This window comes from Procambarus clarkii, chromosome 3 (genome assembly GCF_040958095.1).
Source record: "Procambarus clarkii isolate CNS0578487 chromosome 3, FALCON_Pclarkii_2.0, whole genome shotgun sequence".
Classification (NCBI taxonomy): Eukaryota; Metazoa; Arthropoda; class Malacostraca; order Decapoda; family Cambaridae; genus Procambarus; species Procambarus clarkii.
In genome coordinates, this window is record NC_091152.1 from 15,121,054 (window position 1) to 15,265,232 (window position 144,179).

Below are 144,179 nucleotides of genomic sequence, written 5' to 3' on the forward strand. Positions count from 1 at the left end.
GTATGATAATATATGGAATATATCAGTTTTGCTGTTGTATGTATTGTGTGTATATCGGATTGTATGTATGCAGCTGTATGTACTGTATGTCTGCAGTTTTATGTATTGTATGTATCCAGCTTTATGTATTATATGTATATCGAATTGTATGTATCTAGCTGTATGTAATGTATAAATTTCAGATATGTATGCAGTTGATATAAGAACATAAGAACAAAGGTAACTGCAGAAGGCCTATTGGCCCATACGAGGCAGCTCCTATCTATAACCACCCAATCCCAGATAATATAGTATATATATTCTATAGAATAGAGAATCTCGACTATAGAATACAGTCGAGACTGTAGCTCGAGTGAAATATTTGCTGATATGTGTAACACCTGACTGCAGAAAATGGATCTTAATAAAACAAAAGGAAGAGTGGAGGAAGCAAAGTTTAGTCTTAACTCCAAGTGAAGTGCAGGACGCTGTACGTCACTTGAAATGTACACACGAACTTGTGCAAGCTGAGGGCAGACACACGAACTTGTGCAAGCTGAGAGCAGACACACGAACTTGTGCAAGCTGAGAGCAGACACACGAACTTGTGCAAGCTGAGAGCAGACACACGAACTTGTGCAAGCTGAGAGCAGACACACGAACTTGCACAAGCAGAGAGCAGACAGACGACCTTGTACAAGCTGAGAGCAGACAGACGACCTTGTACAAGCTGAGAGCAGACAGACGACCTTGTACAAGCTGAGAGCAGACAGACGACCTTGTACAAGCTGAGAGCAGACAGACGACCTTGTACAAGCTGAGAGCAGACAGACGACCTTGTACAAGCTGAGAGCAGACAGACAAACTTGTACAAGCTGAGAGCAGACACACGAACTTGTACAAGCTGAGAGCAGACACACGAACTTGTACAAGCTGAGAGCAGACACACGAACTTGTGCAAGCTGAGAGCAGACACACGAACTTGTACAAGCTGAGAGCAGACACACGAACTTGTACAAGCTGAGAGCAGACAGACGACCTTGTACAAGCTGAGAGCAGACAGACGACCTTGCACAAGCAGAGAGCAGACAGACGACCTTGTACAAGCAGAGAGCAGACAGACGACCTTGCACAAGCTGAGGGCAGACAGACGACCTTGTACAAGCTGAGGGCAGACAGACGACCTTGCACAAGCTGAGGGCAGACAGACGACCTTGTACAAGCTGAGAGCAGACAGACGACCTTGCACAAGCTGAGGGCAGACAGACGACCTTGTACAAGCTGAGGGCAGAGATTGTTGCGAAAGGTTGGTGTTACAAAGACAGCTCAGGTGAGCACAAACTAGTCAAATGTTCCCACGTTTGCAAAAACAAGTTTTGCCTAAAATCAACATCAGAGAAAAGACATTCTTTAATTATTAATATAGAATTATGGTGAGTATCGCCTCACATCCATCCACGTTTTCTGTGCAGCGGTAGAGTCATTCTTGGACAGGAGGGGTGACCCTTGGACATGGGGGGGGGGGGAACCCTTGGACAGGAGGGGCGGTGACCCTTGGACATGGGGGGGTGACCCTTGGACAGGAGGGGCGGTGACCCTTGGACATGGGGGGGGGGAACCCTTGGACAGGAGGGGCGGTGACCCTTGGACATGGGGGGGGGGAACCCTTGGACAGGAGGGGCGGTGACCCTTGGACATGGGGGGGGGAACCCTTGGACAGGAGGGGCGGTGACCCTTGGACATGGGGGGGGGGGAACCCTTGGACAGGAGGGGCGGTGACCCTTGTACATGGGGGGGAACCCTTGGACAGGAGGGGCGGTGACCCTTGGACATGGGGGGGGGGAACCCTTGGACAGGAGGGGCGGTGACCCTTGGACATGGGGGGGGGAACCCTTGGACAGGAGGGGCGGTGACCCTTGGACATGGGGGGGGGGGACCCTTGGACAGGAGGGGCGGTGACCCTTGGACATGGGGGGGGGGGAACCCTTGGACAGGAGGGGCGGTGACCCTTGGACATGGGGGGGGGAACCCTTGGACAGGAGGGGCGGTGACCCTTGGACAGGAGGGGGTGACCCTTGGACAGGAGGGGCGGTGACCCTTGGACATGGGGGGGGGGAACCCTTGGACAGGAGGGGCGGTGACCCTTGGACATGGGGGGGGGAACCCTTGGACAGGAGGGGCGGTGACCCTTGGACATGGGGGGGGGAACCCTTGGACAGGAGGGGCGGTGACCCTTGGACATGGGGGGGGGAACCCTTGGACAGGAGGGGCGGTGACCCTTGGACATGGGGGGGGGAACCCTTGGACAGGAGGGGCGGTGACCCTTGGACATGGGGGGGGGGAACCCTTGGACAGGAGGGGCGGTGACCCTTGGACATGGGGGGGGGAACCCTTGGACAGGAGGGGGTGACCCTTGGACAGGAGGGGCGGTGACCCTTGGACATGGGGGGGGGACCCTTGGACAGGAGGGGCGGTGACCCTTGGACATGGGGGGGGGAACCCTTGGACAGGAGGGGCGGTGACCCTTGGACATGGGGGGGGGGAACCCTTGGACAGGAGGGGGTGACCCTTGGACAGGAGGGGCGGTGACCCTTGGACATGGGGGGGGGAACCCTTGGACAGAAGGGGCGGTGACCCTTGGACAGGGGGGGGTGACCCTTGGACAGGGGGGGGGTGACCCTTGGACATGGGGGGGGGAACCCTTGGACAGGAGGGGCGGTGACCCTTGGACAGGGGGGGTGACCCTTGGACAGGGGGGGTGACCCTTGGACAGGGGGTGACCCGCGTCACAAGTTCTGCTAATTCTGATTCACTGACACGAGTGAGGAAGACAGCCGAGGATTAACAGCCATGAAAGTTGTGACGAATGTGTGTTTTGGCCCCGGGGGAGTCCAGCACCCCAGCTTAGTCTGGTGGTGTGGCCCCGGGGGGAGTCCAGCACCCCAGCTTAGTCTGGTGGTGTGGCCCCGGGGGAGTCCAGCACCCCAGCTTAGTCTGGTGGTGTGGCCCCGGGGGAGTCCAGCACACCAGCTTAGTCTGGTGGTGTGGCCCCGGTGGGAGTCCAGCACCCCAGCTTAGTCTGGTGGTGTGGCCCCGGGGGTATCCAGCACCCCAGCTTAGTCTGGTGGTGTGGCCCCGGGGGAGTCCAGCACACCAGCTTAGTCTGGTGGTGTGGCCCTGGGGGAGTCCAGCACCCCAGCTTAGTCTGGTGGTGTGGCCCCGGGGGAGTCCAGCACACCAGCTTAGTCTGGTGGTGTGGCCCCGGTGGGAGTCCAGCACCCCAGCTTAGTCTGCTGGTGTGGCCCCTGGGGGGGGGGAAGTCCAGCACCCCAGCTTAGTCTGGTGGTGTGGCCCCGGGGGAGTCCAGCACCCCAGCTTAGTCTGGGGGTGTGGCCCCGGGGAGTCCAGCACCCCAGCTTAGTCTGGGAGTGTGGCCCTGGGGCCAGATTCACGAAGCAGTTACTCAAGCACTTACGAACCTGTACATCTTTTCTCAATCTTTGGCGGCTTTGTTTACAATTATTAAACAGTTAATGAACTCCGAAGCACCAGGAGGCTGTTTATAACAATAACAACAGTTGAATGGGAAGTTTTCATGCTTGTAAACTGTTTAATATATGTAACCAAAGCCGTGAGAGATTGAGGAAAGATGTACACGTTGGTAAGTGCTTGCGTAACTGCTTCGTGAATCTGGCCCCTGATGCCTGGGGATAGTTCACCCAGTTATTGACAGTAATTGTTGTTGAATACGTGCCCAACATGAGCGGGTCCGGACTATCATAAAAGGAATGAGTGCCACAAGACACTGACCAAAAGTGACCCCCACGACGAATAACGCTTTACCATAGTGACGATTTGTATTATTATTTTTACTTTTTGTTTGATTTTTATTACCTTATTGTTATATCATAGATCTTTATGCGCTGATCACGCTTAAGTTAGAAGATCCAATAAAAATACGTAAACTTTAATATGCTTTTGTCCTTAGTTATTTTGGATTGTATATTAATGTTTGGTGATCATGGTAGTACTGTAGGAGAGAGAATCTGACACACACACACACACACACACACACACACACACACACACACACACACACACACACACACACACACACACACACACCCAGCTTATTCTAGACAGTCTATTTAACACAAGGGGAACACGCACAAGGGGACACAGGTGGAAACTGAGTGCCCAAATGAGCCACAGAGATATTAGAAAGAACTTTTTTAGTGTCAGAGTGGTTGACAAATGGAATGCATTAGGGGGTGATGTGGTGGAGGCTGACTCCATACACAGTTTCAAGTGTAGATATGACAGAGCCCGATAGGCTCAGGAATCTGTACACCTGTTGATTGACGGTTGAGAGGCGGGACCAAAGAGCCAGAGCTCAACCCCCGCAAACACAACTAGGTGAGTACAACTAGGTGAGTACACACAGCGGCCTGGTGGTGCATCAGGCTGGCCAACTTCCTACTCTGGACTAGAGCTGCGGTTGTATGTCTTGAGAAAGTACTCCAGGGAGAGTACGGGCGAGGTCTTCCTTTCTCTGTACCGGAGTTACGACACCTTCCTGCAGGTATGTCGCCGCCATACGGCCCTTCCTCCTCCTCCTCCTGCTGCTGCTGGAGGGGAGGGGGGGGGCACAGCCCCCCCTCTGTCCGGGATCCCCAGCCTCTTCTACAAGAGAGGCGGCTTGGTCACATCCTACTCTCTACACAAGGGAGTTGGTTAGACCCATCGTCACACTGACAGTAAGACCCATCGTCACACTGACAGTAAGACTCACCGTCACACTGACAGTAAGACCCATCGTCACACTGACAGTAAGACTCACCGTCACACTGACAGTAAGACCCATCGTCACACTGACAGTAAGACCCATCGTCACACTGACAGTAAGACCCATCGTCACACTGACAGTAAGACTCACCGTCACACTGACAGTAAGACCCATCGTCACACTGACAGTAAGACTCACCGTCACACTGACAGCAAGACTCATCGTCACACTAACAGCAAGACTCATCGTCACACTGACAGTAAGACTCACCGTCACACTGACAGCAAGACTCACCGTCACACTGACAGCAAGACTCACCGTCACACTGACAGTAAGACTCACCGTCACACTGACAGCAAGACTCGCCATCACACTGACAGCAAGACTCATCGTCACACTGACAGCAAGACTCATCGTCACACTGACAGCAAGACTCACCGTCACACTGACAGTAAGACTCATCGTCACACTGACAGTAAGACTCATCGTCACACTGACAGCAAGACTCGCCATCACACTGACAGCAAGACTCATCGTCACACTGACAGCAAGACTCATCGTCACACTGACAGCTAGAGACTAACATAACCAGGATAAGAACACACACACTAACACACTTCTACATACGAACACACTGACCAAGAAACAATATGAATAAAACAAACATAATCCCAAGACATAAGAGATAAGTAAGGAATAAGAAACAAGCAATATCTTGATAGAAGATTACTTTGGCAGGCAAAATAGTCAGAAACCCCCAATAAATCCCCAGAGAACAACAAAGTCTTAAAGAATCTTGTCATTTACACGGAACGGCGAAGTGCAATCAGAGAACATCTCCTTTAAAACGTAGGAAACTGGCTACACAGAAAAAGTCTAAGTAAAAACACGAGTAAAAGTCTTCGACAAGTTCCAGCTGGAAATCCAATTTCAAGAGTTACATACACGTCTGTAGAACGCGTGGTGGGAAAAATGCCGGCCAAATCTTTCGTCCTGGGACACGAAAAAGTTTCTTTTTAGAATACATTGAGGGCCTGTCCGCAGATTTTCTAATGGAGCACGTCCAGCACAAAGTTTCTTAAATAAAAGACATTCGTAAAGCAGTTTTACAAATGGGTGTCCTAACTCCAGCCCGCCTCACACACACACACACACCAACTCCCTCTTGTTATAAACAATGGTAAATCGAGGTAAATGTAGATGTAGTTCCCTCTAGTGTAGGCTGGCGAGGCTAACTGCGTGGTCTTAGATAAAGAATCGTTGCTCTTAGTATTATTACTAAGGAACTGCTTTTATTCTTACTTTTTTATCATTGTCACCGTTCTGTTATAAATTATGGTGCTGTTGAGAGCGCGGACGATAACTTGAGAACGTTTATAAGGTTTGGGTTTAAGTATTTACTGTATATACTGACCAGTGAGCTGGCTGGTGCTTGCCAGGCCCCTACTATGGTTACTGCATGTAGAGTAAGTGTTTCTTGAGAGTACCAGAGTAACTTACACTTACAGAGTAAGTGTTTCGTAAGTGTCCCTCACACTCTGCCTCCCCCTCACACCTACAGCCTAGTACAACCTTCCCACACTCTTCTGTACTATAAGAAAATAAGTTTAAAGCTGAGCTTTACTCTTCTGCATTGCCTTACACTCATATGTATTCCTGTCTCTTTCTCTCTCTCTCTCTCTCTCTCTCTCTCTCTCTCTCTCTCTCTCTCTCTCTCTCTCTCTCTCTCTCTCTCTCTCTCTCTCTCTCTCTCTCTCTCTCTCTCTCTCTCTCTCCCTCTATCCTCTATCTCTATCTCTCTCTCTCTCTCTCTCTCTCAGCTTTTCATAATTGTCTTGGGTGAACCTTTGTCTTGGAAATAAATGTACACCGTTTCTGAAAATATTATTCTGGCGATATTATTTGTTCTTGTTCAAAAGCGCTGAGGTAAAGTGTGTTGTATCATTAGAGGAGACCCACGACCTTCCAGGTTGTTGTGTCTGGCTACAGTTGTGGAGGGTGTTAGTAGTGGTGGTGGTACTGGTGGTGTAGTGGGAACAGTTGAAGTTATTTCCTGTGTCTTCCTCCCTGGATGCCTGCGTTACTCCTAGATGTTTGCCTCTCCCCCAGGATGGGAGTGCCTGCCTCTCCCCCAGGGTGGGGGTGCCTGCCTCTCCCCCAGGGTGGGAGTGCCTGCCTCTCTCCGAGGGTAGGAGAGCCTGCCTCTCCCCCCAGGATGGTAGAGCCTGCCTCTCCCCCAGGATGGGAGAACCTGCCTCTCCCCCAGGATGGGAGTGCCTGCCTCTCCCCCAGGGTGGGAGTGCCTGTCTCTCCCCCAGGGTGGGAGTGCCTGTCTCTCCCCCAGGGTGGGAGTGCCTGCCTCTCCTCCAGGGTGGGAGTGCCTGTCTCTCCCCCAGGGTGGGAGAGCCTGCCTCTTCCCCAGGGTGGGAGTGCCTGCTAGCCACCCTACCCATCAGTGCCTCCATCTCCCACCACCTTCATCACCTCTCCTGCCAATGTAGAGTGGATGGCTCGCTTATCTAGAAGCTCAGGCCTGGCAGTCCATGCGGTGCTCCTAATTTTATCTTTCTTTCCCTCCCACACTACTCCCCTTCCCCCAGTAATTCCCTTCCTCCCACTACTCCCCTTCCGTCACTACTTCCCCTCCATCCCATACACCCCCTTCTCTAGTCGCGTGTTTGTCAGTGTACCTTGAACGTTGTGTCGCCATAACCACACAACATCTCGGGTGACTGGGAGGCTGGACCCAGGGAGCAACACCCACACGCCTCAAGAAGGCATCAAGAAACCTGTATTCTTTAGGCCTTGTGACCTTTCTAGTCTTTGTCAGAGAGAGAGAGACATTCACTGACCAAATTGCTACAATGAGGCCAGATAGGGGGGGGCATAGGGTCCAATTAACCACCTGTACACTCACACACAGAGATCACACTAACGTGATGCATCAAATGAACAAATATTAATACAGCTCAGTCAATTAAGGCAGTGTCTGAGATGCTCCCGGACGCAGGTTCGAATCCTCGTCACGGCCCTTGTGGATTTGTTCACCTGTACACTCCTCGTCTCCTATTTAAACTTCTCCTTCCCTTCCCTCTATCACAGTAACAAGTTGTCTCAGTTTATCTCTCGACTATCATCTCTATATGCCTGCCTCACTCCCTAGAAGCCTGCCTCACTCCCTGGATGCCTGCCTCACTCCCAGGATGCCTGCCTCACTCCCTGGGTGCCTGCCTCACTCCCTGGATGCCTGCCTCACTCCCTGGATGCCTGCCTCACTCCCTGGATGCCTGCCTCACTCCCTAGAAGCCTGCCTCACTCCCTGGATGTCTGCCTCACTCCCTAGATGCCTGTCTCACTCCCTGGATGCCTGACTCCCCTCCCCCTGGGGCCGCACCTGCGGGCGGCGTGCCCCTGTGAGTCCCGGGAAGAAAAATGGAGTGCAGATCCGTCGATTTATCAAGAGGAAGAAAGGAGGGGGGGTGGTGGTGGGCGTGTACTCTCCTAGTTGTGCTTGCGGGGGTTGAGCTCTGGCTCTTTGGTCCCGGCTCTCAACTGTCAATCAACTGGTGTACAGATTCCTGAGCCTACTTGGCTCTATCATTTCTACATTTGAAACTGTGTATGGAGTCAGCCTCCACCACATCACTGCCTAATGTATTCCATCAATTAACTACTCTGACACTGAAAAAGATTTTTCTAACGTCCCTGTGGCTCATGTGGGTACTCAGTCTCCACCTGTGTCCCCTTGTTCACGTACCACCCGTGTTAAACAGTTTATCCTTATCTACCCTGTCAATTCTTCTGAGGATTTTGTAGGTAGTGATCATGTCTCCCCTTACTCTTCCGTCTTCTAGTGTCGTAAGGTGCATTTCACGCAGCCTTTCCTCGTAACTCATGCCTCTTAGTTCTGGGACTAGCCTAGTGGCATACCTCTGAACTTTTTCCAGCTACGGCTTGTGCTTGACAAGGTACGGGCTCCATGCTGGGGCCGCATACTCCAGGATTGGTCTTACATATGTGGTATACAAGGTTCTGAATGATTCCTTACACAGGTTCCTGAAGGCAGTTCTGATGTTAGCCAGCCTCGCATATGCCGCAGATGTTATTCTTTTTATGTGGGCTTCAGGAGACAGGTTTGGTGTAAATATCAACTCCTAGATCTTTCTCTCTGTCCGTTTCACGAAGGACTTCATCTTCCTTTCGGTATCCTGTGTCTGGCCTCCTGTTTCCACCGCCTAGTTTCATTACCTTACAATTATTCGGGTTGAGCTTTAATAGCCATTTGTTGGACCATTCATTCAGTTTGTCTAGGCCATCTTGTAGTCTCATACTATCTTCCTCCGTCTTAATCCTCCTCATAATTCTTGCATCATCAGGAAACAATGAGAGGAACGAGAAGAGGTGTGGAGAGACATACTGTCTCTCCACACCTTCTCACATGAGGTACTCATTTCTCTCCCTCTAGTATATTTTTCTGCTCTCAGGTGATCTGTTATTTCTGTATTATTGTCCTTGTACTCCATGCCCTTATATTCCAGGCCCTTGTACTTAGTTTGTCTAGTTTCCTCACCTACCTGACTGATCCACGGATTCCCCCTTTTTCTTTTATTTTGTTCTTTCAGCACCGGGATAAACTTGCCTTCTGCCTCCTGACACGTCTGGCTGATGTAGTCCATCATGTCATGTACACACTTTTCTCTGAGTTTTGTTTCCCATGATATTCTTATTGTAAATTGTCTTATCTCATCATAGTTTTCCCTTCGGTATTCCAGCTTGTGTTTTGATCCTTTCCTTAGGTAGGTAATTCCTAGTTCCACTAGATATTCAAATGTAAGTACACTGTGGTCACTCATAAGGGGTTCTAATTTGATTTTCTTTGACTCATTCATGGTGAATAGCAGACGAAGTCTGGCTGGTTCGTCATATCCTATTTTAGCCATGTGTTGGCTAAAATATTTATTGTTGGCACGTCTAATATATTAGCTCTCTATGTAGCTGTACCTCCAAGTGGTTCTCTATTCCTCCAGTCTATCTTTCCAAGATTGTAGTCACCCATGATTAACAGTATGGATTTCTTCAAGCAGGTAACAGAAGCTATCTTGAGGTTATCTTGAGATGATTTCGGGGCTTTAGTGTCCACGCGGCCCGGTCCTCGACCAGGCCTCCACCCCCAGGAAGCAGCCCGTGACAGCTGACTAACACCCAGGTACCTATTTTACTGCTAGGTAACAGGGACAAAGGGTGAAAGAAACTCAGCCCATTGTTTCTCGCCGGCGCCTGGGATGGAACCCAGAACCACAGGATCACAAATCCAGTGTGCTGTCCGTTCGGCCGACCGGCTCCCTATAACTACTCTATTATATTGATGGTTGCTATGTTATTTTTTATAATACTCCTTGTCTGGTTCTTCTGTCATTTAATAGGGTTATATATTACAACTTCCATTATGTTTGACCCTTCCATTGTCATAGTGCTATGTAGTTTCTGAACCCTTCACAGCCTGGGATGTCCATCTATTCCTAAATCCAGTCCTTCATTATCAGCAGAACCGCTCCTCCTCCTCTTCCTTTCCTCGCTTTCCTTTCTGCATAGCAGTCCTACAGATGCCTTTGTTACGATGCCTGATAGTTTTGTTTTTGTGAGAGCTATTATATCTGGGTTTTATTCTCGCGACCTTTTCCAAAATGCACTTGTTATATTTGTAATCCAATTTATGTTTGTGTACTGAACCTTGAAGCTGACTTTCTTCTGTCCATCATCAATTTACTCTCCCTCTTGCTGGCTATTCCACTGTGTTAGCATGTTGGTGTGTTGTGGTGGGCGTGTTAGTGTGGTGGTGCTAGTGTGGTATTGTGGTGGGCGTGTGTTAGTGTGGTGGTGTGAAGGGGCGAATGTGTTTGAGGTGGGCATAGGGAGGGGGGAGGGGAGGGAGGCTGCAGCCATCCGATCACACTGAAGTGTGACAGAGGACCCGGTTTGCTGTATTTGTTCCCCTTCTCCACCCACAAGGCTGCAAACCCCCAGAATTTAAACTAAATGTACGAGTATCGTCCCTGCCAGCACAACGCCCCCCCCCCCCCCCCACACTACACTCCAGTTAGGGTACACCACCATCACCCTAACACCCGCAAGGCAGGGTTCAACATAGCTACTACACCCCTCTACACCCTCTAAGGCTAGGTACACCATTGTCACTACACCTTACACACCCCAATAAGGCTAGGTACACCATTGTCACTACACCTTACACACCCTCTAAGGTACACTACATCCTCCCTTTACACCCTCTGAAGAAAATACGATTTGAAAAATCGCTGGGAACCAGTGACACTCGACTACACATCGAGTAGACGAAAATAATCAATAGATGAATAGAATAGATGAATAAATAGAAAATAATCAGGATGCAGATGAAGTCCCACTAACGTGGCTGAAGACATGATGACCAGACCACACACCAGAAGATGAAGGGACGACGATGTTTCGCTCCGTCCTCGTCCATTATCAAGTCGGATGTGATGGTGACGAGGGAGGGACGGGCTCCCATCACAATCGACTTGATAATGGTCCGGGACGGACCGAAACGTCGTCTCTTCATCTTCTAGTGTGTGGTCTGGTCATTGAGAGAAGAATGCTGAACACTTCCAGGATTGATTAAGATTAAGCCACCCAAGAGGTGGCACGGGCATGAATAACCCGTAAGTGGTGTCCCTTTTGAACCATTACCAGTATCAAGAGCTGATACTTGAGATCTGTGGAGGTGCGACTGCACCCTGCGTGACGGGAGATGTCTCACCCACACTTCCAGGAGATGGGAACAACATGGCGCTGAGCGACGTCCTCCAACAGCCATACCAAATACTCAAATAATAAATAAACAGAGGCTACAGAAACGCAAATAACAATCAAAAGGGAGGTAGACGAGAAGATGGAGAGTAACCCGCGGTTCGCCAGACAAGGCCAGCTGACTCACCACCAAACACAAATGAGCTTGAGGTAAACACAAGAGTAGAGAGGCACTAAAGAGTAGAGTGTGTAGTTTAGGAGTGCTGTGTTTCCTGAGTGTTTCCTGAGTGTTCCCTGAGTGTTCCCTGAGTGTTCCCTGAGTGTTCCCTGAGTGTTCCCTGAGTGTTTCCTGAGTGTTCCCTGAGTGTAGTTTAGGAGAGCTGTGTTCCCTGAGTGTTCCCTGGGTGTGGTTTAGGAGAGCTGTGTTCCCTGAGTGTTTCCTGAGTGTAGTTTAGGAGTGCTGTGTTTCCTGAGTGTTTCCTGAGTGTTCCCTGGGTGTGGTTTAGGAGTGCTGTGTTCCCTGAGTGTTTCCTGAGTGTTTCCTGAGTGTAGTTTAGGAGTGCTGTGTTTCCTGAGTGTTTCCTGAGTGTTCCCTGAGTGTTTCCTGAGTGTTCCTTGAGTGTTCCCTGAGTGTTTCCTGAGTGTTCCCTGAGTGTAGTTTAGGAGAGCTGTGTTCCCTGAGTGTTTCCTGAGTGTAGTTTAGGAGTGCTGTGTTCCCTGAGTGTTTCCTGGGTGTGGTTTAGGAGAGCAGTGTTCCGTGAGTGTTTCCTGAGTGTAGTTTAGGAGTGCTGTGTTCCCTGAGTGTTTCCTGAGTGTTCCCTGAGTGTAGTTTAGGAGTGCTGTGTTCCCTGAGTGTAGTTTAGGAGTGTTGTGTTCCCTGAGTGTAGTTTAGGAGAGCAGCAGAGCGCAGAGCGACAGGTCCACTTGCGACCTGTCCATTCACCAAGATACAATGCCAACGAGGAGGCGATTATAAGATCTTTAGCCACGGTCTCGCATGGATCATCTCAGCCCCAAGAAGGGGGTCATATTGTTTCCTGAAGTAGACGTGAGCGCTCGCAATGAAGAGATTGACAGTCCTCGGGGGGATGAAGTAGACCCATCAACTCCCGTCTGTTCCATCCTCGGCTCTCACTGGTAAACTGTTGTATCCCTCGGTACACAACCCCGGTAATGACAGCACAAATACATTGAAAAATGGATATTATCTTGTTTGTTGTTTCTTACTAGTGGAGAGAGAGAGAGAGAGAGAGAGAGAGAGAGAGAGAGAGAGAGAGAGAGAGAGAGAGAGAGAGAGAGAGAGAGAGAGAGAGAGAGAGAGAGAGAGAGAGAGAGTGGAGGTAGGAGTCGTGTGCCAGCATACAGATCTCTCACTGTGGCTGTATGCAGCCTTCACGTGGCTTGCGAGCACACACTAGTGTGTTGGTATGGGAGCGACAGGGGGGGGGGGACACATTAAGGTAAGTGGATGTTGTGTGGTACTGTAATGGCTGCGTACCTGGCTGGGCCGACATAGTAAGCTGTAAGCCAGCTTTACGACTTGTTCACACATTATTGCTCGTAAACCCGCTGCATGTATTATGAGTTTGGGCAGTAATGGCTAGACAGTCATTGGATACGTATTGCCAGTTTACGAACACGTTAATAATCCCTGTGGTATGTACCGGGTGGTGGTCAGACGGCTCAAAACAACCGAGTCAACATCAAAGCATTTACGAAACATGTACATCTCTTCTCAGTCACGGCGGCATAGTCAGGATGTATCAGTTTACGAGCTCTGATGCGCTGCCAGATCGTTCTCGTCACAACGGCGTTACTCTTACACATAACCCAGAAGGAACCACAGTAATTTTGATAGTTTTATTTTGACTCAGTAATTCTCAGCTCGTAAACAATTTAACAAATGCAAAGCTGCCAAGAATGAGGAAAGATGTACAGGTTTCGTAAGTCCATACGTAAATGCTTACTGAACTCTTGGCCCTAGTTATTAAAATAAATAAATAAATAAATAAAAATAAACATATATATATATATATATATATATATATATATATATATATATATATATATATATATATATATATATGTCGTACCTAGTAGCCAGAACGCACTTCTCAGCCTACTATGCAAGGCCCGATTTGTCTAATAAGCCAAGTTTTCATGAATTAATTGTTTTTCGACTACCTAACCTACCTAACCTAACCTAACCTAACCTAACTTTTTCGGCTACCTAACCTAACCTAACCTATAAAGATAGGCTAGGTTAAGTTAGGTAGGGTTGGTTAGGTTCGGTCCTATATCTACATTAATTTTAACTCCAATAAAAAAAAATTGACCTCATACGTAATGAAATGGGTAGCTTTATCCTTTGATAAGAAAACAATTATAGAAAATATATTAATTAAGGAAAACTTGGCTTATTAGGCAAATCGGGCCATGCATAGTAGGCTGAGAAGTGCGTTCTGGCTACTAGGTACGACATATATATATATATATATATATATATATATATATATATATATATATATATATATATATATATATATATATATATTGGTGTCACCGAGTTATTGTTTCAAGAATAAAGCGCCTAAGACTTCCAAAAGAGCCTTCTATTTCTGAGGAAGATATTCGTCCACAGTGGAAATATTCGTGGACATGTTGCGCCTCCACCTCCTCACTCTCGGGGCAGAAATAAAAGAATTCAATACCTCTCTCTTTTCTCTGGAGGCCAGAAAAATAGTAGCAAAATAAAATATGCAACGACCCGCGCATCTATCACCAACTGCCCATTTTTTCTCAGCCTTCCTTCTATTTTATTTCTAGTTGTCGTTAATTATCCAATTTAATACCATGCGATTGCCATTAACGTGGTCCTAAGGGTACTTTCCCTTCCTTCCAATGGGTAAGGCTACCCAGAACTCCGGATGCTCTATTCTTGCTTTTTGATTGTGGAAAGACCTGAGTAAATGCGGGTTTGTAAACAGAGTTGTTGATTTGCTGAAGAGATTACCGGGTAACATAACAGACGTGGGATCTCTCTATTGTTTCAAGCGTAGGTTGGACATATGTATGAGTGAGTTTGGGTGGATATAGATAAGAGCTGCCACGTACTGGCTAATTGGCCTTATTAATCTCCTCCTCATGTTCATATATCTTATTTAATCTCTTATTCTTCTCTCTAATTCCCTTGTTAGAATTACCCAAGCCCTAGTCCTGTGTTTAAACAGCACAACTTCTATTGGCCTATACGAAGCAGCTCTTATTGATAGCCATCTGAAGTTATTCATACGAACAAATAGTCACATATTTCATATTCCAAATAGTATTTTGTTTATTGTAACCCATGATGCCTGAAGACAGCTGTGACTCTGACCTGTGGCTCAGTGTTAGTTCCTTGTGTCAGTGTTAGATCCTTGTGTCAGTGTTAGTTCCTTGTGTCAGTGTTAGTTCCTTGTGTCAGTGTTAGTTCCTTGTCTCAGTGTTAGTTCCTTGTGTCAGTGTTAGTTCCTTGTCTCAGTGTTAGTTCCTTGTCTCAGTGTTAGTTCCTTGTCTCAGTGTTAGTTCCTTGTGTCAGTGTTAGTTCCTTGTGTCAGTGTTAGTTCCTTGTCTCAGTGTTAGTTCCTTGTCTCAGTGTTAGTTCCTTGTCTCAGTGTTAGTTCCTTGTCTCAGTGTTAGTTCCTTGTCTCAGTGTTAGTTCCTTGTCTCAGTGTTAGTTCCTTGTCTCAGTGTTAGTTCCTTGTCTCAGTGTTAGTGCCAGGCAGCAATAAGATGAGCTCATCCGCTTTTAATGTATTTTTCTCTGACCGACTGGGAACGAAACGTCTCAGAAGCAGATTGATTAATTTCGTAGGAAACTTGTCTTGACGGCTGCGTGTTCGCTCAGGGAAAAACTACGGTGAAGGGAGGCGTGGCCTTCAAGTTAGAGCCAATGTGTGAGCTCTACCCAATTAATATGTGCTAGCCGTTCGCACATATTATATATATATATAATATAATATAATATGTGTGCGTGTGTGTGAGTATACTGGCAGCAGGTTTTCATTTATACATGTTTCGTTGAATATGACTGCATATTCTGTATTGATTATTGACTTGTTTAGAGCTTCTATCCCTCTGACGAGTGCTCTTCCATCTTGGTTTAATTGGAGGAGCATTTCTTTGAAAGTCATCTTCGTTCGAGGTGAAGGAAAATAAATAACTGTAGAATGTATTACACGTATTATAAATTTACACAACGTTTCGAGCCTACATGGTTCATCCTCAAGTGATGGGACAGAAGAAGATTAAGATTAAGCCACCCAAGAGAGAGGGTGGGACAGTACAAGGCATATTGCATTTATACCATTAGGGAGGTCAGGTGCAGACCAATACAAATAGGTGAAGAGTAAGGCGTAAGAGTGAAAAGAATAAGGCGAAAAAAGGGTACGAAGCACATACAAAGATTAATCAGGTGTAGTGGGCGAGGCATGTTGAGCAGTGTCTTCTATGTTGGCATCTTCGTGTTCAGGTCTTGTTCTTACTCTCATGGTGGGTAGAGTGAATAGTTCCGTAATTTGGGTATTTATGGTGGATTGTTCCATTTTTATGTGGATTGCTTCAAGAATTTGTAATCATCTTACATCTTGGGTTTCGTCTATTATACAAGTGTTTTTATTCAACATTTCTTTGATTTATTCAATCAAAGATAGCATACACTTCTTTGTATATGTGTATGTGTATTTATGTATGTGTATCATCTTTATTTATGTATGTGTATCTTTGTGTATCATCTGTGTATGCTATCTTTGATTGAATAAATCAAAGAAATGTTGAATAAAAACACTTGTATAATAGACGAAACCCAAGATGTAAGAAGATTGGAAATTCGCCTCACAGAAACCTTCAATATAGAACAAGTTCATGGACGGATAATCTGGTCAAGATTCTAGAGAAAGTGGACTTGAAATGAACCATTAATAACAAAGGGGAAGAAAGACCATATCAACACTCTCAGCAGACTCCTCCATGGAATGGAAAGAATCGAGTCTAAATATAATCATTGTAGGATTACCAGTTAAAAAATCAGCATGCGACTTACAGAGGCTCAAAGCAATCATAGAACAACAAATGGAAACCATCTCAAGACCTACAACCACTCACATCTTCACAGACGGATCAGTTGATCAAGAAAAAGGTTCTGCTGGGTGCAATAGTTTACACTACCAACCATGAACCTTACTGGAGCATGAATAGTGGGTGCTCAACATTGGTAACAGAATTGTATGCCCTGAAGGAGGCAATAAATTATGGATTTGAGAATAATTTACATGATGTCGTCATTCATACCGACTCTAAATCTTCGCTCCAGGCATTGTTATCCAGCCAGCACAAAGATAATATACAACTCATCAAAGAAACCCTACATACAGGAAAAGAAGCACATAATCTAGGGATGTCAATCACCCTAAATTGGATATTAAGTCACATTGGCGTAAATGGTAATGGAAGGGCAGACTCACTGGCAAAATTTACCACTACTTTACCTGTTATACAGCTTAAAATACTTCCAAGTTTTTTCACATATTAAGGAGCAAATCAAGAAGCAAATACTTCCAGCTAGACTCAGACTTGTTTATAAGTGCCGCTGGGAGGTAATAAATCTAATAATTAAAGTGTCATATCTGTGGAACAGAAACAGAGGCGCCACTATTGCATTACTGGAATGTGAAGCTACTGAAGCCCTGTGCATCAAACTCAACATTAATCCAACGACAGCAGCTGCATTAGATGCAAATTCCACAGCGACTACAATGACTAGAAAAGCAGTTGAAGAATGGGACACACTAGTGAACATTCTGCATCTACATCCGCCACCAAGATAACGTTATTAAAAACAAGACTAAAAAACCAGTGCGCTATAACAGAAGCGAAAAAGAAACAGGGGAAAAAGGAGGAAACCCCACCTCCATTTAAAACTTTGACCCAAATATCACAGTAACAAGATTATCGCGAATAACTCAATTACGGGTTCACTATAGCCCGTGCTGCATGAACATTTCGTTCTGAGTAGCTAAATCTAAACATGCAACAACATACAGTCCCATCACTTGAGAATGAACCATGTGGGTTCGAAACGTTGTATAAAATTATAATAAATGTAATACATTCTACAGTTAATAATTCTTTAAGTTTACCTTGAACAAAGATGACATTTGGAGAAATCCTCTTAATTAAATCAAGATGCAAGAACACTAGTCAGAGGAATAGAAGCCCTAAACAAGAAAATACGTCGAGACCACCAAAAGGTTAACGTTTTGTATTATTTAAATTGGCCAATTGGGAAAACGTTTTAACTGCAAGGAGGCAATAGAACCTAATCAAGCAATCCTAGGACTTACACTCGCTATTTTAGACCTAATGTAATACCTATATGAGCAATACTATGCCTAGGCATGTTTAATATTTTGATTTTTAACTTTATTTGTCTGGACTATAAAATTAAAAGTACCAAAAATGAACTACATATTGTATCCATCACTAGATATTGGATCCATCACCACACATTGGATCCATCACTACATATTGGATCCATCACTACATATTGAACCTTTCCACCAAATAATTTAAGTACTATCACTTCTGGCAGATGGCCTCATAAGTATTTATAAACCATTCAGCCTTTTATGAGACGAGACTAATATTACTGAACCAGTCCAATACTGTTCCAAATCACTCCAACATTGATTTAAGACTAAAGTTTAATACTATCCAACAACTTGTAGTCTTATCATACTAGTGACAATCACTGTAGCCTGGGCCTAGCTGGCTCATTTACAGTAGCCTGGGCCTAGCTGGCTCCTCTACAGTAGCCTGGGCCTAGCTGGCTCAGTCACGGTATCATTCTAGGACTCGTCACGTTTTAACATAGTTGGAACATTTAGGCTAACATTCTTGGAACATTCACAGCCTAATAACATAAATCCCAAATGCGTGAAGGAGTGTTCTTGCCTGCAGGAAGTCAACTTAGGCTCTCTGGTAACATATTGGTAGCGCCATATACCGTCCTCTGTAATGGCAGTCATCCACACTGTGATTTAAAGCCCAATGAAGTCATATTGCCGGCTGGGATTCTCCCGGCAAGTTAAACTATAGTCTGCAAGACAGTATCACAGTTACGGGGGGAGTAAGGTTCAGCTTTAATGGTACACGTGCCAGTGATTGACCCTAAAGGAAGGCCGGCATCTAGCACTATCTGGGCCAGCACGATGACGAAATAGGTTTGGCAGCGGTCGTGGACGCAGACAAGAGCATTACACATCCCCCGGTGGAGGATCCCCCACGAGTTATGGCTGATGCTAATCCATGTTTGTAGGCTATTCAACTCTATTAGGGTTGGCTAGAGGCTCTCCTCCCCGGCTTGTGCCGAGTCGAAGCTTCGCAACCTACTGTTAAGTATTATTTCTTCTCATCTAAATTGAATGCATTTGGAGCAATCTTCACTCTGGATTATCCTGTATATGGTGTGTAGGCCCCGCCAGGTGAACGTCGGTCTCAAACGAGTTCAAAATAAATATTTGGGAAAGTTACTATTTGAGTTGTTGTTGTGTGAGGGTGAGAGCTGGTGGGAGTGACTGTGTGTGCCTGGGAGACCAGCCTACAGTGTGGGAGTGACTGTGTGTGTCTGGGAGAGACCAGCCTACAGTGTGGGAGTGGCTGTGTGTGTCTGGGAGAGACCAGCCTACAGTGTGGGAGTGGCTGTGTGTGCCTGGGAGACCAGCCTACAGGGTGGGAGTGACTGTGTGTGTCTGGGAGAGACCAGCCTACAGTGTGGGAGTGGCTGTGTGTGCCTGGGAGACCAGCCTACAGGCTGGGAGTGACTGTGTGTGTCTGGGAGAGACCAGCCAACAGTGTGGGAGTGACTGTGTGTGCCTGGAAGACCAGCCTACAGGGTGGGAGCACCAACTGTGTGTGTCACAATGACATCACCTCTCTCCCACGGTTACCAGAACAACCTCTTAAGCCAACAAGAATGACAACTCGTCAACTGCTTCTCTACAATGGTAATTATCAATTTAACTTTTACTCTTCAGAAATTTAGTGATGTTAACATTAAGTTATTGTCTGTGAACTGGTAATTAATATCTTGACAACTTAATAATTACGTCAATCAGATATTTAGTTGTCAGCAATTTATATTATGAAGTTTTAAGAATGTGAAGTTTTTTTGAAGGTTTTTAAGACTGTGAACTCTAATGGTGTTTTGTTCCTAGCCAGATAATTATCAGTCTTGTACTGAAGGAGTTTGTAGTTAGGCTTATGGAGCCAGCCTTTCTTGTGATGTGGTGCTGTCTGCGTTATGTTGTGAGAGTTTGTGAGTTGTGATGATGTGAGAGTTGTCTCTTGTGTGAGTTGTGTGCTGTGACGCCTGAGATATTTGTTGTTAGTTTGAGTGACTTTTGTTTGCTGTATGAGGAGTGAGTTTTGTTTGCTGTATGAGGAGTGACTTTTGTTTGCTGTATGAGGAGTGAGTTTTGTTTGCTGTATGAGGAGTGACTTTTGTTTGCTGTATGAGGAGTGAGTTTTGTTTGCTGTATGAGGAGTGACTTTTGTTTGCTGTATGAGGAGTGACTTTTGTTTGCTGTATGAGGAGTGAGTTTTGTTTGCTGTATGAGGAGTGACTTTTGTTTGCTGTATGAGGAGTGACTTTGTGTTCATTGTAATGTTGTATGAGTTGTGTTTGTGTCCACGTGTCTTTATCCCGTTGGGTTGGACGGTAGAGCGACGGTCTCGCTTCATGCAGGTCGGCGTTCAATCCCCGACCGTCCAAGTGGTTCGGCACCATTCCTTTCCCCCCGTCCCATCCCAAATCCTTATCCTGACCCCTTCCCAGTGCTATATAGTCGTAATGGCTGGGTGGCGTGAGGCCAGTCAAGATAGCGTGGCGTGAGGTCAGTCAAGATAGCGTGGTTTGAGGCCAGTCAATAGTGTGGTTTGAGGCCAGTGAAGATAGCATGCCTTGAGACCAGTCAAGATAGCGTGGCTTCAGGTCAGTCAAGATAGCGTGGCTTGCGGCCAGTCAAGATAGCGTGACTTGAGATCAGTCAAGAAAGTGTGCCTTAAGCCAGTCAAGATAGCGTGGCTTGAGGCCAGTCAAGATAGCAAAGCTTGAGGTCAGTCAAGATAGCGAGGCTTGAAGCCAGTCAAGATAGTGTGTCTTGAGGCTAGTGAAGATAGCGTGGTTTGAGGCCAGTCAAGATAGCGTGACTTGAGCCCAGTCATGACAGCGTGGTTTGAAGCCAGTTTACGCTACAATACTTTACGCTACAACAGAACGGATTTACGCTACAATAGAGCCAATTAAAACTACAATAAGTCCAGTTTACGCTACAACATATCATCATCTTTAATGCAATAGTATTAATTTTTACAACAATTATTTAACTGAACAATTACCATTCTTAGTTCAAGTTTATTTTAATTTATACATATTTTTTATAGCAAAAATATACACATAATGTCGACATTTAATTTTCATTCTCGTAAAATATCACATTCAATATTCTGATACTAAAGTTAAAATCCAAATGAAATCAGGAAATAACTCATTTACATACTAATAAAAACCTATTTGTTATGTATTAGCGTCACTCGCATGAGCGTAGAGGAACACACACACACACCCGTCCCCGAGGCCAGGCGCCTGTGGTGCCTCTACCTCCCTCCACCACCCACCAGCATGTTGGTGTGAGGCAACCACCAGTGTGTGAGAGGGAGGCAGGGAGGGGGAGGGAGGGGGAGAGAGAGAGAGAGAGAGAGAGAGAGAGAGAGAGAGAGAGAGAGAGAGAGAGAGAGAGAGAGAGAGAGAGAGAGAGAGAGAGAGAGAGAGAGAGAGACTGAGAGAGAGACTGAGAGAGAGACTGAGAGAGAGACTGAGAGAGAGAGAGAGAGAGAGAGAGAGAGAGAGAGAGAGAGAGAGAGAGAGAGAGAGAGAGAGAGAGAGAGAGAGAGAGAGAGAGACTGAGAGAGAGACAGAGAGAGACAGAGAGAGACAGAGAGAGACAGAGAGAGAGAGAGAGAGAGAGAGAGAGAGAGAGAGAGAGAGAGAGAGAGAGAGAGAGAGAGAGAGAGAGAGAGAGAGAGAGAGACTGAGAGAGAGACTGAGAGAGAGACTGAGAGAGAGACTGAGAGAGAGACTGAGAGAGAGAGAGAGAGAGAGAGAGAGAGAGAGAGAGAGAGAGAGAGAGAGAGAGAGAGAGAGAGAGAGAGAGAGACTGAGAGAGAGACACAGAGAGAGAGAGAGAGAGAGAGAGAGAGAGAGAGAGAGAGAGAGAGAGAGAGAGAGAGACAGAGAGAGAGAGAGAGAGAGAGAGAGAGAGAGAGAGAGAGACAAGAGCAGTAACGACAGGAAGACATTATAGAGACACACAGCTCGGGGCGAGCGCTAATAAGCTTCACAGCTCCCCCCCTCCCCAAGTCACCCCACCTGTGGGCGCCTGTGACAGGTAATAACTTAGCTGCACCTTGGACGTACCTGCTGGGCTCCTCACCGCCGTCACTCTCGCGCTTACCTGCACAAGATAACCTCTGTTAATACACTCGTCACATATCACTGAGATAGGATAAGATAATTGCGAGAATCGCAAAGTCAATAAAACTATTAAAAAGGATGAGAGAATAAGATAGGATGAACGGAATGAATTGTGCCCAACCACTTGAACCATTAGGGCTCGAACGCCGACCTGTAAGAAGCATGGCCGTTGCTGTACCGACCAATCTAAGTGGTTGAGAGGTTATTGCAGCTCATCTTGAGGTTATCTTGAGATGATTTCGTTTTTTTTTTCACCCCCCAGAAAGCAGCCCCTGACAGCTGACTAACACCCAGGTACCTATTTTACTGCTAGGCAACAGGGGCATAGGGTGAAAGAAACTCTGCCCATTGTTTCTCGCCGGCGCCCGGGATCGAACCCGGAACCACAAGATCACAAGTCCAGTGTGCTGTCCGCTCGGCCGACCGGCTCATGGTTATAGAAGGTACTACGGGCTCACCATAGCCCGTGCTACTTGGAACTTTGTTCCCGGTAGCAAATCTTTAACAATAACAACATCATGGTTATATAAGAGACCTTGTTTACTTATCTTGCGTTATAATTCCCGGATTAATAGTCGCAGATGTAAACATAGGAAGAAACCTCACGCTAAGCTGACCAAAACGGCCTCTAAATATATCACACAAACATAGGAAGAAACCTCACGCTAAGCTGACCAAAACGGCCTCTAAATATATCACACAAACATAGGAAGAAACCTCACGCTAAGCTGACCAAAACGGCCTCTAAATATATCACACAAACATAGGAACAAACCTCACGCTAAGCTGACCAAAACGGCCTCTAAATATATCACACAAACATAGGAAGAAACCTCACGCTAAGCTGACCAAAACGGCCTCTAAATATATCACACAAACATAGGAACAAACCTCACGCTAAGCTGACCAAAACGGCCTCTAAATATATCACACAAACATAGGAACAAACCTCACGCTAAGCTGACCAAAACGGCCTCTAAATATATCACACACACTTAAAATGAAATATTGTTAGTTCAAAGACACATTATTATCCAATATTAAAATGTAATTAGATTACGTTAAGGCTTTTTCCTGCACGAAGTAAAATAAAGTATTTTGAGAGTTAAATTGGTCACAATATTGTAACATTTAAACACAATTATGGAATTATTAAAATAAAGATTTAATTAACAGCGACATTTAGGTCAAGTGATGTTGACTTTTCTCAGTCCTGCTAATATTTAAGTCTTTATAAATACTGATGCTTCAGATCTTTCTTGGTACAGGAAGAGTCGCTCTTGTAGTACATCTGACACCCAACCCACACATCTGACACCCAACCCACACATCTGACACCCAACCCACACATCTGACACCCAACCCACACATCCGACACCCAACCCACACATCTGACACCCAACCCACACATCTGACACCCAACCCACACATCTGACACCCAACCCACACATCTGACACCCAACCCACACATCTGACACCCAACCCACACATCTGACACCCAACCCACACATCTGACACCCAACCCACACATCTGACACCCAACCCACACATCTGACACCCGACCCACACATCTGACACCCAACCCACACATCTGACACCCAACCCACACATCTGACACCCGACCCACACATCTGTCACCCAACCCACACATCTGACACCCGACCCACACACATCTGACACCCAACCCACACATCTGTCACCCAACCCACACATCTGACACCCGACCCACACACATCTGACACCCAACTCACACATCTGACACCCAACCCACACATCTGACACCCGACCCACACATCTGTCACCCAACCCACACATCTGACACCCGACCCACACACATCTGACACCCAAACCACACATCTGACACCCAACCCACACATCTGACACCCAACCCACACACATCTGACACCCAACCCACACCTGCGACACCCAACCCAGTTGCATGATTAATCCCTCGTACAAGAACTTTATTACTTTACACCATAATAAATACTCCCGGAGCCCAAGCACCGGGCCTCGAACCGAACACTGTACTGGAAATAGTGCTGGAACACAGTCGCTCCGCTGAGCCACAGAATTCCTTCCCTCGGAGCAATCATGATTAATTCTGAAGCTCTCGTTCCGAATGTCCCCACTGCTGTAATGATGGTCTTTATGGACACCAATTGATCCATAAATACTTTACTAAAATGATTATATTTTCAATGAACATCCCCGCTCTACTTATTGACAAAATTGGTTGGATTAGTCTGCGGGTTCGTCCCAGCCTGTTTCACTATAGTCCTTCAATCAGCAGCGTTATTATGTCTGGCAGGTGTGGTACTGTGTAGCCTGGCAGGTGTGGTACTGTGTAGTGTGGCTGGTGTAGTACTGTGTAGTCTGGCTGGTGTGTTACTGTGTGGACTGACTGGTGTGATACTGTGTAGTGTGGTACTGTGTATACTGACTAGTGTGGTACTGTGTAGTGTGGCTGGTGTAGTACTGTGTAGTCTGGCTGGTGTGTTACTGTGTGGACTGGCTGGTGTGATACTGTGTAGTGTGGCTAGTGTGGTACTGTGTATACTGACTAGTGTGGTACTGTGTAGTGTGGCAGGTGTGGTACTGTGTAGTCTGGCTAGTGTGGTACTGTGTAGTCTGGCAGGTGTGGTACTGTGTAGTCTGGCTAGTGTGGTACTGTGTAGTCTGGCTAGTGTGGTACTGTGTAGTCTGGCAGGTGTGGTACTGTGTAGTCTGGCAGGTGTGGTACTGTGTAGTCTGGCAGGTGTGGTACTGTGTAGTGTGGCTGGTGTGGTACTGTGTAGTCTGGCTGGTGTGGTACTGTGTAGTCTGACTGGTGTGGTACAATGTAGTCTGACTGGTGTGGTACTGTGGTACCTTGTAGCTGCGTCGTTCCTGTAGTTCCTGTCTTGTAGACCCGCTACCCCATTCTTCACTCATTCTTAACTTGTATTTCCTAACAATTATGTTTATATACCTGGGAAGGTGATAGAAACACAAACCGTAACTGTCTCTATTTTCCGCTTGTTACAACTTGTAATAAAGTTGTTACATCTTGGCTTAACGTGTTTATGACGTATTAGGACGTTGTTACAACTTGCTATATTGGTTGTTATAACTGGTTAGGTGGTGTTAAAACTTGTTCGAACGTTGTAGCAACGTCGTATAGTTTCGATGTGTGTTTGGCGGGGCAGTGATAAGCGAGTGTCTGAACAGAAAGAGTTGAGTTTACCGGAGGTGTGATTCCTTTCACATAAAATTATATAAATTCGTTTTTGGAATATTTCCTGGAGTGTGGGTGTGGAGATCAGGTCAGGGACTGCAAGGAGTACGAGGATGGACACCTAAGATACGTCCGCAACATTTCCTCCATTCACAATTAATGTTAGCCGGGTCATCTTTGTGTAGGTCCCACAGTTCTCATCCATACAGGCTCAGACATGATTAAATACCTTTACTGTCGACCAGGTATCCAGAAGACTATATTGTTTAATGGTGACATTTGTTCTGACCTTCAGGTCTCTAATTGCAACAGAAAATATTACAAGTGGGCCCTTTGAGGATAAAATACACCCGAGATGATTTTCAAAATACTTTACAGTAATCTCTCTCTACCTAGTAATTAAAGACTGTGGTCTCGACAACATGAGTCCCGTGAGTTAAACTAAACTTTTGTCACTTTTATCTAGACTCATACATCGAAATCCCATAAAAGTGGAAAACAGTGGCGATAATAATAATGTTCATATATGTATTCGAAACCATTCGAAACTGAATAAATACATTTGCCATTCTTATAGGCCTACTTTAATCACCGACGCTGGTTTAGTGATTAATATAAGACTTTAATCATCTCCCGAAACGTTATTAATAAAAACGTCAGCTGAAAATGGTAACTTATTAGTTCGAAATCCCATAACACTTCCTTCATCTCTAATGAGATTGTGTCATCTATACTTTGGTTATGAGCATCAGAACCTCCTTGGTCGGTCTGGGGGAGGGAATAAATACATCGGGGCAGAAGCGTGTTGCAAACTTTTAATTAGATTCCCACACACCTCCATCATAAGCAAAGTTGCAAACTAGATTAAAATTACGATGCACTCTGGCCATCCTCCCTACACTTACTGATGGCCCTCTCCCGGCCACCTGGCCCACCACCACCACCCAAAATACCGCTCCAACCAACCCAAGATGGCCCAGAAAGCTTCAGGTATTGGTAACTGTGCAAGACTTACACCCTGGCCCAGAAAGCTTCAGGTATTGGTAACTGTATAAGACTTACACCCAAGATGGCCCAGAAAGCTTCAGGTATTGGTAACTGTATAAGACTTACACCCTGGCCCAGAAAGCTTCAGGTATTGATAACTGTACAAGACTTACACCCTGGCCCAGAAAGCTTCAGGTACTGATAACTGTACAAGACTTACACCCTGGCCCAGAAAGCTTCAGGTACTGATAACTGTACAAGACTTACACCCTGGCCCAGAAAGCTTCAGGTACTGACAACTGTACAAGACTTACACCCTGGCCCAGAAAGCTTCAGGTATTGGTAACTGTGCAAGACTTACACCCTGGCCCAGAAAGCTTCAGGTATTGGTAACTGTATAAGACTTACACCCTGGCCCAGAAAGCTTCAGGTATTGGTAACTGTATAAGACTTACACCCAAGATGGCCCAGAAAGCTTCAGGTATTGGTAACTGTATAAGACTTACACCCTGGCCCAGAAAGCTTCAGGTATTGATAACTGTACAAGACTTAAACCCTGGCCCAGAAAGCTTCAGGTATTGGTAACTGTATAAGACTTACACCCTGGCCCAGAAAGCTTCAGGTACTGATAACTGTACAAGACTTACACCCTGGCCCAGAAAGCTTCAGGTACTGATAACTGTACAAGACTTACACCCTGGCCCAGAAAGCTTCAGGTATTGGTAACTGTATAAGACTTACACCCAAGATGGCCCAGAAAGCTTCAGGTATTGGTAACTGTATAAGACTTACACCCTGGCCCAGAAAGCTTCAGGTACTGATAACTGTACAAGACTTACACCCTGGCCCAGAAAGCTTCAGGTACTGATAACTGTACAAGACTTACACCCTGGCCCAGAAAGCTTCAGGTATTGGTAACTGTGCAAGACTTACACCCTGGCCCAGAAAGCTTCAGGTATTGGTAACTGTATAAGACTTACACCCAAGATGGCCCAGAAAGCTTCAGGTATTGATAACTGTACAAGACTTACACCCTGGCCCAGAAAGCTTCAGGGACTGATAACTGTACAAGACTTACACCATGGCCCAGAAAGCTTCAGGTACTGATAACTGTACAAGACTTACACCCTGGCCCAGAAAGCTTCAGGTATTGATAACTGTACAAGACTTACACCCTGGCCCAGAAAGCTTCAGGTACTGATAACTGTACAAGACTTACACCCTGGCCCAGAAAGCTTCAGGTACTGATAACTGTACAAGACTTACACCCTGGCCCAGAAAGCTTCAGGTACTGATAACTGTACAAGACCTACACCCGCCGCCAGAGAGAGACTGCGAGACCCAACACGGCCACTACGACCAATTAAAGCGAGACTGTAGCGGCCGCCCGCGTCAACCCCCAACAACACGGACACTACGGACAATTAAAGCGAGACTGTAGCGGCCGCCCGCGTCAACCCCCAACAACACGGACACTACGGACAATTAAAGCGAGACTGTAGCGGCCGCCCGCGTCAACCCCCAACAACACGGACACTACGACCAATTAAAGCGAGACTGTAGCGGCCGCCCGCGTCAACCCCCAACAACACGGACACTACGACCAATTAAAGCGAGACTGTAGCGGCCGCCCGCGTCAACCCCCAACAACACGGAAAACTTCCTCAAGTCAGCAGGGGAGCCAACTCGAATAATTTTCATCCCAGGAGACCAAGCGCGAGGAGTCACACGCACGCCAAGTTTCGCCCAAACTTTGTGTTCGAAATTGTAAATGACACACAGGGAGTGATTAATTAGTCCCGCGTTGGTAATTCGCCATGACGGGTGAGAGGTGAGATGCTGAGCTTACCTGGTAACGCAACCTCGCCTCCGCTACCAACGTCGGAATCAAAATATTAGATTTCGGTATTTCCACAACATCGTCCTACTTCTTGAGGTTATCTTGAGATGATTTCGGGGCTTTTAAGTGTCCCTGCGGCCCGGTCCTCGACCAGGCCTCCACCCCCCAGGAAGCAGCCCGTGACAGCTGACTAACACCCAGGTACCTATTTTACTGCTAGGTAACAGGAGCATAGTGTGAAAGAAACTCTGCCCATTGTTTCTCGCCGGCGCCTGGGATCGAACCTATGACCACAGGATCACAAGTCCAGCGTGCTGTCTGCTCGGCCGACCGGCTCCCCCTACTTAACCCTATCCCCTCTACCCTTCGTTCCCTAATCTCCCACTGAATCCTCCATTCCTACTCCTTCTCTTATTCCAGCTTCTAATTCTCTCTCCTTTCAGTTTCACCTTTTTCTTGTTGTTATCATTCGTCTCAGTAATATGTCCCACTTCACCCACTTTTGTTATTCTTAAGTTATCAATCACAATACCTTCAGTCAGTTTTATTTCTTTTGTAATTTTGCATTTAATCCGAAGGTTGATTTCTTCACTAAGTCTTACAAGGTTTACTTCTCAATTATTAGTCGCTGTCTTACTCTTGCTCCGAGGCGAGCCAGACTAAACACAGCGTTCTTACGCTGCTCGTAAGATTCGCCTGCATGCTTGCCTTTGCTTAAATTGGAAGATACATATACGGTATACACTTGTCTATAAGTGATCCAGCACACACTTGTATACGCATGCGCACATATACACACACACACACATGTACAAACACCCAAACACAATAGAACATAAAACACTCGAGACACGACATATTATTCTGGCAAAGGTAAATGTAGTCTGGATGTAAACAGTAAGTCACAATATCGTGCCTCTAAAATACCCACCACACCCTCACAAACACTGAAACTAAAAAGACTTGATAACGCTTCCATCACACCACTTGATAACGGACCGGGAGGGGCCGAAATGTCCTCATTTCTTTTATTTTCAACGATGTTGTCTCAATATTCAAAACAGGTGAGCAAGATGAGGCACCAGGTGTTCCAGCCTATCTTGGTGGTCCCCAGACCAGTGTCACTGTCAAGTAGTCTCCAGACCAGTGTCACTGTCAAGTAGTCTCCAGACCAGTGTCACTGTCAAGTAGTCCCCAGACCAGTGTCACTGTCAAGTAGTCTCCAGACCAGTGTCACTGTCAAGTAGTCTCCAGACCAGTGTCACTGTCAAGTAGTCTCCAGACCAGTGTCACTGTCAAGTAGTCTCCAGACCAGTGTCACTGTCAAGTAGTCTCCAGACCAGTGTCACTGTCAAGTAGTCCCCAGACCAGTGTCACTGTCAAGTAGTCCCCAGACCAGTGTCACTGTCAAGTATTCGGTGTAAAGTGCCCGAGGAAACAACCAAGATATCTGGAGCACCTGAAGAGGTCCAACTTTGAAGGGGGAAGATCAGCATGGATTTAGAAGCGAAGAGTCATGCTGACAAATTCGACATTCTTTTTTGTATATTGGGACCACAGTAGCTGTCTTCCAGCTTTCCGGTTGGTCTCCTGCTTTCAGTGACCTGTTATACACCGTAGAGTGGCATACTTAGTGCCTGTGTGTGCGTGTGTGTGTGTGTGTGTGTGTGTCAAACCTGCACACAGAAATAACACCACATGAGACCAGGAGGCATGGCAGGATGTTCAGAATACCCTCGTTAAAGAGTAGAGGTGCAACAGGTACTCTGAGAGAGAACTCTATCAACATCAGAGGCCCGAGACTGTTCAACACGCTTCCACTACACATAAGGGGCATAACTGGCCGACCCCTCACAGTGTTCAAGAGAGAACTATCAATATCAGAGGCCCGAGACTGTTCAACACGCTTCCACTACACATAAGGAACATAACTGGCCAACCCCTCACAGTGTTCAAGAGAGAACTATCAACATCAGAGGTCCGAGACTGTTCAACACGCTTCCGCTACACATAAGGGGCATAACTGGCCGACCCCTCACAGTGTTCAAGAGAGAACTATCAACATCAGAGGTCCGAGACTGTTCAACACGCTTCCGCTACACATAAGGGGCATAACTGGCCGACCCCTCACAGTGTTCAAGAGAGAACTATCAATATCAGAGGTCCGAGACTGTTCAACACGCTTCCGCTACACATAAGGGGCATAACTGGCCGACCCCTCACAGTGTTCAAGAGAGAACTAGATAAGCCCCTCCAAAGGATACCTGATCATCCAGGCTGTGACTCATACATCAGACTGCGAGTAGCCGCGTCTAATAGCCTGGTTGACCAGTCCAGCAACGAGGAGGCCTGGTCGAGGACCGGGCCGCAGGGACGCCAAGCCCCGAAACCATCTCAAGGTAAGGAGAGAGAGAGAGAGAGAGAGAGAGAGAGAGAGAGAGAGAGAGAGAGAGAGAGAGAGAGAGAGAGAGAGAGAGAGAGAGAGAGAGAGAGAGAGAGAGAGAGAGAGAGAGACCAAACAGGAAAGGTTTACATAACACTGTAGCATTCTCCCTAATTAAAAAGTCACCTAATGGTTCACGGGACAACAATCCAAGAGATTGCCTTATGTTATTATCCCAATTACAGCAATATGAAATATGATATCATATAGGACAACGATGATTCAGTGAACTATTAACATTAGCAACACGCACGGCATGCAAACGTGAGAGAATCGTGAATCTTAATGTTCTTAGTGGTTAATATCCAAATTTTATATTATATATATATATATATATATATATATATATATATATATATATATATATATATATATATATATATATGAGTGCACAAACGCTTTCGTGTATATTTCAGCAAACCATTTCCGAAGTATAAAATATTTACACACACACACATGCACATACTTCTCCTCTCACTCCCTCTCTGTCTGTCTGTCTGCCTGTGAACCCCTGCAGACAGTGGTGAGGGCGGGTGTCAGCCAGCAGACAGTGGTGAGGGCGGGTGTCAGCCAGCAGACAGTGGTGAGGGCGGGTGTCAGCCAGCAGACAGTGGTGAGGGCGGGTGTTAGCCAACAGACAGTGGTGAGGGCGGGTGTCAGCCAGCAGACAGTGGTGAGGGCGGGTGTCAGCCAGCAGACAGTGGTGAGGGCGGGTGTCAGCCAGCAGACAGTGGTGAGGGCGGGTGTCAGCCAGCAGACAGTGATGGGGGAGGGTGTCAGCCAGCAGACAGTGATGGGGGAGGGTGTCAGCCAGCAGACAGTGATGGGGGAGGGTGTCAGCCAGCAGACAGTGATGGGGGAGGGTGTCAGCCAGCAGACAGTGGCGAGGGCGGGTGTTAGCCAACAGACAGTGGTGGGGGAGGGTGTCAGCCAGCAGACAGTGGTGAGGGCGGGTGTCAGCCAGCAGACAGTGGTGAGGGCGGGTGTCAGCCAGCAAACAGTGGCGAGGGCGGGTGTCAGCCAGCAGACAGTGGTGAGGGCGGGTGTCAGCCAGCAGACAGTGATGAGGGCCGGGTGTCAGCCAGCAGACAGTGGTGGGGGAGGGTGTCAGCCAGCAGACAGTGGTGAGGGCGGGTGTCAGCCAGCAGACAGTGGTGAGGGTGGGTGTCAGCCAGCAGACAGTGGTGAGAGCGGGTGTCAGCCAGCAGACAGGGGCGAGGGCGGGTGTCAGCCAGCAGACAGTGGCGAGGGCGAGTGTCAGCCAGCAGACAGTGGTGAGGGCGGGTGTCAGCCAGCAGACAGAGGTGAGGGCGGGTGTCAGCCAGCAGACAGAGGTGAGGGCGGGTGTCAGCCAGCAGACAGTGGTGAGGGTGGGTGTCAGCCAGCAGACAGTGGCGAGGGCGGGTGTCAGCCAGCAGACAGTGGTGAGGGCGGGTGTCAGCCAGCAGACAGTGGCGAGGGCGGGTGTCAGCCAGCAGACAGTGGCGAGGGCGGGTGTCAGCCAGCAGACAGTGGCGAGGGCGGGTGTCAGCCAGCAGACAGTGGTGAGGGCGGGTGTCAGCCAGCAGACAGAGGTGAGGGCGGGTGTCAGCCAGCAGACAGTGGTGAGGGTGGGTGTCAGCCAGCAGACAGTGGCGAGGGCGGGTGTCAGCCAGCAGACAGTGGTGAGGGCGGGTGTCAGCCAGCAGTCAGTGGCGAGGGCGGGTGTCAGCCAGCAGACAGTGGCGAGGGCGGGTGTCAGCCAGCAGACAGTGGTGAGGGCGGGTGTCAGCCAGCAGACAGTGGTGAGGGCAGGTCTCAGCCAGCAGACAGAGGTGAGGGCGGGTGTCAGCCAGTAGACAGAGGTGAGGGCGGGTGTCAGCGTGCAGACAGAGGTGAGGGCGGGTGTCAGCCAGCAGACAGTGGTGAGGGCGGGTATCAGACAGTGGTGGGGGCGGGTGTCAGCCAGCAGACAGTGGTGAGGGTGGGTGTCAGCCAGCAGACAGTGGTGAGGGTGGGTGTCAGCCAGCAGACAGTGGCGAGGGCGGGTGTCAGCCAGCAGACAGTGATGGGGGAGGGTGTCAGCCAGCAGACAGTGGTGAGGGCGGGTGTCAGCCAGCAGACAGTGGCGTGTCAGCCAGCAGACAGTGGTGAGGGCGGGGTGTCAACCAGCAGACAGTGGTGAGGGCGGGTATCAGGCAGTGGTGGGGGCGGGTGTCAGCCAGCAGGCAGTGGTGAGGGCGGGTGTCAGCCAGCAGACAGAGGTGGGGGCGGGTGTCAGCCAGCAGACAGTGGTGAGAGCGGGTGTCAGCCAGCAGACAGGGGTGAGGGAGGCTGTCAGCCAGCAGACAGTGGTGGGGGCGGGTGTCAGCCAGCAGACAGAGGTGAGGGCGGGGTGTCAGCCAGCAGACAGTGGCGAGGGCGGGGTGTCATCCAGCAGACAGCGGTGGGGGCGGGTTATACAGTGATCTCATCTGCACCAATGATGACCACACACAGCCGTCTGTAAACTCTGATGGCCCACATTTACTACCCTTTAAAACTGCTCCCCAAACAACATGCCTCTCATGTGCCCTCTTTAAGTGACAAGACGAGTGTGTGTGTGTGTGTGTGTGTGTGTGTGTGTGTGTGTGTGTGTGTGTGTGTGTGTGTGTGTGTGTGTGTGTGTGTGTGTGTGTGTGTGTGTGTGTGTCCTCACCCTCCTCCATCACACTCTTAATCTACCCCCCCCCCAGGCCACACCTCCTCCCCCCCCCCTGGCCACAACTCCCCCCTGGCCAGATATTGACGGGGCAGAACAATTACCCATGATTAATTAGTACTATTAGACAGCAGGTGCCCACCCCATTACGGCCGTCCTCCACCTCAACGTCAGCCCCCCTAAAACGCCCTCGGAAGGGGCTGGAAGGGACTGAGGGTGAAGGGACAGGGAAAAGTGTTGGGAAGGGGTGGGAATGGGGGTCGAGGGAGGGGCGGGGTTACATGGTAAGGAGTATTTGGCTCCCGTGTGAAAACGGAGAACGACAATCACGTGATAGGGAGATAGGGAGGGTCAGGGAGGTGCAGGGAGGTGCAATAAGCGGCGGGATGTGCAGGGAGGTGCAGGCGGAGGCGGGGAGGGGCGGACAAAAGCTTATTATTCTTCAGGAAGAGTTACCGGATATAAACCAGGTATATATTAAACTGTGTGAGTAGGGAAGAGTGTGAGGCGAAGCATTAGGGTGTGAGGCGAGGCATTAGGGTGTGAGGCAAGGCATTAGGGCGTGAGGCGGAATATTAGGGTGTGGGATGAGGGATTGGGATGGAGTGAGGCATTAGGGTGTGAGGCGAGGCATTAGGGTGTGAGGCGAGGCATTAGGGTGTGAGGCGAGGCATTAGGGTGTGAGGCGAGGCATTAGGGTGTGAGGCGAGGCATTAGGGTGTGAGGCGAGGCATTAGGGTGTGAGGCGAGGCATTAGGGTGTGAGGCGAGGCATTAGGGTGTGAGGCGAGGCATTAGGTCGTGAGGCGGAATATTAGGGTGTGGGATGAGGGATTGGGATGGAGTGAGGCATTAGGGTGAGAGATGAGACAGTAGGGTGTAGGGTGAGGAATTAGGGTATAGGGTAAAGCAATAGGATGTGGGGTGAGGTATTGGAGAAAAACGAGACATTAGGGTGTGAGAAGATACATTAGAGTGTGAGACGACACATTAGTGTGTGAGGCATTAGTGTGTGAGGCATTAGTGTGTAAGGCATTAGGGTGTGAGGCATTAGTGTGTGAGGCATTAGGGTGTGAGGCATTAGGGTGTGAGGCATTAGTGTGTGAGGCATTAGTGTGTAAGGCATTAGTGTGTGAGGCATTAGGGTGTGAGGCATTAGGGTGTGAGGCATTAGTGTGTGAGGCATTAGTGTGAGGCATTATGATGTGAGGCATTAGTGTGTGAGGCATTAGGGTGTGAGGCATTAGTGTGTGAGGCATTAGTGTGTGAGGCATTAGGGTGTGAGACATTAGTGTGTGAGGCATTAGGGTGTGAGACATTAGTGTGTGAGGCATTAGGGTGTGAGACATTAGTGTGTGAGGCATTAGGGTGTGAGACATTAGTGTGTGAGGCATTAGGGTGTGAGACATTAGTGTGTGAGGCATTAGGGTGTGAGACATTAGTGTGTGAGGCATTAGGGTGTGAGACATTAGTGTGTGAGGCATTAGGGTGTGAGACATTAGTGTGTGAGGCATTAGGGTGTGAGACATTAGTGTGTGAGGCATTAGGGTGTGAGACATTAGTGTGTGAGGCATTAGGGTGTGAGGCATTAGTGTGTGAGACATTAGTGTGTGAGGCATTAGGGTGTGAGACATTAGTGTGTGAGGCATTAGGGTGTGAGACATTAGTGTGTGAGGCATTAGGGTGTGAGACATTAGTGTGTGAGGCATTAGGGTGTGAGACATTAGGGTGTAAGGCATTAGTGTGTGAGGCATTAGGGTGTGAGACATTAGTGTGTGAGGCATTAGGGTGTGAGACATTAGTGTGTGAGGCATTAGGGTGTGAGACATTAGTGTGTGAGGCATTAGGGTGAAAGAAGAATGAAGGTGGGGATAAAATGTGTACAGTGAAAGGGAAAGCACTGAAGGAAAACTGAAAAAGAAGTAAGATAATAATAAGAAAGGGGAAGGGAGAGGGGATGGAGCGTGAAAGGAAGGGGAGAGGTGTTGAGGGGTCAGAGGAAGGTGAGGGACAAAGGAAACTAAGGTGTAAGATGTGAGGGGGAACATAAGGTGTAAGATGGGAGGGGGACATATGTAATTATCCAACATCTGGTTTTGTCTCTAAGTCAGATTTGTATATACGCGCTCTCCTGTACTCACCTAGTTGTGCTTTTGGGAGGTTGAGCTCTGGCTCTTTGGTCCCGCCTCTCAACTGTCAATTTACTGGTGTACAGGTTCCTGAGCCTATTGGGCTCCATCATATCTACACTTGAAACTGTGTATGGAGTCACCCTCCACCGTATTACTTCCATTTACTAACTATTCTGACACTGAAAAAGTCCTTTCTAATATCTCTGTGGCTCATTTGGGCACTCAGTTTCCACCTGTGACCCCTAGTGCGTGTGCCCCTTGTGTTAAATAGCCTGTCTTTATCTACCCTATCGATTCCCCTGAGAATCTTGAATGTGGTGATCATATCCCCCTAACTCTCCTGTGTGTGTGTGTGTGTGTGTGTGTGTGTGTGTGTGTGTGTGTGTGTGTGTGTGTGTGTGTGTGTGTGTGTGTGTGTGTGTGTGTGTGTGTGTGTTTACTCATTAATGTCTTCTCTTCTACTCCTGATGTCTCTGCTCTCACTGTAACCCGTTGCTTTCTTCTTGAGAGATATTCTTTGACTCCCTTACGAGTATTCCAGATACACCAGCCTGCTTCTCTAGTTTTAGTAGGAGTCTTTGATGCGGGACCGTATCGAATGCCTTCTGGCAGTCGAGGAATATGCAGTCTGCCCATCCCTCTCTCTCTCTCTTTGGTGTCTGTCATCTTGTTGTAGAACTCCAGCCAGTCTGTCAAGCAGGATTCTCCTTTACTAAGACCGTGCTGGCGCCTTGAGACAAAAGTGTTGGGTTTTTAATGGTTTGCTAACCTGCTCAGTTCAGCAACAACCCCTCCCCCCCCTCACCACAATGCACCAACACCCCCTCCCCCCCCTCACCACAATGCACCAACACCCCCTCCCCCCCCCCTCACCACAATGCACCAACACCCCCTCCCCCCCCCTCACCACAATGCACCAACACTCCCCTCCCCCCTCCCCCTTCACCACAATGCAGCAACACCCCCTCCCCCCTCACCCACGCCCCTCCCCCCCCTCACCACAATGCACCAACACCCCCTCCCCCCCTCACCCACGCCCCTCCCCCCCCCCTCACCACAATGCACCAACACCCCCCTCCCCCCTCACCGACGCCCCTTTACTGTGAGAACTCTGCACCTGATCCAACCTTGAACAGGCAATAAAGATCGAAAAGAACAATAACAAGAATCCTTTCAGGTCTCCACACAAGCTTGGGCGAGAGGCCCGGGAGGGAGAGAAGGAGGGAGAGAGAGGACGGGAGGGAGGATGGGAAGGAGGGAGAGAATGAGGGAAAGAGAGGATAAGGTGGAAGGAGAGAGAGAGAGAAGGGAGGGAAGGTCAGGAAAGAGGTGTGTGGAGAATAGGTTTTTGAGCTTGGAAGAGAAAAAGGACAGAAGGGAAGAGAACTCGAAAGTATGGGACGTGAGAGAGAGAGAGAGAGAGAGAGAGAGAGAGAGAGAGAGAGAGAGAGAGAGAGAGAGAGAGAGAGAGAGAGAGAGAGAGAGAGAGAGAATAGTTCAAGAGGAGTAGCAGGTATGTATACTAAAGAGGCACTTGAATGCACGGAGCCTTTAAACTCAACAAATGAGGTGGTAGAACCACTTGGAGACAAAATAGAGGCCATAAACCTCTTCACTATTCATGAACATACACCTTCACATCCAGTGGTTCAGGAAGTCTCAGGGCAGATAAACAAAATATAAAAAAAAATCCCTTGATAATTAAGAACACTCAATAAGATGTTATCTTCCTTGGAGACTTCAATCTATCCAGTTTTGTTGGAGAATAACAAACAATAACATTATAACAGGTAAACCAACCAGGAAATTATCACACACAGGTAATAACATACTCGCAGGCAGCCGACAAACCAAAGCGCACCTTAATTATTGGGGTCTTCTGAAAGCGCTCAAAATCTTCTCTCTAGGAAGAAGACGAGAGCGGAATCACCTAAAGTATTCATGCTGCCAGAGAGCGGCCAGCCTGGTCCTAAATATGTTAATACAAAATAACCTACTGGAGTGATAGATCTACTAGGATTATCTAAGTCTATTTCAGGACCACCTAATCCCATCCCACACAAACCTTACACACGTTTGTGTTCAATTGCCGTTGTCAGTTGTCTCAGACAAGCTCTGCAGCCTTTCCTTGGTGCTACAGGATCATTTTAAACCTTCGTCTGTTTGACTCTTCATATTACCTTAGCGTCGCCTGCAAACATTGACATGAATAATGCACTGACGTATGATACACTGACATGTGTATCACGCATTCACATGATACATTGACGTGTATTCCTGTCGTTATGTCATGTGTCCAGAACAGTAAAGGCAATATGAAACACATTTGGGAAACTGGCTGTTACCCTTCGCTAGTACACTTTCTCCTCTCTCGTCTTTAGTTTTCTAGCGTCTGCTTATTAGGTACTTTCTCGTCCAGTTAAGTAATCACCTGGTTACACCCACTTGCTTCAAGCGTTTGTGTACCACCTTCTGTTTAATACTGTATCTAAGGCTTTTTGTCAATCTAGAAAGATGCAGTCTGCCCATCAGTCTCTGCCCGGCCTGATTGTATCAGGGGATGGTTCTCCTCTTGCTTTAATGTTCTGTCATATCTTGTACCACTAGCGGAAACTACGGAGGTGGGAGCGAGGCTTGTGTTGACCAGCGCGTTCTCCCCAGTAACGGTCTTCCCCATCCCACGAATGGTAGCCATGATGGAGAGGGATGGCGGCCTCTCACTCTTATTCCACAGTGAGAGCTGGGACTCTCACCACCTGCAGGGAGGGAGACACCCTCTCCTTCCCCTGTCCAACTTCAGCTCGGACCATGATGAGATAGACGTCCACCAGTTCATGCAACTCGGACCATGATGAGACAGACGACCATTGTAGAAGGCATCGAGCAGGACGTCCTTTGTGGGATCCGAGAACCACCACAATGGCACCAATCACCATCTCATAACTTCCCCCGGTCCCTGAAGGATGGCACGAGTGCCAGGCCGTCAGTACCAGCTGTGATCTGGAGGGTACCAGAGCCCCGTACCACCGGCGCTGGGCCTGGTGGGCCAGCCTGCCACACACAGCATCTTAACACGTCCAGATATCATCTTAAGAATACCAGAGTACCTCATTATGTGAGATATTAAGAACACGATGTTATCAAGACAACAAAGAACCAGAGAACCGCACGTAAAGAGCAACACAAGTGGACAGAATCACATGTAAACAACAAATTTATACCACAATCACTAGTCGCTATTTAACGACTCACTCCCAGAGGGTTACTCATGCCCGTGCCACCTCCTGGGTGGCTTAATCTTCATTAATCAATCAGACTCACTCCCCATGAGCGCATATTAAGCCAAGTCCCCAAAGGTTCATAGCCACTAGTTCCAAGTAATACTCAGTAACGGTATAAGAACATAACAAGATAATAACAGAAGGATAAATGAAATTGCAAAGCCCTTTGGTCCGTACGAGGCAGCGCCTATTGGTCCGTACGAGGCAGCGCCTATTGGTCCGTACGAGGCAGCTCCTATTGGTCCGTACGAGGCAGCGCCTATTGGCCCACACGAGGCAGTTCCTACTGACACATGCAAGGCAGCCCATCTTAGATAACTTCATCCTCTCCTCAAGTGTCACAACCCTCCACTATTCTCCCCGTGACATCAAATGTGTCAGTCAGCCGTTTGCTTCCACAACAAGACCAGGATTATACGGAAATATCCTCCTTAAGGTTTCTCAAGTTAACAAATTCACAAGGGCCGTGACGAGGATTCGAACCTGCGTGCGGGAGCATCCCAGACACTGCCTTAATCGACTGAGCTACGACAGGGTTGAAACCGAAGTTCTACTGAACTTACTGGATCCCGTAGCCTCTCCGAGGCACAAACCAGGATTTTACACAACCCTTCAAGTTAATATATTCTTAACTTCTTCCTCCGCTCAGTCTGACACACAGACTCAAGTCTCTCCGGAATGTGTTTAACTATCATGAGGAATCATCAGTCCTAGGACCGACGATATATAGATATTTAGTCCACCATACTATACAACTAGAGGGACAGGAAATCAATAAAAAAAAATGGAATTATTATATACAGTATTTCTACACTTTATTCATTTCATTATACGCATTAATAAATGAATAACGTCTCGGGTTGTGTTGTTAATTAAATGGTTTAGGAAAGCCACTAATAATGAGTTTATTACAACCAAAATAACAGTACTAATAACAACTTTGGCTGGACCGAACATTAGTGGACTCTCACCATAACGGAACACATATTGTATTATTAATAAATTGTTAAGAGGAGCAGAAGAAGGAAACAACCAAACCTAAACTTTCCTGGGCCTCGCATAACAGTATAAATTTAAGCCTTAAATCGCCTATATTAGGCCTAGGACTGCTTCTTTAGGCCTAGGAAAGATTACAGTAGCTTCAAAATTACTGTTTAATAGTTTAACCACTCCGGTTGAAGTATTGAAATATACAAAAAAGTTGAACTTACTTTTGGGTAAACAGACCATATTTGACTGTTCGGTGAGTGGCTGCAGTAAGTGCTATATTTCTGAAGATTGGCAGCTTTATTAAGACTAATAATGGTAATAAGGGTGGATAATGTGTAGTAATAATAAGGGTGGATAATGTGTAGTAATAATAAGGGTGGATAATGTGTAGTAATAATAAGGGTGGATAATGTGTAGTAATAATAATGGTGGATAATGTGTAGTAATAATAAGGGTGAATAATGTGTAGTAATAATAAGGGTGGATAATGTGTAGTAATAATAAGGGTGGATAATGTGTAGTAATAATAAGGGTGGATAATGTGTAGTAATAATAAGGGTGGATAATGTGTAGTAATAATAAGGGTGAATAATGATGTAATAATAATAATGTGTAATAATAAGGGTGAATGTGTAGACACCCTGTTGGAATGTGTGGGGGAAATAGAGATATTAACACAGTGCTCAACAGTCATGCCCTAATCTGTACCAGGCTACCGTGTGTAATGCTATCATTTTAGCGAGATCAAAAGATAATACCAAGCAGGTATGGAACTCGTGTTCAGTGTGTTCTAGCGAGCTGATGAAACGCTGTATATACTTAGCGAACACGTGGAGAAACAATCCCAAGAATGCTTCACAAAACAATACCTCTTAGACTTACATGAAACAACAAACAAATTAAGCACACCTGAATTTAAAACGTGAGTTTCAAAGTATCTAAAAGTTTCTGGTACAGAAAAAATAACAACATTACAGCCCGGTGAGTGTAATATTACTGGCGGGTAACACCTACACACTGCATTATATAAAATGCAGTTTACATACAAGGTGTTTATAACACCTATAAACACCTTGTATATAAACACATATATAAATTATTTACCAGCAAACTCTGTCCTGATGATTACCAGGAAATACCAAGACCTGGATGATAACTAAGAATACAGTCAGTAAGAATGATGAGATTAAGAAGTCCGGGACACTGACGTCTACAAGATGCTTCACCCGACACGTTGTGAGAGATGCTGGCCGATAGGTTATCTTGAGATGATTTCGGGGCTTTAGTGTCCCCGCGGCCCGGTCCTCGACCAGGCCTCCACCCCCAGGAAGCAGCCCGTGACAGCTGACTAACACCCAGGTACCTATTTTACTGCTAGGTGACAGGGGCATAGGGTGAAAGAAACTCTGCCCATTGTTTCTCGCCGGCGCCCGGGATCGAACCCGGAACCACAGGATCACAAGTTTAGTGTGCTGTCCGCTCGGCCGACCGGCTCCCAGTGTTCGCTCTTACACTCCATCAAACAACAGTGGATAGCATGATTCCCTTGCTGTGTCCCAACTGAAACTTTTTGGGAGTTAGATAACTGTTGTGGGCGGCATCCTGGGAATATTTTTTTTTTTGTGTGTGTGTGTGGGGGGGCATGCGTGAAAGAGAGAAATACAGAGTAAATATGATAGAGAAAACAGGTCGAGAGTTGATACATATGGTTAGAAAGGCGGGGGTCCAAGAGCTAACAGCTCAATCCTACAGGCAGAAATAGGTAACACCCTGAGACATACACACCATCTAAGACAAGACATAAAAAAACAGGGAAAACCAACTGATAAAAGGAATAAGTCTAATAATTGGAAAGGTAGATTGACACAAGCTAATTACAGAGAGGCCATTAGGACGTGTACGAGCTGCTGCGTATTAGTGTAATGACGCCTCCCCCCCTCCCGCTCTCTCTACAGTACACCACGCGTCTACGCCAACACGGCGGCCCACTAACCTGCCCTCAACATTACTACACCAACCCATGCTGACGGAGAGACGTGAACGCCGCGACGTTTCGGTCCATCCTGGAAACTTGTTAATTCTCTTATAGTATTTGACACGATTGGATAAGGGTCCAGGACTTGATAACGGTCTAGGACTTGATAAGGGTCCAGGACTTGATAAGGGTCCAGGACTTGATAAGGGTCCAGGACTTGATAAGGGTCCAGGACTTGACAAGGGTCCAAGACTTGATATGGGTCCAGGACTTGATAAGGGTCCAGGACCTGATAAGGGTCCAAAACGTTGTCATTTCCCTAACATATATGTTAGTTTGGGTTGCATACCTCTCTTTCAGAAGAGTGAGTGTCGAGGCTTCATCTTGGTTACCTCTGTGTCACACTAAATTGTGTCACTCGGTCACACACTCACACTTCCCCGTCTTGAAGTCTCACTCATCCTTTACACTAGTTTACCCTCACTTTTCCTGCTACTCTTCTCTAACACTTATTGCATTTATTGTCAGAGTTGAGACCTCCAGACAGGCGTCAGACCAGCAGCAGCGTGGTGGAGTTGGTCTTATGAGGCCATGTGTCTCCTGGATGACCTGGTGTCCCGCACACCTGCTACTACTACCCTCCCCCACACCTGCTACAACCCTCCCTCACCCTCTCTCCCCCCTTTCTCCGTCTTTGTCCTGGTATATTGATGTCTCTGTCTCACCCGTCCTTCTCCTTCTCTAACTGTCTCTTATTATTCTCTCACTCACCCGTCTCCTCCACTGATAATTAGGACCGGATAATTAGTGTGTTCCATCCGCGAGTCATTACTCAAATGTGAGAAAATTATACATTATAATAAAGAATGAACTTTGTACTAGATGAAAGCGTGTCCCCGAGGCCCTGCTGGCGTGAATGTCACTCTGGCAAGAGAATGAAAAACTACACGCAAATTCTCCTTTCTTTTAGCGACTCCGGAGAACTTGTTCCAAGATGTTCCAATCCGTTTTTCTTCTCAAACAAGTGCCTTGACAATTACGTCCTCTCTGTTGGGGGTACCACACACGCGCACTCACATGCGCACTCACATACGCACTCGCACGCACACGCACACAACGACAGGAACCTGTACACCAGTTCATTGACAGTTGAGAGGCGGGACCAAAGAGCCGAAGCTGAACACCCTCAAGCACAACTAGGTAAATAAACAAATACACACACACACACACACACACACACACACACGCCCATTTCGGGGTCTCGCGGGTGAGTGGATAGCGCTCGGGGGTCGTAGTCCTAATGGCCCAGGTTCGATTCCCAGCGAGGGCGAAACAAATGGGCAAAGTTTCTTTCAACCTGATGCATTTGTTCACCTAGCAGTAAATAGGTACCTGGGAGTTAGACAGCTGCTACGGGCTGCTTCCTGGGGTGTGTGTGTGTATTCACCTATTAGTGCGTGCTTGCGGAGATTAAGCTATGCTCTTTCGGCCCGCCTCTCAACTGTCAATCAATCAACTGTTACTAACTACTACTAATTTTTTTTACACACCCAGGAAGCAGCCCGTGACAGCTGACTAACTCCCAGGTACCTATTTACTGCTAGGTAACACGAGCATCAGGGTGAAAGAAAGTTTGCCCATTTGTTTCTGCCTGGTCCGGGAATCGAACCTGGGACAGAATTACGAATCATGCGCGCTGTCCGCTCAGCTACCAGACCCCTGTTACGAGACCTCAGCAACCAGACGTGCACGCGCGCGCGCGTGTGTGTAGTCTCCACCATCACCACACTGGTCTGTTGAATATGCATGAGAACGAGTCTGTCCAGAATTACACTCTTATGGCGTTTTTCCTCCAATGTTAAGAAATGTAAAAGTCTAGGGTGGGGCTCTTGTGGGGTGGGTGGGGGTGGGAGGGGCTGGGTGGGTGGGGGTGGAAGGAGCTGGGTGGGTGGAGGGGTGGGAGGGGATATATATATATATATATATATATATATATATATATATATATATATATATATATATATATATATATATATGTGTGTGTGTGTGTGTGTGTGTGTGTGTGTGTGTGTGTGTGTGTGTGTGTGTGTGTGTGTAAATCACGAAAATAAACACGTGATTAAAAGTGTGAGTGTCAGACCACGGAGGAAAATTGAAACAGGAATTTCCTTAAGTACTTTCGTATATTAATACATCTTCAGAAGGAGTGACTCCTTCTGAAGATGTATTAATATACGAAAGTACTTAAGGAAATTCCTGTTTCAATTTTCCTCCGTGGTCTGACACTGTCAATATATATATATATATATATATATATATATATATATATATATATATATATATATATATATATATATATATATATATATATATATATATATATAATATGTGTGTGTGTGTGTGTAAAGTGTTAAGATAACTATATTGACAAAAAGAGATATGTAAATACATTACCAGACATAGAAAGACATAGATGTATACAGAATGAGATAAAGAGTGATATTGTAGGAAAAGAAGCGATGAGAAGCCCGCTTCATGTAATCTGCAGCTCTACTCTCCCGACTGGCTCTGACCTACCTATTATCCTATCCATCGATGCACAATCAAGACCGCCCATCCCCCGGCATCCGTTTTCATAGCAGGAAATTACGAAATCCATCAATCTCTTTTTACAGCCAACCAAAGGCTATTCTGCTGGCCAGCCCTCCTGTAACAGCCATGTTCTGGTACATCTTTCTCTCTCTCTCTCTCTCTCTCTCTCTCTCTCTCTCTCTCTCTCTCTCTCTCTCTCTCACTCTCTCATTCTCTCTCACACTCTCACACTCTCACACTCTCTCTCTCTCTCATTCTCTCTCACACTCTCACACTCTCTCTCACTCTCTCACTCTCTCATTCTCTCTCACACTCTCACACTCTCACACTCTCTCTCACTCTCTCTCTCTCTCTCTCTCTCTCTCTCTCTCTCTCTCTCTCTCTCTCTCTCTCTCTCTCTCTCTCTCTCTCACTCTCTCACTCTCTCATTCTCTCTCACACTCTCACACTCTCACTCTCTCTCACACTCTCACACTCTCACACTCTCTCTCTCTCTCTCTCTCTCTCTCTCTCTCTCTCTCTCTCTCTCTCTCTCTCTCTCTCTCACTCTCTCACTCTCTCATTCTCTCTCACACTCTCTCTCTCTCTCTCTCTCTCTCTCTCTCTCTCTCTCTCTCTCTCTCTCTCACTCTCTCTCTCTCTCTCTCTCTCTCTCTCTCTCTCTCTCTCTTATCTCTACTGCTCCCGTATTCCTCCTTTCTTATGTATAGGTACCATACACACACTTTCCAGTCTTCTGGTTCCGCCTGTTCCATTATAAGTCATAGAACTGGGGACAGTTCTGGCTCAATCTTAAAAACTTCCTGGATGATTCCATCCAGTGTGGCATCGTGTGAAGATTAAGTCCAATCTTGCAGGTAGGTCTCAAATTCATCTTCATGTTTCCTCCCTAATATATTTTGTTACGAAGTTTCTTACTGCAACTTCTACCGGTTTTGCTCTCCATGTTTCTTCTCCCTCTCTCTCGGATCCACTGATTCCCTGTCAATATGCCCAGGACTAAACTCTCCCATGATAAGCAGAGCTGCTCTCAATCTGAGGAATAACTCATCTACACTCTGTATGATATTTGTACAAGCCCTGTTTGCATTCTCGCACAATCTTAAATAGTGCTTCTCTGATTTCTTGGGATTGTAAATTATAGCCACAACCCCTTTTTTTCCTTACAATGAAATGATTCTTGCAACATACAGTAGGCCTACATTAATGGTCTCCTCCTAGAAATTTATCTCTTCACACCTGCTGTTTCTTTTTAACCAGCAGTACCACTCTCCCTTCCTCCCCTCTGCATTTTCTATTCTTGCTATCAGGTATTGTCTTGGGAAGATTTCACTAGTTAGCATTTCGTTTACTTTAGTTTCTACTATTGCTATTATACCGTGGATTGTTTAATCAGTATTTTCTTTTAGTTCATCCAATTTGTTGGACATTCCATCAGCATTTTTCTATCAGATATTTAGGTTCTTCACTGATACTCTGTTCTCTATATGGACAGCGAGCAGCCTGAGGGTGGAATATAACGTGTGAGTGGGGTGTGTGTGTGTGTGTGCACTCACCTAGGTGTACTTGTGGGGATTGAGCTCTGGCTCTTTGGTTCCGCCTCTCAACCGTCAATAAACTGGTGCATAGATTCCTGAGCCTACTGGGCTCTGTCATATCTATATTTGAAACTGTGTATGGAGTCAGCCTCCACTACATCACTGCCTAATGCATTCCACCTGTTAACTACTCTGACACTGAAAAAGGTCTTCCTAACGTCTCTGTGACTCATTTGGATACTCAGTTTTCACCTGTGTCCCCTTGTTCGTGTTCCACCCGTGCTAAAGAGTTTGCCTTTGTTCGCCCTGTCAATTACCCTGAGAATTTTGTAGGTGGTTATCATGTCTCCCCTTACTCTTCTGTTTTCCAGGGATGTGAGGTTCAGCTCCTTTAGCCTTTCCTCGTAGCTCATACTTCTTAGTTCCGGGACTAGTCTGGTGGCATACCTCTAATCTTCTCTAACTTTGTCTTGTGTTTAACTAGGTATGGACTCCAAGCTGGAGCTGCATACTCCAGGATTGGTATTACTTAAGTGGTATACAAGGTCCTGAACGATTCCTAACACAAGTTTCTAAAGGCAGTTTTATGTTGGCCAGTACAGCATATGCCGCTGATGATATCCTTTTGATGTGGGCCTCTGAGGACAGGTTCGGTATGATATCAACTCCCAGATCTTTCTCTCTATTTGACTCTTGCAGGATATCACCTCCCAGATGGTACCTTGTGTTCAGCCTTCTGTTCCCTTCGTCTAATTTCATTACTTTACACTCTGTTTATCTTCATCTGTCTTGATTCTTCTCATAATTTTAGCATCTGCATCAAACATTGATAGTCATGAGTCTATACCCTCTGAAAGGTCATTTACATATATTAGAAGCAGGATGGGTCCAAGTACAGAGCCCTGTGGGACTCCGCTGGAGACATCTCGCCACTCTCATGTCTCCTCCCTCACCGTTACTCGCTGTTTCCTGTTGCTTATATACTCCCTTATCCAGTGGAGCACCTTACCTTTTACTCCTGCCTGATGCTTCAACTTTTGTAACAGCCTTCTGTGAGGTACTGTGCCAAAGGCTTTCTGACAGCCCAAGAAAATGCAGTCTGCCCACCCCTTTCTTTCCTAATTTGTGTTGCTTGGTCATAGAATTCTATTAAGCCTGTGAGGCACGATTTACCATCTCTAAACCCATGCTGATGGTGTGTTACGAAGCTATTTCCCTCCAGATTCTCTCCTAGCCTTTTCTGGCCCTCTTCTCCATCACCTTGCATGGTATACAAGTTAGGGAAACTGGCCTGTAGTTCAGTGCCTCTTGCCTGTCACCCTTTTTGTATATTGGGACTACAGTAGCTGTCTTCCAGCTTCCCGGTTGGTCTCCTGCTTCCAGTGACCTGTTATACACCATAAAGAGTAGCATACTTAGTGCCTGTGCCTGTGTGTGTGCGTGTGTGTGTGTGTGTGTGTGTGTGTGTGTGTGTGTGTGTGTGTGTGTGAGAGAGAGAGAGAGAGAGAGAGAGAGAGAGAGAGAGAGAGAGAGAGAGAGAGAGAGAGAGAGAGAGAGAGAGAGAGAGAGAGAGAGAGAGAGAGAGAGAGTGTGAGTGTGTGTGTGTGTGTGTGTGTGTGTGTGTGTGTGTGTGTAGAGGGGGGAGGGAGATGGCTGGTGTAAGTATTCGCTCGCACTTACATGCACCTGTGTTAGTACATGCAATAAAATTAAAAAAAAAACATCTAAATCCATACCTACAATAACAAATAACCAAAATACACACAATAACAGTAAACACATGTACTTTCCTTTTGACAATAACACGAGACTCGTGCCATTTCTTCACACAAAGACATATTATGCCAACACCATCAAATGCTCAGGAATTTGATGGTGTTTGCATCAACTACACACCATACACACGAGTACCCAATGAGAACAACATATCACAAGTTGGAGAGCCAGTATCAGCGAGAGCGAGAATGAGTCCCAAAATGCGTGCATGTGCTACAGGCTCCTGCCATCATCTGGATATTGGCTACGACGCGATAAGCATTTGGAAGACGCCGCCAGGGAAAGTTTCACAAGTTTTACTTGGGGAAAATTACAGAAGTTGTTTTGGCAGGAGTAACGCAGAATTTATACAGAGGGAGGAGAGATAAGTGAGCGGGATAGGGCGGAGGAGGTGAGAGACACGGTGGTGGGATAAGGGGGGAAGGGGGAAGTGATACGGGTAGAGGTGGTAAGGGATAGAGATGGAGAGGGTGAAGGAAAGTGGAGGAGGGGTGTGAGGGATAGGGGTGGAGGGGTTAGGGATAACGGTGGAGGGGGGTGAGCAACAGAGGTGAAGGAATGTAAGGGGATTGAGTGGATGGTTTGAGGGATAGGAGTGGAGGGTTTGAGGGATACGGGTGGAGGGTTTGAGGGATAGGGATGGAGGGTTTGAGGGATAGGGGTGGAGGGTTTGAGGGATAGGGGTGGAGGGTTTGAGGGATAGGGGTGGAGGGTTTGAGGGATAGGGGAAGAGGGAGTGAGGGATAGGGAAAGACGGGTTTGAGAGATAGGGATGGATGCGGTAAGGGATATGGGAAGAAGAGGTGATGGATAGGAGAGGAGGGAGTGATGGATAGGAGAGGAGGGAGTGATGGATAGATGACGAAGAGAATGAGGGATCAGGTAATGTGACTAATAGGGTAGAAATAGGATGACAGAGTGGATATAAGAGGAGAGAGAACGGACCAGATAAGGATGACTGAGGTAATCTCCAACACCACTAACATTTCACACAAACATACACTAAGACCCAACAAACACCACTACCTTGTGTACAGTAACATCAGATATGACAGGAAGGCAAATGGTTGAAAGATATGAGTAAATGCTGCAATAATGGGATTAATAATCAAGACATAAAAGTTATAAAATCAAACCGAACCCTTAAGAAAAGCAACCCGTTCTCGCAAATTTAATAAGTCAATATTGACTTATTAAATATGTGCATAGGTGACATACTTAACATAATAGATACCCTTAAAAAGATTCATAGAAAACACCGACCTTACCTAACCTTGTTAGTATCTTAAGATAAGCATCTTATAGCTTCGTAATTACAATTATTACCTAACCTATAATAGGTATAGGTTAAGTAATAATTGTAATTACGAAGCAATAAGATGCTTATCTTAAGATACTAACAAGGTTAGGTAAGGTCGGTGTTTTCTATGAATCTTTTTAAGGGTATCTATTATGTTTAGTATATCACCTATGCACGTAGTTAATAAGTCAATATTGACTTTACGAATTTGCGAGAACGGGTTGAAGAAAAGATGCAATATGGTAAAATTTGGATTTAAAAAACCTGTAAGTCATGTTAGATTTAGCTATCTTGAGATCTTGATATGATTTCGGGGCTTTAGTGTCCCCACGGCCCGGTCCTCGACCAGGCCTCCACCCCCAGGAAGCAGCCCGTGACAGCTGACTAACTCCCAGGTACCTATTTTTCTAGGTACCTGGGAGGTAACTAGGAGCTAGTTACAGGAGCATAGGGTGAAAGAAACTCTGCCCATTGTTTCTTTCCAGCGACGGGGATAGAACCCGGGACCACAGGATCACAAGTCCAGTGTGCTGTCCGCTCGGCCGACCGGCTCCCTATCTAAGGTGAAGGATGAGTGGACCAATCTGATAAGAAATCAAGCAAAAGTCTCGGAAACTTAAGAAAAGTCTGAGCAAATGCACGAGTGATGTCAGATGGTGAAAACAGGCGGATTGTTTTCAAGACCTGACAAGTGTAAAATTTCAAGTGGTTTCGCCTGACCAGAAGCGTATGAACCTAGGCAACTGCTTTTCTTCCCAACCGCTAATATATTGTCCAACCCTCGCTCGATACAATCCAGCGATAACACGTCTATTATGTTACCTGATAACCTGTTCCTGACACTAACAACATTATTTTGAAACCAGTATATACCCAGGTGTTCTCTGACTCTAAACCTGTCAAATTTATATTTTCTTCTTCTTGATGGTAGGAGCAGTTTGCATGAAGAGTTTATCCTCCCGATGACTGCCAAATTTATATACATTGTTCCGTGATACATTTTGGGTTATATTTATCACCACGTTAAAACAGTGTTTTAACCTTTCATATGCTTGCTTTTCAGGGATATTCTTGCGCGGGCCCTAAGCCTCTGGCTGGCCCACTGGGCGGGCCCTAAGCCTCTGGCTGGCCCACTGCGCGGGCCCTAAGCCTCTGGCTGGCCCACTGCGCGGGCCCTAAGCCTCTGGCTGGCCCACTGGGCGGGCCCTAAGCCTCTGGCCGGCCCACTGCGCGGGCCCTAAGCCTCTGGCTGGCCCACTGCGCGGGCCCTAAGCCTCTGGCTGGCCCACTGCGCGGGCCCTAAGCCTCTGGCTGGCCCACTGGGCGGGCCCTAAGCCTCTGGCCGGCCCACTGCGCGGGCCCTAAGCCTCTGGCTGGCCCACTGCGCGGGCCCTAAGCCTCTGGCTGGCCCACTGGGCGGGCCCTAAGCCTCTGGCTGGCCCACTGCGCGGGCCCTAAGCCTCTGGCCGGCCCACTGCGCGGGCACTAAGCCTCTGGCTGGCCCACTGCGCGGGCCCTAAGCCTCTGGCTGGCCCACTGCGCGGGCCCTAAGCCTCTGGCCGGCCCACTGCGCGGGCCCTAAGCCTCTGGCTGGCCCACTGGGCGGGCCCTAAGCCTCTGGCTGGCCCACTGCGCGGGCCCTAAGCCTCTGGCCGACCCACTGCGCGGGCCCTAAGCCTCTGGCCGGCCCACTGCGCGGGCCCTAAGCCTCTGGCTGGCCCACTGGGCGGGCCCTAAGCCTCTGGCCGGCCCACTGCGCGGGCCCTAAGCCTCTGGCCGGCCCACTGCGCGGGCCCTAAGCCTCTGCCCGGCCCACTGGGCGGGCCCTAAGCCTCTGGCTGGCCCACTGCGCGGGCCCTAAGCCTCTGGCTGGCCCACTAAGTGTTGCTTGTTTCTGTTTTACTTGGGCGGAGTATGAGTATTTATGACTCGTATGGTCGCTTCAGTAAGATTTTGCCATACGTGTTTAACAACTTCTTCTGCTCTGTTGAATCTAAGTTGAAATTTTAATGGGTTGTAACTGTGCACTGTGTTAGATAATGTTCCAGTGGTCTGTTGTGGTTGTAACTGTGCACTGTGTTAGATAATGTTCCAGTGGTCTGTTGTGGTTGTAACTGTGCACTGTGTTAGATAATGTTCCAGTGGTCTGTTGTGGTTGTAACTGTGCACTGTGTTAGATAATGTTCCAGTGGTCTGTTGTGGTTGTAACTGTGCACTGTGTTAGATAATGTTCCAGTGGTCTGTTGTGGTTGTAACTGTGCACTGTGTTAGATAATGTTCCAGTGGTCTGTTGTGGTTGTAACTGTGCACTGAGTTAGATAATGTTCCAGTGGTCTGTTGTGGTTGTAACTATGCACTGTGTTAGATAATGTTCCAGTGGTCTGTTGTGGTTGTAACTGTGCACTGTGTTAGATAATGTTCCAGTGGTCTGTTGTGGTTGTAACTGTGCACTGAGTTAGATGTTCCAGTGGTCTGTCAGGCCATCTGCTTGTATTCTTCAGTTATGCTCCAACTACTAATCCCTGAACTATAGGTTTAACACATCTCTCAACCTGTCCATGGAGGACACAAGAAAATGTATATATGCTGGTTAGCATTGTAAATGTGTGGCCACGTCTGTGGTAGAAAATAATAATAACATAAAAATTACTCTCCACTTTTCTAGAAATTGTAATTTGTCATTCTCTTCATAAGGAAGGTTCCTGATGATCGGTATCAACTTTGTCACTCCCACTACGCTTTCTATTCAACTTCTGTCCAGACTGATCTATCACGTCCAAATAACCCGTCTTCACAACTAGTAGGTCGAGTTTTTTTTTACGTTAACGTAAATAACATGACGTTATTTATAACCTACAGTGAAAAGTTACAGCTCACAAATGTCTACATTTTCTATGCATCGGACTCTATAGGTTTGGTGGGTTACTTGGGTTCGTACGTGTTTGGTTAGGCCCAAAAGCAAGCTGCATAATGTAAAAGTGTCTAGTAAGGACAAGATAAATCTCAATAATAAAATAAGCTGTTTTATTAATAACTCATCCTGTTGTGAATCCTGGCATCCCATTTACCCTATTTCGAACATTTATGCATTGATTTCATGGCTTAAAATACTTTCCATTCATGTCACCCAAATCTTCTCCTCATTCAGATTTGGCATTTTCACCAAAGTCAGAAATATATGTTCACCCAAATATCCTGGGGCTTGAGGCACAGATTTGAAAGCCTATATACAAGTTTTGCACCTGTTTCTATCCCCTCACGTATATAATGTATACTAATTATATAGTATTAAGGCACCAGTCTGGCCTTACATTCTTTACAGTACCTTACATTTATCTCCAGTAACATAAAGCCATTAAGTTCTACATGTGCACTACTATACTACGTACATATAACTGTTTTACCTGCTTTAACAGCTCTCTGTCAACTTTACTCAAGCTCATAACTGTAAAAAATCCTTAATTTTTAACATTTCAAATGCTTTTTCCAAGTCCATAAATGTCCTGTACGTATTATATAAATATTTTCTCTCACATTCCTTCATGTAAACTGCCTCGCTGAGAATACCTGATCAAAAAACACACTTTCCGTCCGCATAATCCACTTTATTCGCCACTAATACAATTTTCATTAATTTCTTCTACTTTCCAATTCCTATCCTTCCATAAAAGCTGCCTACACCACTTAGTTAACAAATTGTTCACTTAGTGAACCAATGAACAAATGCTACATTCAGTACCTCCTGGCAGCGTTACTACAATCCAGCTTCATCATAAATATACTCACTTTTTCCTTATATAAATCAACAATCACACAATATTCTCACAACACAACAATCCAATCATGTTTCAACCCGTTCTCGCACTTTCGTATAGTCAATATTGACTTATTAAATACGTGCATATGTGACATACTAATTTATTGTGAATATTTTAGTTTACCTTGAAAAGCTTCATAGAAAACACTGACCTTACCTAACCTTCTTAGTATGTTAAGATAAGCATCTTATTGCTTTGTAATTACAATTATTACTTAACCTATTATAGGTATAGGTTAAGTAATAATTGTAGGTATACCTATACCTATTATAGGTATAGGTTAAGTAATAATTGTAATTACGAAGCAATAAGATGCTTATCTTAACATACTAAGAAGGTTAGGTAAGGTCGGTGTTTTCTATGAAGCTTTTCAAGGTAAACTAGTATGTTTAGTATGTCACATATGCACGTATTAAATAAGTCAATATTGACTGTAAGAAAGTGCGAGAACGGGTTGCATGTTTACATGGACAGCTTCATCACCTCCACCCATTACACTTCTCAAACTATTCTCTCTACCTCTAATCTCACCTTCGTTATGGCCCATTCTCTTATGTCTAGCTCTAACATCTTCATGTACTGACCCGACAGTCTTCCTGCTACGCTTTTTCACTTATTTCCAAACTATTCATTTTCTTAACAGTTTCCTCCAGTTTCTTACTCTCTCATTCCTTATGTCTCTTTATCAGTAGCTTTCTTAAATAAAATATTTTGAATTTATTATCAACATCTCTTCCTCTTCCCACTAAGTAGTTCCGACTGATGGTGTGGTGTACTGATGGGCAACGTGAGTTGCTAGTGAGATGCACTAATGGTCTAGTGTACTGAAAATCCTGCTTATTAATGGTCTGGCGTAGTAATGGGCAAAGTGTACTGACGTTGGGTAATATTAATGGTCCCACCGTAGCTATGGTCTTGACAGAGCTGCTCACACACACACTGGCACCAGCGACCAGCCTCACACACACACTGGCACCAGCGACCAGCCTCACACACACACACACACACTGGCACCAGCGACCAGCCTTACTCACACACACACACACACACATACACACTGGCACCAGCGACCAGCCTCACACACACACACACACACTGGCACCAGCGACCAGCCTTACTCACACACACACACACACACATACACACTGGCACCAGCGACCAGCCTCATACACACACACACACACAGTTACCAACTCGCAACACAGACCTCTTCACGCACACTTTACTCCGTCAAAGACCTTCCGGTCCCGCGAGAAAATGGTGCTGGGGAAAAAAGCAAGAAAACTTGAAGGAGTAAATAATTTACTTTTCCCCTTGCACAAAGACGCGTTGCTACGGCATAAATTTGCGAGGAATTTGCACAGCTGTCTTGTAATGCCCGACTCTGCCTCGCGACGTGCAGTTTAAAGACCCTCTTCCCCCTCTTCTTCTTGTCCGTCGCGCCTCTGGTCCTGCTGGAGGACCCAGGAGACCATAGGAGGCCCCCAGGAGACCACAGTAAGACCCAGGAGACCATAGGAGGCACCCAGGAGACCACAGGAAGATCCAGTAGACCATAGGACCCCAAGAGACCATAGGGAGACCCAGGAGACCATAGGAGGCCCCAGGAGACCATAGGAGGCCCTAGGAAACCATAGCAGGCCCCAGGAGACCATAAGAAGACCCAGGAGACCATAGAAGGACCTAGAAGACCATAGAAGGACCTAGAAGACCATAGGAGGACCTAGGAGACCAGGGAATGGTATTATCTGGGTAGAACCCAACACCTTTATTTTTATCAGTAAAGTGTATGACATTACATTCCCACCTGCCTGAGATGCATTCCTTCACACCTGAGATGCATTCCTTCACACCTGGGATACATTCCTTCACACCTGGGATACATTCCTTCACACTGGGACACATTCCTTCACGCCTGGGGTACATTCCTTCACACCTGGGACACATTCCTTCACGCCTGGGATACATTCCTTCACACCTGGGATACATTCCTTCACACCTGGGACACATTCCTTCACACCTGGGGTACATTCCTTCACATCTGGGATACATTCCTTCACACTGGGACACATTCCTTCACGCCTGGGATACGTTCCTTCACACCTGGGACACATTCCTTCACGCCTGGGATACGTTCCTTCACACCTGGGACACATTCCTTCACACCTGGGATACATTCCTTCACACCTGGGATACATTCCTTCACACCTGGGATACATTCCTTCACACCTGGGACACATTCCTTCACACCTGGGATACATTCCTTCACACCTGGGACACATTCCTTCACACCTGGGATACATTCCTTCACACCTGGGACACATTCCTTCACACCTGGGATACGTTCCTACATACCTAGCTCTGTACCGAGACCCCTGCCATGAGATCTCCATGATCTTCGGTACTTACCAGTCAGCAATAACGCCACTTGTACACCTGGCAAACATGTTTCCACGATATACCATTTATATATATATATATATGAACCTGAAACAACAACATATATATATATATATATATATATTATATATATATATATATATATATATATATATATATATATATATATATATATATATATATATATATATATATATATTGTGACGATAATCTCTTTCAAGAGAGATTGAGCCTGCTCTTCCCTATATCATTCACGTCATTCTACAAGTACAAGATACTATATTGAAGATACGTCCACCAGTATCGCCAAATGTTTTGCCCAGGAAGCAAAGCGTACCTTGCACCACCCAACACGCCGGCTCCCTGCCCGCCGTCAACGAGCAAACTACCCATTCTCCGCCTGCCTGCTCCTGATTGGTTGGTGTATCGCCGACCGCACCTGCACCTGCACTCATGCCCTCTACCTGCAACCCGTTCTCGCAAATTTAATAAGTCAATATTGACTTATTAAATATGTGCATAGGTGACATACTTAACATAATAGATACCCTTAAAAAGATTCATAGAAAACACCAACCTTACCTAACCTTGTTAGTATCTTAAGATAAGCACCTTATTGCTTCGTAATTACAATTATTACCTAACCTATAATAGGTATAGGTTAAGTAATAATTGTAATTACGAAGCAATAAGATGCTTATCTTAAGATACTAACAAGGTTAGGTAAGGTCGGTGTTTTCTATGAATCTTTTTAAGGGTATCTATTATGTTTAGTATATCACCTATGCACGTAGTTAATAAGTCAATATTGACTTTACGAATTTGAGAGAACGGGTTGCTACCTGAGTCGACGTCTGGGCCAGCTCACGCCGTACTCCTTAGAATATCTCTGTGCTCTTAGAAGTTGACATCTCTCTCTGGTAGACTAAGCCCTGGCTGTCGTGTACTAAGGGAGGTGGCAGCTTTAGCCAGTATTCTCAGCACCTGATTAATATTATTATTGTCTTGCACTTCATTTTGTTTTAGAGTAAATTTTACACCTATTAATTATTCATGTTTTGTTTGTTGACTTGTTTTGAATTTTACGTAAGCCAAGGGATTGTCTTTGTTCATATCTTGTTTTCTAAAGTAATTAAAATTTCATTGTTTATATTTTGTGTTTTGTGTCTTCCCATTACCTTACCACAGATAAACAGGCAAGCAGTCTCTTTTTTTTTCTGTAAGTGTGACAAGGCATTGCCACCTGCCATTGGAGGACTGCCGAACATCAACACTCCAACTCTTTACCGTCACAATATATATATCTTCCTCTCCTCACATTTCCCCCTCTCTCTGTCTCCTTCCTCTCCCTCTTTCTTTCCCTCCCTCTGCCTCCCCCCCCCCCTTCTCTAACTGTCGCATGGTAGATGTGCCCAAGGTCATGCCAGGTTGGCATAGCAATATACAACAGTTTGTAATACCAGTGTACCGGGGCGCCGAACATGTAGGTTGTCCCACCACCGCCGGTCTTTACTCCACCAGCCATACATAATTAACTGTAGCTTCTATTGCGTATTGTTGCTGCATATTCAACGCAGCCGCTGCCGTTATCCCATCTAGGAGAGAAATAGTTCAAAATAGCCCCACACTACTACAGTCCGGAGCCACACTACCACTGGGCCTAGCCCCCGTTATCAGAGATCTTAGCCACTAGAAAACACAGCTGAGGGAAGGCAGTGTTTACATTTTAGGTGCGCCATATTTTAGGGTCGAGTGAATAGGTCTTTAAGGAGCGTGACGGGCTTGATATTTACAGGGAGCGGCAGGACGCAGCTTGTACCGTAAGAGAGAGGAATTACTCCCCTGGGCATGAGGGGCAGGATTTGTATCCTGCTCTCTCTCTCTCTCAAAACATTACATTGAATCTTTATTTCTACTTTGATATTATTTCCTGATTCACTTTTTTCTCTTTCTGTCTTGCTATATTGCTGCTCTTATACATTCTCATTTTGGTAGTATTCTGAATTGTTTTACAGTCCTTCACATTCTATTTATTCTTCCATCCTCTGTTTTGACTTCCTTTCTGACTGATTACATCTCTCCTGATTACAGCCATATATACCTTCCGTCCTGGGTCTCGAAAGACCTTTTTCCCTTTTCTCTCATAGTTCCTTTGGCCTTCTTTGTTCACTTCTGCAATATACCTAATTTTTTGCTCGCCTATTAGTGCTTGTGAGCAGAGCGGAATATTTCTAGGGACCGATTCTTTGCAATCAAGAATCTGGTGCAACATTATTGGTAATTTTCTATGACTTATATCTGCTCTTCCGGGTAGATGGGACTCGATAGCCTGGGAAGGCAGCCCATCTAGGGGAAGGAAAACCCTGATTTTAAACCTCCGCTGCCTTGGGCCATACCCATCTTTTGGGAAAGGTTTCAGGAATCAACCTCGAGGAAAAATCCGGAGTTGGAGCCCCTAAGGCAGTTCGTTGTTGACGTCGACCTCGTTCTGGCAGCTCCTGCGACGTTGCTGGAACAATGTGTATTGGCATTTGCCTTTCTACTGGATAATTTCAGCAACGTGGAGAGGGGGGACCTGCTGCATGGGTAACAGCTTCTCTTCCATATCTACCTACCCTGGCTTTGCGCCCTGTCAGGGCGCAACTCCATAGTCTTCCGAGACTGAAGGATGCCTACTATATCTGTTCTTGAAGTTGTGAATATTTTTGCATCAATCGCTTCTCGTTCCGTTCTGTGTGTTGCTTAATCCCACACTGAATGTGTGCTTCCTTGTATCCTCGATGCTCATATGTGTTTTCATCTATGACCTCTTGTTATATTTTAATTTTATCTGAAAAATACTATTTTCAATCACATTATGCCGCAGTATCTTATATACCACGACTATATCTCTAGCTCTTATATTCTCTCTGCAGTCAAGGAAGATGCAGTATACTCATCCCTGTGTGGATTCTTGGCAGTCTCAATAAATTCAATTACAGTTGCTAGACACTTTTTCCTACCCTGAACCTACTTGTTTCTGTTATAAATATCTTGTCCATATGTTGTGTTACTATTTGTATGAGTATTCTCTCCAGCATCCTGCACGGTATGGATATTAGAGCTCTGGCCCGTAGTTCACTGTCTCTTGCCCGAGTCATTTACATATTGGTATCACATTTGCATCTCTCCATATCTCCGGAGCGCTCCTCTCCTGAGAGTGCAAGTGTGCACTATGCACTGTGGTACCCATCACCCCGCTACCCACTGTTGCACTCACCATGATATTTGCGGGTCGGGCCTGCTGTCTGCAAGCTATCACAAGCTAGTTGACCTTTCCTTTGTATTCTTTCTTCTCTCAAATCTTTTGCGTGTTTCTCTGAACTTCTTCTTGGTCGACCCGCTCTTGAACATGGCTTCGTGTGTCTTAGTGTTGAACAACGCGTCGATCCCCACACCCCCAACCCCCTCCTTCGTGTGGAGGCGTGCCATCATGCTCCTTCGGCACATCTCCGGCTGATTTACTCCGTCATTTCGTTTACCGATTTTCCTTCCAGGTCAATATCCCCGGCACTCGTTCCCGATGTCTCCACAGTCCCTTGTAATCCCCTTTGAAGAATTCCAGATCTCTCATCGACCTTTTTGTGTTCCGCTCCTTCAACAGCATTATTTGGTCCAAGACAGTGGTTGATGGCTCCTAGTGGTTGATGGCTCCTAGTGGTTGATGGCTCCTAGTGGTTGATGGTTCCTAGTGGTTGATGGCTCCTAGTGGTTGATGGTTCCTAGTGGTTCATGGCTCCTAGTGGTTGATGGTTCCTAGTGGTTGATGGCTCTTAGTGGTTGATGGTTCCTAGTGGTTGATGGCTCCTAGTGGTTGATGGTTCCTAGTGGTTCATGGCTCCTAGTGGTTGACGGTTCCTAGTGGTTGATGGCTCCTAGTGGTTGATGGCTCCTAGTGGTTGATGGCTCCTAGTGGTTGATGGTTCCTAGTGGTTGATGGCTCCTAGTGGTTGACGGCGTCTAGTGGTTGACGGCTGCTAGTGGTTGATGGTTCCTAGTGGTTGATGGTTCCTAGTGGTTGATGGTTCCTAGTGATTGATGGCTCCTAGTGGTTGACGGCTCCTAGTGGTTGATGGTTCCTAGTGGTTGATGGCTCCTAGTGGTTGACGGCGTCTAGTGGTTGACGGCTGCTAGTGGTTGATGGCTCCTAGTGGTTGATGGCTCCTAGTGGTTGATGGCTCCTAGTGGTTGATGGCTCCTAGTGGTTGACGGCTCCCAGTGGTTGACGGCTGCTAGTGGTTAGGCAACATCAAACATTGTGCAAGGTGATGCGCAAAACTCCAGCACTCTCAGTGGGCGGGAAGACCTCGGTACAGACGTCATGGTTATCCGACGATATTTGGTTGGTGAGATCTGGACCCGACAGCATATTTAAAGTGGGCCTTTCTCTCTTTAAGTGAAATAAATTAGCTCACAGGGAATGGGGAAATTCATCTAAGAGGCATCCCCTGTTGCACCGAATGTCACTGTGTGTGTGTATATATATATATATATATATTATTAAATATGACCGAAAAAGTAAGATTAATAATTCTAACACGAATTTTCTCAATCTTTCGTACATTATGCTTCACTGTTGGAGGTAAATCAAAAATCACTTCTCCAAAATTCATTTTTATTTCTAGTCTGACGCGACACGGGCGCGTTTCGTAAAACTTATTACATTTTCAAAGACTTCACAAATACACAACTGATTAGAACTTGCGTTTCCCTGATTTTATATCTACATTTGAGTGAGGTGGGAAGGGTGATGTGGCATTACATTTGAGTGAGGTGGGAAGGATGATGTGGCATTAACACAAGACAGAACACTAGAGGATATTAATAGGGTATTAAAAGTATCAACACAAGACAGAACAGAAACAATGGGTATTGAATAGAAGTGTTTGTAGAAAGCCTATTGGTCCATATTTCTTGATGCTTCTATATTGGAGCGGAGTCTTGAGGTGGGTAGAATATAGTTGTGCAATAATTGGCTGTTGATTGCTGGTGTTGACTTCTTGATGTGTAGTGCCTCGCAAACGTCAAGCCGCCTGCTATCGCTGTATCTATCGATGATTTCTGTGTTGTTTACTAGGATTTCTCTGGCGATGGTTTGGTTATGGGAAGAGATTATATGTTCCTTAATGGAGCCCTGTTGTTTATGCATCGTTAAACGCCTAGAAAGAGATGTTGTTGTCTTGCCTATATACTGGGTTTTTTGGAGCTTACAGTCCCCAAGTGGGCATTTGAAGGCATAGACGACGTTAGTCTCTTTTAAAGCGTTCTGTTTCGTGTCTGGAGAGTTTCTCATGAGTAGGCTGGCCGTTTTTCTGGTTTTATAGTAAATATTTATTTACTATAAAACGTAATTATTTTTATAGTAAATTTTTATTTACTATAAAACCAGAAAAACGGCCAGCCTACTCATGAGAAACTCTCCAGACACGAAACAGAACGCTTTAAAAGAGACTAACGTCGTCTATGCCTTCAAATGCCCACTTGGGGACTGTAAGCTCCAAAAAACCCAGTATATAGGCAAGACAACAACATCTCTTTCTAGGCGTTTAACGATGCATAAACAACAGGGCTCCATTAAGGAACATATAATCTCTTCCCATAACCAAACCATCGCCAGAGAAATCCTAGTAAACAACACAGAAATCATCGATAGATACAGCGATAGCAGGCGGCTTGACGTTTGCGAGGCACTACACATCAAGAAGTCAACACCAGCAATCAACAGCCAATTATTGCACAACTATATTCTACCCACCTCAAGACTCCGCTCCAATATAGAAGCATCAAGAAATATGGACCAATAGGCTTTCTACAAACACTTCTATTCAATACCCATTGTTTCTGTTCTGTCTTGTGTTGATACTTTTAATACCCTATTAATATCCTCTAGTGTTCTGTCTTGTGTTAATGCCACATCATCCTTCCCACCTCACTCAAATGTAATGCCACATCACCCTTCCCACCTCACTCAAATGTAGATATAAAATCAGGGAAACGCAAGTTCTAATCAGTTGTGTATTTGTGAAGTCTTTGAAAATGTAATAAGTTTTACGAAACGCGCCCGTGTCGCGTCAGACTAGAAATAAAAATGAATTTTGGAGAAGTGATTTTGATTTACCTCCAACAGTGAAGCATAATGTACGAAAGATTGAGAAAATTCGTGTTAGAATTATTAATCTTACTTTTTCGGTCATATTTAATAATATATGTCTACAGGAAAGACTGCTACCAAAATATACTAATATATATATATATATATATATATATATATATATATATATATATATATATATATATATATATATATATATATATATATAAATTATCAGCACTAGGTGGAGCAAGTCTGGTTGCCCTGGGACTAGTCGCTTAATTACGGATTTTTGGATCAGAGTCGAGGCCGCCACAGGGGTCATTTAATTATTTTTCCTGCCGGGTCCACAAGTCCGATCCCTCCAACATTGTTTGTGAGCACCGGAGCATTATTGTGGGGGACCGGAGCATTATTGTGGGGGACCGGAGCATTATTGTGGGGGACCGGAGCATTATTGTGGGGGACCGGAGCATTATTGTGGGGGACAGGAGCATTATTGTGGGGGACCGGAGCATTATTGTGGGGGACCGGAGCATTATTGTGGGGGCCCGGAGCATTATTGTGGGGGACCAGAGCATTATTGTGGGGGACCAGAGCATTATTGTGGGGGACCAGAGCATTATTGTTGGGGACCAGAGCATTATTGTGGGGGACCAGGGCATTATTGTTGGGGACCAGAGCATTATTGTGGTGGACCGGAGCATTATTGTGGTGGACCAGAGCATTATTGTGGGGGACCAGAGTATTATTGTGGGGGACCAGAGCATTATTGTGGGGGACCAGAGCATTATTGTAGTGGACCGGAGCATTATTGTGGGGGACCAGAGCATTATTGTGGGGGACCGGAGCATTATTGTATTGGACCAGAGCATTATTGTGGGGGACCAGAGTATTATTGTGGGGGACTAGAGCATTATTGTGGGGGACCAGAGCATTATTGTGGGGGACCGGAGCATTATTGTGGTGGACCAGAGCATTATTGTGGGGGACCGGAACATTATTGTGGTGGACCAGAGCATTATTGTGGTGGACCAGAGCATTATTGTGGTGGACCAGAGCATTATTGTGGGGGACCGGAGCATTATTGTGGTGGACCAGAGCATTATTGTGGGGGACCGTAGCATTATTGTGGTGGACCAGAGCATTATTGTGGGGGGACCGGAGCATTATTGTGGGGGACCAGAGTATTATTGTGGGGGACTAGAGCATTATTGTGGGGGACCAGAGCATTATTGTGGGGGACCAGAGCATTATTGCGGTGGACCAGAGCATTATTGTGGGGGACCGGAGCATTATTGTGGTGGACCAGAGCATTATTGTGGTGGACCAGAGCATTATTGTGGTGGACCAGAGCATTATTGTGGTGGACCGGGGCATTATTGTGGTGGACCAGAGCATTATTGTGGGGGACCGTAGCATTATTGTGGGGGACCGGAGCATTATTGTGGGGGACCGTAGCATTATTGTGGTGGACCAGAGCATTATTGTGGGGGACCAGAGCATTATTGTGGGGGACCAGAGCATTATTGTGGGGGACCAGAGCATTATTGTGGTGGACCAGAGCATTATTGTGGGGGTGTGCGTGTAAGGTCTGTGTAAAGTCTATAGTGTACTCAGATATCAGTAATATATACAAATGCGACTTGTGAAAGTTAACCAAGCCTATGCTCAGGTAAACAAGCAGGTACACTGTCACAAATCGAATTAATGCCAAGATTAACATAATTCACAAATTTAACCTGTGTATCGCCTTTGGTATTACCTCGCCTAGTCCCAGGTAATCAGTTTCCAAGCTCGTGGAGATCAATCTATATTTGACTAAGCTTGGGGTTGAGGGTGATGGTCGGTATGGAGGACTGTGATGGTGAGGGTGATGGTGTTGATGGTGGGTATGGAGGACTGTGATGGTGAGGGTGATGGTGTGATGGTGGGTATGGAAGACTGTGATGGTGAGGGTGATGGTGTTGATGGTGGGTATGGAGGACTGTGATGGTGAGGGTGATGGTGGGTATGGAGGACTGTGATGGTGAGGGTGATGGTGGGTATGGAGGACTGTGATGGTGAGGGTGATGGTGGGTATGGAGGACTGTGATGGTGAGGGTGATGGTGTTGATGGTGGGTATGGAGGACTGTGATGGTGAGGGTGATGGTGTGATGGTGGGTATGGAGGACTGTGATGGTGAGGGTGATGGTGTTGATGGTGGGTATGGAGGACTGTGATGGTGAGGGTGATGGTGTTGATGGTGGGTATGGAGGACTGTGATGGTGAGGGTGATGGTGTGATGGTGGGTATGGAAGACTGTGATGGTGAGGGTGATGGTGTTGATGGTGGGTATGGAGGACTGTGATGGTGAGGGTGATGGTGTGATGGTGGGTATGGAGGACTGTGATGGTGAGGGTGATGGTGGGTATGGAGGACTGTGATGGTGATGGTGTGATGGTGGGTATGGAAGACTGTGATTGTGAGGGTGATGGTGTTGATGGTGGGTATGGAGGACTGTGATGGTGAGGGTGATGGTGGGTATGGAGGACTGTGATGGTGAGGGTGAAGGTGGGTATGGAAGACTGTGATGGTGAAGGTGATGGTGTGATGGTGGGTATGGAGGACTGTGATGGTGAGGGTGATGGTGTTGTTGGTCGGTATGGAGGACTGTGATGGTGAGGGTGATGGTGGGTATGGAGGACTGTGATGGTGAGGGTGATGGTGGGTATGGAGGACTGTGATGGTGAGGGTGATGGTGGGTATGGAGGACTGTGATGGTGAGGGTGATGGTGGGTATGGAGGACTGTGATGGTGAGGGTGATGGTGTTGATGGTGGGTATGGAGGACTGTGATGGTGAGGGTGATGGTGGGTATGGAGGACTGTGATGGTGAGGGTGATGGTGTTGATGGTCGGTATGGAGGACTGTGATTGTGAGGGTGATGGTGTTGATGGTGGGTATGGAGGACTGTGATGGTGAGGGTGATGGTGTTGTTGGTGGGTATGGAGGACTGTGATGGTGAGGGTGATGGTGTGATGGTGGGTATGGAAGACTGTGATGGTGAGGGTGATGGTGTGATGGTGGGTATGGAGGACTGTGATGGTGAGGGTGATGGTGTTGATGGTGGGTATGGAAGACTATGATGGTGAGGGTGATGGTGGGTATGGAGGACTGTGATGGTGAGGGTGATGGTGTGATGGTGGGTATGGAAGACTGTGATGGTGAGGGTGATGGTGTGATGGTGGGTATGGAAGACTGTGATGGTGAGGGTGATGGTGTGATGGTGGGTATGGAGGACTGTGATGGTGAGGGTGATGGTGTGATGGTGGGTATGGAGGACTGTGATGGTGAGGGTGATGGTGTGATGGTGGGTATGGAGGACTGTGATGGTGTGACTGAACTCATTCTAAATGTAAGAAGCAGCGACGGTCGCATCAAAATGTGTTACATTGGCTGTTACTGCTGTTATATTCTTCAAGTGCTGAAAACACCGTATTAAGGACCTTGAAGGGTAGGAAGAGCACAAATGGACAGCTCGATGATAGAATAACAACTTTGGAGAAGTGAGTTTGGAGCAACACTGAATATTAAACAGATTACGGAGGGGAAGGCTGAGGGAGGGGAGGTCTGACGTCACAGGAGGAGGTGATAAAAGTTACCAGCACCCCTCTCCCACCTGCTCCCCCTCCCCCTCCACTACTACCTGCCACCCTCCTCCACTACCACCTGTCAGTCTCCTCTAGCCCTCTCCCACCCCCCTTGTTACTCTCCACCACCACCTGCTACCACCTCCATCACCACCTGCCACCCCCCTCCACCACCACCTGCCACCCCCCTCCACCACCACCTACCACTCTCCACCACCTACCACACCCCTCCAACGTTCCTCCTGCTCTCCACGTCCTCCTACATCCACTGTTATTCAATATTTCACAGTCGTCCACTCTCACTCGTGCTCTTCCATCAACATTTGTTTTGCGCGTCGCTCTGCCATTTCTGCCGAGCCCACACATTCCATTTTCTGTTGAGTTCCTGAACCGATTATGTGCCTCTGTAACCCTTCACACCACCGCCCACGGGATGGGTATGGGGTGCATAATAAAGAAAGAAATTGAATTGTTGAGTTGCCCGACACTTCTCACTTCACTTCTTCTCGACACTCTTCTTCTTCTAGCTCTAACCCCTGCCCCCCCCCCGGTAAGCCTGAACAGGTCCAGCCCAAAACATGTGTGTCCTCGTGGCATACATGTGTGTCCTCGTGGCATACATGTGTGTCTTCGTGTCATACATATGTGTCCTCGTAAGTGTGTCCTAAGTATTTTATATGTTTCTATCATATTCCCCCTATCGCTTCTATTTTCTAGTGTCGTAACGTTCAGTTCCTTCAGGCGCTCTTCATACCACATCCCTCATAACTCTAGTACGAGACTCGTCGCAAACTTCTGAACCTTTTCAAGTTTCCTTATGTGTTTCTTCAGGTGCGGACTCCATGATGGGGCGGCATACTCTAAGACTGGTTTCATGTAGGCAGTGTAAAGCGCCCTAAAAGCCGCCTCCTCACTTAGGTTTCTTGAATGATGTTCTAACTTTTGCTAGTTTAGAGTACGCTGTTGTTATCCTATTTATATGTGCCTTAGGAATTAGATTCGTTGTTACGTCCACCCCAGGTCTCTTTCTCGTGTCGTCACAGGTAGGCAGTTCCCCTTCATCGTGTATTGTCGCTTTAGTCTCCTATCACCTGATCCCATTTCCATAATTTTACATTTGCTCGTATTGAACTTTAGTAGCTATTTCTCTGACCATCTCTGCAACCTGTTCAAGTCTTCTTGAAGGATCCTACAATCCTCATCTGTCACGACTCTTCTCATTACTTTTGCGTCATCCACGAACATAAAGCACTCGACTCCTGAAGACGTGTCATTTACGTAAATTAGAAATAGAACTGGTCCCAGCACCGATCCTTGAGGTACTCCAATCGTTACTGTTCGCCAGTCCGACTTCTCGCCCCTTACCGTTACTCTTTGGCTCCTTCCTGTGTACTCACCTAGTTGTACTCACCTAGTTGTGTTTGCGGGGGTTGAGCTCTGGCTCTTTGGTCCCGCCTCTCAACCGTCAATCAACAGGTGTGTGTGTGTGTGTGTGTGTGTGTGTGTGTGTGTGTGTGTAATCACCTACTCACCTAATTGTGCTTGCGAGGGTTGAGCTTTGTCTCTTTGGGTCCCGCCTCTCATCTGTCAACCAACTGGTGTACAGATTCCTGAGCCTACTGGGCTCTATCATATCTACATTTGAAACTGTGTATGGAGTCAGCCTCCACCACAACACTGCCTAATGCCTTCCATCCGTTAACTACTCTGACACTGACAAAGTTCTTCTCCCGCAGCTCACGTCTCGGCCCTCAAGGCCACGAGTGAACAACACCCTTGGCCGCCACACTGCACAAACTGCTGCGAAAATTATACTTGTAGGCCAGCAGAGAATTATACCAGAATTATTCGAACACTATCAAGAGGCGGCACAATATGTTTGTTTTGGGGGATGGCGTGGGTGGGTTGGGTGTGGCGTGGGTGTTGGGTGTGGCGTGGGTGGGCTGGGTGTGGCGTGGGTGCTGGGGGTGGCGTGGGTGGGCTGGGTGTGGCGTGGGTGTTGGGTGTGGCGTGGGTGCTGGGTGTGGCGTGGGTTGGGTGTGGCGTGGGTGGTGGGTGTGGCGTGGGTGTTGGGTGTGGCGTGGGTGTTGGGTGTGGCGTGGGTGTTGGGTGTGGCGTGGGTGCTGGGTGTGGCGTGGGTGTTGGGTGTGGCGTGGGTGTTGGGTGTGGCGTGGGTGCTGGGTGTGGCGTGGGTGCTGGGTGTGGCGTGGGTGGGCTGGGGGTGGCGTGGGTGGGCTGGGTGTGGCGTGGGTGGGTTGGGGGTGGCGTGGGTGGGTTGGGGGTGGCGTGGGTGGGTTGGGGGTGGCGTGGGTGGGTTGGGGGTGGCGTGGGTGGGCTGGGTGTGGCGTGGGTGGGTTGGGGGTGGCGTGGGTGGGTTGGGGGTGGCGTGGGTGGGCTGGGTGTGGCGTGGGTGGGTTGGGGGTGGCGTGGGTGGGTTGGGGGTGACGTAGATAGCATTTATCACAGGAAATCCTCAGAAGAAACACCAAAACCACTCTCCCAGGAACCATTTTTTAACTTGTTAACATCCATATTAACTAATATTTGACAAATTATTACAATCTAAAAATGATTAGTTCAATAATAATAACAATAAAACCGATAATGAAATTATTATTATTAACTTTATTTGTATAATTATTAACATTATTTGTATTATAGAAAAACAAAATATATATTAATAATAATAATAATTGAAGTGACAATTAGAGCAAGAAGGAGCCTCAGAGGTAAGGTACAATAATTAGTACAGGTAAGTGGGCAGAGAAAATGAGCGACACGGTTCACATCTCAGAAGAAAACGTGAAGCATAAGGACAGCAAACGCCTCCCAAATGATCTCCGGCGTTGATCTGTTTGTTGCAAGCAAGTTTTCTCATTAGTGGCAATGGGCAGGACGTTACCATGATGCAGGAGTGGCCCGCATTTCCCAGGGCCGAGGGAGGGCCGCTTTCCTGAGCAGGGTGGGCGGTATTCTGGAGACAGGTGGGCTTGGCCCGCTCGTCTCAAGAGGAAGAGCAGCACTCCTCGAGGAGGAAGGTGGGCCACACTTACCTAAGATAAGGGCCACACTTACCTAAGATAAGGGCCACACTTACCTAAGATAAGGGCCACACTTACCAAAGATAAGGGCCACACTTACCTAAGATAAGGGCCACACTTACCAAAGATAAGGGAGGGCCACACTTACCAAAGATAAAAGAGGGCCACAGTTACCAAAGATAAAAGATGGCCACACTTACCAAAGATGAGGGCCACACTTACCAAAGATAAGGGCCACACTTACCAAAGATGAGGGAGGGCCACACTTACCAAAGATGAGAGAGGGCCACACTTACCAAAGATGAGGGAGGGCCACACTTACCAAAGATGAGAGAGGGCCACACTTACCAAAGATGAGAGAGGGCCACACTTACCAAAGATGAGAGAGGGCCACACTTACCAAAGATGAGAGAGGGCCACACTTACCAAAGATGAGAGGGCCACACTTACCAAAGATGAGAGGGCCACACTTACCAAAGATGAGGGCCACACTTACCAAAGATGAGGGAGGGCCACACTTACCAAAGATGAGGGAGGGCCACACTTACCAAAGATGAGAGAGGGCCACACTTACCAAAGATGAGAGAGGGCCACACTTACCAAAGAAAAGTCCCCGAGACTGGGTACAGAAAACCACCACCACACTTATGCATCCCACCTTACGGGTCATTATTGCATCCTCATCTCATTACTATCTGTTATACCCCCCGCCCGCAATACTGCATTTAACACTATCTTCTCCCATCCTTCATTCACGCTCCCTATTGGCTGTATCTCAGATCTTCCACATGTTTTATTCAATGGGTTTTTCTTATGCACAAAAGTAGTGTTCATTATTGTATTTTATACAATTAATACAATACTTGTATACGTTCTATGCACTTTATACCGCATGGTTTTCTTGTTGACATATATTGGGTAGTTACGGAATTGTTTATTATTAACTGATACTTTCACCAATCACCACTGATACTGCCACCAATCACCACTGATACTGCCACCAGTCACCACTGATACTTTCACCAATCACCACTGATACTGCTACTAGTCACCACTGATACTTCCACCAGTCACCACTGATACTTTCACAAAATCACCACTGATACTTCCACCAGTCACCACTGATACTTTCACCAATCACCAATGATACTGCCACCAATCACCACTGATACTGCCACCAATCACCACTGATACTGCCACCAATCACCACTGATACTGCCACCAATCACCACTGATACTGCCACCAATCACCACTGATACTGCCACCAGTCACCCCTGATACTGCCACCAATCACCACTGATACTGCCACCAATCACCACTGATACTGCCACCAGTCACCCCTGATACTGCCACCAATCACCACTGATACTGCCACCAATCACCACTGATACTGCCACCAATCACCACTGATACTGCCACCAATCACCATTGATACTGCCACCAGTCACCCCTGATACTGCCACCAATCACCACTGATACTGCCACCAATCACCACTGATACTGCCACCAGTCACCCCTGATACGGCCACCAATCACCCCTGATACTGCCACCAATCACCCCTGATACTGCCACCAATCACCACTGATACTGCCACCAATCACTGATACTGCCACCAATCACCACTGATATTGCCACCAATCACCACTGATACTGCCACCAATCACCACTGATATTGCCACCAATCACCACTGATACTGCCACCAATCACCACTGATACTGCCACCAATCACCTCTGATACTGCCACCAATCACCACTGATACTGCCACCAATCACCACTGATACTGCCACCAATCACCACTGATACTGCCACCAGTCACCCCTGATACTGCCACCAATCACCACTGATACTGCCACCAATCACCACTGATACTGCCACCAGTCACCCCTGATACTGCCACCAATCACCACTGATACTGCCACCAATCACCACTGATACTGCCACCAATCACCACTGATACTGCCACCAATCACCACTGATACTGCCACCAGTCACCCCTGATACTGCCACCAATCACCACTGATACTGCCACCAATGACCACTGATACTGCCACCAGTCACCCCTGATACGGCCACCAATCACCCCTGATACTGCCACCAATCACCCCTGATACTGCCACCAATCACCACTGATACTGCCACCAATCACTGATACTGCCACCAATCACCACTGATATTGCCACCAATCACCACTGATACTGCCACCAATCACCACTGATATTGCCACCAATCACCACTGATACTGCCACCAATCACCACTGATACTGCCACCAATCACCACTGATACTGCCACCAATCACCACTGATACTGCCACCAATCACCACTGATACTGCCACCAATCACCACTGATATTGCCACCAATCACCACTGATACTGCCACCAATCACCACTGATATTGCCACCAATCACCACTGATACTGCCACCAATCACCACTGATATTGCCACCAATCACCACTGATACTGCCACCAATCACCACTGATACTGTCACCAATCACCACTGATACTGCCACCAATCACCACTGATACTGCCACCAATCACCACTGATACTGCCACCAATCACCACTGATACTGCCACCAATCACCACTGATACTGTCACCAATCACTGATACTTCCACCAGGTTATAATCATCGTATTCATGAATCCAAAGAATTCATAAGATAACAAATAAATAAAGGAAACTACGTAAGACCAATTGGCCCATACGAGGCACTATTGACCCCATAGGAATATGTTGCTAATAACCTAAACGATGAAATTGCTCGTTATATCCACCCCAAACACACTGGTATGTTTAACCTACGCTTAAAACAACCCAGCAAGACCCCCACATAATGTTACCTCGGTAATTTGTTCCATAAATCACCATCCTTGTTTTCCAAACCAGTATAAACCCAGGTCATTCCTGAATCTAAACTACTCTAGTTTGAATACTTTATTTCGAATTCTATTCATTGTATTTATGGCCTCACTTTATAAATGACCTCATTATATTCATGACTTCATTATATACACGACCTCATTATATTGGAGGCGCCAGTGCACCATCTGGCAGACTCAGTGCTGGAGTTTCCTGGCCCATCGACTGGAACATGGAGATCAATATTTACACGAGCCATTAAAGGTAATTTGGGACTCTTTTCTTTCCCACAAGTTCAGGCCATTAACATTGGTTTTCCAATCAGACTGTGCCTCTTAAAGCACACACACGCACACCCACACGCACGCACACACACATACACACCAACACGCAAACACACCCACACACACACACACACACACACCTTGGAGGCTGACTCCATACACAGTTTCAAGTGTAGATATGATAGAGCCCAATAGGTTCAGGACTCTGTACACCAGTTGATTGACGGTTGAGAGGCGGGACCAAAGAGCCAGAGCTCAACCCCCGCAAGCACAACTAGGTGAGTACACACACCCACACGCAAACGCACGCACATACACACTCGGGGCCTCGTGGCTGAGTGAACAGCGCTCGGTGGTCGTAGTCCTAAGGGCCCGGGTTTGATCCCCGGTGCAGGCGGAAACAAATGGGCAGAATTCCTTTCACCCTGATGCGCCTGTTCACCTAGCAGTAAATAGGTACCTGGGGGTTTGAACAACTGCTACGGAGTGTTTCCTGGGGATGTGCGTGTGTGTTAGAGAAATATATATAGTAGACATAATAGAAGAAAAATAAATTGATTACAAAGGTGGAGTCCAACAGCTAACAGCTCGATTTTGCAGGTACAAATAGTAAATACACACACACACACACACACACACACACACACACACACACACACACACACACACACACACACACACACACACACACACACACAGTAAAGGAAAAAACAAGAGGGAATATAATAACCCATGGTTTAATAGACAGTGTCAGGAAGTACAGAAGACAAAGGACAGAGGACAACAGGATTAGACGTAACAGAGCTAGGAACGATTACATTAACATACGAACAGTATCGGAAAGAAATTATGAGAATGACATTGCGATCAAAGCGAAAAAGCAACCTAAATTACTACATAGCCATATAAGAAGAAAAATGTCGGTGAACGACCAAGTGACAAGACTAAGGAAAACAGAAGGGGCATTTACAGAAAATGACAAGGAAATCTGCGAGGCACTGAATGCCAGTTTCCATGGAGTGTTCACAACAGAGCCTGAGCAGCTCCCATTGTTAGAAGAGATTACCCTAGATGAAAGACTATCAGATATAGAGGTGACAGCAGAGGAGGTAATGAAACAGTTGACAACTCTAGATGCAACTAAAGCTGTTGGACCAGACAAAGTATCACCGTGGATACTAAAAGAGGCAGCGCAGGCTCTCAGCATGCCTCTGGCAATGAACTTTAAAGTCACTTATGTCGGGAGAATTGTCCAGTTGCTGGAAGAAGGCAAATGTACCGATTTTCAAGAAAGGAGATAGGGAGGAGGCACTTAACGACAGACCCATATCACTGACAAGCATCCCCTGCAAAATACTTAAACGAATTATTAGGCTAAGACTTGTTGCACACCTAGAGAGCATTCGGTTTGTAAACAAAATTCAACATGGGTTCTGGACAGGGAAATCATGCATAACAAACCTTTTGGAATTTTCTGATAAAATAACAAGGATAAGGCAGGACAGAGAAGGATAGGCAGACTGCATATTTCTGGACTGCTATAAAACCTTTGATACAGTACCGCTCAGGAGACTGCTATTCAAACTTGAGAGGCAGGCAGGAGTAAGAGGAAAGGCCCTAGTATGGGTAAGGAACCACCTAACAGGAAGGAGCAGACAGTAACAGTAAGGGGCGAGAGAACGGACTGGCGAACAGTAACGAGTGGAGTACCTCAAGGATCGGCGCTGGGACCAATTATATTTGTAATATACGTAAATGACATGTTTACAGGAGTGGAGTCCCATATGTCGATGTTCGCGGATGACGCAAATTTGATGAAAGGAGTTGTGACAAATGAGGATTGAAGGATCCTCCACGATGACTTGAATAGGTTGCAGAGATGGTCAGAGAAATAGCTACTAGAGTTCAATACGACCTGGTATGGCAAGGAAGGTAAGGTAACTCTCAATGGTACAGGAAGGTAAGGTAACTCTCAATGGTACAGGAAGGTAAGGTAACTCAATGGTACAGGAAGGTAAGGTAACTCTCAATGGTACAGGAAGGTAACTCTCAATGGTACAGGAAGGTAAGGTAACTCTCAATTGTACTGGAAGGTAAGATAACTCGGCAGTACAGGAAAGTAAGGTAATTATCATGGTAAAAGAGGGTAAAGTAGTTATTATGTTACACGTAGGTAAAATAGTTGTGGTAGTAGAGGTAAAACAGTGGTTATGGTACAGGAGGATCAAGTAGTTACTGTGGTAGAGAGATCAGGACACGGTGAAGGAACAGTGGCCAATCACATCAACCAACGGGAAAGGAGGTGGGGGGGGGGTGGTGGGTGGGGGGGGGGAAGAGGGCGGGGGGAATCGAACCCTGCAAGATGCGAGACCGTCGCTCTACCGACCAGACTAAGTGATTGGGTAATCTACGGGTCACTGAAGAAAGCAATCCCACCACGTAAAGTTGATGTTCCATTGGGACAGGCGCGCCATCATATTCAACTGTATTACGGACTGGACGGAACTATAACCTCACCCCGCCCATCAGAGCCTTCCCCCACACCCCGCCCATCAGATCCTCCACCCACACCCCGCCCATCAGAACCCTCGCCCACACCCCGCCCATCAGATCCTCCACCCACACCCCGCCCATCAGAGCCCTCGCCCACACCCCGCCCATCAGATCCCTCACCCACACCCCGCCCATCAGATCCTCCACCCACACCCCGCCCATCAGAACCCTCGCTCACACCCCGCCCATCAGAGCCCTCACCCACACCCCGCCCATCAGAGCCCCCGCCCACACCCCGCCCATCAGAGCCCTCCCCCACACCCCGCCCATCAGACCCCCTCCCCCACAACCCGCCCATCAGAGCCTTCCCCCACAACCCGCCCATCAGAGCCCTCGCCCACACCCCGCCCATCAGAGCCCCCGCCCACACCCCGCCCATCAGAGCCCCTGCCCACACCCCGCCCATCAGAGCCCCCGCCCACACCCCGCCCATCAGAGCCCCCGCCCACACCCCACAATAAAAGCTGTTACTTGGGTGACAGATGAATGGTTTATATCTGCGCGATGAATCATGGAGGGATTTGTTTCAGACGCCCTGAGAAATGTGGAAAATATTCAGACGCCGCCCGATCCAATCACACACACACACACACACACACACACACACACACATATATATATATATATGTATATATGTGTGTGTGTGTGTGTGTGTGTGTGTGTGTGTGTGTGTGTGTGTGTGTGTGTGTGTGTGTGTGTGTGTGTGTGTGTGTGTGTGTGTGTGTGTGTGGGAGAGAGAGAGATGCTACAGTGGGAAGACTGTCTTACCTTACCACCACCGCCCACTCTCTACAATGGAAATCCTTCTCGTCATACCTGAAACGAAAAATGAGTATATGAGACTCTTTTTAGGTAAATAAATGTACACATATACACACAAACATTATGTAGTTCATATGTGTGTAAATGGCGAATATGATGCTGCGAAAACCTGTTACTGGAACACCTGTTACTAGAACACCTGTTACTGGAACACCTGTTACTGCTCTTACTATTACTGCTGACACTAGTAGTAATATGTGAATAACAGACCTCCAGTCACAGCTCCAGCTCAATACTTCCAAATATGAACAGAGATCATGTTGTTCATAAGCTATTCATGTTGTTCAAATCTCTTGAGGGAGCTGCTGCAGTTCTCGTCTCTGGTAACTACATTACTGAACAGGTTTTTAAAGCCTTAATCACCGAGTTTAATATGTGTTTTTCTTCCTCTCGAGACTGAAGAAGGCAATTTGAGCTTAACAGCAGCAGGACACAAGCGCTATGAGAGCAGAGAGAGAGAGAGGGTAAATCCCTTTTGCTCCAGCATGGCCTTACTTGGAAACTAAAACTGGAAAATTAATGTGTCTCGTCTCTGACGCCCTTAAGGTAGCTGTGCACAAGGTCGAGGCTCGGGCATAAATGTACAAGAAAGGATTGAATGGGTTAGTTATTTTCACTTATTCAGTTATTAGTAGGAGGCTTGTTGAGCCTCCACATATACATTATCCTCTACGTTACTCTAATTTTGCTTCAGTCTACCTCCTTAGGTGTTTTAGCCTTACTGTTAGTTAAATGGGTTATTAGCCAGTTACAATTTAAGTACATATTTTAGTCCCATCATTGATGTAGTAAGACACTTAGATGAGCTTAAAACTGACTATCGTGGGATTTTTAAAAAATTCTGTGTATATTTACGTCAAAGTGAAGCCCTCAAGTCAATATATAATAATATACTTAAATTAACAACAAACCCGAATAAGTAGCAGCTCTACTGTTGGGGAAACACACATTACCTTAGTACCCTCCGTCCCTCACACACACACACACACACACACACACACACACACACACACACAGGAAGCCAGAGAGGAAATGAGATATTCTCCCGAAATGCGTCACAAAGGTTTTTTTTTTCTTCGCCCGAGTCTCCAGCAGGTGAGAGCTCAACAGAAGAAAAAAATCTTATTGCATTGATAGAGTAATGTTGTGCCTGGTGGTGCAGTTTCGGATCGTCGGGATTGCATTCTTGTTGTTCTGCAGAGTTCGGGGTTCCCAGTGGGTTTTTCTCCGGTGTTTGGAAGGTCTTCATGTGGTGTTTTTAATGATTTCCTGATATCTTTGTTTTTTATTGATTCTTGCATATGACTCCTGTGTCTGGCCCGTGTTTCTGTGCCTGGCCCGTCTCTCTGTGTCTGGCCCGTCTCTCTGTGCCTGGCCCGTCTCTCTGTGCCTGGCCCGTGTCTCTGTGTCTGGCCCGTCTCTCTGTGTCTGGCCCGTCTCTCTGTGTCTGGCCCGTCTCTCTGTGCCTGGCCCGTCTCTCTGTGTCTGGCCCGTCTCTCTGTGTCTGGCCCGTCTCTCTGTGTCTGGCCCGTCTCTCTGTGTCTGGCCCGTCTCTCTGTGCCTGGCCCGTCCCTCTGTGCCTGGCCCGTCTCTCTGTGTCTGGCCCGTCCCTCTGTGCCTGGCCCGTCTCTCTGTGCCTGGCCCGTCTCTCTGTGCCTGGCCCGTCTCTCTGTGCCTGGCCCGTCTCTCTGTGCCTGGCCCGTCTCTCTGTGCCTGGCCCGTCTCTCTGTGCCTGGCCCGTCTCTCTGTGCCTGGCCCGTCTCTCTGTGCCTGGCCCGTCCCTCTGTGCCTGGCCCATAACAGTTGCCTGACTCGGGTACCTATCTAGTGCTAGGTGTACAGAGGTATTAGGTGAAGGGAAACGTCCCCAACCATTTCTGAACCGCCCAGAAATCGAACCCAGGATTCCCTCTTGTGAGTCGAGAACCTGGGCTCCTGTAAAGACACTAGAACCTGGTGCTCTGAGGTCAGAACCTTCAGGAGAAGGAAAGTTAACTATCAGGGGGAAAGCGCCAAGCCATTACGACTATATAGCACTGGGAAGGGGTCCGGATAATAATTTGGGATGGGACGGGGGAAGGAATGGTGCCCCAACCACTTGGAAACGTCCGTGAGAGGAACTTTGTTCCACGTTACGTAATTTGTGCTGTAATTAAGGGGGAGGAGTTGTTCGGCCAACTACGGACAACACACACACACACACACACACAGCAGGTGTATACGTACAAGGGGACACAGGTGGAAACTGAGTGCCCAAATGAGCCACAGAGATATTAGAAAGAATTTTTTTAGTGTCAGAGTGGTTGACAAATGGAATGCATTAGGCAGTGATGTGGTGGAGGCTGACTCCATACACAGTTTCAAATGTAGATATGATAGAGCCCAGTAGGCTCAGAAATCTATACACCTGTTGATTGACGGTTGAGAGGCAGGACCAAAGAGCCAGAGCTCAACCCCCGCAAGCACAATTAGGTGAGTACACACACACACACACACACACAGGAAGCAGCCCATAACAGCTGTAACTCCCAGGTACCTATTTACTGCTAGGTAACAGGGGCCTCAGGGTGAAAGAAACTCTGCCCATTTTTGTTTCTTGCCGACGCCGGAAATCGAACCCGGGCCACAGGATTACGTGTGAAGTGTGATATCCACACAGCCACCGGCGCCCTGTTACAATAGTAATTACACACATACTGTGTGTGTGTGTGTGTGTGTGTGTGTGTGTGTGTGTGTGTGTGTGTGTGTGTGTGTGTGTGTGTGTGTGTGTGTGTGTGTCCCTGCGTGCGCGTGCGGGAGTGTATACATATTAAGACGCCTCAATAATGATGACCCGACCTAAACCAGATATAAGTGATTGTATTTATTTTCAAGCTAACAAACCACCTCACAACAAATACCAAGATAGAACCAAATCATAACAGGAAGACTAAAAATAGAGACAAGAGACATTAATAAAGGTCAAACAGAGCTATACAACGAGAGATCATGTTAACGTGGGGTATTTGCCTTACAAACTGAACATAGACAAAGATAGAACACATAATACATAATTTTGTCTTTATAATCTATGATCTAGATCTTTAAGATTAACGCTCTTTCCTTAAGAATATCATCTTGATGTCTTAATCTGGAAGGAATGTACATTTTTTCCAGGGTATTTGATTGGGATTGATAGGCTGTATGGTAGTTAGGAATGAGGGCTTGTGGGTGATTGTATAACACCCAGCACCACTAAGCACCACCTATCACCCTGCGCAGAATAAAATATATCACATACAGGACTGTGTTACACCCAGCACCCAGCTGCAGCCAGTTGTATTATTTATCCATCTTGCCATGTTGTATTTGCATAACAGGAGCTCGTAAGTTGCAGGAGAGGTGTATAAGGCAGGCGCTCAGACGCCTCCGTTTATCATCCTGCTCCCTCTATTTTTGGTGGGGATGGCAGCCATGGAAGACGGGGGGGAGGGCGAGGGAGGTAGAGGTGGCAGAGTGGGTTGGGGAGGAGGAAGGGTAGGGAGGTAGGGAGGGTTGGGGAGGTGGAAGGGTAGGGAGGGTTGGGGAGGAGGAAGGGTAGGGAGGTAGGGAGGGTTGGGGAGGAGGAAGGGTAGGGAGGAAGGGTTGGGGAGGTGGAAGGGTAGGGAGGTAGGGAGGGTTGGGGAGGAGGAAGGGTAGGGAGGGAGGGTTGGGGAGGAGGAAGGGTAGGGAGGTAGGGAGGGTTGGGGAGGAGGAAGGGTAGGGAGGGAGGGTTGGGGAGGAGGAAGGGTAGGGAGGAAGGGAGGGAGGAAGGGAGGTTAGGGAGGCAGGGAGGGTTGGGGAGTAGGGAGGGTAGGGAGGAAGGGAGGGAGGAAGGGAGGTTAGGGAGGCAGGGAGGGTTGGGGAGTAGGGAGGGTAGGGAGGAAGGGAGGGTAGGGGAGGAAGAAGGGTAGGGAGGTAGGGAGGGTTGGGGAGGAGGAAGGGTAGGGAGGAAGGGAGGGAGGAAGGTAGGGTAGGGAGGGTTGGGGAGTAGGAAGGGTAGGTAAGGAGGGAGGGAGGGTTGGGGTGGAGGAAGGGTAGGGAGGGTTGGGGAGGAGGAAGGGTAGGGAGGAAGGGAGGGTAGGGGAGGAAGAAGGGTAGGGAGGGAGGGAGGGTTGGGGAGGAGGAAGGGTAGGGAGGGTTGGGGAGGAGGAAGGGTAGGGAGGAAGGGAGGGTTGGGGAGGAGGAAGGGTAGGTAAGGAGGGAGGGAGGGTAGGGGTGGAGGAAGGGTAGGAAGGGAGGGAGGGTAGGGGTGGAGGCAGGGCAGAACAGAGCATGGTTCAGTCAGTGTTACCCAGGTTATGAGGTTCGTGTTCACCGTATACTTAATAATTACGTAGTTTATATATAATATAACTGTATTTCTACCACTCTTAACTTTTAATTACTATTAATTTTAAATTATTTACGCCATTACATTCCGAGACATTACATTACCAGATATTAGAATCTCAGATACTACATACTCAGCCCATTAGCTCACTTAAGTGCAAAGTAGCATTAATAACGGTAGTTGGTCCAAGAAAACCAACAAGCGAGAAGGTGTATTCAATCAATTCAATTTCCAAGTCGATCCACACACAATAAGAGGATCGACTTGGAGAAAATAAATATAGACCTTGCAAACATTCAATGGAAATCTTGAGGTTATCTTGAGATGATTTCGGGGCTTTTTAGTGTCCCCGCGGCCCGGTCCTCGACCAGGCCTCCACCCCCCAGGAAGCAGTCCGTGATAGCTGACTAACACCCAGGTACCTATTTTACTGCTAGGTAACAGGGGCATAGGGTGAAAGAAACTCTGCCCAATGTTTCGATCCCAGCGCCTGGGATCGAACCCAGGACCACAGGATCACAAGCCCAGCGTGCTGCCCGCTCGCCCGACCGGCTCCCCGATCAATCTTAACTTATAATCTTAAGCGACAAAACTCCCACACGGGGAATAGCTCAACTGACAGCTGAAGCTTACAAGGTCTGCTTGAGGCACGTGTCTGCGAGGAGAGTCAGAAAGAGGACCACTTTATTAAGATAACGCAGACGACTGATACGAGAAGGAAAAAAAATAACGGAAATGCTTAAACAGACATGATTATCACAAGCATGGAAAATAAACAATAAAGAGAGAGATGGAAGAAAGAGAGCAGACGTTGAAGCGATCATACGAGTCTGGGGAAATGGAACTGAAAGAGAAAGCTAACAAGAGATAAACAAGAAGCCAAAATATTTTTTTTATCACATGCAAAAATAAAAATCTCCACCAGTGTTGGACCTGTTAACTACAACTGAAGGTACGTAATCTCCACCAGTGTTGGACCTGTTAACTACAACTGAAGGTACGTAATCTCCACCAGTGTTGGACCTGTTAACTACAACTGAAGGTAGGTAATCTCCACCAGTGTTGGACCTGTTAACTACAACTGAAGGTACGTAATCTCCACCAGTGTTGGACCTGTTAACTACAACTGAAGGTACGTACACAGAGGACAACAACATCTGTAACTACAACTGAAGGTACGTAATCTCCACCAGTGTTGGACCTATTAACTACAACTGAAGGTACGTAATCTCCACCAGTGTTGGACCTATTAACTACAACTGAAGGTACGTAATCTCCACCAGTGTTGGACCTATTAACTACAACTGAAGGTACGTAATCTCCACCAGTGTTGGACCTATTAACTACAACTGAAGGTACGTAATCTCCACCAGTGTTGGACCTGTTAACTACAACTGAAGGTACGTAATCTCCACCAGTGTTGGACCTATTAACTACAACTGAAGGTACGTAATCTCCACCAGTGTTGGACCTATTAACTACAACTGAAGGTACGTAATCTCCACCAGTGTTGGACCTATTAACTACAACTGAAGGTACGTAATCTCCACCAGTGTTGGACCTGTTAACTACAACTGAAGGTACGTAATCTCCACCAGTGTTGGACCTGTTAACTACAACTGAAGGTACGTAATCTCCACCAGTGTTGGACCTGTTAACTACAACTGAAGGTACGTACACAGAGGACAACAACACCTGTAACTACAACTGAAGGTACGTACACAGAGGACAACAACACCTGTAACTACAACTGAAGGTACGTACACAGAGGACAACAACACCTGTAACTACAACTGAAGGTACGTACACAGAGGACAACAACACCAGTGTTGGACCTGTAACTACAACTGAAGGTACGTACACAGAGGACAACAACACCAGTGTTGGACCTGTAACTACAACTGAAGGTACGTACACAGAGGACAACAACACCAGTGTTGGACCTGTAACTACAACTGAAGGTACGTACACAGAGGACAACAACACCAGTGTTGGACCTGTAACTACAACTGAAGGTACGTACACAGAGGACAACAACACCAGTGTTGGACCTGTTAACTACAACTGAAGGTACGTACACAGAGGACAACAACACCAGTGTTGGACCTGTTAACTACAACTGAAGGTACGTACACAGAGGACAACAACACCAGTGTTGGACCTGTAACTACAACTGAAGGTACGTACACAGAGGACAACAACACCTGTAACTACAACTGAAGGTACGTACACAGAGGACAACAGCACCAGTGTTGGACCTGTAACTACAACTGAAGGTGCGTACACAGAGGACAAGAACAAACATTAGTGAAATTCTAAGAGGGCAGACTGAGGCTATGATTAGCACACCAATAAACAACAGGAAAGTTCAAGATCCAACAACTTCTTAATGAATGACATCAGAGCTGCAGATAATATAACTGATATTAACACGAACTCGGAAGACTTTGAAAGAGAAATTGACAATATGCCCATGCACTCAGCTCCTGGGCCCTGACTCATGGAATTCAATATTCATAAAGAAATGTAAAGTTCCAGTAGCGCGAGCGCTCAGTGTAAGAGAAAGTCTTGGAAACAAGGGAGACACCACCACTACCGCCCTCCGCTCTAGCCACAGTCTCACCTTTTCTAGGATGCGACCCATAATACTAGACACATTCGTGGGTATCTATTTACTGCTAGGTGAATAGAGGCATCAAGAGTAAGGAAACGTGCCCGCCCGGGAGTCGAACCGTCGACAAATCAGTTGTTACTTGCCTGCGTAGATCTCTACTACAGTTGTCTCCAACTTTTGTTTTGTTTAAATGCTTCTCCAACTGATATGTTGATTTAAATTATGCAACACAAGTGATGTGTTACAGTGTGTTACATTTTCTGAGAGGTTATGCCTCCAAAGTATAGAAAACGGCTGATATTCTCCTCATAATTTGCCTCGGACAGTTCAGGTACTTGAAGGCTGCCCTCTTATGAAACAATGTGTCACAGCGCAAGATAAGGAGTCAGCAGCCTTCAGCTACCTTCGAGACGTCTTCCCTAACCTGTCCGTGGCAAAGATCAAGGCAAACTTTGAGAGGAATAACAAACATTTTATATACTTTGGCATATATAATTTTATATACTTCTTCTATACTGATAAGCAATCAGAAAATAACAATACGAACTCTCGCGGAATTTAAAAGAACTCGACGAACACCTCCAAAAGATACCCGTCCAACCAGGCTGTGATTCATACGGCATGCTGCGAGCAGCCGCGTCCAACAATCTGGTTGACCAGACCACCAACCAGGGGACCTGTTCAGAGACCGAGCCGCGGAGACGTTGATCCTCGAACTCCTCACCAGACAACCCAGGAACAACAACACCAACAAATTCTTACTCAGTGTTATGAATCTAACTCTACTTTATCACATGGTTATCCCATTATTGTGTTTACCTATGCACTATACTCAATTGATACAGTTTGGCATATAATAGCCACCAGGTATTCTTATTCAATGTTCAAGGAGCTATCTGTGATGGGATCCAATGGTGCTCTACTCTCAAGAGCAGTCTGGTGTCCTGGGTACTTCTTGGTAATCAAAGCCTTAGTAAGCTTCGCAAGTTTATCCTTCTCTGTGATTAGAGAGAGAGAGAGAGAGAGAGAGAGAGAGAGAGAGAGAGAGAGAGAGAGAGAGAGAGAGAGAGAGAGAGAGAGAGAGAGACAGACAGACAGACAGAGAGAGAGAGAGAGAGACAGACAGACAGACAGAGAGAGAGAGAGAGAGAGAGAGAGAGAGAGAGAGAGAGAGAGAGAGAGAGAGAGAGAGAGAGAGAGAGAGAGAGAGAGAGAGAGAGAGACAGACAGACAGAGAGAGAGAGAGAGAGAGAGAGAGAGAGAGAGAGAGAGAGAGAGAGAGAGAGAGAGAGAGAGAGAGAGAGAGAGAGAGAGAGAGAGAGAGACAGAGACAGAGAGAGATTGATCATGCGTGAAAATTTAAGCTCTTCGTTGTATTGGTCATATTGATGACCTATGAAAGTTGATGCTCATATAATTTGTAACGCTTTCCCCATTTATTACGGGTTCTCGTTACTCCCGTCTCACACCTCTCCTTGCGAGACCTCGTAACTACCGTCTCGCACCTCTCCTTGCGAGACCTCGTAACCGCGCTCACATGCACTACCCATGTAAACAATGGGGCAAGAGATGAACGCTTCAACATTTCATATTTCCATTCCGTAGCAGATCTCAGGAATTCTTACCCTCTTATGTCTTTCGCGAATCTCTCAATCTCTCTCCCTTCAAGAGGCTGGTCAATAGTTACCAAACACAAGGATCCCACAAGAGCTCTTTGGACCTCACGCTTGACTGGGCTTGGCCCGTGTTTAAAGTAGTAGGTATATAACCAAATTATGAAGCATAAACATGGCTAAATGTCATTATATATATATATATATATATATATATATATATATATATATATATATATATATATATATATATATATATATATATATGTCGTACCTAGTAGCCAGAACGCACTTCTCAGCCTACTATGCAAGGCCCGATTTGCCTAATAAGCCAAGTTTTCATGAATTAATTGTTTTTCGACTACCTAACCTAACCTAACCTAACTTTTTCGGCTACCTAACCTAACCTATAAAGATAGGTTAGGTTAGGTTAGGTAGGGTTGGTTAGGTTCCGTCATATATCTACGTTAATTTTAACTCCAATAAAAAAAATTGACCTCATTCATAATGAAATGGGTAGCTTTATCATTTCATAAGAAAAAAATTAGAAAAAATATATTAATTCAGGAAAACTTGGCTTATTAGGCAAATCGGGCCTTGCATAGCTGGCCGAGTACGACGTTCTAGCTACTAGGTAGAACAATTTAAGCAGATAAATATTATTCATTAATGATTTAACCAGCGGTCTGAAAATTACTCAGAGCTTCATATTAAGAAACTGGCCACAACAGTATACTGTATAATGAAGGCTGGACACAACAGTATACTGTATAATGAAGGCTGGACACAACAGTATACTGTATAATGAAGGCTGGACACAACAGTATACTGTATAATGAAGGTTGGACACAACAGTATACTGTATAATGAAGCTTGGACACAACAATATACTGTATAATCTACAAGAGTTAACGCGATAAACTGCCAAATAATTTACAGTCAAGAGTAAAATTGGGCGCATGAGCCGGGCTTGACAAATGGACCATTGCCGGCTTAACTAAGTAACTGTGGGCTGGAGCACGAGTCGGACCCCTGTCCATTAGCCAGAAAAATGAAACGCTGAAGAGAGCTGGATTGTCGGTACATAAGTGATGACCCGCACGCCATCCTTGTCGCTACATTTTGTTCCACGTCAACTGTCACCCCCACACATCTTTTTCCCCAAGCTTGGTGTGGGAGGTCCAACGCTAATGACAATATCTTCTCAGCTTGTCTGTGTTTTGAAGGGAAATGCTTAAGATAACACACTTTGTGTGGGCATTCCAGCTAAGATATATATATAATATAGCTTTAAAGCACTGAAAGCGTTGTAATATATGTAGATCCCTTCAAACAAAGGACACTGTGAGCTATTTCAGTGTTGGGTATGAAGGACTGTAGCAGCACTCTCACAGTTTAGTTGATCCTGCATGAGGTGTAGCGCGCAGCCCGGGTGAAGAACTGGGCCGTGGCTTCACTACTCACTACTCTGCTGCCACACAGGAAGAAGTAAGAGTAAACACCAATGCTTTTTTCCACCCCCGTGGCCAACTGGCCGGCCTCATATGACGGTTCAGTGGAGAGCGGTGGCTGCCTCCCGAAGCCGCAAGGGGATAGTAGTAGCAGTAGGCATCCATCAGTCTCAGGAGACTATGGTGGTGCGCTCTGGTTGTCGGTCTGGAGTGGCCTCTCCAGGGCGGAAAGCCAGGGTAGGTTGATATGGAGGAGAAGCTGTTACCCATGCAGCAGGTCCTCCCTTCTCCACGGCGTCGAAAGTCTCCAATGGAAAAGCAAACGCCAATACGATTGGTTCCAGCGCCATCGCAGGAACTGTAAGTTCCGGGGTTGACCTCGAAGTTGGTGAAAAAGGGCGCAGGGACTCCAAACTCAGAGACCGCCGTGGTCGGGGCTCGGAGGAGAACCTGCATTAGGCCTAGGATCGGCCGGGCCGAGCCTTCCTGGATAGATCGGGTCCCTGGATGGTCAGGCCACGGGCCAGGGCGGGCCTCGGAGGCCTGAGGGCTGGCCTGGCCTGGCCCGAGGCCTGAGGGCTGGCCTGGCCTGGCCCGAGGTCTGAAAGCTGGCCTGGCCCGAGGCCTGAGGGCTGGCCTGGCCTGGCCCGAGGCCTGAGGGCTGGCCTGGCCTGGCCTGGCCTGGCCCGAGGCCTGAGGCATCGCCTGGTCTCGTCTGGCCTATTAAAATCCTTATTTTAGCGCTAATTTTCCTTTGTAATATGCATAAATTATAGGAGCTTTAGGAAGGTGGTGAGACTCGCCTGCGCCAGACAACGCGCCTTCTTCATCGTTGTCACACCTTCTGTGTGAGCAGTCTCAAGACGCAAGTGTTAGTAACGTTAAGATGGGAGTATTAGTCATGAAGAACTACCATCAAGCATCAAAGCCAATGAATCCCCCACACTCCCACGTATTAACCACTCAATCCCCCACACTCCCACGTATTAACCACTCAATCCCCCACACTCCCACGTATTAACCACTCAATCCCCCACACTCCCACGTATTAACCACTCAATCCCCCACACTCCCACGTATTAACCACTCAATCCCCCACACTCCCACGTATTAACCACTCAATCCCCCACACCCCCCGTATTAACCACTCAATCCCCCACACTCCCACGTATTAACCACTCAATCCCCCACACTCCCACGTATTAACCACTCAATCCCCCACACTCCCACGTATTAACCACTCAATCCCCCACACCCCCCGTATTAACCACTCAATCCCCCACACTCCCACGTATTAACCACTCAATCCCCCACACTCCCACGTATTAACCACTCAATCCCCCACACTCCCACGTATTAACCACTCAATCCCCCACACTCCCACGTATTAACCACTCAATCCCCCACACTCCCACGTATTAACCACTCAATCCCCCACACTCCCACGTATTAACCACTCAATCCCCCACACTCCCACGTATTAACCACTCAATCCCCCACACCCCCCGTATTAACCACTCAATCCCCCACACTCCCACGTATTAACCACTCAATCCCCCACACTCCCACGTATTAACCACTCAATCCCCCACACCCCCACGTATTAACCACTCAATCCCCCACACTCCCACGTATTAACCACTCAATCCCCCACACCCCCACGTATTAACCACTCAATCCCCCACACCCCCACGTATTAACCACTCAATCCCCCACACTCCCACGTATTAACCACTCAATCCCCCACACCCCCACGTATTAACCACTCAATCCCCCACACTCCCACGTGTCTCTGCATCACTGTTAATTTCTCGAGGGAGACACATGGCACTTTCATTTCCTCAGGTGTTGACAACACGGAAAGGTGTTATGAGAGCGAGCAACTCCGCCTGGTGTAGCTTACACCAGTACAACTTACACTTTCAAGACACATATACTCCAAGACTGTAAGACACACGATGTGTAACTTCTTAAAGAAAACACAACAACCTTTTTAATCCTTATAACAAGCACAATAGCCTGATTAGAAACACAACAGCCTAATCATTGTCTTATACGAAACACAACAGCCTATTGAAGACATTATAAGAAAGTCATTACCTTATCTACTTCCTTGTATTTATTGTATTTTGTAGCTGTCGATCATTTCGATGTTGTTATCAAGGTATCTCTGGTGTTGGTCTGACTGGGTGTAGAAAATATGTGATCTTCGATAGAGTCTTGTTGTTTGTGCATTGTCAGAAACTTGAGAGAGATGCTGTCATCTTGGGAATATATTGAGATGGTTGTGGCTGACAGTGTGCAAGCAGACGATTGAAGGGTGAGATAGCACATGACTGAATTTCGAATGAGATGAGATATGGGATACAGGAGAAGGCTGCCAGGAGCGAGAATATAGTAGGCAGGATTTCAAAACAGAATGAAGGCAACAGGAATAAATTTAGGAATGTAGATGTAGCAGGATGTAGAGGGTAAGCCAGACATAGATATATAAGCATACGTAATAAAGGGTAAATATCAAAATGTTGTGGACTCCTCCTCACATTGGCCTGCTGGAACATAGTAAAGTCGAAGCCCTTGCTAAGGTTGCATTAAATACAGTGTTGAACGGAATCTTGATTTATTAAATAGGTCCCGTAAAAGTGTCATTAGACGAGAACTCTTGGATGAATTTGAAGAAAGCAGAACAGTGCAAACTGGAACTAGCAGTTCTATTGTTTATCACAATGAAATGTGTCAAGTAAAGCATGTGTATGGGGCAAGTAACAAAATCAGCAGATTAATAGACGTTGTCACAGCTCAAATAAGTCTTCGCTACAAGTATCTCTGGCAGTTCGGCTTCTATAGGGATCTAGATGATGTGAACAAAGACAGGGACACACACTCAAACATTATATCTTGGACTGTAGTAAAATTGAGCCATTTAGAGATAATTCTAAGCTCAGGTTGAATGAAATGGCAAGCCATCTTTTTACTACGGATTAAATATCTGAAATCCTTGCACAGTATCCATATTTGGCTCCCAGTAGATAAACGACATATGAGATTAAGAAACAAGTAGTGTATTGTGAAGACTAATAATAACAAACAGCAGCTCCCCTATGACTGATACCTACATTGCTCAAAGATTATGTATTAGCGAAAAACCCACCATTAATGTATAATGATTTACTGTAAATATATAACGCTTGAAATAGAGCGTTCTCTGTAACTAGCTGACACTGTAATTATAAGGATAGATGAATTTGTTAATGTAATAATTTCTGTAGAGGTCCGATAAAGACCGTTTGTGCCCTCTGTAATCTTTTTTGCGCTACCGCTCACAGGATGATTATGGGGTACACAATAAGCAACAATCAATCAAGGTGAAAAGGCAATACAATATGCAAGGATGCAGGTAGGAGGTAGTAAGATGCAAGAAGGCAAATGTTGAGTAGTTAAGGAAGCGAGAATAGATAGGAGTAAGACTGCAGGATGATGGATAAAGGAAGCAGGATGCAGCAGGGTTGAGAGGTCGAGGAGTGAAAAAGGTGGCTAGACCCGAGAGAGAAGCCACTTGAAGGGGACGAGAATGATGAGAGGAAAAACAGTACAGAAACACGCTAGGAACCATGCCAGGGATATGGGATAGTACGGCAGGCTGAAGGTGGGTGTGTGTGTGTGTGTGTGTGTGTGTGTGTGTGTGTGTGTGTGGGTGTGGGTGTGGGTGTGTGTGTGTGTGTGTGTGTGTGTGTGTGTGTGTATGTGTGTGTGTGTGTGTGTGTGTGTGTGTGTGTGTGTGTGTGTGTGTGTGTGTGTGTGTGTGTGTGTGTATGTGTGTGTGTGTGTGTGTGTGTGTGTGTATGTGTGTGTGTGTGTGTGTGTGTCGCAGTTCACCAAGACTTAAGTAATTAGGCCGTGATAATTACAAGAGTTGATAAGCATCTTATCTACGTCACGGTCTCAACCCTGGTGGCGGGTGAGGACGTCAACACTAGGGGGTCGAGGCAGCGCGCGCGCACACACACACACACACACACACACACACACACACACACACACACACACACACACACACACACACACAACTCCAGATATGAGAAAGCTCAAAACGTTCAGGAAACCAAGTAAGCCACTGAAGGTTGGGAGGTGCGGCCAAAGAGCTGAAGCTCAATTCCTGCAAGCAAAGTTATAATAGTGCAAACAAAAGCAAACAAACACACACACACACACAGGGCTACGTAGGGCCTCGTAGCCTGGGTAGGGCCTCGTAGCCTGGTGGATAGCGCGCAGGACTCGTAATTCTGTGGCGCGGGTTCGATTCCCGCACGAGGCAGAAACAAATGGGCAAAGTTTCTTTCACCCTAAGTGCCCCTGTTACCTAGCAGTAAATAGGTACCTGGGAGTTAGTCAGCTGTCACGGGCTGCTTCCTGGTGTGTGTGTGTGTGTGTGTGTGTGGTGTGGAGAAAAAAAAAAAAAAAAAAAAAAAGTAGTTAGTAAACAGTTGATTGACAGTTGAGAGGCGGGCCGAAAGAGCAAAGCTCAACCCCCGCAAAAACACAACTAGTAAACACACACACACACACACACACACTCATAACATTTACAGACATACATCCAAGGGAAAGACCAAACACTAATATAACCCTTGAAAAAAATAATGTACAACACACATCAACATAGATTCATAGCAGGAAATTCCTGCCTCACTAATACATAAAATAATGCCAGATTGACTAGGCCCGATCAGTAAGTGAAACCAAAGTAAAATATATATTCCTAGAGCGCCAAAAAGTCTTTATCGCGGCCACCAACCACCAATTATTTACAAACTGCTAAACAGGAAGCAGAGAGACACACACACACACACACACAGTGAGGGAGGCTGCCTAGAACACAAGCAACAAGATCAGCTCCACAAAGGCGAGTCCTTGAACCTTACTGGTCATGATGTATCTAAATGACTTGCCAGGGTTAGCTCCCTGTGTCACTGCAGTTAACGAGGGAAATAAAGATTGGAAAGTGCGACACAACTTTACCATGGTTCAAAGAGTCGGGGGAGGCCGTCAGGTCAGGGTCCGACAAATGGGCCAAAACAAGAGAAAGGAGGCCAAGACGACTCTCACCATCGAACACGGAAAAATAATACAATACATGTAAAGCTGTCAGAAATAAAAGCAGGAGGCTTGGCCACAGACCAGCCGTGGGGACCTTGACCCCCGGAATCACCGCAAGGTAACCGCAACATAATCGCAAGATAACCGCAAGGTAACCGCGAGATAACCGCAAGATAACCGCAATATAACTGCAAGATAACCGCAAGATAACTGCTAGGTAACCGCAAGATAACCGTAAGGTAACCCTTCATTAACCGCAATAATTAGTCTTTCTGTACACAGTGCATAACCTTTTTTTAAATATCAGTACTGGAGTATGTACACCTGCATAGAACCCTCTCAACAATACAATCAATAACAGTATACAAAGCCTAGCGGCTTGCCAATTGGTATGGAGCAGAACTAAGAGATCTTGGATGTGAAGAAAGGCGACAAGCATTTACCCTTCCATCGCAAGGCTCATGAGAGACAGCCAAAAAAGACACAATACAATATGCAAAATAATCAGGGGTATGGAAAACATACCCCTGATTATTTCAGAGGGGGGGACCTGCTGCCTGGGTAACAGCTTCTCCCCCGAATCAACCTACCCTGGCTTTGCGCCCTCGTGAGGCCACTCCAGACCGACAACCAGAGCGCAACTCCATAGTCTCCTGAGACTGATGGATGCCTACTACTACTACTACTACTACTATACTACTACTACTACTACTATGGAAAACAGTCATAGACAAAATTTTGCAACCAAAGGAAAATAACAAGAGGGATAGTAATTGGCTCCTCAAATAAGCCAGGGAAATAAGATTTTTTTCCCAGCACGAGTGTCAGGAACGCATTTAAATGGAAGACAATGAGTGCTAACCCAGTATATTAATTACGCAGATATGACAAAGCCCAAACGTCGCGAGTGATTGCACAAACACATAAACAAAAGGAAGTATCCAAGACCTAAAGTTTATCGCAGCAACACAACTAGGCGACCAAACACGCGCAAGCAGACAGAACTAACTATTATTGCACTCACAGAAACTAAACTGTCAGGAGTCATAGCAAGTTCCATTTGACAAAGTTTGCAAGTGGCATTTGCAAACCACTTTGCAAATGGTTTGCAAAGCAAGGACTACTGTGTAATATAGAAAAAAGGAATGAGACAGAATGGTACACATGGTACAGAAAGACTGGAGATTAAAGATGGTTATCTCCGGCTGAGGAGATATTAAAGACTAGATAAGTGGAACAATAAAAATGAGAGGCTCAAGTTTACAGAGGAGTATTATACAATGGTACAAAAAAGACCAAGAGAGGACAATGACAGCAATAAGGCAACTATAACCATCAAATAAAAGCCTACATCAGTTACAGGCAACAATGAATGAAAGCTTTTGATCAGAGGCGACATCAATCATAACATAAGATAGGAAAACAGGAATTCTCATGTGGGGGGAAGTATGGATATATGAAGAACTGATCTAAGGGAGGCACCAGTGACAACTGTGTCGAGGCCTGCATGCTACACCGAGTATTCTCTCTCTGAATGCCAGGCATCAGGACAGTCAGCCACGAGCTTTCCATAAATATGAATGATCACTGTGTGTTGAGTCCCTCGTGAAGTGTGAGGAGGTCGGGGGAGAGAGCCAGAAGGGAAGTGTGAGGAGGTCGGGGGAGAGAGCCAGAAGGGAAATGTGAGGAGGTCGGGGGAGAGAGCCAGAAGGGAAGTGTGAGGAGGTCGGGGGAGAGAGCCAGAAGGGAAGTGTGAGGGGGAACAAAAAGAGAACAATGTGGGAATACAAGACTTCTACCACTAATGCCACGGTACATAAAACTCAGTGGAAATTCCCACTAGGAATGACAGCCTTCCTCACCCAGAAATGATGAGACTCAGCCTATGAATTACTGTTGTAAATCAATGAGAAAATACACAACAGAGGAATAACCCATTGTTTAACAAAAGGTGGTTAAGAGCAGAGCCCACCAACACCCGGCCATGGGAAAGTTAAGAGGCCCAAGAGGCTAACAGAGAACACATATTGCTTTAGGAGGACCAGAAACAAATCATAATGAACAGAGAAGTAAGTAACTTAACGACATAGCTCGTTAGGTAAACACTCCCCCCTAACTGCTCCATACCCACAGCACAAAGAAAATAATAAAGGAACAGATTCAGGAGTAATAAGGTATTTACCTAACCATTTACGGAGCCTGAACATCTTTTCTCAATCATAGGAGCTTTGCTTATATTAACTTCACAGTTACTGAGCTCCGAAGTACTACGTAGTTGTTTATAACAATATTAACATATTGTTGGGAAGTTTTGGACCGCAGAAACTGTTTAAGTAATGTAAACAAAGCCGCCGTGATTAAGGAAAGATGTACAGGTTTCGAACGTGGGTGCATAAATGCTTGATGAATCTTGGCCAAAGTTTCCACCCCGTCTGTTCAACTTAGTTGTCTCGTTTTTACGTTATCGTAACCAACGTTACAAATGCAACCTATTAAAAACATAACGGCAAACAAACATGTACGTTTTCTATGCCTCGGACTCGATAGGTTAGGTGGGTTGCTTGGGTTCGTGCGTTTCATTTTTTGACTAAAGAGTTATATTTTTCCCGAAGTGTCAAATGAAAAGAACGAGCTGGTAAAACAGAGGATGAGGTAGGAAAACATTAGCAAAGAACAATGACGATTTTATGTGAGAAATTCAAGAGGAGATTCCGAGAGGTTACAACAAGAGAGCGAGGAAAGTTGTCTCACCTGAGACGTGTTCTCGCATACCACAAGGCGCCACAACACTTCAACATTACTTAAGATTACCAGGTGCCAAACTGGCCAATGCCAGATCAAATCTTAAGAGAACAAATCACCTATTTAACCAAATTCTCCTGACAATAGACGAGACACATTTGTGAGAGATTAACTCGTAAGAATACTCATAAACTCATAAGAATCCCCAAAATAATCAAACAGAGAGATTACAGCATAAAACTATGGTAAAAGAAATGTAATCGAGAATATAAGTGGAAATGAGGACTGAGGCAAAACACACCAGAGGACAAAAAGATAATGGAAGACATGGCGGCGAAGCGAATATCAGGTGAAAAACGGAGAAGACTGTAAAAGGAAGAAAGAGAGAATAAGAATTGAATGAGGAGACGACGGAGAGGACTGCCAACGGTGCCAATGGCCCCAGATGTGCCCTGTATGCGATATTTGACACAAAATGTGGATCTGTGAAGCACCTCACACAATCAGATTCCTCCAATTGAAGCACGTCAGCCACTCAGAACACCTGGGGCGAAAGCACCTTATCTAATCAGATATCGGCTCTGTAAATGCCTCTAACCCATACCCATTTATTTCTCAGCTGCCAGCGCCTGCCCTGCAGTCCGCTATGTGTAGAGTCTGCGTGTTCAACCCGTCCACTGTTAGCGCTGAAACTTTTATCATCCAGCGCTGGGAGGAGAGTGTTTAGTTCCCAGCGATTGTCCTCCACTCCTAACACTTGTCCTACACTCCCAACACTTGTCCTACACTCCCAACACTTGTCCTACACTCCCAACACTTGTCCTACACTCCCAACACTTGTCCTCCACTCCCAACACTTGTCCTACACACCCAACACTTGTCCTACACTCCCAACACTTGTCCTACACACCCAACACTTGTCCTACACTCCCAACACTTGTCCTACACTCCCAACACTTGTCCTACACTCCCAACACTTGTCCTACACTCCCAACACTTGTCCTACACTCCCAACACTTGTCCTACACTCCCAACACTTGTCCTCCACTCCCAACACTTGTCCTACACTCCCAACACTTGTCCTACACACCCAACACTTGTCCTACACTCCCAACACTTGTCCTCCACTCCCAACACTTGTCCTCCACTCCCAACACTTGTCCTACACTCCCAACACTTGTCCTACACTCCCAACACTTGTCCTACACTCCCAACACTTGTCCTACACTCCCAACACTTGTCCTACACTCCCAACACTTGTCCTACACACCCAACACTTGTCCTACACTCCCAACACTTGTCCTACACTCCCAACACTTGTCCTACACTCCCAACACTTGTCCTACACTCCCAACACTTGTCCTACACTCCCAACACTTGTCCTCCACTCCCAACACTTGTCCTACACTCCCAACACTTGTCCTACACACCCAACACTTGTCCTACACTCCCAACACTTGTCCTCCACTCCCAACACTTGTCCTCCACTCCCAACACTTGTCCTACACTCCCAACACTTGTCCTACACTCCCAACACTTGTCCTACACTCCCAACACTTGTCCTACACTCCCAACACTTGTCCTACACTCCCAACACTTGTCCTACACTCCCAACACTTGTCCTCCACTCCCAACACTTGTCCTACACTCCCAACACTTGTCCTACACTCCCAACACTTGTCCTACACTCCCAACACTTGTCCTCCACTCCCAACACTTGTCCTCCACTCCCAACACTTGTCCTACACACCCAACACTTGTCCTACACTCCCAACACTTGTCCTACACTCCCAACACTTGTCCTACACACCCAACACTTGTCCTACACTCCCAACACTTGTCCTCCACTCCCAACACTTGTCCTCCACTCCCAACACTTGTCCTACACACCCAACACTTGTCCTCCACTCCCAACACTTGTCCTACACTCCCAACACTTGTCCTACACTCCCAACACTTGTCCTACACACCCAACACTTGTCCTACACTCCCAACACTTGTCCTCCACTCCCAACACTTGTCCTCCACTCCCAACACTTGTCCTACACACCCAACACTTGTCCTACACTCCCAACACTTGTCCTACACTCCCAACACTTGTCCTACACTCCCAACACTTGTCCTACACTCCCAACACTTGTCCTACACTCCCAACACTTGTCCTACACACCCAACACTTGTCCTACACTCCCAACTCTCAGCACATAATCCCAAAACCACACCATCATCTCTCATCTACTCTATGCTCCCTCTCTATATTATTTTTCTACAATATCCTTACTCTACATTCGTCCCTTCATTTATCCATCTCTCTCGCCCCCCCTCTCTCTCTCTCTCTCTCTCTCTCTCTCTCTCTCTCTCTCTCTCTCTCTCTCTCTCTCTGCCTGCTCGTATCTTAGCACTGAACAATTAAAACATTTAAAAGTTAGTTCAAATTTGTAACTGTGCGATTTAAACTTTTGAATGCGCACAATCAGATGTTATGTGTCTTTATGTGTTTGAAAATGTATTGTTTCATATATATATATATATATATATATATTGGTAGCAGTCTTTCTTCCAAACATATATTGTTGAATATAACCGAAAGGGTAAGATTAATGATTCTAGGACGAATCTTCTCAATATTTCTTACGTTTTTCTTCAATGTCGAGGGAAGTTGAAAAAGTAACTCTCCAAAGTTCTTTTTTACACTTTATTGTAGTCAGACGCCTGAGGACGCGTTTCGCAAATACACCTTACGTTTCCAAATACAATTTTACCGTGATTGATTGATGAAGATTAAGCCACCCAAAAGACGGCACGGGCATGAATAGCCCGTAAGTGGTGGTCCTTTTGAGCCATTACCAGTATCTTTTGCTGATACTGGAGATCTGTGGAGGTGCGACTGCACCCTGCGTGACGGGAGATGTCTCCCCAATTTTACCGTGTTTAACATCGGATTATATACTCCTTGGGTGAGGTGGAGGATGAATGCCATATCACAACCCGTTCTCGCAAATTCGTAAAGTCAATATTGACTTATTAACTACGTGCATAGGTGATATACTAAACATAATAGATACCCTTAAAAAGATTCATAGAAAACACCGACCTTACCTAACCTTCTTAGTATCTTAAGATAAGCATCTTATTGCTTCGTAATTACAATTATTACTTAACCTATACCTATTATAGGTTAGGTAATAATTGTAATTACGAAGCAATAAGATGCTTATCTTAAGATACTAACAAGGTTAGGTAAGGTCGGTGTTTTCTATGAATCTTTTTAAGGGTATCTATTATGTTAAGTATGTCACCTATGCACATATGTAATAAGTCAATATTGACTTATTAAATCTGCGAGAACGGGTTGCATATCAAGGGGGTGTTAAATTTATCAATGGATAAATGGATCAATGGGATGAGTCAGATAGCGAGACATAAATATGCAAATGGAGAAACAGAGGCAAAGTATGAGAGAGAGAGAGAGAGAGAGAGAGAGAGAGAGAGAGAGAGAGAGAGAGAGAGAGAGAGAGAGAGAGAGAGAGAGAGAGAGAGAGAGAGAGAGAGAGAGAAAATATGTAGTAAATATGAAAATATGATGTGGAAAAATAGATAAGAAAAAATTAGCCAATACATTAAACAACGGATGGTTAGAAAGGCGGAGTCCAAGAGCTAAGAGCTAGGTCAGGCAGGCCCAAACAGTAAATACACAACATCCATATACAACCAACTACCAAGTTTTAATTATGAGTTTCATTCCACCAATCACAAACGTAACCGACACTTATCCCCTACCAACAATGTAACCAAAATTGGCAAGGATAACGATCGAGCGAGAAAAAGTGACCAAATTAGAGGCCTCGACGATTGATTCGCCTCAACAGATGATTCGGCTGTTGATCCCTCTAATTATACAATTAACTCTCTAATCATTTTCTTTAATAAATTGTGCTAATTATGTTTTGAGGTCCCTGGCAGCACATGATGCGTGATGGTGACGCCAGCTGATGGTGAGAGTGAGTGCCCTCACTCCCGTTCGCTTCATCATGATAGTGAAGAAGCTGGTTAATAAACCTGATGATGAAAGGGATGAATTAAGATACTGAATATCCTGATAATGAGAGTGAAGAAGAAAGGGTACATCCTGATAATGAGACGGGATAGATGGGGGAGAGAGAGAGAGAGAGAGAGAGAGAGAGAGAGAGAGAGAGAGAGAGAGAGAGAGAGAGAGAGAGAGAGAGAGAGAGAGAGAGAGAGAGAGAGAGAGAGAGAGAGAGAGAGAGAGATAATTCACTGAGAGAGATTAATGTTATCAAGACAAAAGAGTATAATGATTACACTACACTACACTCTCATGATATGAGAGGACGACAATAAAAGGAGTACTGTAATAATGAAGGTATAATGAGTGACATATAATGACATGAAGACAATGACAGAATGAAGAGTAATGCCAGGGAACGATTAATCCAACAATAGGTGGTGATATCTTGGAGATTGGAAGCAGCGCCGGCCAAATTAGACATTTATTGCCCAACAATAAATGTCTGGCTACAGATGGAGCACCGCAAATGACAGCTGGAAAAGCTTGAATGCCTAATCAAAACTACAAGCTGTGAACGCCGACCATGAATTCCGCAATTTCCGTTGTGTTTTCATAGAGACGTGATGTGCAGTAAACCATTAACAATGAATAATTTCATGAAAGTCGTCATAATGACAGTAAACTTTATTCAAACAGGAAGACTTAGCAGCAGACCGCACCGCACTGTTGTCAGGTCAAAGAAGCTGCCTGAAGCGCTTTAGTGAAGTCCGCCGTGAAATGCGGTTTTCGTAAGAACAAAAAATATATTTTTTAAAATATTTCAGAGTTAAGAAATGGGTTTCATGACAGATTCCTGCCTCACTCGGCAGCCAAATTCTTACAGTATTAATGAAGTACAGCTTTGCTCTGCAGTTACTGAAGCTTGCACATATATATATATTTTCGGTCAATTAGAGTTTTTAATAGCATTGTGTGTGGAGATTCAGTTGTTTTACTTTGTTGTTTCGTAGAGTTATCTTGAGGTTATCTTGAGATGATTTCGGGCTTTAGTGTCCCCGCGGCCCGGTCCTCGACCAGGCCTCCATCCCCAGGAAGCAGTCCGTGACAGCTGACTAACACCCAGGTACCTATTTTACTGCTAGGTAACAGGGGCATAGGGTGAAAGAAACTCTGCCCATTGTTTCTTGCCGGCGCCTGGGATCGAGCCGAGGACCACAGGATCACAAGTCCAGTGTGCTGTCCGCTCGGCCGACCGGCTCCTCCAGTTACGTGACAATTTTAACTTGATTGTCTTATTCTTTGCTCATGTTTGTTTTGGTAATTAGCGCTGTTTATTTTTTTTATTTTTGCTTTGATTGGTTGTTTGGAATCATTATTACAATTGCTTTCTAGCACTATAGCCCCAACCACTTGGGCTGGACGGTAGAGCGACGGTCTCGCTTCATGCAGGTCGGCGTTCAATTCCCGACCATCCACGTTGTTGGGCACCATTCCTTCCCCCCGTCCCACCCCAACTCCTTATCCTGACCCCCCTTCCCAATGCTATATAGTCGTAATGGCTTGACGCTTTCCTCTGAGAATTCCCTTTCTAGCACTATGTGGCTGATCGCTTCCGTTTGTGTGAACATTTGGACTGTATAGGTCTCGATATGACGGTGTGGCTGTGTGGGAGCTTGGACTTGATAGTGTGGCTGTGAGGAAGTTTGGACTTGTCTGTGTGTACCGTTTGGACTTTGGACAACAGGGCTTGAGCTGGTAGTTAGTGTGGACGTTTGGTGATAATGCCTGCTTGTTCAGTCGCCTTCTGTACGTATTGTGTAAGTTTAGTTGGGGTGTGGTCGTGTGTGTGGTCGTGTTGACCAGCACTGTGTGATGTCGCCGTGTGGTCGTGTGTGTGGTCGTGTTGACCAGCACTGTGTGGTGTCGCCGTGTGGTCGTGTGTGTGGTCGTGTTGACCAGCACTGTGTGGTGTCCCCGTGTGGTCGTGTGTGTGGTCGTGTTGACCAGCAGTGTGTGGTGTCGCCGTGTGGTCGTGTAGGAGTCGTAGCGCCGCGGTAGGTGTTATGGCGTCATTTTAGGGCATTATGACGTCCTGTGGTCGCGTACTAGAGTCGTGAAGTCGTATTACGCAGTCGGCAGTATCTTGGCATGCGGTCGTCTTGTCGTGTTATGGAGTCGCATTATGCAATCCAAGTGTTACGTAATAATGTGGTCGTGCATGCATCGTAGTCGACCTCACGATGCATGTGGTCGTGGCTTTGTGGACGCGAGGTCGTGTTATGTAGTATGGTCGCAATATGCGGTCGTGTGGTCGTGTTATGTAGTCATGTGGTCGTGTTATGTAGTCATGTGGTCGTGTTATGTAGTCGTGTGGTCGTAATATGTTCTCTTACCCTCATCTCTTGCCCAATCCCCAACCCATGTTTCCCTTGTTCTCGCACCTTGGTCGGCCTCGTCCTACCCTCTCCTCTGCTACCCACATCTCGCCGGCAAAACAATTCCCTCCTCCCCAGACACTACAGTAAAAACAGAAGCCGGAGGCGATACCGAGGTGGAAGGCAAGAGGAGGAGGTGCGGAAGATGCTCACTAAGTTAAGGCAGGGCCATGAGGTGATATCTCCAGAGATGGGCCACGAGTGGGCCACCAGAGGACCACGGATGGATATCCCATGAAGTGGGCTACAGGTTGAAATCCACATGGGTTAGGTTGATATCCCAAGGCTCTCCCAACATGCACTATTTCTCAAATATCCAACCCCATAATCCTTCCCCCCTCTCTAAACACGCCACCATGGCCACTCACGCCGTTATCAGCTGTACGTTTGTAGGCAAACATTCCCCAGGCAAGGAGAGGCAGGAGCAGTATTCTCACCAGGCTAAGGATCACCTGTCAAGTTTAACCTCGGGTACAGGCATGATGAATGATGGAGTGGGAGTCATGGAGCGATGATAAGAAGTGAGGTAGTGACCACATGGGAGGGGAGAGAGGAGGGCAGATAGTGACCACATGGGGAGGGGAGGGAGGAGGGCAGATAATGACCACATGGGAGGGTAGGGAGGAGGCCAGATAGTGACCACATGAGAGGGTAGGGAGGAGGCCAGATAGTGACCACATGGGAGGGGAGGGAGGAGGCCAGATAGTGACCACATGGGAGGGGAGGGAGGGAGGAGGCCAGATAGTGACCACATGGGAGGGGAGGGAGGAGGCCAGATAGTGACCACATGGGAGGGGAGGGAGGAGGCCAGATAGTGACCACATGAGAGGGGAGGGAGGGAGGAGGGCAGATAGTGACCACATGGGAGGGGAGGGAGGAGGCCAGATAGTGACCACATGGGAGGGTAGGGAGGAGGCCAGATAGTGACCACATGGGAGGGGAGGGAGGAGGCCAGATAGTGACCACATGAGAGGGGAGGGAGGGAGGAGGCCAGATAGTGACCACATGGGAGGGTAGGGAGGAGGCCAGATAGTGACCACATGGGGAGGGGAGGGAGGAGGCCAGATAGTGACCACATGGGAGGGGAGAGAGGAGGCCAGATAGTGACTACATGAGAGGGGAGGGAGAGAGGAGGCCAGATAGTGACCACATGGGAGGGGGGGAGGAGGCCAGATAGTGACCACATGGGAGGGGGGGAGGAGGGCAGATAGTGATCACATGGGAAGGGAGGGAGGAGGGCAGATAGTGACCACATGGGAGGGGGGAAGAGGCCAGATAGTGACCACATTGGAGGGGAGGGAGGAGGCCAGATAGTGATAGAAGCCAGTTGGGAGTCGCTAAACACTTTAGAACACAAATGAGCCATAATATGAAAGAGATCAATAAAGTGAGACACAGAGAACTGGTCGTAACACAGTCTTCCACCAACACTCTGAAATAACCACTAAATCATACAAGTAGCAACTGAAGCATTTTAATTTCAGTACATCCCCTAAACTTCCCAATACAGTGTGTGTGTATAATGTATGACTTGAACCTCTTGTAGTTGTATCCAAGGCTAAGACTCTTTCTAGAAGCCCGCCCTCAGGTATATTCCACTTCTATTAATAATAGACCATTCCATTTCTATAAATAATACCCCATTTTACTTGTAATAATAATAATGCATCATTCCACTTGTATTAAAATACATCATTCCATTTTCAGTTCTATTATAAAACTCTCCGCTTATATTGTTTCCCAATTTTCAGAGTGTATAGTGTGAAGCTCGCACTCTAGGTCCTCCCACTTTCCCGGCGCCAATAGCGTGAACTTTAATACCTAATTTGGCTCCATTTCTTCCTAGTAGAAGAGCCTGCAGACGCACTCCACACACTCATGTGCGAGCACACGCACACACACTGACGGCCGCGCGCGTGCACACATGGGTATGGAGTGTGGTGGTGGCGGTGGAGTGCGTAGGAGGACATGGGGGCCAGGCCCCAGAAAATCTGTTACTGCTGGAGAACTTTAACTTGGCAATTAGCTTATCGTTGGTCTGGTGGGCCCGCGGCGTCCTGGCCTGCTCCAGTCCTCTCCTCCTGCTCTTCTTACTCCTCCTCCTCTTTCTCTTCCTCTCACTCTTCTTCCCATTCTTGCTCATGCTCTTGGGTCCACTCTTGCTAATGTTCTTGTTCCTTCCCTTGTTCATGTTCTTGTCCCTTCCCCTGTTCATGCCCTTATTCCTTCCTGTGTTCGTGTCCAGGTTCCTTCTTCTGTTCATGTCCTTGTTTGAAAATACTCCTGTCCTTGTTCAAGAATTGGTAAGGTAGATAGAACACACAACTTAGCATGGGTGGTCCTCGAACAAGGGGACACAGGTGGAAACGTAGTGCCCAGATGAGCCACAGGGACGTTAGACAGAACTTTTTCAGCGTCAGGGTAGTTAACAAATGGAATTAACTAGGCAGTGATGTGGTGGAGGCTGACTCCATACACAGTTTCAAATGTAGATATGATAAAGGTGGGACCAAAGAGCTGAAGCTCAACTTCTGCGAGCTCAACAAGGTGAATACCATTAGGTGAGTACGCCCGCCCCTGCCCTACCTGATAGGCCAAATACAACACGGACATAATCAAATTACCATTAGCGGTGGTGCGTGACTCAGTCATGTTACTCCAGCGGCGACAGTGGCTACTGGTTCACCTTGTTCACCTGGCCCTGCTACCTTGTTCACCTGGTCCTGCTACCTTGTTCACCTGGTCTTGCTACCTTGTTCACCTGGCCCTACTACCTTGTTCACCTGGTCCTGCTACCTTGTTCACCTGGTCCTGCTACCTTGTTCACCTGGTCCTACCACCTTGTTCACCTGGTCCTACTACCTTGTTCACCTGGTCCTGCTACCTTGTTCACCTGGTCCTGCTACCTTGTTCACCTGGTCCTGCTACCTTGTTCACCTGGCCCTACTACCTTGTTCACCTGGCCCTACTACCTTGTTCACCTGGCCCTACTACCTTGTTCACCTGGTCCTGCTACCTTGTTCACCTGGTCCTGCTACCTTGTTCACCTGGTCCTGCTACCTTGTTCACCTGGTCCTGCTACCTTGTTCACCTGGTCCTGCTACCTTGTTCACCTGGCCCTACTACCTTGTTCACCTGGTCCTGCTACCTTGTTCACCTGGTCCTGCTACCTTGTTCACCTGGTCCTGCTACCTTGTTCACCTGGTCCTGCTACCTTGTTCACCTGGTCCTGCTACCTTGTTCACCTGGTCCTGCTACCTTGTTCACCTGGCCCTACTACCTTGTTCACCTGGCCCTACTACCTTGTTCACCTGGCCCTACTACCTTGTTCACCTGGTCCTGCTACCTTGTTCACCTGGTCCTGCTACCTTGTTCACCTGGTCCTGCTACCTTGTTCACCTGGTCCTGCTACCTTGTTCACCTGGCCCTACTACCTTGTTCACCTGGCCCTACTACCTTGTTCACCTGGCCCTACTACCTTGTTCACCTGGTCCTGCTACCTTGTTCACCTGGTCCTGCTACCTTGTTCACCTGGCCCTACTACCTTGTTCACCTGGTCCTGCTACCTTGTTCACCTGGCCCTGCTACCTTGTTCACCTGGTCCTGCTACCTTGTTCACCTGGTCCTGCTACCTTGTTCACCTGGCCCTGCTACCTTGTTCACCTGGTCCTGCTACCTTGTTCACCTGGTCCTGCTACCTTGTTCACCTGGTCTTGCTACCTTGTTCACCTGGTCCTGCTACCTTGTTCACCTGGTCTTGCTACCTTGTTCACCTGGTCCTGCTACCTTGTTCACCTGGTCCTGCTACCTTGTTCACCTGGCCCTCCCACCTTGTTCACCTGGCCAGAGCACCTTGTTCACCTGGCCCTGCTACCTTGTTCACCTGGCCCTCCCACCTTGTTCACCTGGCCAGAGCACCTTGTTCACCTGGTCCTACCACCTTGTTCATCTTGTTCACATTTGCTTGTCTAAACTGTTCACTTTGCTTGAAAATCTTAAATATTTAAATAAACATAATTCAAACCGGAAAAGTTTTAATTTTCGTTCTCTCATATAACACTTCCCCCACCTTGAACAACTAAGAACTTTTGTTCAACATGTTCTACAGCCTACAACTTTTACTCACAGGTTATCTTGTTCTATTATCTGCAGCGCTTGTTCACATGTTCTTCCACACAGAGCCCTTGTTCACCATGTTCTTCCACACAGAGCCCTTGTTCACCATGTTCTTCCACACAGAGCCCTTGTTCACCATGTTCTTCCACACACTGTTATCATAGCCTCTCAGAACTCACATCCACAAATCCATGGACAAGTCTTGATTACACTTCCTTTGAACAGTCTTTATCCTTATTAACTCTTGTGTTATACTTCAACTCTTGCGGTATACTTCAACTCTTGCGGTATACTTCAACTCTTGCGGTATACTTCAACTCTTGCGGTATACTTCAACTCTTGCGGTATACTTCAACTCTTGCGGTATACTTCAACTCTTGTGTTATACTTCAACTCTTGCGGTATACTTCAACTCTTGCGGTATACTTCAACTCTTGTGTTATACTTCAACTCTTGCGGTATACTTCAACTCTTGCGGTATACTTCAACTCTTGTGTTATACTTCAACTCTTGCGGTATACTTCAACTCTTGCGGTATACTTCAACTCTTGCGGTATACTTCAACTCTTGCGGTATACTTCAACTCTTGCGGTATACTTCAACTCTTGTGTTATACTTCAACTCTTGCGGTATACTTCAACTCTTGCGGTATACTTCAACTCTTGCGGTATACTTCAACTCTTGCGGTATACTTCAACTCTTGCGGTATACTTCAACTCTTGCGGTATACTTCAACTCTTGCGGTATACTTCAACTCTTGCGGTATACTTCAACTCTTGCGGTATACTTCAACTCTTGCGGTATACTTCAACTCTTGCGGTATACTTCAACTCTTGCGGTATACTTCAACTCTTGCGGTATACTTCAACTCTTGCGGTATACTTCAACTCTTGTGGTATACTTCAACTCTTGCGGTATACTTCAACTCTTGCGGTATACTTCAACTCTTGCGGTATACTTCAACTCTTGCGGTATACTTCAACTCTTGTGTTATACTTCAACTCTTGTGTTATACTTCAACTCTTGCGGTATACTTCAACTCTTGCGGTATACTTCAACTCTTGCGGTATACTTCAACTCTTGCGGTATACTTCAACTCTTGCGGTATACTTCAACTCTTGCGGTATACTTCAACTCTTGCGGTATACTTCAACCCTTGCGGTATACTTCAACTCTTGCGGTATACTTCAACTCTTGCGGTATACTTCAACTCTTGCGGTATACTTCAACTCTTGCGGTATACTTCAACTCTTGCGGTATACTTCAACTCTTGCGGTATACTTCAACTCTTGCGGTATACTTCAACTCTTGCGGTATACTTCAACTCTTGCGGTATACTTCAACTCTTGCGGTATACTTCAACACCTGTGGAACACCTCAACCTTCTCACCTTCCACTCCACATTCTTACCTTATATACTGACTTTCTTTTCGTCTTTACATCACATGATAAAGGTCTAGGATCGAAAAGTCGTCACTTCCTTACAGATGTGTGGGTTGGGTGTCAGATGTGTGGGTCGGGTGTCAGATGTGTGGGTTGGGTGTCAGATGTGTGGGTTGGGTGTCAGATGTGTGGGCTGGGTGTCAGATGTGTGGGTTGGGCTTCAGATGTGTGTGGGTTAGGCGTCAGATGTGTGGGTTGGGCGTCAGATGTGTGGGTTGGGTGTCAGATGTGTGGGCTGGGTGTCAGAGTGTGTGGGTTGGGCTTCAGATGTGTGTGGGTTGGGCTTCAGATGTGTGTGGGTTGGGCGTCAGATGTGTGGGTTGGGTGTCAGATGTGTGGGTTGGGTGTCAGATGTGTGGGTTGGGCGTCAGATGTGTGGGTTCGGTGTCAGATGTGAGGTTGCAGCTTTGTTTACATTTATCAAGCAGATTATTAGTTTATTAACTCGGAAGTTTCACGACGTTGTTTACAACAATAATAACCTCAGATTGTGAAGTTTCTCAATGTAAACAAAGCTGCAATGATTAAGGAAAGATGTACATGTTTCGCAAGTGGCTGAGTAAATGCTTGATGAATCCTGAAACAGAGAGGGTAAGAATAAGGGTAAATCAGAGCTGCTGCTGCCCCCTCTAGACACGTGTACACACACACATTCATCACCTCATTCCTGGTAATTAGCTAGCTCAAATACCTCATTAGGCAGGGCACACAAGGGATGAGACTCACCCTAGCAGCTTCAGGCCACCTCACCTGAACGACAAGAAACACTACACTATTCAGACTAACCTTCATCCTTAAATTGTTTCACTGACAAATAACTCAAACAGTTCAAGTATTCAGCTTGATCCTTTCATATGAGTGACGTTAATAAAAGATCTTTGTGGAGTACGACTTTGTTTTAGGAAATAAACAATAATAATTTAACCTATAAAGGTGATTGTTGTAATTTATGGCACAAGATGTGTACTTCATAAAGCAAATCTAAAGAGACGTCTGCTCTGTAAATTAACTCCACTAATTACTATATTGATGAAATTATTCTAAGAAGGATTCTGTCTCAAGAATAAAGTCTGATCCAGACGTGTGTTTTATGAGGCAAGTCTTGATGGCTGCCGGGCACTGTGCCAGCTATAACATATAATACCCACTCGCTAGCCTTTTTAAAAATTCAAGCAGATTAGACTTAACATTTATATAATACATAAATTAGCCACTTCCTCCAGGCTGTCAGAAACTAGAGTATATCAGCTGTTAGCTATAGCAAGAACACTGAACGATGTGTTATCTTCTCGCTAAGCTTCCGCTATCTGAGTGTTCTTATTCCTCCCGTCCTTAATATATCACAAGATAACATACCTTATAATTATTATTATATCAGCTGTAAAGTATAAGGTGTTTGGGTAATTTGCAAACACGTGATTACATGTCAGTTTCCCTGCTCGTTAATGGCGTTATGTAGTTCATGAGGGCAATATTGTGAAGTGTGCACCTGTCGGCACCTACTTTGCCTGGTGATGATCTCGGGGCTCAACGTCCCCGCGGCCCGGTCGTCGACCAGGCCTCCTGGTTGCTGAACTGGTCAACCTGGCTGTTGGACGCGGCTGCTCGCAGCCTAACGTATATGAGTCACAGCCTGGTTGATCAGGTATCCTTTGGAGGTGTTTATCAAGTTCTCTTTTGAACACTGTGAGGGGTCGGCCAGTTATGCCCCTTATGTGTAGTGGAAGCGTGTTGAACAGTCTCGGGCCTCTGATGTTGATAGTTCTCTCTTGAACACTGTGAGGGGTCGGCCAGTTATGTCCCTTATGTGTAGTGGAAGCGTGTTGAACAGTCTCGGGCCTCTGATGTTGATAGTTCTCTCTTGAACACTGTGAGGGGTCGGCCAGTTATGCCCCTTATGTGTAGTGGAAGCGTGTTGAACAGTCTCGGGCCTCTGATGTTGATAGTTCTCTCTTGAACACTGTGAGGGGTCGGCCAGTTATGTCCCTTATGTGTAGTGGAAGCGTGTTGAACAGTCTCGGGCCTCTGATGTTGATAAGAGTTCTCTCTCTGAGTACCTGTTGCACCTCTGCAGGACAGGACAGCAATTTCAAAAGAATAATTGTAATGTGGATTGAGTCCCTCGTGGAGTTTTGCGGTTGGTTACATTTAAAACCATTTACCAGTACTTCATTTTTTGGAACATTTTTAAGATGATTCAATTTATCCATTAATCTTTGTAACATTAACTAATTTTATGATGTAGAATAAAGTGTGTTCGTCAAGATATTAGTATGTAGATTACAACGATGGGAGTCCGATCTTAAAATGTATTCTTCCTAAGATCTTACCAATTATTTTGTTTGTTTATATGAGCTTTAACTTTGAAGAAAATCTTGTATATATATATATATATATATATATATATATATATATATATATATATATATATATATATATATATATATATATATATATATTTCTATTCATATCTTGGCATTTTTACGAGAAATATAAAATAACTTATATTAGCGTCTCATTATATCGAAGAGCCTGCAGTATTGCAAAAATATACCTTCGACTTCCTTTAATGAGGAGAAACACGAAGCTGACCTTATTATGGGCGGGGTCACACAGGCTTACAGTGAGGTCAGAGGTCAAGTTGCAGTTCTCAAACACCACATCAGTCTCAAACTGAATTAAGAAAATACCAGTAATGTTGCACTGCTTACTAAATTCTTGGAAAAAAATTAATTCTAACGTAATCCCTCACCTTCCTGCATCCTTAGGCTTCCTCCCTGACTTCACCCATCCTTAGGCTTCCTCCCTGACAGCACATTCTTAGGCTTCCTCCCTGACCTCAGCACATTCTTAGGCTTCCACCCTGACCTCAGCACATTCTTAGGCTTCCTCTCTGACCTCAGCACATTCTTAGGCTTCCTCCTTGACCTCAGCACATTCTTAGGCTTCCTCTCTGACCTCAGCACATTCTTAGGCTTCCTCCCTGACCTCAGCACATTCTTAGGCTTCCTCTCTGACCTCAGCACATTCTTAGGCTTCCTCCTTGACCTCCGCACATTCTTAGGCTTCCTCTCTGACCTCAGCACATTCTTAGGCTTCCTCCCTGACCTCAGCACATTCTTAGGCTTCCTCCCTGACCTCAGCACATCCTTAGGCTTCCTCCCTGACCTCAGCACATCCTTAGGCTTCCTCCCTGACCTCAGCGTATCATTAGGCTTCCTCCTGAACCCCACAACCTTCGCCTCTCTTCCATTTACAAGCAACGGCCCTGAGTATTACTTTCAGATTTAATGAAGTCTAATCCCAGCTTGATACTTTTTACGTCGTTGTCAGTACTTCGTGCTTCTTTAGCCTCCTCTCTTCTAGAAATCTCTTCGAGAAAACCAGAGTCATCATTCCAACCCGTTCTCGCACTTGCTTACTGTCAATATTGACTTATTTAATAAGTGCATATGTGACATACTAATTGATTGTAAATATTTTAGTTTACCTTGAAAAGCTTCATAGAAAACACCGACCTCACCTAACCTTCTTAGTATGTTAAGATAAGCATCTTATTGCTTCGTAATTACAATTATTACTTAACCTAACAACGTATAGGTTAAGTAATAATTGTAATTTTAATCCTAACAAAAACTAATGGTAAGTCAAAATAATATGTGTGTTTAGGCTTAGGGTTTAGATGAGTTGGTGAAGGGTACAGTTCTTAGCTAATAGTTTCATTAGGAATATCATCACTATTCGTAAGAAATTCTAACCTTAACCTTAAGTGTTAAGAAAATATGGAAGACAGTGTGTGTGTGTGTGTGTGTGTGTGTGTGTGTGTGTGTGTGTGTGTGTGTGTGTATGCGCGCGCGCGTGAATGTGCGTGTGTGCGCGCTTACCAAGTTACTTACCTATTTGTGCTTGCGGGGGTTGAACTCTGGCTCTTTGGTCCCGTCTCTTAACTTTCAGTCTGCCTTTCAACTTCATACCGTCCTTGTCCTGTTGTGTGAATGTGTGTGTGTGTGTGTGTGTGTGTGTGTGTGTGTGTGTGTGTGTGTGTGTGTGTGTGTGTGTGTGTGTGTGTGTGTGTGTGTGTGTGTGTGTGTGTTCGCGCGTGCGTGAGTGTTCTATTTGTATACTGCCCTTTACACCAGCTTTACACCAGCTAAGTATTTCCTTGCATCCGTGTGGCTATGTGCGTGTCCAGCTCCCATACTTGCCTTACCGTTACGCTACTGCCTGCCTCTTATCTATTTTATCCATACCACGTGGTGTCTAATACGGCATAACCCTGCCCTTCACTATTTCTCCACTGTTTAAGTTGTTAGATTCAACTCCATCAGTCTATCGCCATAGCTTACTCCACAACAAAATGTTGGGACTAGCAGCAAATCTCTGATTTCTCAGAAAGATTTGAGTTTTTTAAAAGTGCGGCTCGCTGGAACAATGTACTTTTGCTCTGGTGGACCTGTGATGTATCTGACGCTTGGGAAAAGATCCACCGCTCTCCAACCTACTGTCAGCAAATATAATAAATGGCGGTGAAATAGCTGTGGAAGCTTACAAGAATGAACTACACAAGTTTCTGTTGGAGCTCCCGGATCAACCTGACTGTGATTTATATCTGGGCCTGTGGAACCCTGGCCTCAGGCCACGTGGTGAGAGGTGAAGAACTACGGAAATCTTTCACAGGTAATCTTCAGGTCCGCGAAGGCTGCCCGGGTGTGTGTGTGTGTGTGTGTGTGTGTGTGTGTGTGTGTGTGTGTGTGTGTGTGTGTGTGTGTGTGTGTTAATGCACGGTGTTGTGGCGTGTTATTGTGCCATCATTTTCATGTTTTATTTTATTCTCACGTGTTTAACCAGGTTTAGGCCTCGACCTGGTGGGTCTCCCCTCCCCCCCCCCCTCGCACTTTTGTATTCATATTTACTAATTTGAAATATTCTCTAAGAAACCTAAAATGCAACTCACCCTCATTACACACACACACACACACACACACACACACACACACACACACACACACACACACACACACACACACACACACACACACACAACTAGGTGAGTACAACTAGGTGAGTACACACACACACACACACACACACACACACACACACACACACACACACACACACACACACACACACACACACACACACAAGTCTGGTTTTTGTCTGGAACACAAGACAAAGTTAGGGAAGATTCAGCGGTATGCCACCAGATTCGTCCCGGAACTGAGAGGTATGAGCTACGAGAAAAGGCTGAAGGAGCTGAAACTCACGTCCCTGGAAGACAGAAGAGTAAGGGGAGACATGATAACGATCTACAAAATTCTGAGGGGAATTGACAAGGTGGACAAGGACAAACTCTTTAGCACGGGTGGGACGCGAACAAGGGGGACACAGGTGGAAACTGAGTACCCAAATGAGCCACAGAGAGGTTAGAAAGAATTTTTTCAGTGTCAGAGTAGTTAACAGATGGAATGCATTAGGCAGTGATGTGGTGGAGGCTGACTCCATACACAGTTTCAAATGTAGATATGATAAGAGCCCAGTAGGCTCAGGAATCTGTACACCAGTTGATTGACAGTTGAGAGGCGGGACCAAAGAGCCAAAGCTCGACCCCAGCAAGGACAACTAGGTGGGTACACACACTCACCTAGTTGTGAAAGCCCTCATATCTTTCCATATAACCAGAAAGTGTATCAGGCTCAGGTCAACATTCACAGCCCTTAATAGCTAATGATGCTATAATGGATGTTGACATAATTCCATACTTAATAAAAGGTTTCCTTAAAACTAAAGGTAACCAATTCATAAACCAAAGGCCTAAAGCCCAACAATATCTCTCAATGTATTATGATGACCATTAAACTTTCATCAATGTTCAAAGAGAAGGGAGACCTTCCGAGAGCAGTTGAGCATAATGGTTTGTCAAATGGAGCATACTAATATGCTCCCGCTTGCCTTTGGGTGTTCCTGAGCATATTAATAAACGCATTGAATTTAAGCTTTTCTACAGCCTACAGATTATTAATATGAATACCAAATGAATCTCTACAACAAGCTCATAATTTACATAAAAACCAAACCATAGTTTTCCATAATAAAAGAGGTTTTCTAATTTAGATGTCTCACAAAACCTTTTTATTTTCTTATTAAAGAAACGGACAGTAAAGCATTTTTTTAATCCTCCAGTATTTGATATGTTCAATAGAGGTTCGTAGTAAATATGGCAGCACATATTCAGAGATGCTGGCTCGACTGCTGACGGGAGGTTATCTTGAGGTTATCTTGAGATGATTTCGGGGCTTTAGTGTCCCCGCGGCCCGGTCCTCGACCAGGCCTCCACCCCCAGGAAGCAGCCCGTGACAGCTGATTAACACCAAGGTACCTATTTTACTTCTAGGTAACAGGGGCATAGGGTGAAAGGCACTCTGCCCATTCTTTCTCGCCGGCGCCCGGGATCGAACCCGGAACCACAGAATCACAAGCCCAGCGTGCTGTCCGCTCGGCCGACCGGCTCCCTAGACGATGAGACGGGAAGACGAGAGATGAACACCCTTGTCACGCCCGTATCATGCATGGGAATGTATGAATTATATATATAAAGTATATATGATAAAATACACATTGTCGATAACATTCTTCCCTTTCCCCTGCGTGTTGCTGCTCTCAGACACCTGGTTGACAGGTGTCAGATGTCATAAGCCAGCATGAGCAAGACATTATAATCAAGGCCTCATTATCAAGACATGATCATAATATCATAAACAAGATAACATCATCGAGACATCACAATCGAGACATCATAAACCAGATAACATCATCGAGACATCACAATCGAGACATCATAAACCAGATAACATCATCGAGACATCACAATCGAGACATCATAAACTAGATAACATCATCGAGACATCATAAACCAGATAACATCATCGAGACATCACAATAGAGACATCATAAACCAGATAACATCAGCAACAAAGCGTATGCTCATTCCCCAAATAATTCCAAAGTTAATTACGTCAAATATACATAATACGACCTAATAGCTCATCTGAACACCGCTGAGCATTTCCTCTTCTATAACCTCATTATCATTTGTAACAAGCGACATCAGTAGTGAAAATAACCCACCCAGGAATTATACTGACGTCGCCAAAATAACATACCCAATTTTGGTTTTATTTCACATTAAGTCAAAAGAGAGCTGAAGGTAAGGGAAGGTCGGCCTAGCGGACAGCACACTGGACTTGTGATCCTGTGGTCCCGGGTTCGATCCCAGGCGCCGGCGAGAAACAATGGGCAGAGTTTCTTTCACTCTATGCCCCTGTTACCTAGCAGTAAAATAGGTACCTGGGTGTTAGTCAGCTGTCACGGGCTGCTTCCTGGGGGTGGAGGCCTGGTCGAGGACCGGGCCGCGGGGACACTAAAGCCCCGAAATCATCTCAAGATAACCTCAAGAAGGTTTACCCATGTTCTTTACCTTAATACACTGTCAAACTCATGTAGCAGCAGAAATTAAGGAATATCAACACTATCTGGGACAAATGACCCAGCCGAGTCTCTGGATCTCCCCCACAACGTACAAATTACGGGGTACTAAAGCGCACCAACCCAAGCCACCCACCTAACACAACCAACCTACGCATAGAAATAGTGGATGATTGCGAGCAGCTTCTTTTCATAGTACCCCATATTTTGTACGCTGGAGGCCACAACGTACAAAATAAAGCGTATTAGTTGAGAAGACGGATAGTGGATGGCCTCGTCTTGGTAGGTAGTTTGTGCAACGATGTGCACTATTTGCTCTACATTGCACTATGTGCAATGTTGTATACTCGCTGCTGAGGCTATATGCTATACCCCCACGCTGCTGAGGCTATAAGCTATACCCCCACGCTGCTGAGGCTATATGCTATACCCCCACGCTGCTGAGGCTATAAGCTATACCCCCACGCTGCTGAGGCTATATGCTATACCCCCACGCTGCTGAGGCTATATGCTATACCCCCACGCTGCTGAGGCTATATGCTATACCCCCACGCTGCTGAGGCTATATGCTATACCCCCACGCTGCTGAGGCTATATGCTATACCTCCACGCTGCTGAGGCTATATGCTATACCCCCACGCTGCTGAGGCTATAAGCTATACTCCCACGCTGCTGAGGCTATAAGCTATACTCCCACGCTGCTGAGGCTATAAGCTATACTCCCACGCTGCTGAGGCTATAAGCTATACTCCCACGCTGCTGAGGCTATATGCTATACCCCCACGCTGCTGAGGCTATATGCTATACCCCGAGGCTGAGGGCCCCGGATATTGTGGTTTTTCCAGTAGCAAACATGTGTGAAACCTGAACACATTTACTTGAAAAGCGTGAAGCGTGTGTGCGCTCGCGCGTGTGTATGTATGTGTGTGTATGTGTGTGTATGTGTGTGTGTGTGTGTGTGTGTGTGTGTGTGTGTGTGTGTGTGTGTGAGAGAGAGAGAGAGAGAGAGAGAGAGAGAGAGAGAGAGAGAGAGAGAGAGAGAGAGAGAGAGAAAGAGAGAAAGAGAGAAAGAGAGAAAGAGAAAGAAAGAGAGAGAGAGAGAGAGAGAGAGAGAGAGAGAGAGAGAGAGAGAGAGAGAGAGAGAGAGAGAGAGAGAGAGAGAAAGAGAGAAAGAGAGAGAGAGAGAGAGAGAGAGAGAGAGAGAGAGAGAGAGAGAGAGAGAGAGAGAGAGAGAGAGAGAGAGAGAGAGAGAGAGAGAGAGAGAGAGAGAGAGCGCGTGTGTGTGCGTGTGTGAGAGAGAGATAAAGAGAGAGAGAAAGAGAGAGAGAGAGAGAGAGAGAGAGAGAGAGAGAGAGAGAGAGAGAGAGAGAGAGAGAGAGAGAGAGAGAGAGCGTGTGTGTGCGTGTGTGAGAGAGAGATAAAGAGAGAGAGAGAGAGAGAGAGAGAGAGAGAGAGAGAGAGAGAGAGAGAGAGAGAGAGAGAGGAGAGAATGTGTGTGTAAGCGTGTGTGTGTGCCCAGACATAACTCACACATCCCGAGTCAGACCAGACAAGTCTAACAGTGAAAATCAACAGCATTACACTCCTGGCACTTTTCTACAAGACATTATTATAAACCCGAATTCATATGAGGTCGACGAGTCTCCCAGCGCCTCAGCCACTACCAATTCCATTTCCTCGGAAAATCTAATTATAAATGCTCATTTGATCTGCGGATCAAAGGAGAACTCATGTTGAGAGGTTGAGAAGACACGGGGCGCCAGTGACGACCAGATGGCTGAGACGGGCCCCAGTACAGGAGCAGAGTACATCACTGGCCAAGTTAGAGTACAGGAGCAGAGTACATCACTGGGCAGCATATAGTACAGGAGCAGAGTACATCACTGGGCTACATATAGTACAGGAGCAGAGTACATCACTGGCCAGCATATAGTACAGGAGCAGAGTACATCACTGGCCAGCAAGTACCAACAGTACTGGCTTGCGCCAACCCGCTGTCAGCACAAGTAGCTACCCTTCCTTGTAAATGTAAATCCACCACGTGTAAATCCACCTACCATCGTCCTACACGGACAAGTGGCGGGGCCAGGCGGACACGTGGTGGGGCCAGACGGACACGTGGTGGGGCCAGACGGACACGGGGCGGGGCCAGACGGACACGTGGCGGGGCCAGGCGGACACGGGGCGGGGCCAGACGGACACGTGGCGAGGCCAGGCGGACACGTGGTGGGGCCAGACGGACACGTGGTGGGGCCAGACGGACACGGGGCGGGGCCAGACGGACACGTGGCGAGGCCAGGCGGACACGTGGTGGGGCCAGACGGACACATGACGGGGCCAGACGGACACGTGGCGGGGCCAGACGGACACGTGGCGGGGCCAGACGGACACGTGGTGGGGCCAGGCGGACACGTGGTGGGGCCAGACGGACACATGACGGGGCCAGACGGACACGTGGCGAGGCCAGGCGGACACGTGGTGAGGCCAGACGGACACGTGGCGAGGCCAGGCGGACACGTGGTGGGGCCAGACGGACACGTGGCGAGGCCAGGCGGACACAGTCACGGCCACAGCGCCCTTCTGCTTGGTCGATAACACATAAGAGAGGCGACCAATCGCATTGTTTCCACTCGATAACCTTCCTGCACTGCCGGAGGGTCGGCTCCCACAGCTGATATTGGCCAGGGGCACACACACACACACACACACACACACACACACACACACACACACACACACACACACACACACAGGGGGGGGGGCTGGTAGCCTGGTGGATAGTGCGCAGGACTCGTAATTCTGTGGCGCGGGTTCGATTCCCGCACCAGGCAGAAACAAATGGGCAAAGTTTTTTTCACCCTGAATGCCCCTGTTACCTAGCAGTAAATAGGTACCTGGGAGTTAGTCAGCTGTCACGGGCTGCTTCCTGGGGTGTGTGTGTGGTGAAAAAAAGTAGTTAGTAAAAACAGTTGATTGACAGTTGAGAGGCAGGCAGAAAGAGCAAAGCTCAACCCCCGCAAACACAACTAGGTGAATACACACACACACACACACACACACACACACACGCGCGCGCACGCACGCGCGCACGCACGCATGCATGGAACATCTGGAGCGAAGGAACTTTGTGACACAACACCAACATAGTTTCAGGGATGGCAAGTCATGCCTCACAGGATTAATTGAATTCACGCCACAGAAAGGTGTGGAGTTTTCAGTTGCATATTGGCTTGGGGACCATTCAAGCTTGCTCGCATTTGTCTTACTCACGTGGCCTCACAAAATGAGGTGATTTGATGAAATATCTATGCCCAAGCTTTCCACCAAGTGCTGTCGGGATGTTGGGGAAAAACCCTCGGCTACCAATGTCTTTTGTACAGTCAGGGTTGGTCGAGTGGTTAAAGAACCGGGTACACCATGGTGCATAGTGCTCCTGGCTGTCAGTTATATATATATATATATATATATATATATATATATATATATATATATATATATATATATATATATATATATATATATATACGATGTAGGCCTAAGTTAAATGGCTTAAGAAATATTTTTAAATATAAACACTCCTAGGCCATATTTAGGAAGACTTTCATAAAGTCAAGTGTAAAATATGGCGTATGAATAACTTAAGAGCTGGAAATGAAAAGAAAAATAATGGAAAGAGGAAGAGAAGACAAGGGAAGGAAAAGCAAAGCATCTGAGACCCACACATTAGTTTGTGTGTTTCTTGTGAGGTAAACACTGAGAGAGAGAGAGAGAGAGAGAGAGAGAGAGAGAGAGAGAGAGAGAGAGAGAGAGAGAGAGAGAGAGAGAGAGAGAGAGAGAGAGAGAGAGACAGAGAGAGAGAGACAGAGAGAGACAGAGAGAGAGAGAGAGAGAGAGAGAGAGAGAGAGAGAGAGAGAGAGAGAGAGAGAGAGAGAGAGACAGAGAGAGAGAGAGAGAGAGAGAGAGAGAGAGAGAGAGAGAGAGAGAGAGAGAGAGAGAGAGAGAGAGAGAGAGAGACAGAGAGACAGAGAGAGAGAGAGAGAGACGCGACCCGGGCAATGCAGGGTAGTATAAGAGAGAATATCTGCTAGTTTACTTGATTGAATGTGTGTCCAAAGTTGGAGGCAAGACGCCTCACTCAAAGTTGTCTGCTGTATTTTACGGACATCGGCTGGTGGGGATCCTGTACTATATGGAATACAGGACATTGGCCCTGTAATCCAACACCCCCAAGCGAGCGATTGTCATGAAGACGTAACTGTAAACGGGAGAACTCGGGCGTGTTGTCCGAGTGTGGTGAAGTTATTCTCGCCGTCTACGTGCGCATTTCCATCATTTACTTATATATACATGGAAATGTCTGTCTGTCTGTTTGTCCAAGAATGGAGGCCAGACGCTTGGGCCTAGCCTCACCCAATTTTCTCTGTAATAGGTTACCGGGTACCAGTCTGACATGGGCGGGACAGGGCCAGGACTAATCAAATGAGTTCAGCATGACTGTATGTATATATATATATATATATATATATATATATATATATATATATATATATATATATATATATATATATATATATATATATATTATTAAATATGACCGAAAAAGTAAGATTAATAATTCTAACACGAATTTTCTCAATCTTTCGTACATTTATTTTCACTGTTGGAGGTAAATCAAAAATGAATTCTCCAAAATTCATTTTTATTTCTAGTCTGACGCGACACGAGCGCGTTTCGTAAAACTTATTACATTTTCAAAGACTTTAGTTTACAAATACACAACTGAATAGAACTTACGCATCTCCGACTTTGTTTATATCTACATTTGAGAGAGGTGGATGGGGTGAGGTGGCATTAATAGGGTACTAATTTCATCAACACAAGACAGAACACGAAACAATGGGTATTGAATAGAAGTGATTGTAGAAAGCCTATTGGTCCATATTTCTTGATGCTTCTATATTGGAGCGGAGTCTTGAGGTGGGTAGAATATAGTTGTGCATTAATTGGCTGTTGATTGCTGGTGTTGACTTCTTGATGTGTAGTGCCTCGCAAACGTCAAGCCGCCTGCTATCGCTGTATCTATCGATGATTTCTGTGTTGTTTACTAGGATTTCTCTGGCGATGGTTTGGTTGTGGGAAGAGATTATATGTTCTTTAATGGAGCCCTGTTGCTTATGCATCGTAAAACGCCTAGAAAGAGATGTTGTTGTCTTGCCTATATACTGGCAGTCGACTGCCCAGACAGGTACAAGAGGAGTGTTGTTAACGCATATGTCGACCGTGCTCTCAGCCACAGCTCAGAATGGAAGCAAGTCGACGAAGAACTCTGTAGGGTAAGGCAGGTCCTAGTCAACAACGGCTTCTCCAATGGTTTCGTCGAAGACATCATAAGAAGGAAAGTGAAACGCCATGCAACCTCTGAAGAGACAACTAACACAACACCTATACCCCCTATTAGACTATTTTACAGGAACTTCTTTTCCACAGCTCATAAAACGGAGGAAAGGGTTCTGAAAGATATTGTTAATAGAAACGTTATCCCTACAGACAAAAATCAGAGGATACAACTGACGATTTACTATAAAACCAGAAAAACGGCCAGCCTACTCATGAGAAACTCTCCAGACACAAAGCAGAACGCTTTAAAAGAGACCAACGTCGTCTATGCCATCAAATGCCCTCTTGGGGACTGTAAGCTCCAAAAAACCCAGTATATAGGCAAGGCAACAACATCTCTTTCTAGGCGTTTTACGATGCATAAGCAACAGGGCTCCATTAAGGAACATATAATCTCTTCCCACAACCAAACCATCGCCAGAGAAATCCTAGTAAAAACACAGAAATCATCGATAGATACAGCGATAGCAGGCGGCTTGACGTTTGCGAGGCACTACACATCAAGAAGTCAACACCAGCAATCAACAGCCAATTAATGCACAACTATATTCTACCCACCTCAAGACTCCGCTCTAATATAGAAGCATCAAGAAATATGGACCAATAGGCTTTCTACAATCACTTCTATTCAATACCCATTGTTTCGTGTTCTGTCTTGTGTTGATGAAATTAATACCCTATTAATGCCACCTCTTGTTCTGTCTTGTGTTGATGAAATTAATACCCTATTAATGCCACCTCACCCCATCCACCTCTCTCAAATGTAGATATAAACAAAGTCGGAGATGCGTAAGTTCTATTCAGTTGTGTATTTGTAAACTAAAGTCTTTGAAAATGTAATAAGTTTTACGAAACGCGCTCGTGTCGCGTCAGACTAGAAATAAAAATGAATTTTGGAGAATTAATTTTTGATTTACCTCCAACAGTGAAAAGAAATGTACGAAAGATTGAGAAAATTCGTGTTAGAATTATTAATCTTACTTTTTCGGTCATATTTAATAATATATGTCTACAGGAAAGACTGCTACCAAAATATACTAATATATATATATATATATATATATATATATATATATATATATATATATATATATATATATATATATATATATATCTACCACACACACACCCCATAAAAGGTTGTTAAAAAAGTTGGAGCAACAGGCAGGAGTCAAGGGGAAGGTGCTCCAGTGGATAAGGGAGTACTTAAGCAACAAGAAACAGCGAGTAACTGTGAGGGAGAAGACATGAGAGTGGCAAGATGTAACCAGCGAAGTCCCACAGGGCTCAGTACTTGGACCCATCCTGTTTCTAATATATGTAAACGATTTTCCGGAGGGTATAGACTCATTCCTCTTAATGTTTGCTGATGATGCAAAAATTATGAGAAGAATCAAGGCAGATGAAGATAGACAGAGACTACAGGATGACCTGGACAAACTGGAGGAAAGGTCTAGAAAATGGCTACTAAAGTTCAACTCAGGAAAGTGTAAAGTAATGAAATTAGGCGAAGGAAGCAGAAGGCTGAACACAAGGTACCATCTGGGAGGTGAAATCCTGCAAGAGTCAAATAGAGAGAAAGATCTGGGGGTTGGTATCACACCGAACTTGTCCCCAGAGGCCCACATCAAAACTATATCATCAGCGGCATATGCTAGGTTGGCCAACTTAAGAACTGCCTTTAGAAACTTGTGTAAGGAATCGCTCAGAACCCTGTATACCACTTATGTCAGACCAATCCTGGAATATGCAGTTCCAGCCTGGAGTCCATACTTAGTTAAACATAAGACAAAGTTAGAGAAGATTCAGCGGTATGCCACCAGACTTGTCCCGGAACTGAGAGGTATGAGCTACGAGGAAAGGCTAAAGGAGTTGAACCTCACGTCCCTGGTAAACAAAAGAGTAAGGGGAGACATGATAACCACCTACATAATTCTCAGGATGGACATAGACAAACTCTTCAGCACGGGTGGAACACGAACAAGGGGACACAGGTGGAAACTGAGTACCCAGATGAGCCACAGAGACGTTAAAAAGAATTTTTTCAGTGTCAGGATAGTTTACAAATGTAATGCATTAAGTAGTGATGTGGTGGAGGCAGACTCCATACACAGTTTCAAATATAGGTATGATAGAGCCCAGTAGGCTCAGCAATCTGTACACCAGTTGATTGACGGTTGAGAGGCGGGACCAGAGAGACAAAGCTCAACACCCGCAAGCACAACTACGTGAGTATACACACACACACACACACACATAAGGAGGGATTCCCGGTGGTGTCCGGGATACACTGTCTCTCCCCCCAACCCCCATTACACCCCTCTTCTCTTACCCTCTCCCAGACATCTGGGTCAGTGGGATGGGTGAGGGTCAAGATGCGGTGGGGGTCGTGTTTGGTGATCGGGCGAGGGTGAGGTCGTGGCGAGGGTCGTGTGGGGGGCGAAGGCAAGGGCGTGGGCGAGGGCAAGGGCGGGGGCGAGGGCGAGGGCAAGGGCGGGGGCGAGGGCAAGGGCAAGGGCGGGGGCGAGGGCAAGGGCAAGGGCGGGGGCGGGGCGGGGGCGAGGGCGAGGGCGGGAGCGAGGGGTCGTAGTATATATGACGCAAAGTCTCCAGGAGTTCTTTAAAGACCGCCAAGCGGTGCTTCCAGGCCGCCTATAATGGTCAAGCAGCCCCAAAACATTCTCCCAGCTCGCCAGTAAATAGCTGCTGACCCCTACTCACTCTCCCTGCTGACTCCTCCTCACTCTCCCTGCTGACCCCTCCTCACTCTCCCTGCTGACCCCTCCTCACTCTCCCTGCTGATCCCTCCTCACTCTCCCTGATGACCCCTCCTCACTCTCCCTGCTGACCCCCCCCCCCCCCCGCTCACTCTCCCTGCTGACCTCTCCTCACTCTCCCTGCTGACCCCTCCTCACTCTCCCTGCTGACTCCTCCTCACGCTGTCTGCTGACTCCTCCTCACGCTGTCTGCTGATACCTACTTACTAGTATCACTATTAGCATTGCTACTAGTATGACTACTAGTATTGCTACTAGTATGACTACTAGCACTGCTACTAGTATGACTACTAGCACTGCTACTAGTATGACTACTAGTATTGCTACTAGTATGACTACTAGCACTGCTACTAGTATGACTACTAGTATTGCTACTAGTATGACTACTAGTATTGCTACTAGTATGACTACTAGTATTGCTACTAGTATGACTACTAGTATTGCTACTAGTATGACTACTAGTATTGCTACTAGTATGACTACTAGTATTGCTACTAGTATGACTACTAGTATTGCTACTAGTATGACTACTAGCACTGCTACTAGTATGACTACTAGTATTTCTACTGAGAAAGTTACAACAATGCCGTAGCTTGACTGAAGGTGAAGAGCTAATATATGTGTATTAATAAACACATTACCGGACGTCAGCTACATCCTTCCTCAAGGTGACGTGTACAATGTTCTGAACAAGATCCCAATGATGCCTCTTAAGCTTAGAGACCTTTGTCCCTAAGGACTCTAATCGCTAGCTTTACCGGATGTGACACATCCCTCGAGTGACAGCTACCTTGGAGGACACTTCGGAGGGAGCCGAAGTGTTGATCGATAATTATAGATCAACATATTAATGGGGGGCAGCCCGGACTAGTTCACACTTGCTCTAAACCCACAACTCGTGTAACAACAATTTAATTTCAATATATTTTACAACGCTTCTCGAATTACTAGCACATTTCTATGTGTTAGTAGCAGAGGGAGTGCCGTTTCTTGTCACTCCCTCTGCTTGTCTGTCTTTCTCTCTGAGTCTCTCTCATACGTCAGAATGCGAGCAGCTGCGTCTAACAGCCTGATTGACCAGTCCAGCAACCTGGAGGCCTGGTCCGGGACCGGGTCACGGGGATGTTAAACCCCGAAATCATCACAAGGTAACCGCCAGGTAGGTAAGGAGTCTCTCCTCACCCTCAATTTTCAAAATGAAATCTTTCTGAATCCCGTCACAATAAATTAATAGTATACGGTGGCTTTATAGGGGTGGTACATAGTTTTAGGTGAAGAATGGTTGATCGCTGATAAAGTTCTTCAAAATGTTAAAGAAACATTTGTAATGTTGTTAGCTCAGCGTCTTGTGTTGTAAGAATCATCTTTTGGCTGCACACAGAGGAAAGAGCCAAGAGGGAAACCATGAGAACATTGGCCTGGATCACACAATAAGACGATTCATTTAGCCCGTTCTTTTGATATTCCACTATGAACAAAATACAGTACTAACCTAACCAGAGACGCACGGACCCAAGCCACCCACCTAACCTAACCAACCTAAGCACAAGATACGTGGATATTTGAGCAGCTACTTTTCATGGTGTTGATACTGGGTTTTTTCTGGTGATATTCCTGCGCGGGCCCTAAGCCTTTGGCTGGCCCACTAAGTGTTGCTTGTTTCTGTTTTACTTGGGCGGAGTATGAGTATTTATGACTCGTATGGTCGCTTCAGTAAGATTCTGCCATATGTGTTTAACAACTTCTTTTTCTCTGTTGAATCTAAGTTGAAATCTTAATGGGTTTGTAATTGTGCACTGTGTTAGATAATGTTCCTGTGGTCTGTCGGGCATTTCTCCACAGTGCTGACATTTCCTCTCATCTTCCGGAATCTGTAAGCCTATTTCCCATGCACATGGGTATCCAAGCCTGATGCGATGTAAGTGTACTTCTGTTGCTCTACTGCTCCCTTTCATCAAACTAAGTGGTTCGTAGTTGGTTGAATTCTTGTACCTTGATACTGTTAAAGTCCTCCCCTATGTTATGTATCAGCAGAATGAACATTTGATGTAGTTTCAATACCATTATTATTTTGATGAAATTTTCGTAAAGCTTGGGAACACTTTCCTTGGAAAGATATACCGTTCCTTAACCCAGACCAGTCTTCTGAGCATCAGTTCCTCAGCCGTGCCACTCCCACGGCTCTTCCCCACACCCACGACCAGACACGACTCACCCATCTCACTCCCAGGACTACCCAAGCACTCCCACAACAACTCCCCCTCACCTTCAGCACCGGGGCGCCCAGGCCCGCCTACTGGAGCTCCGGGACTATTTGTAAGGTAGTACATTATACGACGGAGGGACGTGTATACTGGAAAGGAGAACGTAGTGTAGTTAATGAGGATACTAACTTTCACTCTTTATGTCTCTCTCTCTCCCCCCCTTTCTCTCTTTCTCTCTCACTCTCCTTGTATACTGGCACAACCTCGACTGTTTACAGTGCTTTTCGTTGCGATCAATTCTATCAGTGCTTCCTTACTTCATCGATGGTGATTTAAATAATGAGTGAGGAAGAGACTCGATGTGTGTGTGTGTGTGTGAGAGAGAGAGAGAGAGAGAGAGAGAGAGAGAGAGAGAGAGAGAGAGAGAGAGAGAGAGAGAGAGAGAGAGAGAGAGAGAGAGAGAGATGGGAATGGTTGAGGAGATTTTTAGGGCCGAGAAAGAGGCTTAAGAGAGTGATAGAGACTCTTCAACTCCTGTTTCCTAGCGGTGAGGAGACCAGAGGCGCGGCAACCAGGAGGCCTGGTCAACGACCGGGCCGCGGGGACGCTAAGCCCCGGCAGCACCTCTAGGTAGGTAACCTCCCTCACCACCGCTACGACACTCATCTTACTCCCTACGCCTTGGTCTTCCTCTCGCTCTCCACACTTTCCTTAACACATGACACTGCCCGACTTAAGAGCTGTAGCAGCTCCCCATGCAGGTGACTTCCTATTAGCAACCCTAATAGGGTTGTAGAATCAACCTGAAGAAGAAAGATTAACAAAGCTTAAATTGCATTCACTGGAAAGGCTAAGAGTTAAAGCCTGTAGAATCATCCCCAATGTTGTTGTTGTTGTTAAAGATTCGCTACCTGGAACAATGTCCCAAGTAGCACGGGCTATGGTGAGCCCGAACATCCCCAATGACTTCCCTTACCATCTTGGGGGGTGAAGAACCTGCGTGAAGACTTGTCATAACATTTCAGCTGGACGCGAGACGTGTAAAAAGCGTATGAAATGAATATTCCAAATACTTCACCATACTGGTGCGGTAATCACATGAGAGCAGCTGAACCTTATTGCAAGTAACACTGTTTACAGAGCGAGGAAGCTTAAGTAACACTGTTTACAGAGCGAGGATACTTAAGTAACACTGTTTACAGAGCGAGGAAGCTTAAGTAACACTGTTTACAGAGCGAGGATACTTAAGTAACACTGTTTACAGAGCGAGGATACTTAAGTAACACTGTTTACAGAGCGAGGATACTTAAGTAACACTGTTTACAGAGCGAGGATACTTAAGTAACACTGTTTACAGAGCGAGGATGCGTAAGCAACGCTGTTTACAGAGCGAGGAAGCTTAAGCAACGCTGTTTACAGAGCGAGGAAGCTTAAGCAACGCTGTTTACAGAGCGAGGAAGCTTAAGCAACGCTGTTTACAGAGCGAGGAAGCTAAAGCAACGCTGTTTACAGAGCGAGGAAGCTAAAGCAACGCTGTTTACAGAGCGAGGAAGCTAAAGCAACGCTGTTTACAGAGCGAGGAAGCTAAAGCAACGCATTTTACAGAGCGAGGAAGCTAAAGCAACGCTGTTTACAGAGCGAGGAAGCTAAAGCAACGCTGTTTACAGAGCGAGGAAGCTAAAGCAACGCTGCTTACAGAGCGAGGAAGCTAAAGCAACGCTGTTTACAGAGCGAGGAAGCTTAAGCAACGCTGTTTACAGAGCGAGGATGCGTAAGCAACGCTGTTTACAGAGCGAGGATGCGTAAGCAACGCTGTTTACAGAGCGAGGATGCGTAAGCAACACTATTTAAGATTTTTTTTTCGAAAAAACCTGCAAATCAAACAAGTTTCAAAACCTTTACAATAAATTATGTTAAAAACCTGTACACATTATGAGAAAGAAGTAAACATTACGACGTTGTATATATAATTAGAGAAGAAAACATTGATTTCCATCCCAGTAAACATACCATTATTATTGTTGAATAAAATATACAAATTTACTTAATAGGTCTTATTGCAATGAGGATGCTGCTCATATCCACTGTCACACAGGATAGTGAGGATGCTGCTCATATTCACTGTCACACAGGATAGTGAGGATGCTGCTCATATTCACTGTCACACAGGATAGTGAGGATGCTGCTCATATTCACTGCCACACAGGATAGTGAGGATGCTGCTCATATTCACTGTCACACAGGATAGTGAGGATGCTGCTCATATTCACTGTCACACAGGATAGTGAGGATGCTGCTCATATTCACTGTCACACAGGATAGTGAGGATGCTGCTCATATTCACTGTCACACAGGATAGTGAGGATGCTGCTCATATTCACTGTCACACAGGATAGTGAGGATGCTGCTCATATTCACTGTCACACAGGATAGTGAGGATGCTGCTCATATTCACTGTCACACAAGATAGTGAGGATGCTGCTCATATTCACTGTCACACAGTATAGTGAGGATGCTGCTCATATTCACTGTCACACAGGATAGTGAGGATGCTGCTCATATTCACTGTCACACAGGATAGTGAGGATGCTGCTCATATTCACTGTCACACAGGATAGTGAGGATGCTGCTCATATTCACTGTCACACAGGATAGTGAGGATGCTGCTCATATTCACTGTCACACAGGATAGTGAGGATGCTGCTCATATTCACTGTCACACAGGATAGTGAGGATGCTGCTCATATCCACTGTCACACAGGATAGTGAGGATGCTGCTCATATTCACTGTCACACAGGATAGTGAGGATGCTGCTCATATCCACTGTCACACAGGATAGTGAGGATGCTGCTCATATTCACTGTCACACAGGATAGTGAGGATGCTGCTCATATTCACTGTCACACAGGATAGTGAGGATGCTGCTCATATTCACTGTCACACATGACAGTGAGGATGCTGCTCATATCCACTGTCACACAGGATAGTGAGGATGCTGCTCATATTCACTGTCACACAGGATAGTGAGGATGCTGCTCATATTCACTGTCACACAGGATAGTGAGGATGCTGCTCATATTCACTGTCACACAGGATAGTGAGGATGCTGCTCATATTCACTGTCACACAGGATAGTGAGGATGCTGCTCATATTCACTGTCACACAGGATAGTGAGGATGCTGCTCATATTCACTGTCACACAGGACAGTGAGGATGCTGCTCATATTCACTGTCACACAGGACAGTGAGGATGCTGCTCATATTCACTGTCACACAGGATAGTGAGGATGCTGCTCATATTCACTGCTCATATTCACTGTCACACAGGATAGTGAGGATGCTGCTCATATTCACTGTCACACAGGATAGTGAGCATGCTGCTCATATTCACTGTCACACAGGATAGTGAGGATGCTGCTCATATTCACTGTCACACAGGATAGTGAGCATGCTGCTCATATTCACTGTCACACAGGATAGTGAGGATGCTGCTCATATTCACTGTCACACAGGATAGTGAGCATGCTGCTCATATTCACTGTCACACAGGATAGTGAGCATGCTGCTCATATTCACTGTCACACAGGATAGTGAGGATGCTGCTCATATTCACTGTCACACAGGATAGTGAGCATGCTGCTCATATTCACTGTCACACAGGATAGTGAGGATGCTGCTCATATTCACTGTCACACAGGATAGTGAGCATGCTGCTCATATTCACTGTCACACAGGATAGTGAGCATGCTGCTCATATTCACTGTCACACAGGATAGTGAGCATGCTGCTCATATTCACTGTCACACAGGACAGTGAGGATGCTGCTCATATTCACTGTCACACAGGATAGTGAGCATGCTGCTCATATTCACTGTCACACAGGATAGTGAGCATGCTGCTCATATTCACTGTCACACAGGATAGTGAGCATGCTGCTCATATTCACTGTCACACAGGATAGTGAGGATGCTGCTCATATTCACTGTCACACAGGATAGTGAGCATGCTGCTCATATTCACTGTCACACAGGATAGTGAGGATGCTGCTCATATTCACTGTCACACAGGATGGTGAGCATGCTGCTCATATTCACTGTCACACAGGATAGTGAGGATGCTGCTCATATTCACTGTCACACAGGATAGTGAGGATGCTGCTCATATTCACTGTCACACAGGATAGTGAGCATGCTGCTCATATTCACTGTCACACAGGATAGTGAGGATGCTGCTCATATTCACTGTCACACAGGATAGTGAGCATGCTGCTCATATTCACTGTCACACAGGATAGTGAGGATGCTGCTCATATTCACTGTCACACAGGACAGTGAGGATGCTGCTCATATTCACTGTCACACAGGACAGTGAGGATGCTGCTCATATTCACTGTCACACAGGATAGTGAGGATGCTGCTCATATTCACTGTCACACAGGATAGTGAGGATGCTGCTCATATTCACTGTCACACAGGACAGTGAGGATGCTGCTCATATTCACTGTCACACAGGAGAGTGAGGATGCTGCTCATATTCACTGTCACACAGGATAGTGAGGATGCTGCTCATATTCACTGTCACACAGGATAGTGAGGATGCTGCTCATATTCACTGTCACACAGGATAGTGAGGATGCTGCTCATATTCACTGTCACACAGGATAGTGAGGATGCTGCTCATATTCACTGTCACACAGGACAGTGAGGATGCTGCTCATATTCACTGTCACACAGGACAGTGAGGATGCTGCTCATATTCACTGTCACACAGGATAGTGAGGATGCTGCTCATATTCACTGTCACACAGGATAGTGAGGATGCTGCTCATATTCACTGTCACACAGGATAGTGAGCATGCTGCTCATATTCACTGTCACACAGGATAGTGAGCATGCTGCTCATATTCACTGTCACACAGGATAGTGAGCATGCTGCTCATATTCACTGTCACACAGGACAGTGAGCATGCTGCTCATATTCACTGTCACACAGGATAGTGAGGATGCTGCTCATATTCACTGTCACACAGGACAGTGAGGATGCTGCTCATATTCACTGTCACACAGGATAGTGAGGATGCTGCTCATATTCACTGTCACACAGGATAGTGAGGATGCTGCTCATATTCACTGTCACACAGGATAGTGAGGATGCTGCTCATATTCACTGTCACACAGGATAGTGAGGATGCTGCTCATATTCACTGTCACACAGGATAGTGAGGATGCTGCTCATATTCACTGTCACACAGGATAGTGAGGATGCTGCTCATATTCACTGTCACACAGGATAGTGAGCATGCTGCTCATATTCACTGTCACACAGGACAAAGGATCATACATAAAACAATAATGTCTCAATTGTAGATTTGAACTGTAGATGTCTAAATTGTAGATGTCTAAATTGTAGATAATTTACTACATCAGTTATTATTAGTAATATTATTACAAAAGTTATCTTAACTTTTAATATTGTAGATTTCACTTCTTTGGCCGCTTCTTTATTCTTCTAAATTTTAAGGATCTTTTTTTTAAATAATTTCTATGTTATTTTAATAAACGCATTATAGTTAGGAGTTAAAGTCTGTTTTTTTTTTCTTGCAAGCCTCATTGGCCAATCGATTTACAAAGTCATGTTTTCCAACTCCAACATGGGATGGAATTCCCCCAAACATTTAGACAAAAGTATTGCTGGTAAAAATGACATACCATTTAATATTTCAAGTTATTCCAGACAGTAACTGTGATGGGTTACTTGAAGAATACAGTCCACTTTTAGTACACAAAGTCACTCCACCCAGTTTAGTTTCAGTTACTCAGTGACTATATAAGTGCCCAAAAGCTCATTTTGTAGTGAGCTTGCCCAGTCGATCAATCTTTACATTACAGACATTTTGATTTAATTTACTATATATAATTGTATTGCATAAGCTGTTCTACCTGTACCTTACAGTGAGCTATCAGCAAAGCATATAATTCAACTGGTGTATTATCTTGAAGACGACTCTCAATAGCTTCTAGGGTAATGTCGCTCATAGTTTCAATAACCACTTGGGCTGGACGGTAGAGGGGGCGGTCTCGCTACATGCAGGTCGGCGTTTAATCCCCGACTGTCCAAGTAGTTCGGCATCATTCCTTTCCCCCCATCCCATACAAACTCCTTATCCTAACTCCTTCCAAGTGCTATATAGTCGTATTGGCTTGATGCTTTTCCCTTGATAATTCCCTCATAGTTTCACTGTTATAGATTGCTTTATTCCCATGGGTGTATAATGTATAGAGACCTGAATACCTTTCCAAGGGGAAATACAGTTAATATTGTCATCAGAATTAAGAGTTTATGCATCTTATGCATACCCTCACTGCATGGAAATTTGGGGAAGAATTGAGGAACATTCGAAAGAGTTGTTGAGAATGGATGTCAATTGAATAAGGTACCAAGGGCGGCTGAGGTCAACTGTTGTGGTACATCAAGTGCAAATGATTCCAGGTTTCATTTGCAGTGTTTTCTAGACTTAAAATGTTGGAGGTTTCTTTTTGTGTGTTGTGTTGAGTTGAATGTTATTTTGAGTGTTATGAAGGGGATATATTTTGGCGTGTTGTGAAGGGGGGGGGGGGGATATTTATGAGTAATGAGTTTCTGTCTTACTGCTTGTTCCTTTACTACACTGAAAGACTTATTTACTGTTTCTTGAACTGGAGGATTAATCTCGTGAAATAAGAGATTTCTGCTCAAAAACTGAAAACGTATTATTATAAGCGCTTACGAAGCTGTCGACGGAGAGATTTCATAACTTTTTTTCAAGTTGGTGTTGGACGAGCACCGACCCCTTCTGAAGGATTAAATATTTCAGTCTTGGAAGTTCCTACTGATGTATTCACAGGTCTTCCTCGTCTTTTCAAGTTCTTCTTAGTTTATGCATAAGTATCTTTTTGAAAATTATTCCCTCCCCCCCACCCTTTCTCTCTCTCTCCCAGTTTTAAAAGTTCCTAGAAAACTTATCACTGACTCATATTTATTTTCAACGTCCTTAAGAAAGTAATATCACAACTATGAAATTTTTTTCATACAACGTCCTGGGAAAGGATAACCATCATCTTCCTGTAGAAGGATAACTATCATCTTCCTGTAGAAGGATAACCATCATCTTCCTGTAGAAGGATAACTATCAACTTCCTGTAGAAGGATAACCATCATCTTCCTGTAGAAGGATAACTATCAACTTCCTGTAGAAGGATAACTATCAACTTCCTGTAGAAGGATAACTATCAACTTCCTGTAGAAGGATAACCATCATCTTCCTGTAGAAGGATAACTATCAACTTCCTGTAGAAGGATAACCATCATCTTCCTGTAGAAGGATAACTATCAACTTCCTGTAGAAGGATAACCATCATCTTCCTGTAGAAGGATAACTATCAACTTCCTGTAGAAGGATAACCATCATCTTCCTGTAGAAGGATAACTATCAACTTCCTGTAGAAGGATAACTATCAACTTCCTGTAGAAGGATAACCATCATCTTCCTGTAGAAGGATAACTATCAACTTCCTGTAGAAGGATAACTATCAACTTCCTGTAGAAGGATAACTATCAACTTCCTGTAGAAGGATGACTATCAACTTCCTGTAGAAGGATAACTATCAACTTCCTGTAGAAGGATAACTATCAACTTCCTGTAGAAGGATGACTATCAACTTCCTGTAGAAGGATAACTATCAACTTCCTGTAGAAGGATGACTATCAACTTCCTGTAGAAGGATAACTATCAACTTCCTGTAGAAGGATAACTATCAACTTCCTGTAGAAGGATAACTATCAACTTCCTGTAGAAGGATGACTATCAACTTCCTGTAGAAGGATGACTATCAACTTCCTGTAGAAGGATGACTATCAACTTCCTGTAGAAGGATAACTATCAACTTCCTGTAGAAGGATAACTATCAACTTCCTGTAGAAGGATAACTATCAACTTCCTGTAGAAGGATAACTATCAACTTCCTGTAGAAGGATAACTATCAACTTCCTGTAGAAGGATAACTATCAACTTCCTGTAGAAGGATGACTATCAACTTCCTGTAGAAGGATAACTATCAACTTCCTGTAGAAGGATGACTATTAACTTCCTGTAGAAGGATAACTGTCAACTTCCTGTAGAAGGATGACTATCAACTTCCTGTAGAAGGATAACCATCAACTTCCTGTAGAAGGATAACTGTCAACTTCCTGTAGAAGGATAACCATCAACTTCCTGTAGAAGGATAACTATCAACTTCCTGTAGAAGGATAACTATCAACTTCCTGTAGAAGGATGACTATCAACTTCCTGTAGAAGGATAACTATCAACTTCCTGTAGAAGGATAACTATCAACTTCCTGTAGAAGGATAACTATCAACTTCCTGTAGAAGGATGACTATCAACTTCCTGTAGAAGGATAACTATCAACTTCCTGTAGAAGGATAACTATCAACTTCCTGTAGAAGGATGACTATTAACTTCCTGTAGAAGGATAACTATCAACTTCCTGTAGAAGGATGACTATCAACTTCCTGTAGAAGGATAACTATCAACTTCCTGTAGAAGGATAACTATCAACTTCCTGTAGAAGGATAACTATCAACTTCCTGTAGAAGGATGACTATCAACTTCCTGTAGAAGGATAACTATCAACTTCCTGTAGAAGGATAACTATCAACATCCTGTAGAAGGATGACTATTAACTTCCTGTAGAAGGATAACTGTCAACTTCCTGTAGAAGGATGACTATCAACTTCCTGTAGAAGGATAACTATCAACTTCCTGTAGAAGGATAACTATCAACTTCCTGTAGAAGGATAACTATCAACTTCCTGTAGAAGGATAACTATCAACTTCCTGTAGAAGGATAACTATCAACTTCCTGTAGAAGGATAACTATCAACTTCCTGTAGAAGGATGACTATCAACTTCCTGTAGAAGGATAACTGTCAACTTCCTGTAGAAGGATAACTATCAACTTCCTGTAGAAGGATAACTATCAACTTCCTGTAGAAGGATAACCATGACTGGAAACGTACCAGATGTCATCAGACTCGTCTCAGTTGTCGTCTCAGAGGACAACTCCCTCTAGCGCCTCGCTGCTAAGAGTGATGCCAGAATAGTCATCCTGGAAGCGGCCAATTTGATGAAAGCACAATTAATGTGTAAATTAAGGCACACATACTCCCAAATGTGGCACTTTACGCACACTCCCCTAGATGTGGCACTCTATGCCTACACACTCCCAAATGTGGACATTTTCACGCGAACACTCCCAAAAATGTGGTCATTTACACGCGAACACTCCCAAAAATGTGGTCATTTACACGCGAACACTCCCAAATATGTGGTCATTTACACGCGAACACTCCCAAAAATGTGGTCATTTACACGCGAACACTCCCAAATATGTGGTCATTTACGCGCGAACACTCCCAAATATGTGGTCATTTACGCGCGCACGCTCCCAAAAATGTGGACATTTACGCGCGCACGCTCCCAAAATGATGAAATGTGCCTGTAATTTCCCACGTGTTGTATTCCGATAAAATAATACAACACGAGACCTTCCGCATGCGCGAACACATACATTTTTTTTGCGCAGTATGAAGTAGGTCATGTAATAACGGAGCCACCTTCCCTGGGTACTAACCACTGACCTTCCTTGTCAGGTCACTGACCTGACCTTGACGACACATTCAGTAGTGTATAGACTCATCCCGTTCAGTCCGTTCTCCCGATTTACCAGAATGTATAAAATCCAACGTCCTAATAAAATCAGAAGCCCATAAACCCAAGCCACCCACCTAACCTAACCAACTGATGCATAGAAAACGGATTTTTGTGAGTCACAACTTTTCATAGCAGGTTGCATTTGGTACGTTAGTTACCATAAGATGATACAGGTCGCGAGGACGGGGTGCCTCTGTACTTTCTGCCATGGCCTTAAAAATTTATGAAACCCCAGCTAAGCAAAGAAAAAAAATATCAAAATCTAGTGACGCTCCTGCAAGAGCAATTGCTCAAGCAGGATCACTCAACACCAGGGACAGGGACAACACCATTACAGGGACAACCGTGGACATCTTCAAGAGGAAACTAGATTGTTTTCTCCAAGGAGTGCCGGACCAACCGGGCTGTGGTGGGTATGTGGCCTGCGGGCTGCTCCAAGCAACAGCCTAGTGGACCAAACTCGCAAGTCAAGCCTGGCCTCGGGCCGGGCTTGGGGAGTAGAAGAACTCCCAGAACCCCATCAACCAGGTAAACCAGGTACCCATCTCAAGGAGCAAGTCGAAGAAGGAACAATGACGTGACGTCAACACCAGCCAGTAACACTCATATCTCTAGTAAAAGTCATATTAATTTATAACAAATATTGAATTTGCTAAACACATGATTTCCAATTTGTGCGCGTGATAGCTGTTGTTGTTGTTGTTTAAGATTCGCTATCTGGAACAAAAAGTTCCAAGTAGCACGGGCTATGGTGAGCCCGTAGCGTGATAGCGACCCTAATGCCACCATAGCCAGCCTAGTGAGTACACACATCAACTATGATCATCCCGAAGTTACAACACTATATAACTCTTCGCCAAATTATGGTACTTGAATCAATTTTACATAGCAGAGTGAGGGCTTATACAGTTAAATGTATCGTGTACATTTATTACTCGTAATAGAATGAATTCTAAACACTCATTGTAATTCTCTTGTATTCCCTAGAGGGGTAAGCATTTTTGGGCGAGCGCGGCTGGAACGCTCCCAAAACTTACGGGTTAATCTTGTTGTGCCGATTGCCTCAACATATAGCTCGCCAACACACACCGATATTGTATTTCCCACAGGAATATAGGCACCAACGCTACCATTTTATGATGACTGATGCTGTGCAGGCTCCATGTGGGGGGGCTGTGTGCTGGCTCTATGTGGGACTGTGTGCTAGCTCTGGGCTGTGTGCTAGCTCTATGTGGGGCTGTGTGCTGGCTCCATGTGGGGGGGCTATGTGCTGGCTCTATGTGGGGCTGTGTGCTAGCTCTATGTGGGGCTGTGTGCTGGCTCTATGTGGGGCTGTGTGCTGGCTCTATGTGGGGCTGTGTGTTGACTCCACGTGGGGCTGTGTGCTGGCTCCATGTGGGGGGCTGTGTGCTGGCTCCATGTGGGGCTGTGTGCTAGCTCTATGTGGGGCTGTGTGCTGGCTCCATGTGGGGCTGTGTGTTGACACCATGTGGGGCTGTGTGCTGGCTCCATGTGGGGCTGTGTGCTGGCTCCATGTGGGGCTGTATGCTGGCTCTATGTGGGGTTGTGTGCTGGCTCTATGTGGGGCTGTGTGCTGGCTCTATGTGGGGCTGTGTGCTGGCTCCATGTGGGGCTGTGTGCTGGCTCCATGTGGGGCTGTGTGCTGGCTCCATGTGGGGCTGTATGCTGGCTCCATGTGGGGCTGTGTGCTGGCTCCATGTGGGGCTGTGGGCTGGCTCCATGTGGGGCTGTGTGCTGGCTCTATGTGGGGCTGTGTGCTGGCTCTATGTGGGGCTATGAGCTGGCTCTATGTGGGGCAGTGTGCTGACTTTATGTGGGGCTGTGTGCTGGCTCCATGTGGGGCTGTGTGCTGGCTCCATGTGGGGCTGTATGCTGGCTCTATGTGGGGCTATGAGCTGGCTCTATGTGGGGCTGTGTGCTGGCTCTATGTGGGGCTATGAGCTGGCTCTATGTGGGGCAGTGTGCTGACTTTATGTGGGGCTGTGTGCTGGCTCTATGTGGGTGTAGAACACTCACAGTGTGGGTGTAGTACACAGTGTGTGTGTAGTACACAGTGTGGGTGTAGAACATTCACAGTGTGGGTGTAGAACATTCACAGTGTGGGTGTAGTACACAGTGTGGGTGTAGTACACAGTGTGGGTGTAGTACAGTGTGGGTGTAGTACACAGTGTGGGTGTAGTACACAGTGTGGGTGTAGTACACAGTGTGGGTGTAGAACATTCACAGTGTGGGTGTAGTACACAGTGTGGGTGTAGAACATTCACAGTGTGGGTGTAGAACATTCACAGTGTGGGTGTAGTACACAGTGTGGGTGTAGTACACAGTATGGGTGTAGTACACAGTATGGGTGTAGTACACAGTATGGGTGTAGTACACAGTGTGGGTGTAGTACACAGTGTGGGTGTAGTACACAGTGTGGGTGTAGAACACTCACAGTGTGGGTGTAGTACACAGTGTGGGTGTAGAACACTCACAGTGTGTGTGTAGAACACTCACAGTGTGGGTGTAGAACACTCACAGTGTGGGTGTAGAACACTCACAGTGTGGGTGTAGAACACTCACAGTGTGGGTGTAGAACACTCAGTGTGGGTGTAGTACACAGTGTGGGTGTAGAACACTCACAGTGTGGGTGTAGAACACTCACAGTGTGGGTGTAGAACACTCACAGTGTGGGTGTAGAACACTCACAGTGTGGGTGTAGTACACAGTGTGGGTGTAGAACACTCACAGTGTGGGTGTAGAACATTCACAGTGTGGGTGTAGAACAGTCACAGTGTGGGTGTAGTACACAGTGTGGGTGTAGAACACTCACAGTGTGGGTGTAGTACACAGTGTGGGTGTAGAACACTCACAGTGTGGGTGTAGTACAGTGTGGGTGTAGTACACAGTGTGGGTGTAGTACACAGTGTGGGTCTAGTACACAGTGTGGGTGTAGTACACAGTGTGGGTGTAGTACACAGTGTGGGTGTAGTACACAGTGTGGGTGTAGTACACAGTGTGGGTGTAGTACAGTGTGGGTGTAGTACACAGTGTGGGTGTAGTACACAGTGTGGGTGTAGTAGTGTGGGTCTAGTACACAGTGTGGGTGTAGTACACAGTGTGGGTGTAGTAGTGTGGGTGTAGTACACAGTGTGGGTGTAGTACACAGTGTGGGTGTAGTAGTGTGGGTGTAGTACACAGTGTGGGTGTAGTACACAGTATGGGTGTAGTACACAGTGTGGGTGTAGTAGTGTGGGTGTAGTACACAGTGTGGGTGTAGTACACAGTGTGGGTGTAGTACACAGTGTGGGTGTAGTACACAGTGTGGGTGTAGTACAGTGTGGGTGTAGTACACAGTATGGGTGTAGTACACAGTGTGGGTGTAGTAGTGTGGGTCTAGTACACAGTGTGGGTGTAGTACACAGTGTGGGTGTAGTACACAGTATGGGTGTAGTACACAGTGTGGGTGTAGTAGTGTGGGTCTAGTACACAGTGTGGGTGTAGTACACAGTGTGGGTGTAGTACACAGTGTGGGTGTAGTACACAGTGTGGGTGTAGTACAGTGTGGGTGTAGTACACAGTGTGGGTGTAGTACACAGTGTGGGTGTAGTACACAGTGTGGGTGTAGTACACAGTGTGGGTGTAGTACACAGTGTGGGTGTAGTACAGTGTGGGTGTAGTACACAGTATGGGTGTAGTACACAGTGTGGGTGTAGTAGTGTGGGTCTAGTACACAGTGTGGGTGTAGTACACAGTGTGGGTGTAGTACACAGTATGGGTGTAGTACACAGTGTGGGTGTAGTAGTGTGGGTCTAGTACACAGTGTGGGTGTAGTACACAGTGTGGGTGTAGTACACAGTGTGGGTGTAGTACACAGTGTGGGTGTAGTACAGTGTGGGTGTAGTACACAGTGTGGGTGTAGTACACAGTGTGGGTGTAGTACACAGTGTGGGTGTAGTACACAGTGTGGGTGTAGTACACAGTGTGGGTGTAGTACACAGTGTGGGTGTAGTCTCCTGAGGGAAAGGACAAAATTGAACCACAGAGTAGCATCAGCCCGCCACTTCCCACGGGCCATTAAGGATATTGATCTGGGAGCTGTGTATCACATCCTGATCCACCTCTCCACCCTACTCTCCACAACACTCCCAATCCTCGCTATACAACACTCCTACTCCTTGCTATACAACACTCCCAATCCACGCTATACAACACTCCCAATCTACGCTATACAACACACCTAATCCACGCAATACAACACACACCCAATCCACGCAATACAACACCCCCACTCCTCGCTATACAACACTCCCAATCCACGCTACACAACACTCCCAATCCACGCTATACAACACTCCTACTCCTTGCTATACAACACTCCCAATCCTCGCTATAAAACACTCCCAATCCTCGCTATACAACACTCCCAATCCTCGCTATACAACACTCCCAATCCACGCTATACAACACTCCCACTCCTCGCTATACTACACTCCCAATCCACGCTATACAACACTCCCAATCCACGCTATACAACACTTCCAATCCTCCCCTATAACCACCACCCACCACTATAACCACCACCCTCCCCTTTAACCACCACCCTCCCCTTTAACCACCACCCTCCCCTTTAACCACCACCCTCCCCTATAACCACCACCCTCCCCTATAACCACCACCCTCCCCTATAACTACCACCCACCACTATAACCACCACCCTCCCCTTTAACCACCACCCTCCCCTATAACCACCACCCTTCCCTATAACCACCACCCTCCCCTATAACCACCACCCTCCCCTTTAACCACCACCCTCCCCTTTAACCACCACCCTCCCCTATAACCACCACCCTCCCCTATAACCACCACCCTCCCCTATAACCACCACCCTCCCCTATAACCACCACCCACCACTATAACCACCACCCACCACTATAACCACCACCCCTCCCCTATAACCACCACCCTCCCCTATAACCACCACCCTCCCCTATAACCACCACCCTCCCCTATAACCACCTCCCTCCCCTATAACCACCACCCTCCCCTATAACCACCACCCACCACTATAACCACCACCCACCACTATAACCACCACCCACCACTATAACCACCACCCCTCCCCTATAACCACCACCCCTCCACTACGGGCTCACCATAGCCCGAGCTACTTGCCGCGCTCCTGTGCCAGGTAAGTCCATTACGGGCTCACCATAGCCCGTGCTACTTGGAACTTGTTACGAGTAGCTGAATCTATAACAACAACAGGTGAAAGAAATCGTTTTGAAAGTGTGGAATATAGATTGTTATGATAGCAGGCGGGGCTATCCGCCTTGCTGACACAATGTTATGATAGCAGGCGGGCTGTCAGACTTGCTGACACAATGTTATGATGGCAGTCGGGCTGTCAGACTTGCTGACACAATGTTATGATAGCAGGCGGGCTGTCAGACTTGCTGACACAATGTTATGATAGCAGTCGGGCTGTCAGACTTGCTGACACAATGTTATGATAGCAGACGGGCTGTCCGCCTTGCTGACACAATGTTATGATAGCAGGCGGGCTGTCCGCCTTGCTGACACAATGTTATGATAACTCTGATAGTTCAAGGCTCCAAGTGTCCAGGCGAATGAAATGTTTTTATGGTCGTTAGATGTGTGTGTGTGTGTGTGTGTGTGTGTGTGTGTGTGTGTGTGTGTGTGTGTGTGTGTGTGTGTGTGTGTGTGTGTGTGTGTGTATTCACCTAGTTGTGCTTGCGGGGGGTTGAGCTCTGCTCTTTCGGCCCGCCTCTCAACTGTCAATCAATCAACTGTTAGTAACTACTATTTTTGTTTCACACACATACACACAGGAAGCAGCCATACAACTTGTTGACCTTTGCTTTTAATTCGGCTGTAGAATTAAAAGCCGAATTAAAAGCAAAGGTCAACAAACTGATCGAAACTGTGAACGCCAAGAAATCCGGACTCCACCTGCCAAAGATTATTGGGGAATATAAACCTGGATATGCGTATGGAAATGTCAAGAAACACAAGCCTGGAAACCCACTTCGGCCAATCATTAGCCAGATACCCACACCCACGTACAGACTGGCGAAGCGACTCAACGGCCTGCTGGCTCCTTATGTCCCTTGCGCCTTCAGCCTGAAGTCTCCAAAGGAATTTGTTGACTTACTGCGGGGCGCACGGGCCACAGGGATAAGAGCCTCGTTGGACGTAGAATCACTGTTCGCCAACGTACCTGTGGACGAGACAATCGGGATGATAGCCTACAGAGTGTATCGTGATCCAGCCTGTACTCCTCTTGACATACCAGAAAATATTCTAAGGATACTACTCCAAGCTTGTACCAAAGAGGCACCCTTCTTGAGCCCGGATGGGCACATGTATAAGCAAGTAGATGGGGTCGCCATGGGTTCTCCCCTAGGTGTCCTGTTTGCAAACTTCTACATGGGTACCATCGAGCAAAAAGTCCTAGTCGACATGAACTTGAAACCGGCCATATACTGCAGGTATGTTGACGACATTTTTACACAGGTACCTGATGTCAGACATCTGCAGGAGCTGAAGGAGGCGTTTGGGCAGAGTTCCGTGCTGTGTTTCACTTACGAGATGGAAAAGGATGGGAAGCTGACCTTTCTAGATGTAACAGTCATGGAAAAGAGCGGAGGTTTCCACACTGCAGTCCACACTAAGGAAACGAACATAGGAATGTGCCTAAATGCCAACAGCGACTGCCCAGACAGGTACAAAAGGAGTGTTGTTAACGCATATGTCGACCGTGCTCTCAGCCACAGCTCAGAATGGAAGCAAGTCGACGAAGAACACTGTAGGGTAAGGCAGGTCCTAGTCAACAACGGCTTCTCCAATGGTTTCGTCGAAGACATCATAAGAAGGAAAGTGAAACGCCATGCAACCTCTGAAGAGACAACTAACACAACACCTATACCCCCTATTAGACTATTTTACAGGAACTTCTTTTCCACAGCTCATAAAACGGAGGAAAGGGTCCTGAAAGATATTGTTAATAGAAACGTTATCCCTACAGACAAAAATCAGAGGATACAACTGACGATTTACTATAAAACCAGAAAAACGGCCAGCCTACTCATGAGAAACTCTCCAGACACAAAGCAGAACGCTTTAAAAGAGACCAACGTCGTCTATGCCTTCAAATGCCCTCTTGGGGACTGTAAGCTCCAAAAAACCCAGTATATAGGCAAGCCAACAACATCTCTTTCTAGGCGTTTAACGATGCATAAGCAACAGGGCTCCATTAAGGAACATATAATCTCTTCCCACAACCAAACCATCGCCAGAGAAATCCTAGTAAACAACACAGAAATCATCGATAGATACAGCGATAGCAGGCGGCTTGACGTTTGCGAGGCACTACACATTAAAAAGTCAACACCAGCAATCAACAGCCAATTAATGCACAACTATATTCTACCCACCTCAAGACTCCGCTCCAATATAGAAGCATCAAGAAATATGGACCAATAGGCTTTCTACAATCACTTCCATTCAATACCCATTGTTTCGTGTTCTGTCTTGTGTTGATGAAATTAATACCCTATTAATGACACCTCACCCCATCCACCTCACTCAAATGTAGATATAAACAAATCGGAGATGTGTAAGTTCTATTCAGTTGTGTATGTGTAAACTAAAGTCTTTGAAAATGTAATAAGTTTTACGAAACGCGCTCAAGTGTCGCGTCAGACTAGAAATAAAAATGAATTTTGGAGAATTGATTTTTGAATTACCACCAACAGTGAAAAGAAATGTACGAAAGATAGAGAAAATTCGTGTTACAATTATTAATCTTACTTTTTCGGTCATATTTAATAATATATATATATATATATATATATATATAATATATATATATATATATATATATATATATATATATATATATATATATATATAGTTTTAAAGAAACCATTTTTGGTTGTTCATTTCTCTTCATCACTAGCAAGAGCATCGCATCACTCGCTAATATATCTGACTTTTAAAACCCAGACAGAATAAAAAGGAAGATTCAGAGCGAGTTTAGCGCCTTTAGAGATTTTATCGTCGCCTCAGATTACAGCGGTGCCGTATTTCACCAGCTCCGCCGCTGGCCTTTGTCAAGACTAAATTTATATCGATCCCATGATAAATATAGGCCAGTCATAATATTGGAATAACCATCACCATAAACTTCAGGCCAACACCAATCTCTATTAATCTGCGAGACCGGGATGTGCTTACGAGGGCCGGGATGTGTCGTCTGAGATGTGGTTACGAGGGCAGGGATGTGTCGTCTGAGATGTGGTTACGAGGGCAGGGATGTGTCGTCTGAGATGTGGTTACGAGGGCAGGGATGTGGCGCCTGAGATGTGGCGCCTGAGATGTGCTTACGAGGGCCGGGATGTGGCGCCTGAGATGTGGTTACGAGGGCCGGGATGTGGCGCCTGAGATGTGGTTACGAGGCCGGGATGTGTCGTCTGAGATGTAGTTACGAGGCCAGGGATGTGGCGCCTGAGATGTGGTTACGAGGGCCGGGATGTGGCGCCTGAGATGCGCTTACGAGGGCCGGGATGTGACGCCTGAGATGTGGTTACGAGGCCGGGATGTGGCGCCTGAGATGTGGTTACGAGGGCGGGATGTGGCGCCTGAGATGTGGTTACGAGGGCCGGGATGTGGCGCCTGAGATGTGGTTACGAGGGCCGGGATGTGGCGCCTGAGATGTGGTTACGAGGGGCCGGGATGTGGCGCCTGAGATGTGGTTACGAGGCCGGGATGTGGCGCCTGAGATGTGGTTACGAGGGCCGGGATGTGGCGCCTGAGATGTGGCTACCAGCAGGAATGTGGCTACGGGTCCGAGGTGTAGGGAGGTGGTGCTGGTGTGGTTGCGACTTTCTAAGAGTGGCGGTGGTGTGGCTTCGACTGTCGAATGGCAGTGGTGTGGCTTCGAGGTCCAAGAATAGCGGAGGGGTGTGGTTGGGAGTCTTGTGCTGCGAGCGGGGCAAGCTTGACACAGCGGTGCTCAATGGGTCCACAGAGGGAATCAGCTGCTCCAAAAAGATGATTAGCAGCTCCAAACAGGTTGTTTTTGCAGGGATATTCCTGAGCGGCACTGATCCTCTGGTAGGCCCACTAAGTGTTACTCATATCTGTCTTACTCAGGCGGTGGATGAGTGTTTATGACTCGTATGCTGGCTACAGTATATATTATGTCCAACGTGTTTAATACCTTTCACTGCGCTGTTAAATCTCACCTGAAATATTACTTGGTTTGCAACTCTACATTGTGTTAGATGATGTTAATGTGGTCAGTCGAGCATGTCTCCAGTGCTGACATGTCTTCACTTCTGGAATCTGTATAAGCCTATTTCTATACACATGGGTACCCAAGCGAGATGCGGTGTAACTGCAGTTCATTTTTTCTACTGTACCCATTCCATCAAAATAAGTGGTTTGTATTTGATTGAATTCTAGAACCAACCAAGTACAATTCTTATCTTGCAGCTGCTGTGCTGTGGTCACTGTGCATCTTCTGCATTGCTGTATCTCTATATAATTGTCTTAATCTGTACTATATTCTGTGGTATTTAAATGTCTTCATTCCTCATCTTACTTGCAAGTTTTGCAGCGTCCCTGATATTCCTACACAACTTGACATGCAGTTCATAAATATATGACGACTTTACAATAATATTATAATATTTTTGTGATCAAATGAGAGTTGTCACGTAAGGTTTCTTGTTGAAAGATTTCAATAGGAGTTCTATAATCTGTATATGTATCATTCGTCAAACTGCGAGGTTCTGCATCCAACAGCCCAGTTGATCAGACCAACCAGAATAGTGTGTCAGAGACTGGGCCGTGTGGACGTTGATTCCTGGAACCACTACAAGGTAACCACACGGTAGGTGTGATAACGTATCAGTGTTCAGCTAACGCACATTCCACAGCCTTTTGAATGGCTGCATCTCTATAAAGTTGAGCGGCCGTTTGAGTCTCCAACTTATTATAGAATTTCCTGTCTTATCTGCGCCTCCAGATTCTTAACCCTGCTGGTCTACTGAGTTTTCCTGACAGCGGGTCCAAATGGGTGTTCAGAATCCAAAGTGGTGTCAAGCGAGTATAAAGAGGTGATCTGCAGGTCAAAAAGGGTGATCAGCAAGTCCAAAGAGGTTATCAGCAAGTCCAAAGAGGTGCACAGCGGTTAGAAAGAGGTGATCAGCGGGTAAAAATTGGGTGACCAGCGGGCGCGGGAAGCTTCACGCTAAACTGCTGATGTCTGAGAGAGAGACGCTTTCAACCGCGCGCACCAACACACACACACACACACCAAGTTTATGTAGGACATACGTAAATCTGTGTATCTATGTATTTACGTATGTAGGTTAGCTTAGCATTTTAAAAGCACCGAATCACCTTCTGTGGTTGAGTGTTCAATAAAACCCTTGAACTGTATGTTTAACACATCTCTAACCCTGTCCATGGAAGACAGAAGAAAATGTATATATGCTGGTTAGCATTGTAAATGTGTGGCCACGTCTGTGGTTAAAAAAAAAAAAAAAAAAAAAAAAAACGCTGAAGCCCACATCAAAAGAATAACATCGGCAGCGTATGCAAGGCTGGCTAGCATGATGGCTCTCAGGGACAATTGAGAGGTTTCCCTCCCTGGTAAAGCCTTACCCGCTTGTTCTCCCTTGAACACGACCCGCCAATCGACTAACAACCAGATACAGAATTACTGCTCGGTGAACAGTTATGAACTGGCACCCAAGCTAATCTTCCCTGGTCAGGACTCGAACCCAGAACAAATCGCTCGTGATAGGAAAAAAGCATGCAGTCTACCCGCCTTTCACTTTCTTTGCTGACCTTTTGTTGCCTTTCTCTATTTCTCTCTACGTTCTGCACACCCTAACCATCATCATCACTCTCTCTCTCTCTGTCTGCTCTTCGTGTAATGATTTCGAGCAGTCCCCCATGCAGCTGTGTCAGCTTCCTGGATTTGCCGTCACAGCTGTCAATGGTGAAGACAATCAGTGTTATCTCTCACGCCGCGCTGAACGCCCACAACTGTGCACTAACTGGCTGTCTCCCGCCGCCCACCACACTAACTGGCTGTCTCCCGCCGCCCACCACACTAACTGGCTGTCTCCTGCCGCCCACCACCACCATACCTGCCTCTCTCTGCACGCCCACCACCACCATACCTGCCTCTCTCTGCACGCCCACCACCACCATACCTGCTTTTCTCTGCACGCCCACCACCACCATACCTGTCTCACTCTGCACGCCCACCACCACCATACCTGCCTCTCTCTGCACGCCCACCACCACCATACATGCCTCTCTCTGCACGCCCACCACCACCATACCTGTCTCACTCTGCACGCCCACCACCACCATTCCTGCCTCTCTCTGCACGCCCACCATCACCATACCTGCCTTTCTCTGCACGCCCACCACCACCATACCTGTCTCACTCTGCACGCCCACCACCACCATACCTGCCTCTCTCTGCACGCCCACCACCACCATACCTGCCTCACTCTGCACGCCCACCACCACCATACCTGCCTCCCTCTGCACGCCCACCACCACCATACCAGCCTCCCTCTGCACGCCCACCACCACCATACCTGCCTCCCTCTGCACGCCCACCACCACCATACCTGCCTCCCTCTGCACGCCCACCACCACCATACCTGTCTCACTCTGCACGCCCACCACCACCATACCTGCCTCTCTCTGCACGCCCACCACCACCATACCTGCCTCACTCTGCACGCCCACCACCACCATACCTGCCTCCCTCTGCACGCCCACCACCACCATACCTGCCTCCCTCTGCACGCCCACCACCACCATACCTGACTCCCTCTGCACGCCCACCACCACCATACCTCCCTCCCTCTGCACGCCCACCACCACCATACCTGTCTCACCCACCACAGTGTGCAGGCCCCTGTGTCCCTACCTAAAACAACACCGGACTCCTCACCATCACCACTCCAAAGCCAGACCTCTCACTGTAACACCCCCCCCCCCCGCCTCTCACTATCACCCCCACACCCCACGGTAACTCACCATCAACCCCTACCCACTCCTGGCCCCTCATCAGCCCCACTCTGGACCTCATCATCACCAACATCCCCGTGCCCCCCCCCCCCTGTCACCCCCTGTGGGTCCAACTCATAACCCACTCATTCTCCTCACCGCCACTCTCACCCTCTCCATTAGACAAC

The 144,179-nt window shown here is 46.4% G+C and overlaps 1 protein-coding gene across 1 annotated transcript; it reads left to right on the top strand.

The window, feature by feature from the left end:
- The first annotated feature begins 31,671 nt into the window (after nt 1-31,671).
- Nucleotides 31,672-74,054, top strand: LOC138368406 (ribosome-binding protein 1-like). The gene is made up of 3 exons (XM_069330926.1): nt 31,672-32,571; nt 41,801-41,995; nt 73,506-74,054. Exons 1-3 carry the CDS (start codon nt 31,672-31,674, stop codon nt 74,052-74,054), a joined length of 1,644 nt encoding a protein of 547 aa, XP_069187027.1.
- Nucleotides 74,055-144,179: the final 70,125 nt, after the last annotated feature.

Excerpts from the sequence above, each read along its gene's own strand:
- LOC138368406 (XM_069330926.1), top strand. The coding sequence starts at position 31,672 with ATGAGGGCCGGGTGTCAGCCAGCAGACAGTGGTGGGGGAGGGTGTCAG. Across the intron at positions 32,572-41,800 it reads GCCAGCAGACAGTGGTGAGG|GGTCCAGGACTTGATAACGG; the intron begins GTGGGTGTCAGC and ends CGATTGGATAAG. Across the intron at positions 41,996-73,505 it reads GTCATTTCCCTAACATATAT|GCGCGCCATCATATTCAACT; the intron begins GTTAGTTTGGGT and ends CCATTGGGACAG.